The sequence below is a fragment of the Eubalaena glacialis genome, chromosome 2, assembly GCF_028564815.1.
Source record: "Eubalaena glacialis isolate mEubGla1 chromosome 2, mEubGla1.1.hap2.+ XY, whole genome shotgun sequence".
Taxonomy (NCBI): Eukaryota; Metazoa; Chordata; class Mammalia; order Artiodactyla; family Balaenidae; genus Eubalaena; species Eubalaena glacialis.
This window is the reverse complement of record NC_083717.1, coordinates 25081724-25225902: the sequence shown is the minus strand read 5'-3', so window position 1 is coordinate 25225902 and position 144179 is coordinate 25081724.

Sequence of the window (144179 nt, the reverse complement as noted above, 5' to 3'; positions counted from 1 at the left end):
GTAAAAGGTTCTTGAGGAAAAAAAATTCCATGTAAAGCATCAAAAATTAGAAAGTCTTGAGATTTCTCAATACTTGTGTAGATGCTGGAAATAAAGGAGAGGTGTCTCCAACGATGGAAAAGCACAATTATGGACTTAAAAAATGTATCCTGCCAATTCAGAATATTTATTTTTCTCAGGGACATATGAGCCATCCCCCTCAGGGCTATTCTTCAGAATCAGAAGATGTTAGCGCTGAAAAGGCACATAAGGAGCATCCTGTTCAGCATCTTCATTTTATAGATAAAAATGAAGGGCCCTGTCACCCAGCTGGGTAAGGACACTGCTGGAAGGCAACCATTTCTCCCGTTGTCTTTCCTTTCTACCTCTTCCGACAAAGTGATCCACGACGCATGGGTCATTAGCGGCAGAGTGGAGGGAGGGTTCCAGCTTGAACCTGAACTGGACCCGTCACTGGTGTTTAGACATGTCTGATCATGTCCATGACTAGAGCTTTGAACCAAGCAGGCACCTATTTGCTTGTGGGGCTGTGAAGCCTTCTGGGAGGTCCTATAACAAAGGGGAGGGAGGCATGATGAACTTGACACAGTAACAGAGTCTCAGGCTTCTGAAGGGAAAGTCAATTTCATCACAGCATGGGGTCGGCCCCCCCTGCTTTGCCTCCCAGGCATATGGAGGGAAAGAGGAGAGGTGTTGTAAGTTAAAGAATAAGGAAAGCGTTTCACATAAAACTCCAAAAGGCACTGCAGTACTAGCCATTTCTTTGGTACCTCCTAAGAGAATGTAACAGAAAAGGGAGAAAGAGGCTTTTCTCCCTGCTTAACCACAAGTAATCGTGGCTTTGCTATCTCATGGGCTTTGAGGTGCAGCAGGAGTCGTGTCTAGGGATATGGTAGAACTCAGCCAAAGTGGCAGCGTTGTCTAGCGGGGATGCAATGCCTGTGGGAAAGAGCAGTGGGCTGGGTTGTAGAGCGGGCGACAAAGCAGGGGAAGAAGAAAGAACACGAGCCTGCTATATTTTAGCTGGAGGACAAATAGGGCAACTTCTGGGGACTCTAACACAACCAATTAAGCTTTTGTTGGAGCTAAGAGGTCTTACAATTAGCAGGTAAGGGCAAGAAACACAAGTAAGTGCTGTCAACACCCATTAGCTCGACAATGGCCTCTAATTTGGAACTGTTGGTTTAGTGGCCTCCAATATTTTGTGTGTGCCCCTCTCCTCTACTTGTAAAATTGGAGGAGGAGGAATGAACCCTCAATATATGTACCTTTATTTATTTGTTACCTATCTCTTTTATGTATATATTATTGTGCTAATATAGTATACATGTTGTGAAGTTCATACAAATATAGACATTAAAGAAGAATGAGATAAAAATAAATAAGAATGAAATTAACAGTATTTTAAAATATCACAGTAAAATATTAGCATTAGCTAATATCCCAAGGTAATGTTCATCTTAAATGATGATGAATATAAATAGATGTTTCGAATAGTCTCTCTAATCAGAGTGGCATCAAGGAGGTCCAGATTTATCTCACCTGACAGAGTGTTGGTGGAGGTGGAGGGAGAGAATGAAGAGGAGTGTGGTTTTAGAGTCACGCTAGAGAAGGCATCAAAGAGGTTAAAGTCGAAATTTTTCAGGCCAAAAAGGGGATAAAGCATCCCGGTCAGATAGTATGTTAGTCAGCTTGGGATGCTGTAACAAAAATGCTGTGGATTGGGTGGCTTAATTAATCAACATTGATTTGTCACAGTTCTGGAGCTGGAAGTCCAAGATCAAGGTGCTGGCAGATCCAAGGTCTGGTGAGGGCCCACTTCCTGTCTTGCAGATGGTCACCTTCTCATTGTGTCCTCAAGTGACAGATTGCAGACAGCAAGCCTTCTCATCCCTGTCCTTGTAAGGGCACAAATCCCATCATGGGGGCTCCACCCTCATGACCTCATTACCTCCCAAAGGCCCCACCTCCTGACACCATCACCTTGGGGGATAGGTTTCAGCATGAATTTTGGGGGGAGGGGGCACAATCATTCAGTCCACAGCAGATACAGTCAGAGAATCTAAGTCTTTCCACATCCTTTATGTTACAGATGAAGAACCTGAGTCCCACAGAGGTGAAGATATTAAGCCAAAGCAAAAGCACAGAGTGATACAATATCATGGTCTCTTCAAAGAAGTGAGAGCGCTTCAGTGTTGCTGAATGGAGTGTGTAGGGTCTGATCTGCAGATGGGGAGTAATGATCGCTAGAGAGAAAAGGGACAACAGAGTGGTGAGAGGTGACACGGGGTTGAGATTAGGCAGAACTTGTACGACATAGAACTTAACTTTAGTCTTTTGTTCCTGTACTTAACCCATTACATATTAAGAGTTCAGTATGTGTGTCAACAAATATGAAGAGTCTGAGATTTTACCCTATGTTCGAGCTACCAAATTAGCTGCTACAGTTTCACAGATGCTTGTAGAAGGCATGCAATCCCTAAGTCAGCAATTGCTGTGCACTAGTGTAACCAAGTGTGAGTGTTTTGTGTACTAATTCTCCAAATCCCATTCCCACGGGTCAACACAAAGAGGGGCAGGTGGTTACTTGGAGATGAAGTGGGTTGCATTACAGGAAAGGAGCCCTGAGTTTGGGGAGACAAATCTTTTATAGTAGGCGGTAGGCATATCTGCCCCATGCACTGGAGGAGGTGCTCCCTCTCTCTTCCAAAGCTGTTTTCTATAAAAAGTTACTTGAAAAGATAGCCCGCAACAAAGTGCCATCAGTACCTTGCTCCCAAAGTGCAGAAACATGAGAAACTCATGGAAAATTATCTCCCAGTAATGGGTCAAAAAAAAGACCTTGAAAGATCTATGACTAATATATCAAACCCTGGCTACTACACTCCCTGACAAACTGCAAGAAACTGATTCAGAAATATGGGCAGTTGTACTGAATCATCCTGGCAATGTCGTGGCAACGTACACCCAGGTGTTAGCACAGAGCTACTTACTATGTAGATCTTCAACAAACAACAGTTAAACAAGTGGAAAACTAAAACAATTCTAGGATCATTTATTCAGATGGGGAAATTTGATGGGGTATGAATAATATTTCTTGTATTTTATTCTTAATAGATTTATATATTTTCCCTAATGAGCATTGCTTATTTTTATAAACACCAACAAAATACATATTATACAAACATATATACATTCTATTTTAAACAATAACATATATGTATATATATACAGCTTTATCATGCTTTAAAGTTTGCTTTAGGCAGAGGTCTGAAAAAAGTAAGTGTGTTGACTAGCTCTCACCTTGGACAGGCCACCTAACTTTATAAGTTTTTTTAAAATAGCATATAACATTTTATGTGCCTTGGTTTTTACTTCTAACAAATTTAGAACTTGGGCTAAGTGATTTTTAAAATCTCTTCCTTTATGATTTTTAAAAAATTTTAGATTTCAGAAAGAGGAACTAGGTTACATATTAGGTATAACTTTTAGGCTATAAGACTTGTGACACTGAACTTTTGGTGTTGGGAGTTTTGTGAGTTTTTCTCAAGTATTTTAAAGCAAAGGTAGCCTGCATTCCTGCAGTGGTTAAATACACTTCAAAGCAAATGCAGAGTAATTGTGTATTGATTCATGGTTCCCTGTGTCTCTATAAAGCATATGACCTTTCTCTAAGCTAATGATTAGGTTTTAAAAAAAGGGATTAGGTTTGGATCTTAGGTTTTGACTTACTTCTTTCCACCTTTTTAATGCCTTTACTAAAAAAGTGAGGGAGGGGGAACAAAGCCAACCACCTGTCAGTTACATGAGAGGAGATGTGTTTGTTTCCCTGAGTGTTACAAGACTTTCACGGCAATGTTAGTAGAAGTGGAGACCAGCCGTGATGAGCTCCACCGACCTCCAGGTTCCCACTGGGCACTGTCTTCTGGTTACTTCTGTGCAGCCATGGAGGCTCTGGCAATCAGCTTTCTGACAAGAGACAAGAAAAGAAGCTCAAAGACCTTTGGATGGATGTGGGATGAGAAAAGGGGGGAAGTGGGGGTGATTCCATGTCTAATGGCAAACGCCAAGTATTTTTGAATGGGTCTGTGTGCTTGGGCTTTAATGGGTCCTGCAGTGATCCATTACTCAGCCTGGCAATCCTACTCCAGAAATTCGACTGGCTATAGTTTCCATCCATTTCCAAAGATTTTACTTGAGGAAAATGGCTACTAATTCAGCGAATACATGACCCCTCAAATCTCCCTGCATCAGCTTATTAGTTCACTATTCATCACCCCATATGTCCGTGAGTTATTACGTACTCTTGCATCAATTGTAGTGGCTTGTGAACATTGACCATATTCTCGTTGAAGTTAAAAGTGAATTCTTTTCTGTTATTGACTCTATTAACAAGAATTATGGGGAAACGTGATAATTTGTTCATGGTATCAGTGTGAGCATAATATTATTACTATAATAGCTAACGTTTATGAATAATCTCTATGTTCATGGCACTAACCTAAGCATATTAATTTAAGTGCTTAATCCTCATATTAATGGTGCTACTTTTATTCCTATAATAGACAGCAAAACTTAACACTGAGAAGTTAAGTAATATTGTGAAACAGAAATGGCAGGTCCACACCCGTAATGATTCCGCAGGTAAAAGCCTAATTTCTGTTCCATTATAGGAGAAGCTTTTATATGAGGCAAAGATGGAACAGGTTTAAAAATGATCCGATGAGAGGCAATTTCTATAAAGGTACCTGTAGGTTTCATTACATGTCATTGGACTACTGCAGTATACCTGAGTACCTCACCTAATTTGCAAAAATGGCACAGATATCTCTATTTTGTATCATTGTAACAGTTGAAAAGGAAACAATGCCATCTGTTCCGCTTGTTAGTTGAACTTTCTTTAGAAAGGAGATCTTTGCAAGAGTTCTATGTGACACAGTGGTTAAAGTTTGGACTCTGGAGCCAGAGTATATAGAACTGAATCCCAATTCTACCACCTACTAATTGTGTGACTTAGGGTAAATTGTGCTAAACCTTTAGGGAATCAATTTTGTATGTAAAACAGGGATGATAACATAACTTACTTCATATATTTCTCCTACCCTTTAAGGTGCATAATTGAGTGGTTTTTAGTATATTCACATGGGTGTGAAATATCACCCTTAAGTAATTCCAGAACAGGCTTATCATCCCCCAAAGAAACCCCATATCCATTAGCATTCATTCCATATTCCTCCCTCCACCCAGCTCCTGGCAACTACTGATATACTTTCTATTTCCATGGATTTGCTTATTCTGGACATTTCATATAATTGGAATTATATAATATATGACCTTCATGTCTGGCTTTATTTACTTAGCATAATGTTTTCAAGATTCATCCATGTCATAGTTGCCATTTATCAGGTTGAGGGAGTTCCTTTCTATTCCTAGTTTGTTTAATGTTTTTACCATGAAGTGGTGTTAGAATTTTTGCATGTATTGTGATGATCATGTGCTTTTCATCTTTATTCTATTAATATGGTGCATTACCATGGGCTGCTGGTGTGCAGGATGGCTGTGGAGCTAGGGAGAGGGGCATGGAAATAGGGGAAGTTAACATGACACACAACTCACTGTTCTTAGCAAGAGTCAGTTGTTTTTCTTGAATAAATACTCCTTGGATTGTTGCAAACCTTTGGCTAATTTCCAGAATTCTGAAAATGATGACTTGACAATTTTTCCCAGTGTTCCTTTTGCTTTTACGAAGGAGTGGATTTTCAGAGGTTTTTATTCCACCATTCCTGCTAACATCTTTCATATGCTTTTGATAAAGATTGGATAAGTTAATAAATAAAAGCTACTTGCAATAGTGCTTGACACATAGTAAATACCATAGATTATATTTAGTAAATTTATCCATAGTTCAGTTGGTCTCTTGGAGAAGTCTGCTGGGCTAGGAATAAAGAAGTGTTTTTTCCCCCTTTTGTAAAAAAAATTTTTATTGGGGTATAGTTGATTTACAAAGTTGCGTTAGTTTTAGGTATATAGCAAAGTGAATCTGTTATACATATACATATATCTACTCTTTTTAGATTCTTTTCCCATATAGGCCATTACAGAGTATTGAGTAGAGTTCCCTGTGCTATACAGTAGATCCTTATTACTTATCTATTTTATATATAGTAGTGTATATGTGTCAATCCCTATCTTCCAATTTATCCCTTCCCTCTCCCCTTACTCCCCGGTAACCATAAGTTTATTTTCTACATTTGTAACTCTATTTCTGTTTTGTAGATAAGTTCATTTGTAGCCTTTTTTCAGATTCCACATATAAGCGATATCATATGATATTTGTCTTTCTCTGTCTGACTTACTTCACTCAGTATGACAATCTCTAGGTCCATCCATGTTGCTGCAAATGGCATTATTTTGTCCTTTTTTATGGCTGAGTAATATACCATTGTATATGTGTACCACATCTTCTTTATCCATTCCCCTGTTGATGGACATTTAGATTGCTTCCATGTCCTGGGCCCCTTTTTGTTTATAGAAAACAATCTGTAAGAAGCCCAGTGCATTTAGAAAAGCTCAGTAATAGCCCCGGGCTTTTATTTGGTGGAGGATAATCATAACTCCAAACCTTTTCATCTTCTTCCCATACTGCCCACTGAGAAGACTTTCCTATTTTCTACATAGATCCAAGGATTCCAATCTGGCTGGCAAATCTGGTTCTTGCCCTGCATTACTTTCAATAATCTGTGCATAATTTAATGCTCTATATTTCAGAATCAAAGGGAGAAAAGAGAAAGGGCTGGTAAGATGATATAAATTAAATTAAAAATTACAAAGAAATTGGGAGTTTTTGTTCAATCCAAGGGCACGAATCTCTGCTGTTATTCTATTTTGGAAATTACCTCCCACTATATGAGAGAACTTATATACAGTGGTGAAAGTGTTCCAGATTTTGATTTAGGTGTTGGTTATATGGGTGTTTTCAATTGTCAAAACTTATCAAATTGTACCTTTAAGGTCATTGCATTTCATTGTATATACATTTTGCCTCAATAATAAAAAAATATCTTTCACTGTATCTCTTTGAAATATTTGGTATTTGTAAAAATTTGGAATGCTGAAATGACTTCTTCAGGGCCATACGGTATCTTTGTGTTGGATACAAAATAAAAATGGGGTCTTTGGACTTCTATTTCATAGCTCCACTTCCCAAATTATATGACTGAACTTATTTTCCATGAAATTGGAAATAGTTCTGTACAAGTATCTACCAAATAAACTCTCCCTTGTTATCATTTGAGTGATTACCTTGCTCGCTGATGAGTAAGAGTAGTGGCAATTTGAAAAGGGAGAAGTCAATATTTATGAATATATGTTAGGCTGAAGATTGATAATAGTTAATATTAATAACCCTGAGAACAGATAGCAAATCAATTTATTAGAGTTCTTTTTTTGCATCATATGTCAATTCCTAATATTTATTTGTTTAGAGATATTTTCTTATTTTTATTATTATCTTTTTGGTGCTTATTTTAATAATAATGTGCCTACACATCCATGTTTACCTTTCAATTTTGCCTACTGCTCTAGAAGATTATCGAAAACATTTATTATTATCAAGGTGACAGATCCTCCCTAAGATAACAAGTGATCATAATTAAACATGTAAACAGGGACACAGTGTCTGTGAGTAGACAGTTAAAGAACATATGGGGTATATGAGCAAGTAACAACACAGCAAATATGTTCCTTTTATAATGCTCAAAGCATATGCCCTAATCATTATTTTTGTAGGTGACATAAATATTATGAATCCATAATGTGTTATTTAGTATTCTAAATGATGCTTTCATAATAAAAATTCTTTGAGACGGGAGATCAACTTCAATTTAACTCAAATATTTCTGACAATTCAAAACATATCGTATCCAGATATTATCTGGGTGCTTGTGGAAAGCATTATAGGCTTGAGATTTGTAAATGTTTTGTTAAAAAGAATAAAATGCTGTTGGTATAATTTAAAGGCATGTTTAAATAATGAAGTTACTTTAATCCTAGTCTGCCAGGTAAATAGAAAAATTCATTAGTGATATTTTGAGATCCTGAGTTAAAAAAAAAAAGACAAAGACTGAGAAAGGCAGCAGTAATAACTCCTTGCAAACGAGCTGACACACAACACACACACACACACGCACTCACACACACCCCCTCCTCACAATTATCCATTCATTGCTTTAAATAACATGATCCTGATTCACATCTAGACTTGACCTGTGCGATGATGGAATCCATCCCAAGCTGGTTTGATGCATCTCTTCCTTGGGATATTCGGTTTGAAACAGAGGGAGTCAGCTTTGTGTCTGTCTTGTGGCTGAAGCTGTTAGATGAAAAGCTCCAGAATTGTTAGCTGTGTTCCTGTCATGTGATTCTGCAGAAGGAAAGAGAGAAGCAAATCGGATATACAGACGTGAGCAGAGTGGACAGCAAAAGGGGTCTGAGCTCATCCGGGTTCCTGGTTCTAGTGTTTCCTGAGGTCCAGTTGCATTCCCATTCTCAGGTTCTGAAACACTATCGACATTCTCATAACATTTTTTTCCTTAAGCCATTTTGAGGGTTTATTTTTGTAAGACAAACTTTTTGGAAAAATGTTAGTATGTATTTAGATATATTTTAGTATAGCCAAAATGTGGGCTCCAACTGGAAAGATGTGGAGACCTGTCTGAAAGCAGATGAAATGTCAGCCTATCCAGCAGGCGATGTGTTTAGAATGCAAATATGAAGTTACCCTATTTTTGATAAACCCAATAAACAGTAAAGTGCATTAGAGCACTTGTCACAGCTTGGTTTTGAAAAAGAAGACAGAAGACACACAAAGGCAGTTAAAATAGCTGGCATATGGTGTAGGGATTTTCTTCCCTGTGGTATTTTCAAATAATAAAGCAGATGCCTGACATTTGGGAGGGAAAATTCACACGAGATGTATCTAGAAATCCTTCAAACACTCCACTCCTGAAACACTGCTCTAAAATATACTCTTTGTTAATGTAACGAGGTTGGTAATATCTACTTCCTGGACTTACTGTGTGGACAAAATGAGATTGTGTAGGAAATGGGACGCAGACATGGCCAAGGGTGGCTGGGGCCACTGGAGATCCAAGGGTCTCCTGCCCTCAGGTCAAGCGCCTCAAATCAAAATTTCCTTCTTGTATGGCTCACAAAGAGCTAAAGCATGAATTTAAATCTGCCCTGTGCTTTTAGAATTTAGGAAGACTCTAAATGTTTCTAAATGTGGGGACTGGCCCATTTGGTGCTGGGTACTGCTTCTCTCTAAGCGGGGCATTCCCAGGTGTGGAGCTGACACACGGGTCAGATGAGACTGACAGGTATCCGTCTCTGAGAGCACAACCTTGGGTACCTTGGTGAGGGGCATGATTCATGGCCAGTCACCAGAGAACCACTTAGAGAACTGCAGTGAAATTTACTGAATGGCTCCATTGTGCTAATATGTATCAGTGGGAAAATCTACACCCTTGTGGGCTTTCTACTTATATACAGCCTTGGATATTTTTATTCACCAACACATAACCAGATAACCCCTCTACTTTCACATTCAGAAATGTAGAAGTGAGTCAGAAATGGAGAAATCGTCTTCTGGAGTTCACTTTTATAATTATAGTCCTAAGTCATTCCTGTGTATTGAATGTATGACTTTCCAAATGGTCCCATATATGTATTTAGATATGTAAATTATATAGTATGATTTTGTATCATTTTTGCTACAAATATTCCACTGGATGTTTTTTTTTTTTCCTTCTAAAATTGTCAGGTCAAAGGTGCTGCAAGGAGTTCAAGTTGTAAAGTATTCTATAGTTATAGCAAAGCTAGATTGCTATTTTGGTGCCTTAATCCAGCCACAGCTGTGCGGGATCCAGTTTCCAGTAGGGGAAAAGTGAAACTTAATGTAGAGGATTGTAGCTCCCCTTCCTGGCCCTATGTGTTTTTAAATCCCACTTTTTTCTATTCTTTCCTTTCCTGCATTAGACTCAACCCCTTTGTAATCACAAGAGAAAACCCTCCAGGGATTCTCAATCTCCATTCTTTGGGCCATTGATGACAAACTCATCAGAGCCAAGAAATTTCATGTGGAATGTGGTCTTCCAGATGTCTTGTCTTTTGCAGCTCTGTGATGACAGAGGGTTCTGTAACTGTGCTCTCTGATACAGTAACCGGTAGCCGCATGGAACTAGTGAACGCTTAATGCTAATGAACTGAATGAACTGATGCCACTAAGGAACTGAATTTTTAGTTGTATTTAATTTTAATTAATTTCAATTTAATTAGCTAGATGTGGTTAGTGACCTCCAGATTAGATAGTACTGTTCAGACACTAATAACTTCTCTCCAATAGATGCTTCAGACCTGCTAGAGTGTTGTTATTTTAACTAAACTCACCAATTTCCCTGGCTGATGGGGACAGGATACTTGCACCACACTGTGCAAAAGTACCCTTTGTTCTTTCTGCTGTATCATTTCACTGCACCTGCCTCCTTAGAGCTCAAGCCATGGCTGGGTGGCACATACAGCTTAGAGTTATTTTCTGCTTCACGGCATGGTTTTGCCCTGGCATCATTCAAATAACAAGACCAGGTCTGGACTTCTCAGATGCAATCACTTGCAGGAAGCTACCCGTCCTGGGTTGGGAGACACGTTTAGACACAGTCAGATCCAGAGGAAAGGAAAAGTAGAACATATAGTGGTGGGCATCTCAACTTTACTATCATCTTACCAAGGTTTGTAGCAGAAATGAGAGAGATGTCATGATGATTTCAGCAGGGGTGTCAAAAGGTGACCAGAAAAGGGGAGATCCTTCAGCATACCTGCCAACATCATCTATAGCCATCCCCCAAAACCACCCAGGAGAAACATACAATCTAAGAAAAACCAGTTGCCAAGCCTGCAACCTCTACTCCCAGCTAGACTGTTACCCATAAGATCCCTTTATATGAACATTCTAGAGCTTCCTCAAGTAAGCCTGATCTGCATAAAAATGGTTCACTGAAAGTTTTCTCTAAAGAGAAAGTCCTTCTAAAGCATTAACAGTGCAATAAATAGCATGGCTTTCCAGAGACGTAACAATGTGAATAGCAAGGATACACCTGCATTTTATGAACTAGTGACTAATGTTCTAAAATAGACCCAAAGCCCATCATGGCACAGACTTCCTTCAGAGAGGGGCTTATAACACGGTAACGGCATTACTTAATATTGAAAATTGTTCTGAGACCGTTTGAATGGAAGACATGGGACAAAGAAGGTTTATTGCATTGCATGGTATTGATCCGATCTTATTCTATCACACACTGAAATTGTGCTTTTAACGAAATAGATCCATTGTACTGAGAGCTTCAGGGGGGCTGAGAGATACTTTGTAACAGATCAAATTTTCAAATTCAAACTTTTCCTTCACTCAGATGGAGAAGAAATGGGATAATTTACGGGATGAATAAAAGGAGAGAGAAAGGAGATAAAAAGAAGCATAAGGCTCTTGAAATTGTCATTACTAGTCCCTGACACAAGAGGGAAGCAGAAATTAACTCAAGATTCTTCTCTATTTGTTATCCAAGTTATCCACAAATAGGCAATCTTCATACAGTAAAATGGACATTTAAGTAAGACAGTTTAAATAAGACAGTTTATTGTATCATTATGAAAGAGTTTTTTATTATTTTAACATCAGAAAGAGAAACCACAATACCTGTTTTTGCTGCCAGGGGGAGATTCTAGAAAACAATGCACACAGTACTGATGAGATTAGGATTAGAAGTCAAACAAATCAGGAGTCGTCATGGCTCAAATTCATAGTAACTGGGTGACCTCGGGCAAATCCCGTAGCTGCTCTGAAACCCACTTTCTTCATCTGTAAAACTGAGATACTCATGCCTGCCCACATCCCAGAATTGTTGCAAGAATCCCATGATACTATGTATGTGGGGGACATATATTTCCAATACAGGTGAAGTCCCCAATAAGTGGTAGCTGCTATGATTTCTTTTTTACAGTTGTTGGCAGAAGCCTTGTGTTGTTTGCCATTTTTGTGAGAATTAAATAAAAGCATTTCTCTAGAAAGTATTTTTTGTATTGTGTGCAGAAACTGGTTGCTATCTTCTGTCATGTGGAATGTGTGTGTGTGTGTGTGTGTGTGTGTGTGTGTGTGTGTGTGTGTGTTGGCAGGTATTTCCTGTTTCTGGGGAAATTAACTTTCAACTCTCTCACTTTCTGCACCACTGTTGTCTTTACTGCTTTCTTCCCTCCTCGGCTTCTGGTAAATGAAAAGACATCTCCTTTCATTTTCAGCTATGAGTGTTTACATGTAATCTGGGTTGGAGAGTTTGGGGCATACGTCTCTTAAAAATATAAGCTATGATTTGCATCTCAAGGAGGAAGTTGGGAAAATTTGGAGCTGGTGACACAGAGTGGAAAAGGAAGAGATCTGAAGTATGCATAGTTTAACCAAGTTGAAAATACATTTTACAATTATACAAAATGACCAATCCATACCATTTTAAATGTGAAAATTTTCATGCTAAAATAAAATTTACTCAGGCCTATTGACATTATTTATGACTATTCTCCCTTTTGAGAAAATTCTCTGTTTACTGTAGAGTATAAATCAAAAGTGCAAACAAATCTCCAGAGGCAATGTTTAAAATATTAAGAACAGAAATCGTTTAAAAGTACATTAAAGCCTTATTCAAACAAAAGGTGATAACTGTGAATAATTGTTTTTTCTAATCATCAGAAGAGACCCTAGAGAGAGCCTGTAGTTGGCAAGCGTTGTCCCTATATGCCCGCAAAGAAGCACTAGCTACTTCATGTAATTGCAATGAATTATACTGAATTTCTTGAAAACTCTACTAGGCCTCCTAGACTCACCAAGAATTAGTGAGATTTTACTCATATTCACTTGTCATATGACTTCCTTTGTCATAAATCGTGGCTTCCCCCCCCCCTTCAAAATGCCTTGGTATTTTTCAGATTTTCTGGTTCTACCCAGACCTAGCCACCCCCGGCTCCTAATTTTTATTACCTCTCCCAGGTAACTTGCAGCAGCCATCTAGCTAGTACATCAAGTTGCAAGCTCTTTAATTCCCAAAATTTCCTCCATATTTTGTTAATTCTTAAACCCATTTTCATCTAATCATTCCACTTCTTTAAAATCTTTACAACCTATTGCTTATATTAATATTACCATTTCTGAACCAGCACGGTGCCTAGTTAGGACGTACCTACCTACTGTCTCTAATCTTACCACAGTCCTTTAAAGGATTAGCCCCACTTTAGAGATGACAAAATGCTTGGGTGTGAGGTGGAGTGGGAGTTAAGTAATAACATGTGTGTGATATGTAAACACCAAGGTTTTACTCCAAAGCCCACTTTATTTCTCAAGGTTCACTACATCTTACGGTGACACGTGTGTAGGTTATATTTCTGCTTGTCTTTCAAGACCTTCCAAAGACTGGTTTGGTGCTACTTTTTATACTCTTTTTCTTCTTTAAGGATCTTTCTTGGGACTTCCCTGGCAGTCCAGTGGTTAAGACTCCGAGCTTCCAATGCAGGGGGCACGGGTTCAATCCCTGGTCAGGAAACTAAGGTCCTACGTGCCATGTGGCACGGCCAAAAAATTAAAAAAAAAAAAAAAAAAAAAAAAAGGATCTTTCTCTGTCTTTTCACATCATTGTTATATTGCTCTACAAATAATTATGTTCATTCTGTGCTCAAATGGGTCTACTCATAATAAACGACCTTTTTGTTTTTCTGAAGAATGTTTCCTTACTTTGTTCATGTTCATTATACCCATGTTCATTTTGTCCATATTTTTTCTAAGCCAGCTTGTTTTACATTTCAAGTTTAAAATGTTACAGGGGCTCCAGACAAGATGGGGTAGACACACTTCTCCCTATTCCTCCTGGTAAGTACAGCTAAAAACGCTGAATGTTATGTTTAAAACAAATATAAGACTCTGTAAGCTGGGGGGGGAAAAAAAAGGCAGACCAGTTTTGGAGACATCAGGACACCAAAAATGACATGGTGGTAAATCCCCTGCGTTTTCCTTTTGCTTCATATATTATCCCAGGCTGGGCCCTGGAGAAGCCAGCAATTTGGGAACACTAGTGGGCACAGACAAAACAAGCCGCAAGAAAAGCTTGCTCTCTCTAGTCAGAGGATAAGAGAAGGGGCATCCTAGCAAGATAGACAACTTTTAGGCAACAACCACCATCCGCAAGCCAAACGACACAGGGAAAACTGTAGCTCCATCGCTACACCTGCCTGTAAAGGTTGAGTAGGGAGCTTCGACTTCCAATCTGGACAGGCTACAACTAGGCACCTCCTAGTCCCTGCTGGAGTGGTATGAGAGAAGGCCAAGTGGGGACTGGGGACTTCCTTGGCAGAGGCCATATGGAGAGTTGGAACTTTCATCCCCACACAGCGGGAATGAGGAACCACTCCCTCCGCATCTGTGGTTCTGCAGGAGATCTGAGAGTCAGGACTTTCATGCTGATCTGGGTAATGAGCACCCCCCACCCCACCACACACACAATGGTGTCAGTAGAAGTCATGTGGGGAGGAGCAACGAGGTGTCCCTCCTTCTTCTAACCAGAGTGGGTCATCAGAACCCTAGTGGGGAGTCTGAATTCCCACCCCTGCCCAGCAGTTACAAGGTGCCCTTCCCCTGCTGTGTGAAAAGAACCTAGGTGATGAATCTGGATTTCCACTCCCGCATAAGCCAGCCATAATCACGTGGTACCTCCCTTCACCTGCTGGCACAATGTCAGAGGAGGTCTGCTAAGACAGAAGATTTAAATAGGATCCAAAGTCTCATAATATAATACCACAAATGTCCAGGATATAATTGAAAACCACTTGTCATACCAAGATCCAGGAAAATCTCAACTCAAATGAGAAAAATCAACATCAGGCACCAATACCAAGGTGACACAGGTGTTAGAATTATCTGAGAAGGATTTTTTAGCAGCTATCATAAAAATGCTTTGAAAAGCAATTATGAACACACTTGAAACAAATGAAAAGATAGAAAATTTCAGCAATGAAACAAGATAAAAAATCAACTGGAAATTTTAGAACTGAAAAACTACAATAACTGTAATGAAAACTTAATGGTAGAATGGAGAGGTCAAAGAAATTAATCAATGAACTGGGAGATAGAACAATTGTAATTACTCAATTTGAAAAATAGAGAAAAAATCCACTAAAAGAATAAACAGAGGGAACTACATGACCATAAAAAAGACTTAACATTCACGACATCAAAGTCCTGGAAGGAGAGGAGAAAGAAAATGAGGCTGAAAAAGTATTTGAAGAAATAATGTCTTAAATTTTCCCACTTTGGCAAAAGACACAAACCTACGGATTAAAGCAGTTGTGTGACTTCCAAACTGGATAAATCCTAAGAAATACTTGCCAAGATATCATAATTGAATTTCTGAAAACTAGAAAAAGCGAAAATGAAAGCAAGGAGAGAGAAACAACACTTACTTATAGGAGGAAATAATTCAAACAACAGCAAATTTCTCATCAGAAACCGTGGAGTCCAGAAGGAAGAGAATACAACTATAAGTGCATTCAGTAAGTTTGCAGGCTACAAGATAAACATAGAAAAATCAATTGTACTCCCATATACTAGGCAATGAACATGTTAATATCCAAAATTAAGAGATAATATCATTTCAAATTAATCCAAAATTAAATACTTAGATATAATCTTAAAAAAACATGTACAGAACTTGTATACCAAAAATTACAAAACACTGAGGAAAGAAATCAAAGATTTAACCAAATGGAGAAACACATTGACTTAATGAATTGGAAAAATCAACATAGTGTAGATGTCAATTCTTTCCATGTCAATATGTAGGTTTAATGCAATTCCTATCAAAATCCAGGAAAATCTTTTGTAGATGTAGATAAGATGATTCTAAAACTTATATTGAAAGGTAAAGGAACTAGAATAACTAAAAGAGTTTTGTAAAATAATAAAGCGAAAGTAATCACTCTACCCAATTTTAAGAGTTTTAAACAGCTACAGTAAACAAGACGGTGTGATAGGGAACAGAACCCAGAAATAGGTCCATACAAGTACAGCCAACTGATTTTTGACAAATGTGTAAAAATAATTCATTGGAGGAAGGATAGGCTTTTCAACAAATGGTGCTGAAACAATTGAATATCCTTAGAGGGGAAAAAGAGAGAGAGCCTTGACATAAGGCTCACACCTTATGCAAAAATTAAGACAAAATGGATCATAAATGTAGATGGGAATGCAACACTAGAGACACTTAGGGAAAAAAAACATAGGAAAAAATCTTTGGGACCTAGGGTTAAGAGAACAGTTCTCAGATACGACACACCGAAAGCACATTCCATAAAAGAAAAATAATTGGTAAGTTGGGCTTTATCGAAATTAAAAACTTTTTCTTTGGAAATTGCCCTGTCAAGAGGTTGAAAAGATAAGCCACGGACTGGGAGAAAACTTTTCCAAATCTCATGTCTAACAGAAGTTTCATATCTAGATTTCTCAAAACTCAACAGTAAAAACAACCCAAACAATCCAAATAGAAAATGGGCAAAAGACATGTAGTGACATTTCATTGAAGAGATTACAAAGATGGTAAACATGAACATGAAAGAATTTTCAGCACGATTAGCCATTAGGGAAATGCAAATTCAGACCATGATGAGATATCATTAGAAACCCATTAGAAGAGCTTAAAAAAAATAGTGACAACATCGAATGCTGGTGACGATTCAGAGAAACAAGATCTCTCATACATTCATTGCTGGTGAGGACGTAAAATGGTACAGCCACCCGGGAAATAGTTTGGCAGATTCTTTTTAAGATAAGCATACGCTTGGCGTAAACACCATAGATATACTCCTGGATATTTATCTCAGAGAAGACTTACATCTACACAAAAACTTGTACACGATTATTCATAGCAGCTTTATTTTTAACAGCCCAAAACTAGAAACAACCTAGAAACAACAAAAACTAGAAATGCCCTTCGATAGGTAAACACCTAAAGGGAAGGTGGTACATCCACACCACGAGTACTACTCAACCGTAAAAGGGAATTAACTACTGATACACACAACATCGTGGATAGCTCTCAGGGGCGTTATGCTGAATGGAAAAAAGCAATCTTGAATGAAAATGAAAAAAATGAAAAAAAAATGAAAAAGCAAAAAATGATAAAAGCAATCACACTTTGTATGATTCCATTTATATAACACTTTCAAAGTGCCACAAGTATAGGGATAAAGACCAAATTAATGGTTTCTAGGGATTAGGGATGGTGGGGATCAGGGGTGTGTGTGTGTGACTATAAAGAGTAGCAGGAGGGAGATCTTTGTGTTGATCTGATACTTCAGTATCTTGATTGTGGTGTTGGTTATGTGAATTTATACATGTGATAAAACAGCTCAGAATTACACACCCACGTTGTTCTGATGTTACCTTCCGCCTTTTGATGTTATTCTCTGGCTATGTAAGATGTCACTATTAGAAGAAACTGGATAAAGAATATAGATGACCTCAATATACTATGTTTGCAACTTCCTAGGTATTTGCAATTATTTCAAAATAAAAAGTTTTTCTAATAGTACAGATACTTTTTATTTGGGAAGATGGGGACGGAGGCCCCAAGGAATGCAGCCGTCCACCAGGAGCTTATCATGACTTCCAGTCTCTGGGTAGAACTTCTAGGGGCTGTGTCTCAGATGGGACTTGCCACAAATGATAGAATGGAGTAGAGTATCAGCTGCCACCAAGCCTGCCTCACCCAACGTGGGATGGTAGAGGAAGGAATGGATACTGAATAAGTGACCCAGAGTTTCATGGATGCCACCTGGCTGTATCACCAGGGTCTAACCAATGACCTCAAGAGCTGCTTGCTCTAGGGCCTCATCAATTGGTTCCCTGTTCACGGCATTCAGGCCAAAAGTGTCTTGGAGGGGAGCTCAGATGTGATCAAGGTGAAACCAATGACTGGCTTCAGATCTACTTTTCATCTGATAAACCATCAGCGTTCGGAGTGGAAGGGGCTTGTGGGGTGGGGGGGTGTGGACACCCATCTGGTCAGTGCCCACTAAGCCTCATCCTCTGTCTGAGGCTCTGTCCATCTGGAGCAGAACTGGGTTTATCTTCTGGAAGTTCAAATTGGCCTTTGTGCTCATATAGTTAAAAAAAGGGATGGGACTGCTGTCACCTAGGAAGCAGAGTTGTGTCATTTGTCAATATGTCAAGTTGGTAGGACAGTGAGAATCTACACTCCAAATAGCTGGGCAGTCCGTTTGTATCTGGAGGGCAAATGAGGTGGAATGAAACTTCAGGGGGGTGTCTTCCTGGGGGATCAGTGTTCCCTAACCCTTCTTGGCATTTTATCCCAGAAAGAATAGAAAGTGGAGCCTACTGGGACGCCCTGGCTTGGAGCAGAGCCTGTGATTTGGGTGCTTTGATTGGGAATCACATTACTTTCCAGGTAAACAGACCTGGAAGGAGGGAGGGAAACAGACCTGACGGGACAGGTACGGGAAACTGACCCGGCTATGGGCCGTGACAAGACCCCATGTTCAGGTCTACTTTGTGCAGGTGTTTGCACCACAGAGACTCAGCTGACATGTGGAAGACGTCCGGGGCGGTGACACAGCGCCCCTGAAAGGCTTGTCATGAGAGGGGTATAACCCCTGGGGAGGCAGGAGTTTGGAAACTTCTGGATAAGCCGGCTGGCATTTAGAGTACTTCTCTGCTCCTGAGTGCTCGCCAGGGAAACTGACTGGGTTAAAATAGCAAAGGAGGAGGTACGCTCTGTGGGCTCACTCGTTCCTAAATCTATGAACAGCAAGACGAGGATTCCTTTCTGCTTCCTGCCTCTGTTGGGATCGTCCCAGGAACGCACAGGCAGACCCAACAGTGAGTAGTGGGAAAAAATGAAGGCAGGGACGTGGGAAAGAGGCTGCCCGATAGGCCGTCGTAGTTACTACTGTCACGAAGATTAGTTTGCCTAATTGGTTCTCCTGTAGGATCTCTTATTTTTTATTTGTAGAAGTATAAAGAATTTCACTCCTTTCGTTAGTGGTCAAAGGGGAAAAAGGAACAGCAAGTCCATTTTCACAGTTTCAATCTAGGAGATGGAGGGATTCCCAGGCCTGGTATCTAACTAGAAGGGCAGGAAATTTAAGTTTGCTTGGTTAATGCTTTTTATTCATCAAAAAGCTCGAGTTGTAGTTTCAGAACGTGTGACAGGGCTTCAGGTAGAACCCAAATATCCCTACTGTAGTATGTAATCAAGAAGTTAAAGACGTCTTAAGTCAGAGTGTGGATTGGCATTTGTACATCTGTTTTTATAAAGGGCCGAGTGGAGACAATGAGTTTTAACTGGAGTAGATATGACCCATGTCCCGTGGAGGTGCTTACCCACTATTTCACTGTATGTATAACTAAAGTCCTCTTTGTGATGGAAAATTCTGACTGAAATCATGTGAATTATACACCATAGTTTCCCCATTCATGGCAGTCTCTATAGAGCTAGGGATTTTTGGCCAGTGTTATTATCTGTTTTTCTGAAAGTGAGATAGAGGAATTAATCATTTCCCTGGAGATACTCAAGATGCTGGAGGGAAAATTGTTTTCAGAACCCAGATCTTCAGAGCTCTTGGCCGCTCTCAGAGGGCTAAACCCAGATTTCCGTGCCTCATTTTGCCTACCTGTAAAATATGGATGTTTTTACCTCTCTCTGCTGTTTTAGGGAATGGCTAGTGCAGACAGATTGGAAGTACAAAGGAAATACACAACAGGGTGTCAGAGTAGAAGAACTCAAATATAATCAGGTCAGCGTTGTACAAATATGTGTACAGTTCAATTCCTGGAGTCCCCAGAATGGATGTGATATAGATGCCAAGTCTGGCAGGAAGCTCCAGTTCTTTCCAGAACTTGTTTCCTGGACTTCGGGGTATAAGAAGAGAATTCTGTTGTCTCTACTCTGGACTTTCAGGCATCTTATACCAAATTCCAAGGTCTTTTGGCTTCAGCCCTTAGAAATTGGACACTTTCCTTCCTTACTCCCTCCCTCCTTCCCTCTCTCTTTCTTTTCCTTCTTTCTCTCTCTCTCTTCCTTCCTTCTTCTTCTATTTTTTTTTTTTTTTTTTTACTTTTATTCCCCCAGTTTTCAGGCACATTTACAAACTTGCAGCTGGGGCTGGTCTTACCAATCCTAGAAATTCTTCCTCTTCAACTATTTTCTAAAAAGTCTCCCTCCTCCCTGCCCCGCCGCCATTCACTGGATTTTGAGCCCCTCGAGTTCACATCCCTGAAGATATGCAACACCCTCAAAAATGTCTATTGAATGAATGAAAACTGTGAATGTTTTTCTAGTGGTGGTCAGATGAAAATAGCGTGGATGTTATTACATCGTTACACTGAGACACTATTTGCTTTACACTAGCTTTCTGCTAAAACTTCCAGTACATTTTTTTTCTTTTTAAAATAATTTGCTTCCTTGTGCACCTCTCTATCAATTTCTATTTCTCGTCTACATTCCCATCTAGTTCCTAGTTCACTGGCAGAGCAGAGACAATCGACACTGTCAGGGTGTGAAAAACAAACCCTCACAGGGTGTGGTTACCACCATCAATTACCTTGGTTCTTAGTCATTATTCAGTTTTTCTCCCTGAATAATGTGAGAGGGGTTTTAAACAATATCAAAACACTTCCAATAGATAGAAACATTAGCAGTCAAAATTCCCATCAAAGGGAGGAAATTAAGTCACTTTTTTCTTTCACTCAGTGGAACTCAGCATTGTCATCCAGTGAAGGAAATACGCTGGCCCTGCACTTCTTGCAATTACCTTTTCCTGCTACTGCCTCCTGCTCTAAAGAGAAGGAAACTCTTCTGGAAACTATGATTGGGTAGTAGGTTACTTCCAACCGAGGCCAGAGGTAATCATTAGTTTTAGCAACTTGTGGTTCAATAAAAACTATCTGTAGCAATGCGATAGGAAGCTCTCTCTTTCAGGGAACATGATTATTTTTTATTCAATCTCTGTTCTCTTTCTAAATATCATGTTGATAGAAATAAAAACACATTCCTGAAACAACAAAAGAAATGGTGGGTATATCAAGCTTTCTGCCCTGAGATGTTTAACTCTCACCTTGCTTAGTTGACATACACCCTCTTGAGGCAAAAATGGAATAAATAGTCCAGAGTGACAGTGGAGTCGAATCTCAAATGACCTTATGCCTCAACCGTGCACCATTTAAAGCAGCGGACCCCAACCTTTTTGGCACCAGGGACCGGTTTCATGGAAGACAATTTTTCCAAGAACGTGGGGGAGGGGGCGGGACGGGCGGTAACGCGAGCGATGGGGGGCGGCAGATGAAGCTTCACTGGCTTGCCCGCCACTCACCTCCTGCTGTGCTGCCTGTTTCCTAACAGGCCATTGATCAGTACCGGTCTGCGGCCCAGGGGTTGGGGACCCCTGGTTTAAAGGTTTGTTCCAAAAGTATCACACACTCTGAAAGGATAGATGCCCGTAAAACTGCCTTCCCTTCTATGAATGATGTTGAAACTCATGATTACCTTAGCTTGGACACCTGGGAACAGTCAGGATCCGTTTTGTTGCAGAAGGAATAAAAGCATAGCATTAGAAGAATGATAGGACTGGGTGTTCCTGACCTTCGGAGCAGACTTAACGTGAAACAAAGCAAGCAAAAACTGTAAATATTTAGCAGGAAATGTCACCAGTTTTTAGAGGGGAAAGATGATACCATCTCTAAAGGGTCATTAGCTTGGGGATAGTCATGACCTTGAGAACACAGCTCCATCCACTAAGTGACCAGTTGGTAAATCTGTACAGAGAGCGCCATCTACCCATATCAGCTCAGGGTCAGTTTGATCTTATTGTGGGTGTTTTGTATTTTGTTTCTGGTCTTTAAAAGTTATTTTAAAAACGCAAACAACAACAACAGCAACAAACCCTACTTTTCTTTTTCCTACTTCTTGTTCCTGAGCCCTACCCACCTCCTTTTTTGGCTCTTGTCTACCTTTGCAATTTCTGGCACGTATGTGCTCTGCTGAATGCCAGTTTCAGGTCAACAGATGTTGTCATGAAAAACAAGAACTAGAAAATTAGAAAATCTCACTGCTTTGCAATGCTTATTAGCAGGAAACTGCAGCAATATGCTTTATATTTTTTAGTAGAGGGCTCTTGTGGGCATCCTACTCATTGGCTTGTATATTTTTAAACTTTCTTTTTTGAATATGTGTTATTTTCGTAGTGGAAAAAACCATTTAATTTGGAAATTGTAATGACCTTCCCATCCGCTTCTCTTTAGCTTTGTCTCTGCGATAAAGTCTGATATAGCATATGCCAAGTGTGTAGAAAAACTATGGCCATTAACAAAAAAAGCTTTCAGAGGAAACATGTTTTTGAAAAATTTTAAATCTGCAGTTTTGAAAAGATGTCAAACCTTCCCTTTGCTAAACAGAAATTTTTTTTGAAAACTGGCTAATGGTCTCAAAAACAGTTCAGACAGATTTATAGGAAAAAATATTTCGTTCCTACCCTATAATAATTTCTTTATAAATGAAAAGACTGAAATATTTTTTTAAGCCAGATTCAAATGATTTCAAAAGCACTTTAGATTAGTTTGCTCTGTAAAGGGGACTCTTAAGCTTTTGGAAGAAAGCTTGTCCCAGAAACTCATGAAATTGTCCCATCAAACTATGAATTTCCAAAAGTAAGATGCCTACCATAAAATGTGTATGATGTTTCAACATGAGGCTGATGTTATATAGAGCAATATAGCATATGGACTGCCCCGATTTCCAGGGCAGCAGAAATGATACACAGTTTGCAGGGTCGACATGGGCCTCACCCACAGGCCTCACCCACCCCACCCCATGGGGTGTCTCATTTCATTATCATCCTGTCATTTGTTCTTGTTGAACTGTAATAAAGGGAAAACAGATTCCTGGTCCTGGGAAAGCATTTCTTGTTTCTTTATCTGCATCGTAAGGGGTTTGAGCTAAATCCTTTCCAAGACGCTTACCAGATATAAAATTCTGAAGTTCTTATGTAGCAACATATAATTTTGGAATTGCTCACAGACACACATGCCTTGGAACTTTCAGCAAAACCCTGAAACAAAAAGTCAGAGTGTATGTGTATATATATATATGTATATTTGTTTCTTTGTCTTTATAGTGCATTTTTATTTATCATTCTATTAGTCTCACTAGAAGCTCAACACTGTGGACTAATAGATTTTTGATCCTACATCATAACTCACTGATAATAATTTTATTAAATTTTCTACATTATTACCCATATTTTGATTATTTATTGTTTTTAACAATTTCTTTGAAAAAGTAAAAAACATTTTATACAATTTGTACAGGTTACCTTCTATTTATGGTTCTTACAAAATATTGTCTATATTCCCTGTGTTGTACAATACATCCTTGAGTCCATCCTACACCCAAGAATTTGGGTATATTAAATTCTGTATATTAAATTCTGTAGCTTTTATCTTTGGTACTGTTAATGTGATTAATAACAACAACAACAATAATAATAATTGCTTTTTTTCCTCTAACTTTGTCTTATACTAATAGGAGATCATTCTCTTGCAGATTTCCGAGGCCTCTTACAACTACTCTCTTTTTTATGTTTCTTTCTCTTTCATTTTTTCATGGTTTATACTCTTTATCTTATGTCTTTTCCTTTTCATTCTTTATTTTCTCGTTTTCTCTCTTTGCTTGCCATTATGTTTTCTCTTTTCTCGGTTCCTCTTTGAGATTTTGTGAAATTAGTTGTCCCTTGGATAGAATAAACACCATGACAGTACTGGCATTTTGGGGTTTACAGAAGAACATTATTTTTCACAGCACTAAATTATAGCCACTTAAGTGTTTGGTGAATCTGCGCCATCTTCTGTTCATTTAATTAAAATGCCATCCTAATTGTGCTGGGTCACCATGCATTTTCTCCTTCCTGCTCATCTGAGTGTTCATTTTACTGTCATTTCCCCCGTAAAAACCTCCTCTCGCAAATAGATTTGACATTTTGTGAGCATTTCATTCTACTTGAGGCCTGATATTTACACGACCTAAATGGTGCTTGGAGAAAAGCTTCCTGGATTTTTAAATGATTTTATTTTACTTATGTAGTCAAATCCAGATGACACAAGGAAATGTATTAGGAATAGTCTGGATTTGTGTACCATTTCACCTTTCACCTTTCTTCCACCCCCGCAAAGCTAGAGGACTGTTGGGCCATTAGAATGGGTTTGCATTTCATGAATATTCACATAGTGTCAGAATCGTGGGCATGGCTGATGGGAAGAGATAATCTGTCTCCTAGGTGACTTTGGGGAAAACAGCTTATGATTTGTAAAAAAAATGGTGCTCTCTGGGTGAAAAGTTTAACAGCTAATCTGTCATTCTAATGGAACAGGCCATCACAAGCCAACGAAAACAGAAAAATGACTGGAAAATGACTACTTTGATGACCTTCTTATTTTTGTAGTTCAATAGTAAATACAGGGTAGCAATATGAAGATTAATTTTATTAGGAAAAGATAGCAAGAAAGCTTGAAATTCAGAAAAAAATCATGACTAGTCTTCTAGAATGACCTACAATTTATGTCTATATATCCTCGTCTTTTATAAGCTTCGTCACTGAAAGGAATTACTAAACTGAAAATTCTTAGAAAAATTTCTCAGAAATGCACTTGTAGTGATGGATGGATGCAGAGGGGGATAATAGTGAAAGTTTAATAAAAATATATTTCATCCGGATCTTCCTTTTACTTTATTTATTTTTTTAATTTTATTTATTTTATTTTATTTATTTTTGGCTGCATTGGGTCTTCATTGCTGCACGCGGGCTTTCTCTAGTTGTGGTGAGCGGGGGCTACTCTTCATTGCTGTGCGTGGGCTTCTCATTAAGGTGGCTTCTCCTGTTGCGGAGCACGGGCTGTAGGCGTGCAGGCTCAGTAGTTGTGGCACAAGGGCTTAGTGGGATCTTCCCGGACCAGGGCTCGAACCCGTGTGACCTGCATTGGCAGGCGGATTCTTAACCACTGCGCCACCAGGGAAGCCCCTGGATCTTCCTTTTAAAGAACAAATTTTTATCTTATACCTATCGTGAAAATGTTCCGATGCCTAGCCACTAAACAATTACTTTTGTTTTCAAATGACAAATGGGCCGTATGCTCCTTGTGATGTTATTGGAAGATTAGAGCCATGACCACACTGAGAAAGAAAAAAATCTCTTTGAAATAAATTTAAGATACTCCCTTGCTCCAATGCCCTCCTCCTCCCCCACCCCCGAACTATGAAACTCAACGATGCTTCAGAAAGTTGAGAGGGATTCTGGTACAAGAGACATGCTCTTCTCCAGAGGGTACCACTTCCATCTCACCATGAGCGCAGAGCACTTTTTCATAGTTGACGTGTATGTATTATATATGTAATAGGTCCTGAAAATATTGGAAATTCTCCAAGTCGGTATTGACTGCCAAGGTGATTTCTAAATCCCTGGTGATTCCAGGCTCCTCAGAATGCAAACTGCAGGAGCTGTTTTAACAGTGGACACCTGTGGTTTGTGTTGTCCTAAACCTCCTTGGCAGCCATTTTGTTGTCATTCAGATACTAAAGCTTGACTTTATGGGTCTGAAAAGGCCAGCTTTCCCCGTCCCATTATCAACTGAGATCAACTGCTGTCTCAAGGTTATGACAAATGACAGAATGGCTTCTCTTTCGGTCGTTTCTGGCCTTACCAATGTATCCCTCAACCTGAGCTCTCCTCCCTGTTGATATTACACAGAACGTCTACTGAGCGTGTTACCTACCAGCAGGCATTTTGTCCTTGTGACTTTAGCATCGTTTCTGAACCATCCCCTGAATCTTCTTTCATTCTCCAAAGGAGGGAAGTATCCTGGGTCCTCAGAGTTTACAGCTTTATCACAGTAAAGAGGATAAGAGGAGGTGGTGGAGGTGGGCGGGGGAGTGGCTCTGGGGGATTCTATGTTCGCATTCAATCTTGAATTGAGAGCAGTTGCCTGGGAAACAAAACCTCAAAAAAAAAAATCTCATTTTTGCATGCATCTTCAAATCTTCAAATGGCAGGACGTGCTTTTGTGTTGAAAGCAAGTCCTCTAAGTCTAAAGGCTCAACAAGGCCAGGTTTATGATCTGCCCAATCCACCTGAGCATAGCACGGATACTGTCTATCACAGTGCTGATCAAATAGAACATGCTTATGTTAAAAATGGAGACAAAAAGGTTAAAATGCTCTTCTCTGGTCCCATGAGTTGAAAGGCATCAGGGAGCAACAGAGTGGATGTGGCAATGCAGTCAGAAGACCCGCTTTTGGGACATACCTCTAATTGGTAATTTATGTTTTAATGTAGGGTGTGAGCTTGGGCTGTGTGTGACAAATATACCTAACCTCCAGGCTCAGCTTCTTCAACTATAAAAGAAAGAGTTGGTCTGGTCTCCAAAACACCACCTTTCCTCACCCCTCCTCCTAGAGCTAATAATTACCTGGGCCTGTAAGGGTGTAGCTTAAGACTGCTAATCAGTGTCTTTCAACAACATTTATTGAGTATTGATGATGTCACCCATGTAGGGGTGGAAAACAATTTCTGTTACCCTTTTAGGTTCTGTACCTGAGGCCTGTGAATTAAACTGACAAACACCAGCTTAATGGGAGAAAAGGTTTATTTTGTTTGCACATGGGAGCTTCACAGAAAGAAGTAAAAACTGAAAGAAGCAGTTAGGTTTGAAAGCTTATATACCATTTTAAGAAAGGGTGATAAATGGTAGAGAAGTGACTAGACAAAGGAAAAGGAGTTTGGGCTTCTGGGGACAATACACTGTGAGAAAGTAAATATATGGGGAAGGCATGGAAGATAAGGGTTCCTTCGTGAGGTTTGCTAAGCAGACTCAAGTGTGTGTGTCTCCAGTGATAAGAGTCATCTCTGGTGATTAAGAGTCATTCTCTTTTTCCTGGTATAGGAGAGGGAGACATTTTACAAATGGAAATGTATGTCCTACTTTCAGGCAGAAAGGAGGAAGGCAGAGTATCCTTCTTGCATCTGCTGTTTCTCAATTGCCTTCAGCTCAAAATAATCCTTATGCCAAAGGGGCACATTTTGGGGTGGTGTATTCCGATCCCCTTCATTAGCATAGTGCTGGATCTTTTTCTGGCCCCTCTCTGTATAGACTGACTGATCCATTAATTGAAGGCATTAATTACAAGAGCTGATTTTTTGCATTTAAAGCATCAAAGAAAGGTTTCTTCAATTTTTCAGAGATTATACGAGCTCAAGTGTATATATTTATTAGGAATTTTTTTCCTTCAGAAATACATTCAGTAGAAATGTTGATTATTCCAGAAATAATTATCATAATGAGTGTGTGTGTGTACATGTGTGTGTCTGCCACCAAGTATATGGATGCAAAACAAATATTTGGGATGGAAATTATGCTTTCCTTCTAGAGGGTACTATTATGTGTTTTATTCTTCAAAAGCACCATCTAGTAACGAGAAAGCCTCATTCTTGCTCTATGGGAGGGGAGACGAATTACTTTTGCTGATTTTATTGTTATATGACTTATGCCAAAACAAAAGACATTTTTCTTGGGGACTATAATTAACTCATTATTAAATAAGCAACAATTTGCATTTTTGTAAACAGTGCATCTTTTTTTATTCCCCTCACGTTTCCAGAGTCATAGGCACACAGGAATGTTCTAAATTAACACCTCAGTTATATGTTTTTTTTCAAGAGCGGGTAACTTCCTTTCAAATGAACCCTGTTTCTTCTGCTTGGCATTTCTTTACCTCTTATCTCCAAAGGCCCAAATCCACCCCACTGCTTCAGACCTATTTCAAATGCTCCCTTGCACGTAGCCTCGTTTGATGCTTCTCCCCCCTCTCTGAACTGCCATGGCAGAAATTTTTTTCTGTCTCTTACATAGCGTATCACTCTCTGCCATGTATACGTGTCACTTAGTTGCTGCACGACTTACATCTTCCACTACAGTGTGAGCTCCTGAAGGCAGAGTCTCAGAGACCACGGAGTGCCTCACTCAGAGCAGTCCTCAGTAAATAGTTCAAGAATAAACGAAAAGGTGGGAGACGACACAGTGAGTTTTGACAATTCTTGGAAGATTAGCCACCCTGTTGATTATGTTTGGAAAACCTTTCATTCACTTATTTTCAGCTGGTGTATACGCAAGGACCATCGTTTAATATTAATAATAATCTGATCAAGGACTTCCCTGGTGGTCCAGTAGGTAAGATTCTGTGCTTCCGCTACAGGCGGCCTGGGTTCCATCCCTGGTCGGGGAACTAAGATCCCACATGCCTCGCGGTGCAGCCAAAAATAAATAAATAAAATAAAATAAAATAATAATCTGATCAAAGAAAATAAGGAGCACGGTCAACCTTAGGCAACATGGCAAACAGCGAACTGAAACACATAATTTGGTCAAACATGAAATATGAGTGGTTTTGAGGTCATCTGTTTTTGGCTTACTTCTAGGCTGGTTTTTCTGTTAGATGGAAGAATAGAAGTTGACTGTAGTATCTGGGTGCACTGGGGGAGGGGAACAATCATCATGGAACTTGGATAAAACTTGTTTCAAAAGACCTCTTGCGTTCAGTTGGATAAAATGGTTCTGATTTACCACCATCGACAGTATAATCAGGGATTACCCAAATGGGACATTTCTAGAGAGAGCTGGAGAAGAAAGAAGGATATGGAAGACAGCTGATTGTCTCGGCATCTTCATGGATAAACGTTTTGAGTCTCCAAAAAAAAACAACTTCAGAGAGATTTGCTGACACACAGGGAAATAAGGTTTGCATGTGAATTCGAATGGAAAGGGTAAATTTCATGACCATCTTATGGTTGCCAAGAGAAATAGGTCACTCAGATGGTATAACCTGGCTTAAAGAGAAGATTGACAGGCGCGTTTTTAGGTAATAATGAAGTCGTCATGGAGATCTAAAATGAAACCTAATGAAAATAATAAAAACTGCTAAGCGCGATAACAAGAAAGTGTGAAACGCAGGTTACGTCTCCCATAAAAAGATGTCCACACTGTATTTCAACCTAATGACAATTCACTTTGTCCAAAAAGCAAAGTTTCATTGCTCCTGTCAGTCAAAAGAAGTAACCAAAATATTGACCTTTACCAGTTCGCTACAGATTAAGAAAGATTTTTCTTGTAACAAAGATTCTGACCCTGAGAAGTTGAGTTTGCAAAATATCTGCAAACACACTTGTCCCGGTGTTGGAAAGTTGGGAAATTAAGCAGGTTAAGCTCTTAAACCCAACACCCTTCCTGTTGAAGAACAGACGGGTCAACACAATCCTCTCTTCCTATCCGTGAAAAATAATATGAGTTGCAAATTCTACCCCATGTAGGCTTCTGATGACCTATATGTTAATATTAGCTGTTGCCACGTACAGTAAGATGGTATCTATGGAGGGTTCCATAACTACAGTGAGCCTATAGCCTCTAGGCTTGACCTCCTATTTTCAGATGGGGTGCCCTTGGGGCCAGGAAGAGCCCAGCTAATTGCAAAAACCAGGAAGAGCCCAGCTAATTGCATAAATCTGAAGAATTCACTATGTAGCTAGTGAGCACTTGAAATGTGGCTAGCCTGAATTGAGATGTGCTGTAATCATAAAATACAAGTCAGATGTTGAAGACTCAGTATGAAAAAAAGAATATAAAATATCTCGACATTTAAAAATATTGGTTGCATGTTGACAATATTTTGAATATATTGGATTACATAAAATATATTTTTATGTAATGTGGGTTTTTACAGAAATGTGGGTTTCATAGGGGTGGGTTAATTTATAGGAAAACAGAAGCAGAGGCAAGACAAGTTGCTGGTAGCCAGTGGGATGAGCAAAGACTTGGGGAGAGTGAGCAGGACACCTCCATAAGACCGAGCACTTCTATGGAGTTGGACAGAGGGTGAGAGAAGAAATGCCTCCTTACAGTTGAGGAAAGATGTCACAAATGCATACTTTCTCACTTGTGTGGTCTCCGGCCTGATTACATAATAGAGCTACTTCTTCATGTTATACCTTTTACGACGATCAGATGATATTTGCTAAGCACATGAGCTGCTTGGATGAAAATAAGGTAAACACCTTGGAGGGTTGTCCATCCCCACGGTGACCAGCCAGCAGGTAAGATTCTGTCTCTGTACCAGACCATTTCCATTCGAAATTGAGAGAAGTAATACAGTTTACTTGGCAGTGTTTCTGCTTTTTAAACAAGTTGGGAGGAAAGCTGGAGCCTAGAATATTTATCCTGGTGTAAAATGTATGAAAACAACACTTAGAAAATACTTTTTTGGTGTGGATGGGGAGTCCTTAAGGAGGTACTTGCTTGTGTCTGATTTCTCTTTGTTTTTTACTGACTTCGTATAATTAGATAGATCCTCTAAGACTCAGAGGCGTGCCACTGAAATCTCATGAAATCTCATAAAGCTGTATAAGGCTGCGTGAGCTGTTTAAACTGAGATGCAGCCCCTGTGCTTGTGGTTGTCATCGAACTTGCCTTAGTCAGTCCAGGCCGCTGTTGCAAGACAGCACAGATGGGGACTTAAGTAAAAGACATCTATTGATATTTTTCTTAGAGTTGCCACATGATCCAACAATCCCACGCCTGGGCATATATCTGGACAAAACTATAATTCAAAAAGATACATGCACCCCAATGTTCATAGCAGCACTATTTACAGTAGTCAAGACATGGAAACAACCTAAATATCCATCGATGGATGAATGGATAAAGAAGATGGGGTACATATATACAATGGAATACTACTCAGCCATAAAAAAGAAGGAAATAATGCCATTTGCAGCAACATGGATCCACCTAGAGATGATCATATGTAGTGAAGTAAGTCAGAAAGAGAAAGACAAATGCCATATGATACCACATATGTGGAATTTAAAATGTGACACAAATGAACTTATCCATGAAAGACAAACAGACTTACAGACATAGAGAACAGACTTGTGGTTGCCAAGGGGGAGGGGGAGTGGGGAGAGATGGATTGGGAGTTTGGGTTAGCAGATGCAAACTAGTATATATAGGATGGATAAACAACAATGTCCTACTGTATAGCACAGGGAACTATATTCAGTATCCTGTGATAAACCATCATGGCACGGAATATGAAAAAGAATGTATATATATGTATAACTGAATTACTTTGCTGTGCAGCAGAAATTAACACAACATTGTAAATCAACTGTACTTCAATAAAATAAAGTTAAAAAAAAGACACCTATTTTCTTACAGTTCTGGAGGCTGGAAGTCCAAGATCAAAGAGCTGGCAGGGCTGGTCTCTGGTGAGATTCCTCTTGCTGGCTTGTAGATGGCTGCATCTCACTGTGTCCTCACATGGCTTTTCCACTGTGTGAGCGAGAATCCCTGATGTCTCTTCCTCTTCTGAAAAGGACACCACCCCTATCAGAGCAGGGCCCCACTGTTATGACCGCATGTAACTTTTATTACCTACCTAAAGGTCCCATCTCCAAACACAGTCATAGGCGGCTTTGACGTATGAATATGAGAGGGACCCAATTCAGTTCATAACAGGGCTGTTCATGAATGTTCCATTTCTCCTACTGGGCATTTGGAAAAATTGTACATCCCTGCTTCCTTTGAACTTGGATGTGGGGTGAGGGGGTATGACACCTGCTTTGTGACCTGCCTTTTTCAATGAAGTGTGTGATGGAGTGACATGCAACCTTCTGGGAAGAAGCTTTAAAATGTAAGGCACGAGTCCCCACTGTCCCTTCCCCTTAAAACAGTAGTTCTGGAGATACACGGGAGACGGAGCTTTCGGTGGAGCCCAAGAGAAAAGCATCTCTGCTGACCAGTGCTGTCCATGTAGGATGAATAAGAAACTTTTAAAAAAATTAGTATTTAAAAGTATATTTTAAAAAAATATGTTTTGCCATTGAGATTTGGAGGTTGCTTCTTGCTTGTACAGACCTAGCCCATCCTGACTTACACAAGGTAAAAGATTCATTGGTTATGACATTTGGGACTTATAAGATAAATAAGTACTGGGGATGTGATGTACAACATTTTGCAACCCCTAATGAAATAATAGCTCCGGGTCAGTGGTTCTCAAAGTCTGGCCCCTGGACCAGCAACATCAGTGTCACCTGGAAGCTGGTTTAAAATGCAAACTGGGGGGGGGGGCTTCCCTGGTGGCGCAGTGGTTGGGAATCTGCCTGCCAATGCAGGGGGCACGGGTTCGAGTCCTGGTCTGGGAAGATCCCACATGCTGCGGAGCAACTAGGCCCGTGAGCCACAGCTACTGAGCCTGCGCGTCTGGAGCCTGTGCTCCGCAACGAGAGAGGCCACGACAGTGAGAGGCCCGCGCACTGCGATGAAGAGTGGCCCCCGCTCGCCGCAACTAGAGAAAGCCCTCGTACAGAAACGAAGACCCAACACAGCCAAAAATAAATAAATAAAATAAATTAAAAAAAAAAATGCAAATTGGGGGTCTAACCCAGACCTATGGAGTCAGAAACTCAGGTTGGGGGCTCAACGATCTGTATTTTAACAAGCCCTCCAGGTGATTCTGGTGCACATTCCAGATTGAGGCATGCTGCCCTAGACAGTGATCATCCATGGCTGCTGATATCACAGAAAGAGACAAGCAAATATCGTGAGCCTCCTGGTAGAAGTGTAAGATATCACCCATGCGGCAGTTGTATGAAATAATGCATATCGTACCTCTATGTCAAACTATCAATTTATAGGAAATGCCTGGGAACGTAGACAATGCTAAACTATCATTCTTGGGACTCAGTCAACAAATCCTACTGTGGAAAACTCGACAGGCAGCCACGCTGGGGTCTTCAACACATGAACTGTAAGGAAAAGAAAGGGATCAAGTGAGAGAGAGAAAGGGATAGAACATCTATAGCCAGAAGAAACATGTCAACTAACTGCAATGTATGGATCTTATTTCAGTCTGACTCACGTTGACAAAAACACCCACAAAAAATTATGAGACAACTGACAACAAGCAAAAGAACAGTGACTCAAAATGTCTTACGTAGCTAATCATTTTTCAGTGGATAATGGTGATGTGGCTATCTTTTTTTAAAAAAAAAATCCTTATCTTTTAGAAATACATAGTTAAGCATTTATAGTTTCAAAATAGTCTGATGGGGGTGGATATAGAAAAGAAAAGAATAGGACCAGCCATGAGTTGATCGTTAGTTGCTGGATGAGGGGTACATAGAGGTTCATTTTACAATCCTGTCAACTTCTATACGGGTTTGAAACTTTCCAAAACAATTTTTATAAAAATAGAGAGATTTCAGAGACATTTCACCTACCCCAACACACCCCCAAAATGTTTCTGAGGTTTGTAGTCAGGATGATTATATAGAAACGGTGACCGGAAGAAAGTAGTGGAATTGAGGGGGAGGATGAGTTCAGGTTGAATTTAAGGCACTGGCAGTGTATTTATGTGAAGAATTCCAGGCAGCCATTCGGAAAGGTTAGTCTGCAGCTTGGGAGAAAAGTTGGTATTAGAGAATTACCAGGTTACATAACATATATTGTAGATATTAACGGACACGTGCTCAAAAAAGAAAGAAACAAACAAAAAAGTCAATTGCCAGAATGAGTACCATAGTACACTGTTTTCTGTTTTTATTTTTATGCTCTGTATTATGGTCACTGGCATGCTTGTCTATTACCCTTTGCAGGGTACAAACGGTCTTTTTGTTGTTTTATTTAACGCCATACCTATGCCCTCTGCCTTGCAGGTGCTAAATACATATTTGTAGAATTATACTGAATGTGAAGTATTAGTCAGAAACTAATATCTCATTCATTGAAATAGATATGGATATAGAGGTTTATATATATACGTAAGTATATAAATGTTTATATTTACGTATATCTTATGTCTACAAATTCTAAGGCACCAAGATTGTTCACGTTTTTCTGGATCATTCAAAGCACCATCATAATTCTGCAGAGAGGCAATTTACAGGGCCAGCACCCTCCGTAATCCCATTCAGTAAGCTAGGAGGACAAATGATTCTCTCCTTCTTGCTCTACCTGTAATTTCCTTTAAGTCCTTGCTGTCACTCCACTCCACAGAGATCTGGCCCCATTTATCTGACATGGTATGCACTGCTCTGTCTAGTTACTCATCATTCAAATATGTCTGTGCTCTGACTGATCTGCCAGCTATAACTTGAAAGATGGGATTTTTGAAAATCAGCTTTTAGGGGTAATAGCTACTAAAAACTCACATCCCCTTTCTTGGAGCACTTTGGAAAGAGGGTTTCCCACACTTCACAGTGCTGTACCCTGAAAAGCCAGAAAGGAAATCAGGTGGATAATTTTTATGTCTGTTGCTATGACAACTAACCCAACCACTTCCTCAATGATGTGGACCATTATACCAGGGCAGGGATTCTCAGCTTTGGATCCCTGAGCCACACTGCCAAGTAAACCCTCCAAATCCCCCCTTGGCAACACGAAAAACAAAATCAAGTGTGCCAGAATTCCCATCCTGTTCTGTGGAAACACCTGTAAGAGAAGCCATAAATGACTCACTGATTAATGCTAGAAATCAGAATAAATTGCCTCCATGCAGTATTATGGCAGGAGCCATCTGGAGGGGCCATACGATTCACAAGTCATGCCCAAGATCGCACTTGGGGAGCTGCTGATATTCACAGAAAAAAAGGACCACTTTCTCACTTTCTCAAAATCCAAGAGCTCTAGGTGGCATCCAACATTTGGCTGTGGTTGCAGAGAGGGAGCTTAATTTCAGGTGTTGAATACACGCAGTTCTGCATTTTATCCTCAATATTATGATAAGCTTGAAGCTTGGGAATGCCGCTACTTGTGATTTTAATTGTACTGTTATCTGAATTCTTAAAATGATTATTGAAGGGTTTGAGATTATTGGTAGAGTTATCTTGAGAATCCATTTGGGGTTGAAATGTAATTCTTTCACTGCGTCTTGGTCCTTCATGGGTTAAAACATGCCACCATTTTTATTTTATGAAGCTAGGCAGATCCTTCTTTTTCCTCTTAAGTAGGGGAAATGCCATCCGTAGGAGGAAAAAAAGTCACATATACAATCTGCAAAGAAATGACTTTCACTTTTATTTTGAAAACAATACTCAGTTTGAGATGGAAAGGTAAAAATATTTCTGAAAATGATTTCAGTGTGTGTGTGTGTGTGTGGACATGGGTGTATAGGGAGGTAGAAGGCAAAATTGGAAATCACTGGTAGGTGCAGGGTACAAAGAATTTGGAATTGCTAATTTCTTCGGTTTTCTTTTCCTGAGATGCTAAATTTTAGCACACCACTCCCTGTTCCTTAATTAATGATTAAACAAATTCAATTCATGGTTTAACTTAATTAAACAACTAATGAATTTGTGTATGCAGGAATCATTTATGTGTGTCTGAGGCAGGCCTCGAGGGCACAGTTGCCTCAGTTCTACACAGCTCAGTAAATTGTATTTAGAGCTGAATTCACATCTCTTTGCTTTACAAGCCACACCCCTGACATATAGCTTATTCACTCGAATTGGGATTATCTATACGCATAGATCACTCTTTACGTATGAAGATAAACTTTCTGGTACATTTTCTAAGGGGTATCTATTCAGAAATGTATTTTCAATAATGCAATCAGTTTAGTTGTTTGTTTTTAAAGCTGTTTAGGCTCATCGTGGAAGTGCTCATGCACAACTCATGTTGGGAAGACAAAACATAATCTTGTTATATGTTTAGGTATTCTCATTTTATTCTGAAAGTACAATCACATCTCACAAATCCAACTTAAAGGCCACTCTAGGAAATAGAAAATTCGAAAACAAATCGTTTTCATTGCTTTCAAGTGGAGGCCCTTACGTGGGGATAACTAGATGTCTCTCTCTCTCCTGGGTGGAGGTACTATTCTGGAATAAATGGAAGAGAGAGGAGGGGGAAAGGTAACCACCACATATCAGAACTTGATATCTGTTCAGTGCTTTAGATCCATTAGCTCATTTGAGATGTTTTCCCTTGGTTTTCAAAACCAGGGCTTGGAGAGATGAAGTAACTCTTCCAAGGTCCCCCAGCTAATATGCAGTGGAGCGGGAGCTGCTTTGACGTCTGTCTGATGCCACGCCATCCATTTAAGCCGTGTCTGGCACACACCTAATTGATAGCTTGAGGTTTTAGCGTACTTGACAACAGTTTGTTTTGTAAAGTAGGCAAACATTTCCCTTGGACTCTCATAGGCACTCTTAATTTGCTTAGCAAACCGTTCTCTCCCTGGGTAACGCCAAGGAAAACTTGAGCCATCCCTTGGCTTAATTACCCGGACTTCAAATCGGTGAAGCCCTGTTTAATGAGGTTGTACTGTAGATCTACACAAAAACACGCAGAGGCTTCATAACTGGGTTATTCTTGTACAGCAGGCCCAGATATGGAATAAAATTTTGATGAGAAGAAGCAGACAGCAATTGGCAATGTCTCTATGGGAAAAGCAAAGCTGTAAAGTGTACACTTGACTTGTTAATTTGAGGATTACATTAAAAAAATAAAAACCAACCTGGATGCGGTAGGTCGCTTTCTGTATGTCTATGTTTTGGAGACAGAGTTGTCTCAACTCATTACGTTTTCCATCCTGTGTAGACAAGTGATAGGATCTTCTGATTTTAACCTGGGAATGTCTCTATATGCTGATTCCAGCCTTTCTACACAAGCAGCATAGCTCAGTGAGAGGAAATGGATTAAGCTGGGTCTGTTTTAACAAACTCCTGGATCTATATTTATTGACCAATCCTAGGCTTTTCTAAGCCATGCCTTTTTCTTGAACAGGCTCATGACACAAGCAACGTAAAATGTGATGTTAGTCAACAGCTACTGAATTCACAAAACATGGAATTAAGCAATAGAGGTCCTTTTAGGGTAGGTGAAAGGCAAAAGAGGCTTTGGGTCCTGTGTGAGAAGTCCTCAAATGCCTCTGTCCTTAGCTCTTGGTAGAATTGGTAGGATTGCATGTAAGAGCCTGGGGAGCTCCGAAGAGGAGAGGCTCCTGGGTTTGACCTTCCCGAAAGTGATATCTTGGGTGGATTAAATTTTGTCACGAGAAGGGAGGCCAGGTCAAAATACAAATAGACCTCAGATACCACCGCTTTCTCTCCTCAACTTCCAAACTCCCAGCTGAGAAAAAAAGGCAAACGTCAAGTGCTCTGAAGTTGTCCAGTTCTGATTTAAGATAAGAAAGACATTCTAGGGCTTCCCTGGTGGCGCAGTGGTTGAGAATCTGCTTGCCAATGCAGGGGACACGGGTTCGAGCCCTGGTCCGGGAAGATCCCACATGCCGCGGAGCAACTGGGCCCGTGAGCCACAACTACTGAGCCTGCGCGTCTGGAGCCTGTGCTCCGCAAGAGAGGCCACGATAGTGAGAGGCCGGCGCACCGCGATGAAGAGTGGCCCCCACTTGCCACAACTAGAGAAAACCCTCGCACAGAAACGAAGACCCAACACAGCCATAAAATAAAAATAAATAAATAAATAAATAAGCAAATATGGTTAAGTAAAAAACAAAAAACAAACAAACAAAAACCATTAAAAAAGAAAATACCTTGCTAAAAAAAAAAAAAAAAAAAAAAGAAAGACATTCTAAAGAACATGGATTTGTCCTAGTTCTTCACCTGGGCCAATGTTTTGTATTGCATTTAAATGCATACTCTTTATCGTTTGTTACTTTTTTATTTTTAAAAGTAAGTTTAGTTTATTTAGGTTCATAAAAATTTACACATAACTGTTCAGAAGAGTATTTGAATAAGAAAGACTCATCACCTTTATCATTATAATCATATTAATTAAAAAAAATTTTATATTGGACTATAGTTGATTTACCATGTTGTGTTAGTTTCAGGGGTACAGCAAAGTGATTCAGTTACAGATATACATGTATCTATTCTTTTCCAAATTCTTTATAGTTTGTTATTATTCACCCATTTCTTCCTGAGCACGTAGAGAGAAATTTCTCTCAGATCTTAGGACCAGGGACATCTGAACCCCTGAGGAACGACTGGTTTGTTTTCATTTCGTGTACATATGACTCAGGACTCTTCTGGTATTTCTCTCATTATTTTGTCTCTTAAGGAGTTTAGAGGAAATTTTGTGTTCAAATCTTAGCAATGGCATACAAATTTCATACAAACTTATACATGGCTAAAATCTATTTTCCTGCCCTTACTTCACTTTCATGAAAATTTCCTCATCTGTATTTTAAAAATTCTGCCATAATGGCAGGCTAACTGATAAAAGAATCCTTGGAGCATCCAAATTTGAATTTGTATTTAGTAAGCTACTCAAATTCCTTTTTGTATGAGCAAGGTTTACACACATAGTCTTACCTACACATATAACTATATAAAAGGCTTGTGCACTCATTTGGGTCTTTTCCTCCATAAATGGAACATACTGTGAGCAGCTTCAGGTTCACAACTGAGAGGAAAGTACAGATTTCCCATATCCCTCTTCCCCCCACATGCATTCCCCCACCATCAACATCCCCACCAGATGGTACCTTTGTTACAACTGATGAACCTACATGGACACGTCATCATCACCCACAGTCCATAGTTTATGTTAGGTTCACTCTTGGTGTTGTACATTCTATGGGTTTGGACAGATGTATAATGACATGCATCCACCATTATGGTTTCATATAGAATATTTTCACTGCCCTAAAAATCCTCTGTTCTCCACCTATTCATCCCTCCCCTCCCCCTTGACGACTCTTTGATCTGTGAATTCATAATCATTTCTTTTTGCTGCTAGGTGACTATCCCAGCAAGCTTAACATTAGGAGAGCCTTTTCTCTGCTACTCCAGGCCCTGTCCCACCTTCTTGCATCCTAGGATTTCCAGGGGATGACCAGTTAACTGAATACAGATAATAACAATGGCTATGATGGCTTAGCACCCACCGTGAACCCTGTGCTTTACTGACAGGAGGTTAATTCTTTTCCTCATGGCACTCCTGCAAGAGATGATTTAGTCATTATTTACAAATGAAAACCAAATGCATCCTGTTATGGTGAAAGCTCACCCACCCTCATTTCTTTTCTCCTCTTCACCAGTACACCCACTTTTTCCTTTTGGTAGAAACCCCTGTTTCTAAAGTCCCTGTTCTGAAATTTTCAAGACTTGTCAACACCATGACCAAATTGCAGTATGTCCTGTGCATCTTTTTGGGTTGTGCACTGCATAATTCTAAAGAAATGTCATTCACATAGACTTCAATGAGACCACAATGTGAATGGTGCCCCCTAGACTTGTTCAGTGTACAACCTGCGCAACCATTCATGGGAGAAAAGAGTATCTTCCAGAAGTTCCATTCTTCATCCATTCTAGATGGGAAACTTACCTTTCACAGGCTGGGATTCTTCAAGGAAATGGCTCCAAATAATTTGAAACATGACTCAGGAAAGCCCACCTCTGATTCTCTTCCTCCTCCGTGATTTCCTTTTGAAACAAAGCAAATAGCTGAGAGAAAGTTCTAAATAGAAAATGGTGCCGTGTTATGTATTCTGACAGAGCACACAACTTGGTTAATTGTTTCCTTCATTCGGATAAATTCCTGGAACGCCTGGCACCTCTATTGCCAAGGCAACTTTCTGGTGTCGATTTCCTTGTTTCTCCCCCTCACTGGGGTTGTCCCTCATGGAGATGCGAGAGATCAAATGCCATTCCCACTCAGCTTCCCTTAAAGAGATTTCCAAGTCAGAAAATTCCTTCTGTGATGGCTGGACTGATCTTCTTCTGAGCAGAGTTACAGGGACATTTACATCACCTCTTTGTTATCTATAATGAGAAAGAAGGAAAGACAGCTTACAGTTACAGCCAAGGAGAAGTAGCTCATGCTTTCTGGTTAGCAGAATGTACATCACATTCCCAACACCAAACACATGTTGGTCTCAAAATAACCCACTCATGTGATACTAGAGTTTCTTCTAAAATGTGCCATGTTTCTTAAATCAAAAGCATATCCCTATCAATCATACGATAAGAAAGCATCTTATAGACCACAGGTCACCATCTGCTGTTATGATTCTCACCTGCCTATAATACGCTGATATTCCAAACCAAAACTCACAATAGTAAAACATGCAGGGGCAAGTGATAATTTAGCAGCAAAATGTTGACATTATACAGAAGCCTGAAGTGACTAGATTTTAAGTATCAAGATTTAAAAGTAGATGTATTCCTGGAAATGGTAGCTAGACTTGTCGTGATGATCATTTTGTAATGTATAAAAATATCAAATTCCTATGTCGTGCACCTGAAACTCATATAAATATTGTAATTCAATTATACATCGATTAATTAAAATAAAAAGCAGATGTATCATTGGCATGCATCTTAGAGAGAGTAGCTAAGATCATCTCATGTGAAGGCAGGAAATGTGATGATGTTAACAACGTTTTCCTTCTCAGTCTGCACAGGTTTGGGAGTGGAAGATGAAAGTATAGACTCATACTGAGTAAGGGAGCAGTCTAGTTTCAGAGAATGTAGAAATACTAGCGGTATAATGCAGACAGTATCGGAACAGTAAAGGCAGCATCGGGCTGGAGTTCAAGGTCTGTGACCCAGTTTCCTCTTAGTAAAATCGAGACTTCTGCTTCTCTGTGTTGTAGAGGCACCAAAATGAGGGGAAATACATGAAAGCATCGTGTGGGAAACTTCAGGCAGAACAATGTTCTTCCGTAATGCTCACAGCTAACCTACTTTGGGACCTGGCATCTTGATTTTAATATTGTGATAAGGTGCCCTCAGGGATTAAAGATGACCAGAAAGAGTTGTTAACAATCAGTGGATACAAAAACAAACAAACAAAAAAAGGAATGGAAGCTCTATTTATTTTCCTTTGCAATTTACTCAAGCATAAATGAATATTGCATCGTGGGGTGCTCTTTATTTCCATTTCCAGTTCATTAGGAAACTGGTTTAAAGATTTTTAGAAAGAAACAAGAGGGAATTTACAATAGCCAAGACATGGAAGCAGCCTAAATGTTCATTGGCAGATGAATGGATAAAGAAGATGTGGTACATACCTGTACATGGAATACTACTCGGTCACAAAAAAGAGTGAAATATTGCCATTTGCAGCAACGTGGATGGACCTAGAGATTATCTACTAAGTGAAGTGAGTCAGAAAGAGAAAGAAAAGTACCATATGATATCACTTATATGTGGAATCTAAAATATGACACAAGTGAACTTTTTTACGAAACAGAAACAGACTCACAGACATAGAAAACAAACTTATGGTTACCAACGGGGAAAGGGGGTGTGGGAGGGATAAATTAGGAGTATGAGATTAGCAGATACACCCTACTATATATAAAATAGACAAACAAGGTCCTACTGTATAGCACAGAGAACTATATTCAATCTCCTGTAATAATAGTGGAAAAGAATATGAAAAAGAATATATATATGTATAACTGAATCACTTTGCTGTACAGCAGAAACTAACACAACATTGTAAATCAACTCTACTTCTATTAGAAAAAGAAGCAAGAGGGAAAGAAAAGAAACAGGAAAACTCTTCACAGGATGTGGCAAAGAATAATCTCTCTTCTGGTGTGATTTGCTGTGCGTTCTGTGTTGAGCAGGTCCTGCAGAGCCTTTGGGGTCTGCCCATACTCTTCTTGGCCCTTCCTGTCTGTGCTTGGGGACCAGGTGATGATCTCAAGGTTTCCACTCTCAGCCTTGCTCAAGGTGAGCATCTTTATCTCTTGCATTTTTAAGTAAGCTTGCCTCCTCCAATATGCTCTGCAAAGCAGTACCTGCTGCTGATTGCTTGGTCCATGGAAGGCCTTGCTCTGTGTTTTCATCACATGTGCTGCTCTGGTTTATAAGAAGCACAGGCATTGGCCATTATGTGTGAGTTAAGGTGCCTAGTATTCCCATTCAAGTCTCACTAGGGCCCCGTGAAATGGCCCTGATATTATCCCCCATCATCAAACAGGCTCTGACAGATGCAGAGAAAAAAGTGACAGGTCCAAGTCAGCGCTGGGATGCAGACCCAGGTGACCCAAGGATAACCCCTGCCTTCTTCTTGATCACATCTTCATCACTGCACTGGCTTCTACCCTGTGGTCACGGACAGAGCTAGAGCTTTACATCAGACAAACAACTTCCTTTATAAAGTTTGACTTGAAAACAGACTCTCCATTGGGAACAAGTGCCAAGATTTTGCTGTGTTACTCTCAAGATATATTTTTTTTCTTGTTATTGTCTCATTATTCACATTTGCCATCTATTTTTAAAAAATTTTTATCAGAGTACAGTTGATTTATAATGTTGTGTTAGTTTCAGGTGTACAGCAAAGTGAATCAGTTATACATATACATCTATCCACTCTTTTTTTTTAGATTCTTTTCCCATACAGGCCATTACAGAGTATTGAGTAGAGTTCCCTGTGCTATACAGCAGGTTCTCATCAGTTATCTATTTTATATACAGTAGTGTGTATATGTCAATCCCAATCTCCCAATTTATCTCTCCCCCCACTTATGCCCTGGTAACCATAAGTGTGTTTTCTACATCTGTGACTCTACTTTTCCTCCCAAGGACCATTAGTGTGAAAGCTACAGAGTACCCAATACAGGGCCCAGAACTCAGAAAGAACTCTAAATAAGAGCTAGTTTCTTTCTCTTTGCTTTCTTTTGGCTGGTAGGGGGTAAAGCTGTACTTTATCCAAGCACGTTAAATGCATATCCAAGCACGTTATTTTATTTGTTCTAGGGTTTTTGATTCATTTCAGGTGTCCGATCAATAATAATAGAAATGACGATAGCAATGATAATGGCCCTGATAACGGTGCTGCAATCATTTCCATTAGCCTCTGAGAGATCAGACTGTCATCTGAGGTATATGCCAGGACAATGCGGCTCATGCAGCTCCTAAGTGCCCCGGCGGCCTGCATCCTCCACAGCCCCGCTCAGCCAGACCATAATGAGACATCTGTTTCTGTGAACTTATAAATATCAAGGTTGATGCATTACACGAATGCTTCGGAAGCTCTGTTTCATACATGTGTCAGAGGGCGGCATCCAGCAGCTAGGTCAGGCAACAAATATTTTGCAAGAAGAACACGTATTCCTGGGGGAGATGTGAGTGCATTTCCCTGGCAAAGCATCCATCATGTTTATGAACATACTCAAAGAAGATGATGTCTTTCCCTGGGTGAGTTCAGTTTAGAATGAGCAAACCAGGCTGAGAAGACACAGCGGGTGCCTCGTATATTTTAAACTTTCTATCAAAACCCACTTTAACCTGGAGTTTTAAGAAAACAGTTATGATTGGGGAAATCTGCATCCGCGTTGTGTGATGAAACCATGAAGCTGGAGAAGGTTTTTTGGAATTCTGTAACTCACCCTATTTTAATCTGGGCTCCTGGCGTTAGGTGCACTTATTTTATTAAAAGAAGAGTAGGTTCAGAAATTGTCAGTGTCAGGTGACTAAACTATAGGTGTAGTGGCAACAGCCACTGGGCAAGGCAGTCTGTTTTTGAATGGATATATGTAAATATACGTATTACTGAATCACTTTGCTGTACACCTGAAACTAACACAACATTGTTAATCAACTATATACCAGTACAAAATAAAAAATTAAATTTAAAAAATTATAAATTTCCCACTTAAAAAAAAAAAAAGGCAGTCTCCTTTTCTTGGTAGAACATGGAAGATGCCCCCAGACTCAGGGATGCAAGTGTGAGATGTTTTGCATCCCGTGTTTCCAATGTAGCCAGCATGTCCTGCAGAAAAAAGATGTTCTGGAAACAATTTGAAATCTCTAATTTAACCTCAGAAGGTGTCTGGACATGATTCGCCTCAACATGATAGTCTAGCGAGAAATTAAACCCATGTATTTAAAAGTGAATAGAACAATCCACAAGTTGATAGGACATTAGCATGGCTATAATGGTGAATAGTAATAAACTAGACTATAAAGAACCATGTAGAAGCCAGAGGTCTACACCACATAATATTCACACCAGTTCCATATATTCACTCAGCATTTAAGAATAGTACAGAAAACACATTTTTTTTTTCCCCTGAAATAGAGCTCTGGGGTTCTCTGGCTGTTTTGAAGCCTACTTTATAAATACCAGTGGAAGGAAAGGAAGTACAATTAACCACACGCAAGGGGAAAATTCAACAGTGCTTTAAGCGGAGTGCAACTAAATTATCTTGGGACAGTGAAGACAACTCTATTTTGAAAAATTAAGGTTTAGCGGGGAAATGTTTATGTTTTTCTCTCTCTTCCTGTGATGTAGTTTTGATTAAGAGGTTTTTGAGACCAAATGTTGACGAGCTGTACAGAAACTGGTCCTGAAGCAAAGGTGACGGGGCTCGGGTCCTCCTCCTGTTCCTGCAGAGTTTATTAGGCATTGGATTCTGTGAAGTGCTTCAATATAGCATCCTTCTTAGGCTCACCACCACCCTCCGAGAGAGGACACGTAAACCTGCTGATTATTTTATATTAGAAAAATGAGCGTTCCAAGAAAAATAAAGGCACATCCTTGGTCTGCCTTCCGCGAATTAAAAGTCCAGCAAGGGCGTGCTTCTCATTGGCATTCTCCTGTTGCTTTAGTACTTTTATTTTTTTTGTTTGTTTGTTTTTGGTTTTTTTTGGTAAATTTTCTTTCTTTTTTTTTTAAAAATTAATTAATTAATTTATTTTTGGCTGTGTTGGGTTTTCGTTTCTGTGCGAGGGCTTTCTCTAGTTGCGGCAAGCGGGGGCCACTCTTCACTGCGGTGCGCGGGCCTCTCACCATCGCGGCCTCTCTTGTTGCGGAGCACGGGCTCCAGACGCGCAGGCTCAGTAATTGTGGCTCACGGGCCTAGTTGCTCCGCGGCATGTGGGATCCTCCCAGACCAGGGCTTGAACCCGTGTCCCCTGCATTAGCAGGCAGACTCTCAACCACTGCGCCACTAGGGAAGCCCTAGTACCTTTAATTTAATGAAGGATTTTTTTTTTTTTAATTAGGGCAAGAGCTCTGATTTTTAAACAAATCACCCAGCCTTTTTTATTTTTTAAAGAGAGATACAGGAGGAATGACTAGGAAACTTTGGTGCCTGTTTTTGATAATCCTATCAGTTTTTGGATAGTTGTCCTTTGTTTTAATTTTCCATTTTCAGACAGTGCAAGGAGGGACCAGGATGGGGATGAAGACTGTGGCTTGGGAGTCAGACTGAAAACTGTGGCCTCAGATCTTACCAGCTCTGTGGCCTTGGGCAAGGGAGGCCAATGTTAGCCCACATCCCACAAGATTGGGTGAGGATGCAAAAGTGGAAAGGTCAATGCATTTTTTCAGGTAGACAATTTGTGAGCAAAAAAAAATCTGCTTGGTCTCTTCCTTTATAGTATTAGCCTTTCGATTTATTTTTTATCCCATTGCATTGGCTAAGATTCATGGGACAGTGTCGAAAAACAGCAGTTATGGCAAGCACATGTCTTACCTTTTAAAATTTTAATGGGAATAAGTATTTCACTTTCAAGCATTAAGTAAAGAAGATTTCCTTTCATTCCTAGCTTGTTGAGCATTTTCATCATGGATGGGTATCAAATTTTATCAAATGCCTTTTCAGCATCGATTGAAAGGATCATGTGAATTTTCTCCTTTAATTTGTTAATTTGAACCAATTACATTATCAGTGTTGCACATTCTTTGCATGCCTAGGATAAACCCAACTTGGACACAAAGAGGAATGACTTGGTCATTCTTTTAATAAACCATTAGATTTAATAAGTTCATAGTTTATTTAGGATTTTAGCTTCTACATTCAGATAAGAGGCCCATTAAGTATACCAAAGATAGGTCAGCTAGGACACATAGGTGGCAATAATTAGTAGTTGCCATACAAAAAGTTTAATGGGTATAAAAAAGAAACACCTAAAGGTTAAATGAATTTCTCATGCTCAGAGGACATGGACTTGATGTACTGTTGTCTAGAATCGCCAGGGGGTCTCTGGGCATCCTGGGTGTAAGTGCTGTTCTCTTTTTGACACAAATTCTCACGGAATTTCCTGTGCAGGTTACTGCAGGTCAGCTCTTGGAGAAAGTCCATAAACAATTCGGGGTGAAGGAACTCTCCTAAAGGTAGACAGAAAGTTATATTTCAGCCTGGAAATTAAAAAAAAAAGATGAGTAAGGACATTATTTTAAAAATCTATAAACAGACACAGACTAAGAGAACATGGACTTAGGTACTGGAGGTTTGTGGGGTGGGAGCAAGTGGGCTGGACTTGAATTTAGAAGAACTGGGTTCAAATCCTAGGCCTTTCACTTATTATAGGGATTCTTAAACTGGAGTTCCACAAATAGGCTTCGGAGGAGACTACAGTTCCAGAAGTAACGTGGAAGGTTATGTGTCTCTGAATTTTTCTGGAGTGGAAGTATCATTAAAAAACGCAATAGCTCTGATTTACTCTTTGTTTGACTTTGGGATTGGAACTTTAATTTTATGAGCTTTCAGCTGCCTTCTCTGTAAAGGGAGGATCATAAGCCGTAATTACTTCAAAGACTAGATATGGGCTCAAATTATAAAAAGTCAAATGTAAGTATCTATGTACTGAAAGAGATGCTTTGAGAGTAAGTAAATACAGTGTGCAATAAAATCTTATGGACATTTGCCTTCAAAGCAGGTTTATAAAATGTTCAACAAATATATAGATAAATTGAGGCATCCCAAGGGCAGAAAAGTAGGGTTCTTTCATAAAATTTATATATATTCTTTCCCCCCAAACCTCACTAATATCACCACAATAGAAAGTGTGGATCGGGCTGGGTTGACCTTATGAAATATTGCTAAAGCAATCATTTCAGGGAGGCCTCCTGATTTGTTAATAGCGGAATAGATACGCATCCTTATTTTAATGGAACACAGGGTAGAGGATACTGGCCTTGTAGTAAGTAGAGCCATCGGAAGTGATATTGAGTTTAGGGAATGTAGCTGGCAGTCTCCTTTGCTCTGTCTCTTTCATACTCTTTATCATCTTTTCTGTTTGATCCAGGTGGATTGATTGCTTCAGGCTCTTTTAACTCAGAACCTCCACACTTGAAGGGTCAGCTTTGTTTCTTTCTTGTCTGATTTTTGAGTTTCCTATTGAATCATATAAGGACTAGATCATTCCACTTTGTGATTTGGGAATATCAAATAAAGTGGTCTCCATGCTGTCATTCATTGCATATAATCTGTTTCCCCACTGACCTCGATTGCAAAATTCTGAACAATCAAAGGGAGCTAGCATGGTGATAATAATATCGACTACTTGGGAATTCCCTGGGGGTCCAGTGGTTGGGACTCTGGGCTTTCACTGCAGAGGGCTCGGGTTCGATCCCTGGTTGGAGAACTAGGATCCTGCGGGCCGTGCGGCACTACCAAAAAAAAATAATAATAATAATAATAATAATATCCACTACTTTTACAGTCTTACTTTGCAATTCTCCACCTGAAATTCCATTTTATGAAATAGTTTCCATTTCACTCCCCAAATAAAACTTGTCATAGATGTGTCAAAGAAGTAGAATCATTTCTCCTATATAATTATATGACTGAACAAAGGCAAAATGGATACTATGAAAATTCTAAGTGCAGTGAATATTGCACAAGTAAATTATAGCATCAAAAAGAATAAGGTGATTAGATATCAAGCCAGTGGAAAACATTTTATTAGAAGATGTGGAGGGGGACCACACAAAGCTTAAACATGATTAATATTGCATTTCTTTTTTTAAATTTTATTTATTTATTTATTTATGGCTGTGTTGGGTCTTCATTTCTGTGCGAGGGCTTTCTCCAGTTGTGGCAAGCGGGGGCCACTCTTCATCGCGGTGCGCGGGCCTCTCACTATCGCGGCCTCTCTTGTTGTGGAGCACAGGTTCCAGATGCGCAGGCTCAGCAATTGTGGCTCACGGGCCTAGTTGCTCCGCGGCATGTGGGATCTTCCCGGACCAGGGCTCGAACCCGTGTCGCCTGCATTAGCAGGCAGATTCTCAACCACTGTGCCACCAGGGAAGCCCCTATTGCATTTCTTTAGGGGGAAAAGAACTATGTATTTTCCAAAAGTTAAGCGTGTGATCTTTGTGTATTTGAGTTGTGTGTGTGGGATTTGCCAGCATTAGGCTAAGGGTTTTATATATGTACGTACCTCAATTGATCTTCTATTATCGCTCTCATTTTACAGAAAAGGAAACTGAGACTTAGAAGAGAGATTTTGTAAATTGTCTAAAGTTTCCTCAATAGCAGGATGAGCATTTGAAAGCCATGGTCTTCTGAGTCCAGATTCTACATTCTGAGATTTGTTTGTACACAGATCTTCTGAGTACAAAATCAGGTACCCAAATAAAGGGATTCATGTGTTAGACCCTCAAGATGCCTGAGAGTTACTGCAAATGGAAATTTTAGATTAGAAACCACAGACAAAGCACAACTAATCCTGGTCTGTTTTCTTGAAATTGAGCCCTCTGTCTTCAGGGAATCCAGTTCCTATGTCCTTTCTTGCTCTTGTTTCCGGATGAGTGGGAAAAGTCAGTCAAGGGTTCACTGTAGTGTAGTTCCAGAAAATACACAGAGCCAGACCCAAGGCAGAATGGCTAAAGAATCACCTGACCCACTCGAGTATCCCCTCATTTAGAAACATTTATTCCTACATGAAGCCACCCCAAATGCTGATGGCCATGCCTATGGATGTTCAAGAACAAAAAGCACCTGTCATGTGACCCCATTTTTTAAAAGAAGATTTTCATTAACATCAAGGAAAATTTTGTTTGGAAAACACGTAGATAAAAATGTGACAGTGTTAATTTCTGGCTCTTGAGAGCGTGGGTCAGTTGTGGGGTTTTTCCTGTTAATCTATATTTTCTATTTTTCTAAATTTTAAGTGATACCATGTCATGAAAATGGATGTTTAAAAAAACAATTCAACAAGCAGTTAGTCAGTGTCTACTGTGGGTCAGACATTTCACTGGGCACCGAGAAGACAGAGATTCAAGCCGCTGGGCTGTAAATTCCTGCAGGCACTGGACCCTATTGGTCTCGTTCACCTCTCTTGACACATTGGCCGAGACTGATGCACAGTAGGGCCCTGTAAATACTTGTTCCATACGTGGATGGAGAGAGACTGACTGGCAAGTGAGAAATTAATATTTTATAGGTGCCGTGATGGAAATATACACAAGCCAGAGTGTGTGGGTCAAGAAGGGGGAAATCCAGCTGGAAGCTGGGGGAGGAGGGATGTCGGGAAGTGGGGACTTTATTCAGGATTTGATGCCTGAACGGAGTCTTCTATTGAGAGGTGAGTGGAGTAGGAGGGAAGGGTGCCCAGGGTGGGAGGAAGGAAGAACAGAACAGACAAAGGAAGCTGTGTGGGTCAGCACATGCTGGCCAGCTCAGAGTAGGTGGGAAAGAGAAAAGAGCGAGAGACTATCCTAGGGAAATGAAGCCTCTAGAATAGTAGGGAAAGTCAACTTTAAGCTTTTGCAGGTGCAAAGACTAAAGATTACATGCAAAAAAAATTAGGGTGCTGAAATAAAGTGGCATGCCAGCGCAGAACAGAGAGAATCAACAGACAGAAGAAAATACAGGAAGAAAGGCGTTACAGAGCAAAGCAGAACTAGAGGTATTCTTTTAGAAACTCTAATTAAATGCTATTTCCATTTGCATAGAAACGGCACAAGTTGTTATTTTGGGGTGGTGAGAGTTTTGAGTAGTTTTAATGGACTTTTAGCTTAACTATCCTTTTTTTTCTGAAATAATTATGCACGTTGTCACTGTGTCTTTAATAAAAATGTACTTAAAGAGGACATTGGAAGCTCACTAAATAGGTTATATAGTTATACAAATATTTAGTAACGTGGTTTTCAAAAGCCAGGGAAGGGATTCAATTCATTTCTCAATAAATCTTTTTAATATCTATCTAAAGTGCTAAGTATTTTAGAAAGACAGGCAGATGAAAAGAGAGAGAGAAAGAAAGAAAGGAGGAGAGAAAGAAAGAAAGAAAGGAGGAAGGGTGGGAGAAAGGAAGGAGGGGAGGGAGGAAAGAAAGAAAGAGGGAGAGGGAGGAAGGGAGGAGGGAAGGGAAGACAGAGGAGAATAAATTCCTCTAGATCTTGCTGTGTATGGAAACAGTAGACCCCACCTATGGGCAAAAGCAAGTTTCAATACTTCTTAAAGAATTTCATCTCAACAAATACTATTTATGTCTGGGCGTGCTATTATTGTCACTCATTAAGAAATAACCAAAAGTATGTGTAAAATGAGTCAGAAGAGAAAGAGACTGTCTGATGCCATAACTAACTGGGTCATTGAGAATCGGTTGTCAGTTATGGTCTCACAAATAACATGTAAATCAATAATAACCATGCATCAACGCACTGCGAACCTGGGGAATAATGTTCCTCACTGGAACAAGAGTTTTACTAGCAACCATTTTTTTCCCCTAAGTTAACTTACCAATACATACAGACTTCCTAAGAATCTGAGCTGTCTCCTCCCCTCTTTGTAAAAAAAAAAAAAAATCGTTCAAAACTATTGGAATTTCATCTTCAATGTTTCTGCTCTAGTTTCTAACTTCATACCCTTTTCATCTTAATTACTTTAATCCATAACCACGTACTGTGTCAGCAGCGCCAGACCCTCTTCCCACAACTTCACATGCAGTCTCTTTGGCAAATACAGAGCATGTCATTTTCTGGATGAGTAACAGGCACAAAGTGCATTGCAATAGATGATTTTATGCCCCGGCTCCTTGTTTAATCAAATCAAAGCAGATGTGGTTGATTACATGGACAAAAAGCTACTGAATAAACACATTTGTTCAAGAGTAACTAAGCATTAGATAATATTATGTAATGTGGAAGTAACTGCCTGGCGTAATGTTATGGTTTCCATGGCAACTACATCAGTGAAGGGTAAAGGAGTTCAGAAATACTGGTTTCTTTCAGCGCATTAAAGGGAAAATCTACATTCACATGATGTTTTTGGTGGTTTTTTTTTTTTTAAGTAGTCTACTCATTAGAAGGTGACCTTAGGTATTAATAAGTAAAAATAGTGGGATTATAATCTTAGAAAAATTTTGCTTTTCCTAAGATTTTGGCTTTGTTTTCCCTAAGTTCTTTAGGGATAGGAACGAGGTTCCACTTGACAGAGGGAGAAAGAGACATGAATTTTACATGGGATGCGCTATATTTGAAGCTTAGCTGCCCTCACAGGTAGGGTCCATGTGCCATGGATGGGTTTGTTTTTTTTTTTTTTCTTCTTCTTTTCCAAAAACAAAGACAGCGATGGTGATAACAAAAGGGAAAGTCCCATCCAAATTCTGAACAATGCAGAGGATGGTTCCTGCGGAAAGCAGAAAAGATTAATCGTGGGAGGGGAGGCGGAGAGGAGACTGCGTTTTGTATTCAGCCGGGCTCCGCAGCAGCACTCCCGGCCCCTTTATCTGCTGCAGCAGCGCAATTACAGCGCAGGGAGGAAGCAGGTGCGCTGGGGACCATCAGAGCCCAGCCCCAGCATTGTTCTGCTTTTAGTTATTTCATTTTAATCCTCCTGGGTCAGATGAGGATGAAGTTAAACACACAGATTCTTTTGAATTGCAAGTTACACATTCATAAGACGTAGAGAAATCCAATTATTTTTTATCCTGTGGTTGAAGGGGAAATTCATTTCAGTGGTCAGAAGGAAGGGCTGAGGGCCAGGAGAGCTGAATTCCGCCCTTGTCTCCTTTACCTGCCCTCTTCACACCATCACTCCTAATGGTTCAGGTGTGGTTTTCCCCCAAAGGCTGGGCTTTTAATTATGGGAGATTTAGAGGTTCCTTCCAATCTAAGGATGTTCATTTACTATGAACCTTAACTTTATAATTCCTCTTCAGCGGTTCCTTGTTATCCCACCCCAAGAAGGTTAGTATCCTTCTAAGGTGTGCTTACAGGGCACATGGCATCACCATTTCATAGTTTAATGACTCCAGGAAAGATGCATAATTACTCTGGGCCTCAGATTTGCCTACATATAAAATGGGGATTTAAATGCCTGCCTGGGAGTGCTATGAGGATTTGCCTTTCTATGTGAAGTACCAAGAACAGTATTGGTACCAAATATTCATGAACTCTTATGGTCCTTCATCATTATCATTGATCAGGAATATGTCTTCTTTAGGGGATTCACAAAGTCCTTCAGAACTCAATTGTCCTTCTCTAAGCTGTGAAGTAATACTTAACATACACCTCAATGGAGAAGACAATTAGCAAAGTCACCAACACTGATTCTATGTTATCATCATGGTCTAGGGCACGGGTCAGAAAGCCCTTGAGTCCAATCTGGCCCACTGCTTGTTGTGGTTAATAAAGTTTTAATGGAACACATCCATGCTCATTCATTTATGCATTGTCCACAGCTGCTTTTGTGCTATAGAGCAGAGTTAACTAACTGCGATCAATCCTCGGATATTTATACCTGCCCCTTTGCAGAAAATTCCTGTGATTGCTGGTCTAGGGTAATTATTTCCAAATTTACATGAAAGTATTGACTTTTATTGACTCCCTGAGTGCAAGATTTGTATAATTCAAATACCCTACTTTGTGTATTAATATCCCTAATAAAGGTAGAAGTTCTAGCTTCTAAATACTTTGAGAAAAAGATAGAACCATACAGAAGTATAGCTGATGGATCTTGCAGCTGTTCTGCCAACCGTTGGGGAAATTCGCTCTGTTCGTGGCAGAATAAACATTAGGCGTTCGCTGTCCTAGCCCAGCGAGCTTAAGATCACCAGGAGGAAGCCGATAGCCTGACACATTCGGGTTTACTGACCAAGGCAATGAGCGAGCAGGTTGCCTCAGAGGGCGTCTCGCCAAAGGAAGAAAAAAATAGAGGCATTTAGGACTCTGGGGAAGGGAGGAGTCTGGATGAAGTTTGAATGAAGCGGTGTTTTGATAGGCAAAGTAGTGTCGTGTGCAGACCAATATCAGGTCTAGACTGAAAAGTGTTTCCGTGGAAACAATAAAGTTAAGGTAGATAAAGAATGTGGTGCCTGGAAGCCTTTTATCTGAAGTCCCACACCTGGCTGGTAAATCGCCACTGCTTCCCTACGTCCAAGAGTAACCAGGTTTTCCAGGCAAAAGTGGGAGGTTTCACTCTTCCTGAAACGATTTCCAACAGAGGGAGGTTCTGCCCATCCAGGATTTTAGAGAACAAAGATTCTCAGTGAGTCACTCCAAGAAGGGGCTCTTATGACTCATTAGGGTTGCAGTATGTCCTTGGGAAAAATAGTGTTTCCTGTCAACTTTGCAGCTGGCTGTGTCTGTTATTCCAGCCTGATGAATGGCCAGGCAAGTTTTTCCTTCCACAGTATATGAGCTCATTTTAACTTTTTCACCAGGGAGGTAATGGTGGTAGGCGTGGAAGGTGGGGAGGTGCAGAAAGGAAAGCAAGAGGGAGATGGGGTGGGTCAAAGCGGAGAGGTCAGTTCAAGGCAGACGATACCCTTCCTACCGCCTAGCACAGAGCCTGACATGTCGCTCCCAACATAATAAACAGAAGCTGGTACCTGAGAGGATAGCATTTGAATGGTCGTGAGGAGTCTTCAACATCAAGGTGTAGGGATATTCAAACGGCCCTAATATTAGTAATTACACTCTCACATAGAATGTCATGATGCTCATTTTAACATTTAACCAGAAAAAGGGAACACAGGTGCTGACCTCCAACCATCAAATGTATTATGAATTTTTCCCTTAGACACTCACAGATTACTGTCAGGGTCATTCTTCATAGTAACAACTGTCGCTCGGGAGCCACCGGTCTGAGTAACGACAGTCTGTCTGTGGTTTTAAAGAACAGATTTTAGAACCTAAGAAGGACCCGATTCCTGGAGTGTCGGGGTTTATTTTTGGATGTGTTTGTGAAGGACAGGATGTCCTCAATGCTGTGTCAGAAATGGGTCAGGAAATGAACCTTGTGACTCTAGGACTTGAAAGCATAGCAGAACGCAAACACGTTGACCCCGTGATCCTCTTATTTCCTCCGTGTCACCCTCGTGGAAATGCAGGAAGTGGAACTGGGAGAGGCAGCCTATCTTCTCCAAGCTCCCAGACTTTCATTCTCTGTAGGGGATAGCTGGGGCGCTCCCCGTCTCCTGTGAGCTTGGGGGTAGGATGAGCGGAGAGAAAGAAGCTTACCGCTTTCCCCTGTTCAGAGCACCTCCACCTTGCAGACCACAAACTCCTTGTCCCCATCACAGACTGTTCTTAGCAGATCTTTATTTCTCTGAAGCTCTCTTGACCTTTACGTGTTCACTTCATGCCATCTCTATTTTTTAAAAATTTATTTTATTGAAGTAGAGTTGATTTACAATGTTGTGTTAATTTCTGCCATACAGCAAAGGGATTCAGTTATACGTACATACACTCTCTTTTTCATATTCTTATCCATAATGGTTTATCACAGGATATTGAATATAGTTCCCTGTGCTATACAGTAGGACCTTGTTGTTTATCCATCCTATATATACTAGTTTGTGTCTGCTAATCCCAAACTCCCAAACCATCCGTCCCCCACCCCCCTCCCCCTTGGCAACCACAAGTCTGTTCTCTATGTCTGTGAGTTTGTTTGTCTTTCATGAATAAGTTCATTTGTGTCATATTTTAGATTCCACACATAAGCGATATCATGTAGTATCTGTCTTTCTCTTTGTCTTACTTTGCTTAGTATGATAATCTCTAGGTCCACCCATGTTGCTGCAAATGGCATTATTTCATTTTTTTATGTCTGAGTAATATTCCATTGTATATATGTACCATATCTTCTTTATTCATTCCTCTGCTGATGGACATTTAGGTTGCTTCCACGTCCTGCCTATTGTAAATAGTGCAGCTACAAACATAGGGGTGTGTGTATCTTTTTGAATTATAGTTTTGCCTGGATATATGCCCAGGAGTGGGATTACTAGATCATATGGCACCTCTATTCTTCGTTTTTTGAGGAACCTCCATACTGTTTTCCATAGTGGCATACAATCTCTATTTTGCCAATTTTTCTCCCTCTATCTTCCACAAATCACTACTAGTATAAGTTATCTTCAGTCTGGAATATTCTTTCCAGCCTCCGTTCTCTTTCTCTTTTCCTCATTGCCACTCCTCCATGAAGCCTCTGGGCTAGCATGAACCCATCCTAGCAGCATCCCAAGAGCCTGAGGACTTTTACATGAATTAACTCCACCTCCAGGTCTCTTTCCCTGGAGTTGGGGAGGAGGTATGGCAAAGGAACCAGAGCTGGAAGGAAGTTAAAGCAGTAAAAACAGATTTTACCCAGAAACTATGACAATAGGGGAAAAGAGACCTCAGTATAGAACCGGGCTCAATTCCAAGTACAACAAGGACAATTGGGGATTTATAGCCAAGGAGCAGAGTGTGTGTCAGTGGATAGAAAACTATGAAGAGGAGGGATCAGGGGTAAGAGGGGAGATGCTGGCTAAACAGACCACAGGATTCTTGCTGAAGTCAGCCCAGGGTGATGAGATATCTGATCAAGAATTTGATCAGATATGGGGGGTGGAGGACTATTTCTGAACTGACTTCTCAGGATTCATGGTAAAACTGGGCTGCTGTGCAGGTCTGAAAAGGATGAGGCATATTTGGGAAAAGAGCATGAGGGGCCTGACCAAAGTTTGGTTAAGGAGAGAGGCTTTATCGCATAGGGAACCAATCTTATTCTGGAAAATACTGACCCACAGGCTATGAAGAGAGATGGGCAGAGGAAATTGTGAGTTGCATGTAAAACAGGTAAATTTACCTTCCGGAGGCTGGCGCGAGCTGTGGGGAAGTGGAGGGATTGAGAGTCTGCTTGGTTCGCCAGCACCCTGAGTCATCTTGCTCCGTGGAAGGATGGGGGCCAGCACTTGGAGCCCGGGTGAAGGAATTAACTTTGATTAGAAGCAGCTGGGAGCAGAGCAAACCCCTGAGGTCCTCAGATGAAGGAAAAGGCAACTTGTGAAATACAGTCCTATAACCTCACCCTCATTGTTCAGCTAAAATAATTGTTTATAGTATAAGACATCTATCAAGAGGAGGGAAAAATCTAACGGATGGAAACCAACTAGCACCAAACCAGAGAATAATAATGAAACCTGGGACCAATTGCAGCGTGGTTTTCTTAGGGACCGATACTGCCAGACACACTTAATAGCTTGTTTCTTGAAAACAAATGTGTATGTGAACACACATACACACACATGAACATATCACCCAAATGAATGGTTAAGAGGAACACAGCAGATGTTACTTATTTGGATCTTACTAAAGCACTTGATAAAAACGTCTCATGAAATTTGACTTGCAAAACAAGTTCAAATTGGCTGGAATAGGAGAATTCCGACGCAGATTGAAAACTGGCTCCAAAACCAGAAACCAAAGGTAATGGAACTGATAAATAAGTGGCAGCAGATCTAGTTGCTGGAAAGTGTTTAGCAGATGCCCCAGGGGTTACTGAGTTTATTAAAAATCTTTATCAGTGAGTTGGAAGAACCAGTGAACAGGATGTACGTGAATTCTGCCAGGAATACTAAGTTCGCAAATGTTAGAGAAAGCAGGGAAGACCAAGTTCTGGTGCAGAGGGGTAAGCAGAGAGGTTAGATGTGTGTATAGGAGGAAAAAGGAAGGAACAAAATAGGATGCATGTGGGGAAAATCTCAAGAGCGCTGATCTGTAGGAGGTTAGGTTGTGGAATGACGTGAAGCAGACAGCAGAGGGACGACGGTAGAGAGGGCGAGGAAGCAGCAAACTGAGGGTAACTTGGTGAAGCTGTTCAATGGCCAACAAGGAAGAACCCAGGTTTGTGGGGCCTGGAGTTTACAGAATTTGGGGAGCCCTCTTTAAGAAAAAGACAAAAATTATTAACTTAAAATTAGGTACAGGACCTTGAACATGGACACAGTAAATGAGGGGCCCGGAAGCATAAGCCTGGTGAATTTCATGGCGACTCTGCCCATGGTGGTCAAGCACAGCATCAATAAAAGGTTTTCTTCTCCTGGTGTGGGTAAGAGGAGGCAAGATGGTGGGGATGGAAAATGAAGGTAAAGAGAGTGAAGACAGCTTGGTCTGCGTCCTCGTGGGAACCAAAATCTTGGCGAGATGCACTTGCTGGCAATTAGCAGGCAACTAATTGTTCTTTTGGAACAGATTCTGAAATAACTTATACCCTTTTCCATTATACCAGTTTTCCAGTTCTATCAAATACCTTTGGTCACATTTATAATAGTGAGTTTTTTGAGGACAGGACCTCCCAGTGGCCAGACCATAGCAGATTTCACTGGTTCTTGAATGTGTCTGAATCTGGCTAAATGCTCACTGATTCTGTTTCCTTTTCCTGGTTTCACAGAAAGACCATGGATTAAGGGGCAATAAGAAGGGTGAACTGGGAGGTTGTTACAGTAATCCAGATAATAAGAGTGTAGTTGACTGGGATGGGAGATAGAAAAAGAGTGGATTCATTTAAGGAATGTTTAAAAAGCAAGGAATGGCAGGACTTGGTGCTCAGTTAAATGTGGGAGTAAAAGACAGAAAGGCATTTTTTTAAATGTCTATAATTCTTGCATTTGAAACTAAGAGGATAGAAATGCCATCTCATGAAAAGTTGTTCCCAAGCTCATTTTATTAACTGCAGGGTGTTCATGGGGTTATGTTTGGGAGGAGACAAGAGCCTTAGAGGCATGAAACCACCTACGTTATACTAAAAGCTTAGAGGTAAGAAAAATTTGCAAGCTTGCCAGGACATTGTAATTTTTTCATGTTCAAAGATATTTATTGCAACATTGTCATTGGAAGGTATGAGGGGAATTTATGGATAAATGAGGATATCTTCTTACCTTCATACCAACACTCTACAGCCAATTAACAAGTCACAAGGACATCCAGAAGAGTCATAAAGTAAAATAGCAAGTTGCAGAAAGTGATGAAAAATGTGAGACAACTTTCGTTTTAAAAAAATAAGTGTTGAGCATAGAAAGATTCATACAAAGCTAGTAACGGTGGTTACCTCTGTGTGATGGGATCAGGGGGCAGAGGGAAAAGGAGAAAACCACTTCATATATTTATAGGATGTTGTATTTTGGGTGAGATAATTACACACACAAATATACATTGAATGGCTTTAGAAGGACTTTGAAAAACTTAAGATGCCCTATTCAGTAGAGTTATTATAACCTTCCGTTGCCAGCTCTTCAGATCATTGCTGTACAGAGACAGATGGAAATCAGATGAAAAATGACTTGGCCGTGTTGAAGTGGTTGAGCTGAAGCAGGCCAAGCCGGAGCTCAGTTTCAGTTCCGTTTTCTGAGAAGCCCCGTGACCTGGGTGCACATCTGTTAGACACACCCAAGCAAAGCTGCTTGGTTGTAGGGTGTCTTGAGCCCAGTTAAGGCTCAGGATGACGCTGAGTTTGTTGAAGTCAAACTATAAGCTAAACACAGCCTGGGGCTGCCCACAGGGTGAACCAAGAGAGACAAAGCAAGTCGAAACATCCAGGGAAGACTTATCTGTGCTGATGAACTGGGGGTTACTTGGAAGTTTCATTTATTCCACTGAAGGGCTTGGGTTGCAATCATCTTCGGATTGGTTGTTACCTTCAAATCTGCAAAATTGCCTCGGACATCATGGGAGAACAGACTTTGCTCACGGGACTACCATTACGTTTTGTTTCCAAAATGAGCTAGAAATGCCCATAGAAAGGCTTTGTCTTGCAATGTTCTGTATCGTTTTATTCTGTTTGGATTTCCCATCATCTGTAAAGAAAACAAATAGCTTTCTTGTGAGTAGTGTGTTTGGGGCAGTATAACTATAATCAGCTTCAATTTCGAGTTTCTTCTGCTCATATTTCATTCCAGCCAGAGGTGCTGGAGTCTGACAGTGTCCTTTCTTTGTATATTGATCTTGGTCTATAGCAACTGCCTGATGAACGTAAAAATTATGTGTTTATCATCTGCCAGATTTTTGTTGTGAGATTTAATTTTTTTTTCTCTACAAGCTGTTCAAGTGTTCCAGCTATAGAGACCAGATGGTTTTTCTATCCCCTTGATGTTTCCTTCATGTGGATGGTTGTTTGGAGATGTTCTTAGGCTGTACCATGATCGTATACTTTGTATTGTTGCTCTGGTTAACATCGCGGCATTGACACCTTTGCCAGCATGAAAGAATATTCAGTCTATCAATGTCTAGAAACCACTTAAAATAAATGGCCCCGTGTGTTTTGAAATCATGTGGGGAAACCCCAGGTTTCTAGTAACCATTAATAAATAATTACCCCTTTGTTAATGCATCCTGCCAATTCCATGATTAGACAGAGTTGATGGATGTCATAGCTGGTTCGTAGCCCCATGCTCATTGGAATGTGCTTGTCTTGTATTCCCCACAGGTGTAAGCTTCCAGAGGGCACATGAGAAACGTGCTGTATCCACGCCATATAAAGTATTTGGTGGATTTTTTAAAAATTTAGAGAGACAATGCTTTTCCCCCCATAAGCTTTAGCCCAGAGCTTGTTCTGTAGATGCCCAGTAAATACTTGCTCACCGATTCAGGATTTCGGGCTGGTGATGTGGGAGATCACATTTGACACACGTTTGACTGAGAGACCACTACAAACAGCGCAAAGGGAGGAGTTTCTCAGTGACACTGACTGCTTGTGTGACCCAAGATACCCAGGGATTCAGGACAAAGTATTCGGTAGTCAGTAAACAAAAGTAAGCAGCCACGTTCTTAGAACAGGGCTTAGCTCTTCTTCAAAAGCATCAACTGGATACTGAAGACATGTCAAGCCCCCCAGGTGAAGGCCACCAGGAACACACCTGTACTTGGACAAGGGGGGCTTATTATTGGCTGCAGTGAGAGAGACCACACCGTGGGGAACCAGGGTGTCTCAGTATAAGAGGGTGTTTGAAAGAATCCGTTATAGAATTTGGGCTCCTGTTGGGTGATTTGGGCGAGGATCTAAGGAAGCAAGGTTTGCTCCAGCCTGGGTTTTGTTGGAAAGCAGGGGCAGCTCTGTGAGTGGGTATCTCAAAAGATCTTACCTACAGGGAGGACAGATTAAAGCCAGGATAAAGCTGGAACTGGTCATGATGTAACAGTGACTTGTTTGGAAAGATTGGGGCGGGGGGTTGGGTGTCTTGTGTGACGTGTTCTGGGCAGATGTTCTGAGATTATTTATGTCCAATGGGAGAGCACATGGCTGGGCAGGAAGCATCAGGTCACCTCGTGATTAACACTGAGGCCGAGATGTAAGGTCACATTAGTTCCCAGATGTGGTGAGGATGGGGAGACATGGGGAGGGGTTGCTTTCTTTCTCAGATGTCATTGAAGAAGTCGAGAAAGGAGCTGGAGACCTCAGGCTTCCTGTTTCCCTGCTTTGTCATTGCTCTGTCACTCTGGCTTAGGAAGTGACTTAAGTCAGACTGCCCCAAACTCTGACTCTCATTAGCATCCCCTCCTCCCTTCCACCTGTAAGATGGATGGACCCTCAAGTCAGGACAATTTGTTCCTCTCCGTATACATGAAAGCTCATCTCCTAGGACTGTCCTTTGTTAAGAGACAAAAACGTCACTTCTCTACAGGGGTTTACATGAGCTAGAAATAAGAGGATTTTAAGACTTAGGCAAGTAGGTGCCTGTATTTTAAAAGTACATCCCACTCATCCCAGTTCATGGAGGCAAAAAGCCTATTTTCCTTACAACCATCCACCTATGTATCTTAAACTACTGATGGGGTTATACCGCAGTTCACTCTACAAATACTTTTCAACTCCAAAGTAGAGTGACATATAGAGAAATTCTAAATGGGAATATATTTGGTTAAGAAGCTTAAAGTATTTCAAGTGGGAGACTCTTTAAATACAGCAAAGATCTATACACATAGAGCATGTAATAGGCACCAAGCAAAAAAATGTTCATTGATTTAATTAGTCAACTTGTTTTCTTTACTTAGATCAACTACAGGGAAGGAGTGGCTCAGTTATTAGAAATCCTTTTTTATCTGATTGTAGAAGTAATCCATTCCCAACGTAAAAAGTCTTGGAATAAGACAAAGCAAAGAGAAATAAATAAAAATCGCCACCTGGAGACAACCACGGTTCATGGTCTGGGTCTTTCATTCATTCAGCAAATACTTAGCAATGACCATGTAGTAGATGCAGGGCTAGTGGCTCAGAAGACACAGATGAATAAGACACAATCTCTGACCTCAAGGATCTCATAGCTTCATGGGCAAGACAAGTTGAATAGTTAGATAGATAGGTAATTAAAATATAATTTGGTGAGTGCCACTGTAGATGTCATCATAGGGCATTATGGGAACCAGGACGACCTCCCCCCACCACCATAGACGTGGGCGTGAGACAGGGTGGGGTAGAAAGGAAGTTCACTTCATGGGGAAGTTTCTTGCTGAACAATCTAGAAAATAAAGATAGAAAGGAGGAAAGCGAAAGAGTACACAATCCCACCTTCCAAGAGTAACCAGATGCAGGCTCTTTATGGCAGCTCTGATTCCATCGCACGGATGTCCTGTAATTTGCTCTAATAAGCTTCACAATCTCTGTGTTGATCAGTAGTAAGAGTTTCCCAGGAAACTATTTCTATGACCTGCGTCCTTATGACTAAGCTGGTAAGGTTTTGGTGTGTAATCACAATGGCTTCATGCCAAGCTATTCAGGAGGAATCTTAGGGATCTGGATATGATAATCCAGGGACCTAAGATTCTGAATTTGTTATATTTTTTCTAGTAAAGCAGTTTGTTGGGTTTCTGGCGTGGTGGAGGAAGGGGGTGACAGAAATAGCACGCACACGCTCACACACAGACACCTGCGCACACACACGTGACTTCGGAAGAATCCCGTCCTCTTGTGTCTTACTGTCTCTTCTGCCCATCCCCCTCAGCCCCCTTTCTAATTTTGCCTTTATAATTGCCACTGTTCATCAGGGTCCCTTCAAGGAGCCAGTCCCCAGCAAATGCCCCTTGCTGGCAGGTATTCATCAAGCTCCATTTGTCAAGGTGGAGGCAACACCAGGGAAGAAGTGATTGTAAGAGAAACCTGCAGAAAACAAGAGTGCCTCTGTAGAGCTGTTTAGAAAATGTGGCGAGGAGAGGAATTTCAGCGAAACTGTCTCTAGGTATATTTAAACGTGGCTCACTGAAGGCCACTAGTTCTCAGTCCCAGCTAATTAATATACGGGAGAAGTTTTACTTCAGAGAGATTTCTAATGAAAAAAAATTGTGAATAAAATGCCCACATGGATGACCCAGGGCAACCCAGAGGAATGCATCTCTCATCTCTATCAAATACAGGGAACTGACAGAGATTCTTCCACGCACACATTTCTATGAGGATGGGGTGGGCTGCTTGCAGCGACTTCAGCTCTGCCAGCGTTGGAGGTGGGTTCCTGGGAACTGAACTGATTGCAGGGGAAACTAGATGCTCAGAGACAAATCTGAAATCCTCCCGTCTCCTTTCCGCAGTTTCCAATCTTAACGCTGGTGACTTGAAGACAGGAAAAAAATAAGCTGTGGGTACCAGAGAGAGAGGGAAATAGCCAAGAGTGAGCAGTGGTCCAGGCAGGGAGGGTTATCCTGAGACACTTGGCCAAAGGAGGCAGGGGCCATCCATCCATGGTCCCTAAACTGTGGTCCCTGGACCAACAGCAGTCATCACCTGAGAATGTGGAGCCCCAGAAATTCCGAGTCAGCGAGGAAAGACCTGGCCCTGGGGAGCTGCCTTTTTAAGAGCTCCCCGTGTGATTCTGATGGTCTTTCCAGTTTGGGGACCACTGAGGTCTTTGGAAGACTTTGAAAAGTGCTCAAAAGGAGCCATTCCTCATCCAGCCATGCCTCTGGCGCACCTGAAGTTTGACTACCATGACGTATCCTACTTAGACATCTGCTTGTTCTTGCCATCCTTCATTAAAATGCAAAGTCCCTTCTGATGGATGGATCAGTCCTTTGGTCTCACGTGTCTCCCAGGTGCAGGGCACTCTGCTCATCTAAGGTGGGTGAGGGAGGTACATTGTGCCAATGTGCCATGGATTTGCACCAGGCCTTCTGGCTGCAGAGCCCGTGTACCTAACCGCTCTGCAAAGCTGACCACTACTTTACCTTCTAGGCTAGGACCTTGAAGATGGGGGGTCGATGGTGAACTGATCAGTTCATCTCCAGTCCTTTTTCTAGCTGCCTTGGCCAGACCTGGGCACAGCCTTACTTCTGCAGAGCAAGAGAGGGGCCGGGTCCAGCCCCGGTGTCTACCGTTACCTCACTGTTGTGGAGCACACCCACCCCATGCATTACATGGGTCCGACGGCTCAAGTGGGGGGAAGCAAACCTCATCTGTAGTTGCTTGAAGTCAGGAGAGGGAGTAGCCCTCTTCATCATTATCTCTGTATCTTGGAGAGGAAGAGGGAGGTCTTCTGAGTAAAGGAGCTCATTGTCAGCTTGCCCTTCCAGAAAAAGTTACCCCATCCATTGCCATATCGTGGGTACTTGCTGAAGAAAATCTAAGATGTTGACCTCTTGCAGAGCTGTAAATTCTAAATCAGCAGGAAGCATTGATACCACCAGGATAAGCACATGGTATTGATTATTAACAAAGAAAATGAAGCTTTGAGAGTTTAAGGAAATTGGTCAAGGTGCCCTAGTTAGAGGATGACAGCTGGGATTGAGGAAGCTAGTCTTCTGCTGTTCATGCCAATGCCAGCATTCTTAATGAGAAGATATTTTATCTCCCGACATTAAACAATATACATTAGGATGAGTTTCTCCAGCTCCCAGAAAGGTCAACCCTACAGGAACAGTTCTAGGGAGACAGTGTGGAGGCTGAGAGCCCGGGGGAGGTATCTTGCATACTGGCCTCAATTCTCCCTGCTTCCCCTTCCATGTGCTTTGCCTGATGGCTTTGCAGTTCTCCCCATAAAAGGCATGATGTGGATTTTCTTACTCCTTGGCTCTGGGTTTGGCCCTGTGACTTTTTCCCCAGTAGAGTGGGAAGACAGCCGTGCCAGTTCTGAGACCAGACCAAAGACTTGTGCGTTTTCACGTGTGTGTGTGTGCACATCTGCCATCATAATCAGAAGAACGTGCTCTGGCCAGTTCACTGGTCCCAGGAAAAGGATGAGAGTCACGTGGGACAGAGCTACCCCCAGCGGCACTCATGCTAGATCAGTGGACCTCCTGCCCACCCATATATTCCTGAGAATAAATTACTGTTTTTTGAAGCCATTGTGTTTTGGGGTGATTTGTTATGCTGCACCTTTGTGGCAATAGCTAGCTGATACAAACTGTGTTTGAACTGTGGGATATGCGCTCAAAGCAACTTCTGCCACTTGCTAACTTTGGCCATTATTGAAGCTTTCTAAGTCACAATGTCTATCACAAAAGATAGGAAAATAGAGGTTCCAACCCATAAAAAGTTGTGTTTCTGTGGACTGAACAAATGAGATCATGCTGGTAAAATGGTCACTATAACACAAGTTGTACTGTATTAGCTACTGTCACAGCAGCCCATGCCTAGTGCAGGGTCACTGTATTGGATGTGGATGTGCTGAGTGGCAGGTTTGTGTCTGCTGACTGGTTCTGTGATGCTCAGTCTTACAAGTTAACCTGGGTGAGAGCTACACGGATGTGCTCATTCAACATAATCAACTTCCACATGCAAAACATCTCAGCTTGAAAGAGCAGGTGTGTGTGTGTGTGTGTGTGCGTCTGTGTGTGTGTGTCTGTGTGCATGTGGGCACACACACCTCTGTGTGTGTTTATTCTGGCTGGAATGTGAGCAGAGACAGGCATATTTCTGCTTCCCTGAGATTCCGTGTGATGCCCTTTATCAAGTTCCCATTATCGCAGGAAGTTGGGCACCACATTTCTTGGAGTTCATGATGCTTAAAAGAGGAGAAGGTATCACAAGACGCTGGCGTGTCCTCCAGCCTTTATTCAGTTGATAAACTTGCCTTTCCTGAGCTTCTCTGTTTGGAGAGTTGTGGTTACAATCTTCCCAGTCTGAGGAGGATGGCGGATGCTCCAGGACCTCGCCACCCCGCGCTCCCTCTGTGTGGTGTCAGGCAGCCTCTGTGTGATCAAATAAGCAGTGGCAGCGTTTCCAGGCCTGAGCCACATCCTCATTCCTGTGGGCCCCTCCTTCAGTGAGCCTCATAGCTGCTTGCCAGCCTGCAAACTGCTGCAATGCAAGCCCCACCAAGGCAGAAGGAGGAGCCACCTGCATTGACCGAGGCTTATAAAACTGTCGGCAGATCTGGGCCCCAGTGCTCAGACTCTCGGCCACTGTTTTACAGTGCTGAAGTCAGCAGCTTGATTCAGCCTGCATACATAACCCCTTGGAGCCCTGCAGGGGCCTGGGGGAGGAGCGGGGTGGGAGCCCAGGAAAGATGTCAGGATCAGGATACAAAACCCTGGGGAGGAGTGACAGACTGATCCACATCTGCAAAGGGAGGGTTTGGTTTTGCTTTAATCTTTCTATATGATTTCTAAATCCCGTATTGATTACGTCATGTATATAATTGATCCTTAGCAATTGTTAGCCAAATGACGAATGTATTTAGAAATCTGATTGACTTTGAGGCACTTTCCCTTTGTCTCTCCCACCCTCCCTCTTTTCTCATTATAGTTTCTTCTCTCTCTCTTTTTTTTCCCAATTCCTCTAACCAGATCAGACATTTGACTTTCAAATTGAATAATCCCTTTGTATCTTTGGTCAATCCTAAGAAGCCCATTTTTTTCTGAACCTAAGCTGTTGGTAGAATAGTTTGCCTCCATCAGTCTCAAAAATAACTTACTGCCTCTTATTTCAGTGGCAGTGAGAGTAGCCCAGATGCCAACCAGATGCTCTCCTCCTAGCTGTAACCACTCTCAACCCCAGCCAGACTGAAGAAGGAAAGTGTCCATCACTCACAAGGGCAGGGGGTCTGGGCCAGGATGAAGGAAGGCCAGGTTCCCTCTTATGGAGAACATGGAGCAGTGAACAGCATCCGAGGTGCACCCGCCAGGCTGGTGTAGCATCTTGCATGCATTCCGCCACGATGGCACTAAGTCTAGCAATCTCAATGTGCATGAAGAAAACCGCAGACGGGACTCAGCAGAGTAGCTGGTCAGTCCTCCAAGGTGCCAAGTGCCTGCTTCTGTTGTAGCATGTGAACAGCCCTGTGTGGAGAGTCCTAAATCAGATATGGGACTGCATGCCAACCTGGTCCCCTCGAACGGCACAGCCTTGCAAATGCAACGAGGAACGTGTGGGAAGCTTCTGCAGGTATGTCGACATTTTGTCCCTGGAATTAATTCAAATCAATGCTCTGCAACCCATTTGTTGAAATTGGGTCTTACCGTGGTTCCCTTTGGTTCCTCTTTGGTTTCTGCTTTGGACAGAATCATATCCCCCCAATATTCATAGTGAAACCCTAACCCCAGTGTAATGGGATTTGGAGATGGGGCCTTTGGGAGGTAATTAGGGTTAGATGAGGTCATGAGGGTGGGGCCCTTGTGTTGGGAGTAGTGGCTTTATAAGAAGAAAGAGAAAGAGAGCTCTCTCTCCACCATGTGTGGACACAGCAAGAAGGTGGGCATGTGCAAGTCAGGAAGTGATGCTCACCAAGAACAGAGTCTGTCAGCATCTTAATCTTGGACTTCCAGCCTCCAGAACTGTGAGAAATAACTGTCTGTTGTTTAAGCCCTCCAGTCTGTGGTAGTTTGTTATAGCAGCCAGAGCTGACTAAGACAGTTTCCACTGTTTACTCAGATTTCTGTATTAAGCTAATGGTGACCTTGACCACATGTAGGCGGTCAGGTGGTCAATGTACCATTTTTCTACCTATTCTTTTCTACTTATTCTTTCAAAGAATGGATATAAAGCAGAACACCTGTGCCCTTTAGAACCAGTATCCACACAAGGGAAGGGTGAGGGGAACAGGGATCCCACCCCTGTAAGACACACACCAAAAAGTAATAATGAGAAAAAAATACATGATAGGTGTGTGAAAATTACTTAGAAATCCTTAAAAGTAACATAAAAACACATACAAAATAACCCAAAATAAACAGGATACAAACTCTACTTCTAAACATAAGAGTTATGCTTAAATATTCTAATGCCATAGGCTCAAAAAATTAAAACTCTTATTGCTGGAAAATGTAATTATCCCAGAGCTTTCATAAGTTCAGTACATAGTTCTCTGTTGTTTAACAAAGAATAATATAATTATAAATGATCAAGGGATTTTTTAAACTTTCTCATTATGAATTTCCATTTCTAATGATAGTACATCTTTGAGTCAGGAGGATAAGGATATATCTTAAAGACACGAAACTCAACATCATTTAAAAAGAATTTATTTCTAATCTGCTCTGAAGTTACATGGTGCTATTTAGCGAAGCCCATGTGCTACAATATTTTCAAAGAAATTTGCTTTACATGTGGGAAATATTCAAGTATATAGGTTTATATTCAGCTTTGAACTTTGAAAGATCAGGTTGGAAATTATATCAATGTTAACTCCCAGCTGAGAGTAACTGGTGAGCTGGCTTCCAATTATGTAACAAAACTGAATAAAATCCATAGTTCTACCTGCCCTTGCTTTGCTTTATGTCGTGCAAAAAAATCTATTTTCAAACTAACATATTACCGTAGGAGATTGACTTGTGGTCGTGATTGTGCTGATTACTTAGAACAAAAACATTCTCCAAAACTTGCTATATTTAAAAACTTTATCGCTTCAAATTGGTTCCTACTTCACAGGCAGACCTCAGAGTTACTGCATGTTCATTTCCAAACCACAGCAATAAAGTGAGTATCACAATAAAGTGAGTCATATGAATATTTGGTTTCCAGTGCATATAAAAGTTATGTTTACCCTGTACTGTAGTCTACTGTGTGCAGTAACATTATGTCTAAAAAACAACGTACGTACCTTAATTAGAAATATTATATTGCTAAAAAATGCTAACCATCATCTGAGCCTTCAGCAAGTTGTAGTAGTAACAACATCAAAGATCATTGATCACATATCACCATAATATATATAATAATAATGAAAATTTTGAAATATTGAGAGAATTACCAAAATGTGATAGCGACACTAAGTGAGAAAATGCTTTTGGAAAAATGGTGCCGATATACTAGCTCTATGCAGTGTTGCCAGAAATCTTCAATTAGTAAAAACAAACAAACCACCCCCAAAACCCCAAAAATATCTGCAAAGGGCAATAAAGCGGAGAACAATAAAACGAGGTATGCCTGTAAATTGAATTCATTTTGGAGATCTGATGAATGGTGAAAGTCTACAAATTCTTTATGAAAACTCCCTTTTGCAAAATAATACCAAATTGTTTTTGTTTTCCTTCTAACAGAATTCCAGGATCAAAAACATTTAAAAATTACCTGTTCTGTGTTAAACCAAGATTGCAAATCTTAAGATTGATCACCTTTCCTGGGCCATATTTTCTGTAATCATAAATCTCATATTTTAGACAATATTTGGGTATACAGATTGAATCAATGATGCCTATTAATGGCAGGTAGGAAGATGGAAAAAGCATTTTCAGATACTAAACCTATTTTTCAGTGAGCTCTACGTAGCATTCTACTTCAGGAAAATATAGGTTTTAAAATTGTAATTTCACTGGAAGTCACTGGAATTATAAACACATTATGAGACATGTTAGAAAAAGAATGTCTTTGTCCATTTATAGTTCACCTGGCTTTTGTAGACAGCAAGTTAATGTGTACTACACCAGTTCCCGGATGGTTATGCCTGTCACACCCTAAGAGTTTTATTTAATTGAGCCTGTAGCAATAAGACAAGGCATTGCATTCATAGGAAATTCGATGACTGGATTTCAGCAAGCTTTCACCAAAACATATTGTTTTTATCCACATTTGAAATTGTTTTGGAGTTTGACCATGTTTTGCAATTATATTTATAAAAAATTCACCAACTTTTTCTGCAGTCTCACGGTCTAAATATTTTTTTCAACACATGCACCTTGCATCCATCCACTTGTTTCCGTTTTAATTTTTTAATTTTATTGAAGTATTCTATTGTGTTAGTTTCAGGTGCACAGCAAAGTGATTCAGTCATATATATATATATACACATTCTTTTTCAGGTTCTTTTCCATGATAGGTTATTACAAGATATTGAATATAGTTATATAGTTCCTGGTGCTATACAATTATCTATTGTTGGTTATCTATTTTACAAATAGTAGTGTGTATCTGCTAATCCCAAATTCCTACATTATCCCTCCCCCACTTCCCCTTTGGTAACCATAAGTTTGTTTTCTATGTCTGTGGGTCTATTTCTGTTTTGTATATAAGTTCATTTGTATCATTTTTTTTTTTTTTTAGATTCCACATATAAGTCATATCATGTGATATTTGTCTTTCTCTGGCTTACTTCACTTAGTATGAGAATCTCTAGGTCCATCCATTTGCTGCAAATAGCATTATTTCATTCTGTTTTTAATGGCTGAGTAGTATTCCATTATGTATATATAACACATCTTCTTTATCCATTCATCTTTGATGGACATTTAGGTTGTTTCTATATCTTGGCTATTGTGAATAGTGCTGCTATGAACACTGGGGTGCATGTATCTTTTCGAATTAGAGTTTTCGTCTTTTCTGGATATATGCCCAGGAGTGGGATTGCTGGATCATATGGTAGCTCTATTTTTAGTTTTTTAAGGAACCTCCATTCTGTTCTCCATAGTGACTGCACCAATTTACACTTGCCCGTTTTTGATATCATCCTTCAGAAGGTACACATGGCCAGGCAATCAACCACATTCCCTAACAGAAATCTTTTGCTTGTGTCAGAGACCAGAGATTGTTAGCTGAAAGTCACTTGCACTGAACGCAGTGCATTTAGGCCCTCGCAAATCTGATGCAGTTGACATTTTTTTGAGTTCTCTATGTGCCACCTATGATGATATATATGTTCATACGTTTTGTTTGACTTGGCTTTCAGAACAGCTCTGTGAAGTAGGCATTGTTGTATCTATTTTAAAGACACAGAAACCGAATCTGAAGGTAAGCAACTTGCCCAAGATCACACAGCTAATAAGAGATGGAGACTCCAGTCTTCAACTTCAAGTCCAGTCAGCGCACATCCAACCACCACCTTGAAATGAGAACTCCCTGAGGAGCATCCCTGCACGGACCCTGATGCCAGGGAATGTGCACAGGACATCAGCACTGTCTTCCATCAAAACTCTCCGAATTCCACCCCTTTTGGAATATACACTGATACTGGCCCTCTTTTAGGGTCCATGCTTCTCATTTAAGCTGCTCTTCTCGGCTTTCCGTGATCCACACCTTGGAATACTTACTCTGTATCGTAATATAACATCCAGCTCTCATTTACCTATTTATTACCTAATTATCGCACAGTTAGGTTACTAACCACTCATTTTGTCTTTGGTTTCTTCACTCCTATTCCGTTTTCTTCAGGGTGCTTCTATAAACCTCTCTTTCCTTCTGTACCTTTTCTCTTCTTGCCTGTTAATGCTTTTCTTTGTCTTAGGCTAGCTCTATTTTTTTCTGTGTTCTTTTCGCATCAACTTCCTGCCTCCAGTCCCCTTCCCTTTGAATGAGGGGAATTTGCTTTGTTAAAAAACAAAAAACAAACAAAAACAGCTAGAAAAGCAGGCACTCGTAATATTTCTTATCAGAACTTGGCTTGATCTTCCGTCTTCTTACGGCTGATTGCTCTTCCTGAACTGCTGATTTTAAAAAACATTTTGGTAATGCATTTTCTGGTTGGTTAGATTCAAGGTTAATAGCAGTTTATGCTAAAATTCCAGCTTTCAAAGTGGGAAATGAGACACCGACGGGAGAAGCATCCTCCCTGAGTTTGTAAATCATCAGTACTGGCAGATAAGACGAGAATTCAGACCTTCTCATAAATTGAACTGAATTAGTGGTTCCTAACATTTGGAGAGAAAGAGCTCTGGGTTTTGTCTGAGCACACGTGGGGCGGCAGGAGCTCTGGGCAGTTCCAAGGCTGAGGTGGGCGTAGGATTTGGGTGGTGCTGGTAGGAAATGTTCTCCCCACTGAGCTGTAAGGCATGGCTGACGCTCCCTCATGTGAACCCCAACAGACTTCTAAGGTGGGGTTTGGTAGAAGGAGGGGTGAGAGCAAGGTGCATACTCCTATCATCAGGGAATCCCAAGGGTTTTTGAACCTCTGTACAGGAACCAGATACAAAGAAAATATATGTATGTGTATGTATGTGTGATAAATCATACCATAGCCCCTGCCTGAGGAATATCCCCTGTTCTCCTAGCAATCAAGATTCTAAAGAAAGCAGCGGCAATAGAAAACCCCAGGGAATAGGTTTTCCATGCAGTTACCATGGCCTGATTTATGTCCTGAGGAACCCCTTCTCTGACCTGTCTCTGCTCTGGCTGGAGTGTTTCAATTCCTCATGGCCTTGGGCTTTCAAAGAATCGAGTGTTGGTCTCCTGTCCCCTGAAAGTCTTCACTCTCATGACCAGATAGAAACAAATGCAATGGAAACAAATCTGAGTATTTATTTCTCCTTTAGATACAAGTAGCCACTGCATTACCAGATTTTAGCTTTGCTCAAAGAAAGTAGTAGCTGGAAGGTCAATTGGGATCTCGCATGATTTCTTTTTTTGCATGTGAATCCAGTGAAATGGTGTGTGTGTAGGGGAATCAACCGATTACCGAAATTAATTCAGTAACTAAAATAGGTCAGAGGATATCAAGGAAGAGGGTGTGAAGTGCTCCAGAGGCTGGACACTTATTAGCTGTGTGATCTTGGGCATGTTATTTAAACTCTCTGTGCTTCATTTCTTTATTGGTGAAGCGGGGACATACCACAGAGAGTTGTTGAAAGGATTGACTGCAAGAATAGACAGAAAGCACTTGTAGCAATAGGTAGCACATACGTTTTCAATACATCCTAGCTTGTAGAACGGTCATCTCTGTGTCTGGTTCAGGCCCTCTGTGCATGCCCCCCGCTGCCCTCCTGGTCCTTCTGTGGGAGAAAGAATCGGGGTGGTTCTCCTAGAGCCGCCTTTGGTCTCTTCCTTCTCTTCACTCTCTCCTGGGACCTGTCCCTCCCTCAGGTCCCCAGCTCTCACCTCAGCTGATGATTCTCATTCCTGTCTCTAGCTTCTCCTCACTCCGGCTCTAGATTCATCACGACAACATCCGACGGCCATTCCACTTGGATGAGCCTTCACCCCTCCAAGGTCATGGACCAGATTGCACTCATTCTCTTTCTGGACTCACATGTGTCCACACATCCGCCAGTGGTGCTTTATTCTTACAATGACTCAGGTTTAAGCCCTTCCTATGTGTCAGGCACTCGGTTTTGGAGAATAAGGAGCTGAAAGAGGTAGTCCTGTCCTCAAGTGGCTTACAGCCCAGAGGAATTCTAAACTAGGAATTCCAGGCAAGAAGCACAGACTTGGACACACTCCTGCTAGTAAGGAGGGACAAAAGGTAAAGGAGATAAAAAAAAGAAAACAAGACGATGTCTCCTGGTCCACCAGTAAAAAAACATCTCATTGGACAGGATACAGCATCACCAGAGTCAGGAAGGCTAAAGGCACAGTCTTGCAGGAGTGGCCAGGAATTGGCTTCTGTGCACTGATGGGAATAAAAAGAGCTCTGCACTAGAGTGAAGCTCCCTTATTGACGGGGATTCGGTTTTCTTCAATTCTTGGCCGCTTACAACAATGTTGCTCTGAATACCCTTAGTCTAACCTATTACTTCAATCCAGAGATTATATTAATTAAATAATTTTAATTTCATGGCAGCTAAATGATTCTAAGAAAGCCTTTCTTCTTGCTTGAGATTTTTCTCATCCTTGGGCAAGGTTAATGTAGCAGGTCACACACAGGTGAAATATATTTTTAATGGCGAATACTGTCAGTTCAGCCGTACATTTAAAGCAATGGAGTATCTTGATAATAACTGTATGCAGCATGTCCATGATGGTCTGTCTGTTCTCCTCCGTCTGTGGGAAAGGCTGTCCTTGTCCTTCTCATAGAAGACCCTCCTGCCTTCCATCACCGACCCTCTGCAGAACCCCGCAGAGTCAGGTGAATTAATGACACTGCCAGGGTACGTGACAACAGTTGCTAACCAGTCCACGGTCTCCCTGGCTGTTTCTGAGATGTGTGACTCAGAGCAAGGGTCGCTGGGTCCCTGGACTTGACTGGAAATCAAGCCAGGAGTACAATCTCCAATGCTAACAGGGGAGAAAGAGAAAGGCAGAGACAGAAAGAGGCAGACAGTGACAGAGAGGAAGACAGAGACTGAGTTTTGGCTCTTTATCTCATCCCTGTAGGCTGGAGGCTGCTTCTAGCTCCCAAGCTCAGAGCTGTCTCTGAGGTGGCATATCCAGGGCAGTGAGTGCTGGCTCTTGACTTAAGCTACACACCATCCACGGTGGGTGACATCATCTCAAGCCCCGACATAATTGTGGAGTTTCTGTGGTTTAAAGACAGAATAAATAGATAACCAAACAAATAGAACAGCACAAACAAGCAAAGAGAAAAGCTCAGGGCATGAGTTGCCCTACAACACCAAACCAATGATCAGAGATATCCTCGAATAAGTGCAGATTTGCCCAGGAACACAAAATGGGGGAAATGATGCTTTTGGTGGTTGCTAACAGGCCTCCCAGGTCCACTGGTCTACGGGTCCAGAGGGAAGCAATTTGCCCCTCACTTCTCTCACAACTCCAAATGCAAAATGCGTGTGTGTGTGCATGCACACGTGTGCACATGTGCAAATGAGTGTTTATGTCTGTGGTGCTGGAGGACCAAGCAGGGGCTTACTTACATGTGTGTAGTGCCTGATTCATGGACTTGTCTCAAGTAATTGAAAGGAATACTAACAAGGAGAGAAGTGTTGGCCCAAATCCCTGGGGCTCAAAGGAGCAGGGCAAACAGGTTACAAACAATCTCTGGACCACTAATTGCCACCATTCGTCCTGCCTCAACGGACGTTACTTTCTCTGCCCACTCTCAGGATGAGAGGGGCCGGCTTGGTTTCCTCGCAGGCACAGATCTCTGTGCAAGCCCAATAAAAGAGGAACAGAGAGGCGGTGATTAAATTTCCCTTAAGCTCACACAGTCATTTCTTTTAAGCCCATTTCATTTCTTGGAAACACTGCAGTGAGCTGAATGCGGGGAAGGGGTGGGTGCCCTAGAGTGGTCAGCCCCCTGCCTGTGGCTGGTGTGCACACATTTCTCTAGTTTCTGCAGACAGGACACTGTGTGCCCCGGGCCCCTGAAGGGAGTACAGCTGAGTCCTTGTGACGTGGAAGTCCCCCATCCCTGGCACTTCATCCTCACCCTGAAAACTGAGACCCCTTTAATGTGCTTGTAAAGAGGCCTCCTACAAGCCCTTTTAAATCTCTTACCCAGAGTTTTAAAAGCCCCGAGCCTCACACTAATCCCCCGTGCATTTACCCCCCCAGGCATGGCCCATTTCCCTCGGTGAACCCTGGGCACGCGGACACACATACATTTGGTGTTGTCGGGGAAGCTTAGGACTGAGGGCCAGTGGCCTGGGTGTCTGGTCCTAACTTTGCCACTCGCCAGCTGTGGAAGTCTGAGAAAATCCTATGACTTCGAGACTCAGTCTTTCCACCTCTAAAATAAAAGATTTAGAGAGAATGTCATAGGAGGTCATTGGTCATTAGGTCAGCACTAATGCCTCATTTTTCTTTCATTCTGGAGCCCAACCAGGTGTTCAGAGAGTCGTGGGAAACATAAATGGCTTAAGATCCACAGAGACAGTGCACTTTGTCACAGCTGGGGCCTCAAGGCTGGTGGCCACGAAGTGTCCTAGCAGCAGACACAGCCATCGCTGAACAGGGTTCAGACTGCCAAAGCAAGGGTGTCTCCCTTGGGTTTAAGGTCTAGGATGGGGTGGCTGGAGAATGGAAAAATGAAAAAAAAGCTGAAATCCTCATTTTACTTTGAAATGGGCTGGGAAGGGATAAGGCACCTCATCCAACAGCCTCTCCTAAATGCAGCATCACATGCTCTTTTTGGCTCTCAAACAGGTGTTGCTATATTGGATTTTTTAAAAATCAGAGTGAACGGGTAATTAAGAAATGAGTTAATAAGTGCTTCCTCAGTAATTTGTGTTCCTGCACTTGAATCAATAAATGTATGTGGTGTTAGACTGAGGATAACAGGTCAGGGCTTCTTCTTTTAATTAATCTTTGAGAAATGCATTTTAAGTGTATGTGAGAGATTGTTACATATTTGTGCATTTATATTTATAAGCACAGTCTTCTTTCATCCTTCCCTCCTCCCTCCCTCCCTCCTTTCCTTCCTTCCTCCCTTCCTTCCTCCTTTCCTCCTTTCCTTCTTTCCTTCCTTCCTTCCTTCCGTTCTCTTTCTTTCTACTGAAAATCAAATCACTGCACGAAAGCTAACTGATGTTCCTGTCGGCATCTCCTTTGGAAATCGCCTGTTCAGGCATGTGTATCTCCTTTCAGTGAAATCAATGGATGGGGTGAGTCCCAGCCCCAAGAGGGCCTGACCGAGGACCAGGCTGCCCCGTGGACATGAAGCTTCTGCCTGTCTCCGGGGTCAGCTTTCAGCCACAGGTGGCCAGGCTGCTCACAGGCGCCTCTGCTTGGGGGATGCTGGCCGCCTGTTTTGACTCTCACCCCTCTGCACACTCAGTAACACAAAAGTGACACCATGAGAAAGGTGGGGAAGAAGAGACTTCTCTGTGGAGGGTCTTCTGAGAGGGAAAATAGAATGTTATTCTCTAAATCTGTTCCCAGTGTGTCAAGTTTCTGTAGTTCTGTTTCTTTCTCTTCACACTGGAGCTGACTGTCCAATCCTGAAGGCTGGGGAGAAGGAGAGTTTTCTGTAAATAACACAGTCAAGTTCCTATGTTTTGAATGCAAAAAGACCACACGCTCTTCCTTTTTGTCTTTTGGACATCTGTGTTCGTCAGGGTTCTCCAGAGAACCAGAAGCAATAGGAGACAGATAGATATCCTTGTATGTAGTCCTTATAATAAATCATATACATACACATGTATGATTTATTATAAGGAATAGGCTCAAGCAAATATGGAGACTGACCAGCCCCAAGCTCTATAGTCAGCAAACTGGGCACTGATGGCACAGCTCCAATCCAAAGGCTGCCAAGCTGGAGACCCAAGAAGGGCCAATGTTTCAGTTTGAATCCGAAGACAGGAAAAGGCTGATGCTCCGGCTGGAAGGCTGTCAGGCAGAGAGAGAGAATTCTTTCTTACTCAGACTTTTTTTTTCTATTCAGGCCTTCAACTGATTGGACAAGGCCTGCCCACATTGGGGAGGGCAATCTGCTTCACTTCATCTACTGATTCAAATGTTCATCTCATCCAAAAACACCCAGAATAACATTTGACCAGATATCTGGGCCCCTGTCGGCCAGACGAGTTGCACATACAATCCACCATCACAGCACCCACATGTACATCAATATATCGAGGCTGAGAACAAGCCTTTTTTTTCTCATCTTTTGGGTGAATGGTCTTGGCCACACTGGGGTCCTGGGTTGGATAGGGGTGTTGAAATGTTCATAAACTCTGAGCTAGAGCCTTCCTCAGAACTGTGGGGTTGCTGAGAAGACATCTAGATTACTGGGAGTACTAGGGCTGGCAATGCAGGAGGAGGCCCCGAGCAAAGCACGCTAAATATTTCCAGTCTATCTGCTGTTTTTCACTGCGTCCAAACCTACCCTGGGATCCTGGTCCTTCCCACATCCCTCCTCTGTCTCACACCTCTCTCTTCCTACTCCCCTGACCTAGTGGCTTCAGTCCAACCACTAGGCCTCTTCTGGCTCTCAGCTGAGGTAAGCGCATCCTCCAAGGGTCAACGGATCGCTCATTCATGGGGTGATACATACCCTTAGAAATCTGATTGCCTCCCGGAAGTATCGCAACTGAAAGGTTGATTCATTTTTAAAAATTTCTTTGTTTTCCAGCTTTATTGAAGTAAAATTGACAAATAAAAATTGCGTATGTTTAAGGGGTACAATGCGATGATTTGATATAGGTACACATTGTGAAATGATTACCATAATCAGGCTCAAAAAGATGCCCATCACGTCACATAGTTAACGTTCTCTGTGTGCGTGTAGTGGTCAAATTTAAGATCTACTCTCTTTGCAAATTTCAAGTAGATGCCATGCTGTACATTAGATCTCCAGAACTTATTCATCCTGTGTAATTGAAACTTTGTTCCCTTTGACCAATATCTTCCCATTTCCCCCACCCTAAAGGATTGATTCTAAAGTACCCAAGTCTTTGCATTTCAAAGGAGAGAATATCTAAGATTGAAGAATTACTCACTAATTTCCAATGTGAGGGTTGGATGCCAGGTTTAGTGCTAAATTTTGTATTTCAAATTCTGTGCTCACCAAAATCTTTGGCAATCAATGGCTAATTCAAACAAAATAAGTGTGTGTGTGTGTGTGTGTGTGTGTGTGTGTAAATGAATATATACTGGTACAAGCTCAGAAGTTTTAATTGATTCTTATGGTTTCTACAAGTCACTTCTCTTTTTATTTACATATTTAGTTGTCTCCCTTATTTATTTTATTCATTAAAATTAAGTTCACAGGACTTCCCTGGTGGTCCAGTGGTTAAGACTTCGCCTTCCAATGCAGGAGGCGGGTTCGATCCCTGATCGGGGAGCTAGGATTCCACATGCCTTGGAGCCAAAAAAAAACAAAACATAAAACAGAAGCAATATTGTAACAAATTCAAAAAGGACTTTAAAAAAAATTAAGGCCACTATGGCACTATGGCCCACTTATGGGAATATATATCATGTCAAAAAAAACCTCTCCCTTCATCAGTTTTAAATTTCTATATCACACCAAAATAGAGATCACTCTGGCAGGTAGAAAGCTGCCATTAATCTGTGCCAGATTTTCTTTACCTCGCTGATAATAAAAATGAAGCATGGCCATTTTACAATCATGTTCTATTATTATTATTATTATTAATGCTATTAATTTTGAAAACAAGTCTAAAGTGTGGCAAGCACTCAGAAGCGAACAAAGTTAATGGAATTTCTGATGAGTCCAAAGAGGCACCTGGGCTGAGCATCTTAAACTCTGCTCAACAAGGAGGGGGGATGGGCCTGATGTCACGTTTTCCTAACGGGTGGATGACACGAGTCTGCCTCTGATGTCTGAGCCGTGGAGTGAAAGACCTGATGTTATTTTTATATTATTAGACACAATTATGAGAAGCCATAAAAGGGGGAAAAAAATACACACTTCTGTATTCATATGGAAATGAGTGCCTCATTAGTAATAAAAGCTCCAGGTTATGTTACTCTGTAACCTTTTGTTCAAACACGCTGTCTGGAATTTGCATAAGTAGTCAGCTGTGTATATCTCAGGGCTATTGAAATGATGTGACTCACCAATCTAGGCAGCCTCATAAACAGTGTTTTTCTCCTTTTCTGGCACCCTTGTTTTCACAGAAACACAGCTGTACAGCACCGACCAGAGGCAGAGAGAGCAGGCAGGGAAGCCCAGGACTCCTCCAGGGAGCCCTCCTGGATTAATGGAGCCCCACTTGGGGCCACTTTGAATGAGCAGGTGCAAGGCTGCACTGTGCCACTTTTGAATTTCCCACTTCTAGGGGCAGCAAAGGGTCCTGTGGGATGGAAATGGTACAAACATGCTGACCAGGCTTGAAGCCCACATGGAAACCGGGCTTATCCTCTAGGGTGGCCTTTGCAACTCCTTAATGTCCTACTGGAAAGGCTGGGGTGGGGGATGGCTCGAAATCCTGCTTGGGCTTCCCTGGGACTCCCATCATCCTTTTCTGGGGAATTGAGTGTAAATCCATCAGGAACACACAGAATGCATTTTCCTTCAAGTCTACACATGGAACTAGAAATTCAGTGGGAAAGAAGAGCCTGGGGAGGGGTGGGAGTGTGGAAGAACAAGGGGAAAATGTGCCCTGGGGAACTAATCACATGAAAATGTTCCAGAAGGATTTGTCCGGTTTTGCCACCAGCTTGCAAAGTCTCTGGGATTCCCATCCCTTCCGAAGTCTGATGTCAAATGAAAATCCTTTACCTGCAAGTAAAGTGAGATTTGGTGAAGATCCTGGAAGGGTCGTGGCTCCTAGAAGGCTAGTGGAAGTAGCCTGGGAGAGTCTGCACTTGACTCATGTCGAAGGGCCAACAGGTGGTCTGCCTGCCGTGGATGCACCTGAAACACGTTTGCTTTGTGAATCTCGAACATTCTCCCACACCAGGTAAGGCTGGATGTAAGTCACTTTCAGGGAGTCTGACCCCACGACCTCTCATTTTAAATGGATGAGAAAGGGCCTGGGAGGGAAATTGTTCAAAGTATTGGGATGGCCCAGGGCACCTCTGCATGGATTTAAAAAATACATATCTGATGCAGAGAGGAGACACAAATTCTTGTCCCATCTTGTCACTAGCGTGTATGAACTTAGGTAAGTCAATCTACCTCCTTTTCTACTTTCCTGTCCTCCCACAAAATGAGAGGTGTGGAGTCTCTTGTCCCCTATGGCACTAAGTCGAGATAGGAATCTACCTCAACTGACTCAGATACAGGTGACGCTGACGCTTGACTCCTGAGGCCACCTGCCTGCGTGATCCTCCTCTGTTTTGGACGGCACAGAGTGGGAATCAGGAATCTTTGTAGAAAACTTGGGATTATCGGATGGGGAAAGTTTGGCACAGTCAGAATGCATTGTGCTGAAGTTGGGACATAAAAACCCACAAAGGAGGGTGTAGATGGGCAGATAAGAGCTGCCCAGTCTTCAGAGAGACCCACGGTGACAGGGGATGGGGAGGTATGACGAATCAGCAATGCCCTGCCTTACTGTTCTGCGCCCAGCCTTGGAATCCAGGCAAGAAAAGCCAAGTACATTTCAGATGTAGAGAAGGGACAAAGGCCAGAAATAGGCCACTTCCTTCCAATAGGGCACACTGCTTTTTATTTCATAGGTCAAAAGCGTCAACGATTAGAGATTTGCCAAAGAACCAAGTGCAGTCTAGGGCAGCTGGACCGTGGTGAACTTTCTTCCTGAGATAAAACATATGATTTAGTGCAATTCCCCAAAGCCATCTATGGAGAACGAAAAACGTGCAGTTAATATTACCACCAAGGATATACAGCTTCAGAACAGTGATTTGATCTAGGCTTGGAAAAATGATCATGTTTTCATAAGGAAAAATTCATTCTATTTAATAAGGACAGCTAAACTTGGCTAGAGGCTGTACTGGAAAGAAACCAAAACAAAACATGTAGGTGTTGTTCCAGGATTGAGGGAACGATTTTTAAGTCAAGTTCTTACCATTCTCTGATTATAGGACCTTGAAAATGTCACAGGAGCATTCTCTGCCCAATTGCCTCATTAAATTATAATGAAAGCTCACATTTATGGAGCACTTTACATTGTTTTATGTTTACTTTACATTAATTTAATCCTCATAACAACCCTCTAAGCAGACATGATCTCGGTTGACTAGATTGGAAATGAAGGCTCAGAGCGTTGAATTGCCCAAAATCACACAGCTTGAAAGCAGCAGAGCCGGAACTTATATTCTGATCTTTTCAACTCTAAAGCTTACGTTCCCAGTCATCATGCAGTGTTATATACTGCCTCCCCCATCGTTAAATGGACACAGTGGTATCTGGGATACACAGGAGGGTTAACCTACATATCAGGCACTGCGCAGGGTGATGGAAAACCTCAGTTCTAGTTACTGAACCCCAGCTCCGGCAACGCCACCCCCACTACTATTTACCTCTTTGGTGAGAGCTTGGGAAACCATTGCCTTCTATGGAGCTCATTGCTGAGTTGTTAAATGGAGAAAGTTTACCCCACTCATCTGAAGACCGGGACTGAGCGATGGTCTCATGTCCCTTCCAACCCAAAGACTCAACCAAGTTATGTAGCAGGAAATACATGGTCCTCCCCATCTCCACGCCCCTTTCTTCCTAAGACACACCCCCAGATCCACAACCCTGCTTTAGCGCCAACCCTCTAGTCAATATTTCAATCCTCGTTTCTTATTTTCAAAAGAAACAAGATCTGTGAGTGTGGCAGAAAAAAGAATTAAGATGACAAAAACAGTGGCTAACATTTACTGGGTCCATAGAATGTACCAAAGGCTATGCTAATTGCTTCGCAAAAAACAACAACAACAAAACAAATCAAAACAATGCTAAACCTCATCTTGTGGTCCAGGTACGTAGTGGAGCTGGCATCCCTTCCTCTGAAATCCCTCCCCCTCCAGCCACTCAAGCCCGAATTTTGACCAGGTGTTTGTCCACATCACACACTATGGGCGCTGGGTCTATGGGCGTTGGACAGTTACAGCCTCATTTTCCAAAATTACGTTGTTTCTTTCCACCTCTTTTAAAATTCTCACTCTCCAAGTGCCAGTATCTCCATTGACTAGTCAATAGAAAAATAACGTGTTAAGATACTCATGCTTGATTGTCGACGGCTTACAACAGCTTAATGTGTTACCCTTCCTAGAAAGAGTCACCTAAAATGTAGGACATGTGTTAATTCACAGGAGTTAGTGTATGAATGATGGGTGTTGGGACCATGACGGCAGGTGAGTTTTAGGTAAAGGTCTTCTAGGCACAGACCTACTAGAGAATGGACTTGAGTATATGGGGAAGGGGAAGGGTAAGCTGGGACAAAGTGAGAGAGTGGCATGGACATACATACACTACCAAACATAAAATAGACAGCTAGTGGGAAGCAGCCGCATAGCACAGGGAGATCAGCTCGGTGCTTTGTGACCACCTAGAGGGGTGGAATAGGGAGGGTGGGAGGGAGGGAGATGCAAGAGGGAAGAGATATGGGGACATATGTATATGTATAACTGATTCACTTTGTTATAAAGCAGAAACTAACACACCATTGTAAAGCAATTACACTCCAATAAAGATGTTTAAAAAAAAAAAGGGTAAGTTAAAAAAAAAAAAGTGATTGTGAGATTAGGATAGGTTCCAGGTTTTCTGGAGCATTGGAGATATTAAAGAAAGGAGAAGACTCAGAAATTCCAAGCCATTCTGAATGGTAAACACACCTGAGAGACCCTGCAGGTGGTACTGGGGACAGATTGCGTGGCACTATATTGTGGAGGCGTCATGAAAGGACGAACAGAGTGTTCGATGTTTTCAGCCCAGCCAAGGCACTGGGACCCTTTCAGCTCTCTGGACTTGGTCCCCCTCTTTAACATCAGTGAATTGGACCAGGTGATCTCTGCTGCTTCTTCCAGGTCAGGTATTCTAGGCTGGCAGGCTCCCTTCCAACCTTCCTGTGCAAGTATGACGAGCTCAAGCTGAACATCCCCAGGTATTGGCTTTTAGGATAAATTCAAATGTGCTTGGAGATGGATGAGGATGGAGGAAGAAGGATTCCTAGACCTGTTTACTCAAAGTCTCCCCAGTTTACTTGGGCAGCTTAACAAGTGCACATTCCCTAGAGCCTGGAAATTAAGACAGTTAACCAGGGCCTTGTGTTGCTGTAGAAATAGGCGTCAGGAATTTTCAAGAAAATCAGCAAGGCAGCCAGCAGGATGAAGAGAAAGGGTGGTGCTGTCTTTTGTTGAGAGAAATTAACTGGGCTACACACGCACACACAGACACACACACACACGGCTTGTTTTACCACCAAAGTAAGAAGGACTGAGTGAGACTGACTGTATTTTTTTATTATTATTATTTTAAGATGTTATTATTTTTTAGAGCAGTTTTAGGCTCCCAGCATAATTGAGATGAAGGTACAGAGATTCCCCATCTACCTCCGCACATGCATAGCCTCCCCCGTTATCAATATTACTCACTAGAATAGTATACTTTTTTTTTTTTTTTACCAAGGATGAACCTACACTGATGCATCATTATCATCCAAAGTACGTAGTTTGTGCTAGAGTTTACTTTTGGTCTTGGACATTCTATGGGTTTGGACAAATGTATAGTGACAGTTATCTACCATTATAGAATCATAAAGAGTATTTTCACTGCCCAAAAAAATCCTCTGTGCTCCAGCTGTCCATCCCTCCCTCCCCATTCACCCCTCACCACCACTGATCTTTTTACTGTCTGCATTGTTTTGCTTTTCCCAGGATGTCAATATACGTGGACTCACAGAGTATGCAGCCTTTTCAGATTGGCTTCTTATACTCAGTAATGTGCATTTAGGATTCCTCCATGTCTTTTCATGGCTTGTTAGTTTATTTCTTTTTAGCCCTGAATAACATTCCATTGGCTGGATGCACTGTAGTTTATTTATCCCTTCACCTACTGAAGGGATAAATAAAGCAACATCTTTGTTGCTTCCAAGTTTTGTCAAGACTGACTGTACTTCAGCTGGGAGTGTGCCTATCTATTTCCCCACCTGTTTTAAGACTATGATTCATGAAAATCCAGAGACCACCAAGCTGAGCTCCCTGTGCACTACTCTGTGATGACCTAGATGGGCGGGATGGGGGGGGTGGGAGGGAGGTGCAAGAGGGAGGGGATATAGGTATACATATAGCTGATTCACTTCGTTGTACAGCAGAAACTAACACTATATTGTAAAGCAATTATCCTCTAATAAAAAAATCGAGAGACCATGTCCTCTTTTTCCTTGTAGGCCTAGTACCTCGCACAATGTCGAGCACAAAAAGAGCACAAAACGTAGCTCATGAGTGAATTGATAAGGCAATAAACATTGGCTCCCACTTGCCTCTGCCTCATTCCAGTCTTCAAGCTGTGTACTGATTGTGGACAGTGAAAAGTGATCCTATTTTTTGTGATTTCTTTCTCTACTGTTCTCCGTTAAGGTTCCCTCCATGTGGCCTTTCATAGTTTCAAATGCATTAGCAAATCTGTAAGTGGGTGGGTTTCTACATGTGTGTAGGGTGGGGAGACGGAGCAGCCAACACTGACTGACTGCAAATGCATCTGGAATAGTCCTGCATGGGGAAGGCTTGATATGTTTGAGGCACTTAAAAAACAACTACTGGGAAAGAATATTTTAGTCTCTGCCTGCACGACATTTTTTCTATTACCTATCTTTCTGAGAATTGAATTTCTGAGGACTAAATGGAATTTTGGTCAGGGATTCTATTTCAAAGTCATAAAAAATAAAGGGTCACCCTAAATATGTGAGTTGGGATGAGGCTGAGAATCCTCATTGCCCCGTGGTTTTCTCCCTCACTCCCAGCAGGTATCAACTCACCTGTCACCTCATTGGAGGGGTCTTCCCTGACCACCTCTATAACAAGCTGCTGCCACTCACATTACCATAACATTCCCTCCTCTTACTCTGCTACATCTTTCTCCACTGGACTTTCACAACTGTGACATTTACAATATTGTATTTTATTTACTAACTCATTGATGGAGTGTCTTCCTCACCAGAATGTAAGTTCCAAGAGGGTTCCATTCACCAGTGTACCCCTAGAGCCCAAAACAGTGCCTGCATAGTAAATAATTCATAGTTGTTGGGTGAATGAAGAGATAAATAAATGAATAAATAATTGAATGAATAAATGCAACAGAGAGGAGATATTTGAAGGTGAGGTTGCTCTTAATTTTCTCACTTTTAATGGCTATTGTGGATAAACAAACTTGTAGAATGGGAAAGAAAAAACACAGCTCCAGTGAATTGTGTATAAGATGGGTGTCTTAGTCCATTCAGGGCTGCTATAAAGAAATACCATAGGATGCATGGCTTATCAACAACAGAAACTTATTTCTCACAGTTCTGGAGGCTCAGAGCCCAAGATTAAGACACTGGCAGATTTGGTGTCTGGTGATAAGTCTCTTTCTGGTTCATAGATGGCTATCTTCTCACTGCGTCCTCACCTGGGGGAAAGGGCAAGGGAGCTCCCTGGGGGTCTCTTTTATAAGGGCACTAATCCCACTCATGGGGTGCTCCACCCTCGTGACCTCATCACCTCCCAAAGACCCCATCTTCTAATACCATTACATTGGGGGTTAGAATTTCAACATATGAATTGGTGGGGGGGGACAGGACACAAACATTCAGCCCACAGCAGCAGGACTGGGCTAGAAGGGGGGCAGCCTTGTATGCATTTCTTCCTCTCTTCCTGCCTGTTCTCCTGGATCTCTGGATTTGACTGCATTCCATGAGGGCAAGTCACTGAGTAAGAACAGGGCTGGCTTGGCCCATCCAGACCCTTCTGAGGCCTGCACCAGACAGAGGAGGGAGCTCGGGAATTGCCCTGCCTCTAGGGAAGACTTTGCATAGCTTGCTTGGCGTGAGATTTGAAGGAGACCCTTGTGATGTAGGAAAATGAGTATGGGGTTTGGAATCAGAGACCAAGCTCATACGTCAGCCTTTCCACTTAACTAGCTACATGAGGACCATTTTTTTCTCATCTGCGAAACTGGTTCTAACACTTTCCTTTGGGGTTGCTCTAAGGATTTAAAGACACATGCCTCTGACAAGAAGTGGAGTGCGGTGTTAACAGCACAGACTCTGGGTCCAGATCACCTGGGCTCCAAACTTAGCTCCCTTGCTTACTAGCCATATGGTTACACACTCCAGTTTCTTCATAGGGCTGTTGTGAGGATTCAGTGAGTTAAGGTCCATACTTGCATTCCTAGCACAGAAATCATCGAATAAATATTAGTTATTATTACACTCATAGAAGACACCTAATATTTAATACGTGCTCAATTAATGGTAGCTCTTATGATTATTTACTTTAAGTCCATTGGTATAAGTATAGGTTTGGGGACCAGTGCCTACATCCCACTCGAAATTCCTGTGGTCATGGGTGTAGCGCGAGATGTGGAAACTTCCTTTCCTGTTTTTCCAAACACAGGATGGTTGTGATCTGGTTACTGTTTTTCATTTAACCCAAGAGTTAGCAACATGCTTTGTCGATATAACATTCCACATATTATGCAACAACTGCAGGTAATCATCTCAACACTTCTGGTGGTCAACAGCCATCCTAACTCTTCCGGGAATATCTGTGTCCATCTGTAAGGTTTATCCTCCTGTCCAAGTTGAGCCTGCCTCTCCGCCCCCACAGCCGAGCTTCATCTTAATCTTGACTGATAACCATTCCTGGGTCTGTTCTCCTGAAAAGGCAAAAGCTGTGTGAGTGCTTGGCGACGGGTTTGGACGTGGGAAAGGAGTTGAGAGCGGGGTGGAGGCTGCGGTACCCACGCCCTGGCCATCCTGCCTTTATGCCAGTCAAAGAAGAGCCCGGAAGGTCACCCAGGAATGAATTTGAGCTCAGGGAATGTCTTTGCCAAGTGCTAGTTATTGCTATAACTGAAACCTTGACTTTCCTTCAAGATTATTTCCATCACTGCTGATGGGTTTTTCTTTTCGGGGAGGTGAGAGGTGGGGAAGGTGAGTGAGAACTCTGTGCTGGAACATTCCCCATTCCCCATCCCCCTTCCCAATTAGGTCTGTGAACTGACCCAAACCTATCTTACTCTGGGCTTTCTGGAACAGGAAGGAGCGCTAAGCCACACAGGCTACCAGAAAGACCCAAAAGTCCTAAAAGAGGTCCCTCTTGTTCAATGAAGCTGTGGGCAGTGTCATTTAAAGATTCCTGAATGATGTCAAATAATCAATACTCCATAATCCAAAGCCTATGTGAAAACTGTCTTAGAAACAAAAACTCCCCTTTATGGCAGCCCCTTGGTGGGGGACCTGGAGAAAATGTGAGCCGAGAATGTCTATGGAAACAGCTTTCAACAAATAGTACTCCAGTCATGTCTGGAAAGAAAATGATTTTACCTTCCCTGTAAATGTTTTGGCCAAAGTTGAGTGTGTTACAGTGCCCGTATTGGAAGGTAACAGCTCTGGGGGTTTTTCCGCCTCCTGTTCAATCCCCAACTCTCTAATTCAAGGTATTGAATGCTGGGGATGGTTTGTGTAGGGGCAGGAAATCCACACTGCAGTCTTGGGAGTAAAGGAGAGCCGGGCATCACCTGCCTGCACACACGGCTGCCTCTTGGTGAGATGCCATGTTATTTATTCACACGACCCCTTAGTTCAGTGTAGCAGTGGGGAGCATGGGCTCGGGACTGAAAATGCCCAGATTTCAGCGCTGGCCCAACACACTGGGCGTACAATTCCCGAGGCTCAGTTTCCTCACCTGCAAAATGGGGATAAGAAAGAAACCCAAGTCATAGTGTTGTGAGGGTTAGGCGAGATGGAGTTCTTACAGAGAACCATCATGGGTCAAATGACATTTGTTATTATCATGATATTGACTATCTCTCAAGGTAGCAGTTTGAATGTTGTATGAGAGAACCGCTCAGAGTCAATAGCTGGTCAGCTCACTCTCAGGGGTGGAACTCAGCCTTGGCTGGGTTGGCATTCTACACAGTTCCATGTTTGGTTGGCATCTCGTAGGACAGGGACAGGCTTTTTCTGTGCGACTCTCTTCCTAGCAGGTATGAAACCTCCCAGTCTGCCTCAGGTCAGGTGGGGAGGGGCAATACCTACCATCCATTCCCTTCCTGGAAGCTTTTCTCTCTCCGTCCCAGTGAAAACCAGCAAAGTGACCATGTCCCCAGTCTTCTAAGACCAGTGAACCCAACAGGAATCTTGGAACCCAATTTTTTAAAGACCTGAGGGCTCACAATGAACCATGTAGCTTATAAGCAGCTTGGCCTCCTTGATGCATACAACAGGATAACAGGTTTGCACATGAATCTCAGAACACTTCACCCACTCCCTCCTGCCTATGCCATTCCAGAGACCAGAGCAACTGATTTATTTTACTGTGAGAATGTTGTTCTCAGAGTCCCACGTCTATCATCTCATTACGTCTTCCACTTAAAAGAGGAAAATGTTATTGAAAGGGGGTCAAGTCTAGGAGAAAGAGCATTTGAGTTGCTGCAGGTTCTGGGAAATGTGTCTCAGGCCCCGACGACCGCAGTGTGCATAGCAATAAACTTTGCCATGGGTCGTTTTGCCAATATGGACTTTTAAAGACTCAGAACAGGTGATACCCTTCAACCTAGCAAATTCACTTCTAAGAATTTGTCTTATGGAAATAATCAGGGATCTATACTTCCTGGGCATCCCTGCTCTAGTTTACAGCAAGGATGTTCCTCACAGGAAAAAACTGAGAGACAACCCACTAAAAGGGATTGGATAAACTAATTATGGTGCAACCATTTTGATGGATTGCTAAGTAGCCATTAAGTAAAAAGACAAGTTACAAACCAGTATGTAAAGGGTGATTCCCAGGCTTGTAATAACAAGATAGATAGAAGCTTAAACAGACAAAATGCTAACACTTTCCCCTGGGTGGTAGAACTATGTAAAGCTTTTAATTACTTCCATGTAACTTTCCATATTGCTGAAACATTTTAACTACAAATATACATTAACTTGCAATCCAAAAGGAAACAAATGTTATTATAAAAATAAAGAGAAAGCTTGTTAGACTTGGGCTTCTCTTCTGTCAACTCCACAGGTGTGATCTTGGACAAGCTACCTGATAACTCTGTTCTGCCCCAGTTGCCTCATCTGTAAAATGGGAACAAAACATGGGCCCATCCATCAACATAGGGTTGTTGTTAAGCTCAAAGGAGAAAGTAAAGGCAAAGGGGTTTTATAAACATTAAAATATACACATATAACATATATATATATATATATATATATATATATATATAGTGTCTTTATCCTTATTATGAGATAGAGAGCACTAACGTACCACAATGGTAGGATTAAGAGGAATGAACCCAACTATTTCTGCTACATTATGGCATTATCCTATGAGAAGCCCTGTAGTGTTACAGAATATTTTAATGCTATATAATGCCTGTCTCAGTGATAAGCTACAAATTTGTTTGGTATCCCAGACAAAAACAAAATCCTCTCTCTCTTTTTTAAATTAATTAATTAATTAATTAATTAATTAATTAATTAATTAATTTTTGGCTGTGTTGGGTCTTCGTTTCTGTGCTAGGGCTTTCTCTAGTTGCGGCAAGTGGGGGCCACTCTTCATCGCGGTGCGCGGCCCTCTCACTATCGTGGCCTCTCTTGTTGCGGAGCACGGGCTCCAGACGCGCAGGCTCAGTAGTTGTGGCTCACGGGCCTAGTTGCTCCGCGGCATGTGGGATCTTTCCCCGACCAGGGCTCGAACCCGTGTCCCCTGCATTAGCAGGCAGATTCTCAACCACTGCGCCACCAGGGAAGCCCCAAAATCCTCTCTCTTTGAATGATGTGGGCTTTCACTCTTTTAATCACAAACCAATGCAGGCATTTTCTCTTCTACTGAGAAACGTGCATTAAAAAAGAATGTCGATTTTCTTTGTCTTCAATGGAATATTCGATCAATAAGGTGAATGGGAATGATTCGAAATGCTGCAAGTTTTCTTTTTCGGAGTTGCCCGTGTTTAGAGGGTAATTTGGTTACAGTCTTAGAGCATAAGCATAGATTGTAACCAAAATAGGACCATTGAAGACAATAAAGGAAACTGCTATTATTAAAAAAAAAAAACTGAGAGGGAGAGACATTTGGGGAGTGGAAATTAGGGCAGGTTTTGAAATATTTTCAAACCCATTTACTACCATCTGTTAGGACTCTGTGTTGCTAGGAATTTATTGTTTCCTATCCATGAAATCCTCTGACTATGGAAAACAAATTTGGTAAAAGATGATTAAACTTCCTTTCAAATGATAAAGAAGTAAAGCAGGGATGTGGTATAGAAGGCTTGGAATAAGAATCGTGGACATGGCTGTTAAGGAATGTCCCTACTCCACATTTTTAAAAATATAGGGCCTTTTGAATTGTCCTAAAGCCTGCTCTACCACTTTGCTCCTTCACCTAGGAGGGACATTGAGCTGATTATATAATTTTTACGAAGATCAGGCAACAGGAAATGAGTTCTGTGAAGTCGTTTGCATAGGACAGCCTGCAAGGGCAGTTGACAGCTGAAGATTCCCTGAGATTCCTAAAACTGAAACCAGTTTAACATTTAGATCCATTTCTCAGATTGTGGAGTTTAAAAAAATCTGTAAACAGAATGAATCTGACTGTGTTGTGAAAATGGAAATCCAACAGTAAATGAGAACTGTTTTGCAGCAAAACTGTTTTCGTCTTAGAGATTAATGAGTGAATTTATAAAAACAACTTGTATTAGCACAGTGCTTTTATATGCCCAAAGGGCCAGCTAAATTGAGCTGGAAATTCTCATATAGATCCCCAAGTTCTGCTCTTCTCTCCACTCATAACTCACCTGCTCTCAACCCTCTATTAGTTTCCCATCTCACCCAGAATCAGATTGAAAATCTCTCTGTGTCATGTAGGACTCTATATGAACTCACTCTACTCAAGACATACTTGGCTACCTTGCTGTTTCTTAAAGATGCAAGCTGGTTACCTCCCCAGGGCCTTTTTCCTGACTATTTCCTCTGGCTGGAAAACTCTTTCCACAGATGGCTAATCCTCTCAACTCATTTTGGTTTTATCCTAAGAAAACTTTCCCCTACAACCTATTAAATGAAAATTCCCCATTTCCTTGAGAGTGAGTACCACATAACTTTGTATTTATTTATAGACTGTCTGCTCCACCTTCTAAAACAGAAACCCCATGATGGTACAATTAGTTTTATTCACCGTTGTATTCCCAGCACAAAGCAAAGTGCATGGGTAGGGCTGAGAGAGATTGGAGTATTTATTGTTCAGCAAATATTCATTCCCTCCCCTGCCTTTAGAATACTGCTCTGCCATATTGATGTTTACTTGGATAAGCCCCTTGTTTTGACCTCATGGTGCATGAGGAATATTTTCCTTCCCCTTGACTTTGGTTCTGACCATGAGACTTGCTTTGGTTGATGGAATTTTAGTGAACATAAATAGGTGGAAGTTCCAACCATCCTTGCCTTCTGGACATGAGAAAAACATAATTCAGATACTTGCTGAAACTAGGATGATGAGAAACATGTGGAACCCACCTGGACCCAGCTCACAGCCTAAATCCAAGCTCAGCCAAGTCCATCCAAAATCAGCTGGGCTCCAGCTGGCAGAAACACACATGAGCAGGAAATAAACACATCACTCCAAGATGTTATTGTTTTTTACACAGCAAAAGCCAACTGATATAAGAAGTCCAAAATGCTTATTGAATGAATGAATAGTTAAGATTTTAGTGTTTTAAAAAATTCTATTCTATGAATGTATAATGAAATATTTTACATCTTAAAAATTTATATGAAATCACACGAAAACCCAGGGATGGAAGATGTGATTTGGTGCTAGAAAATTTGTTACCCTGGGATAAATGTTTGACAACACACTCTTTTTTCAATCAAGTTTATCTGGTTTAGGAGAGAGGTATAACAAAGAGTACTCTACTTCCGGTACTTCAATGGCAGCAATTAAAGTAAATATCCAGAAGTTTTCATGTTTTCTTTTGAACAATGGTTGTGTGTGTGTGTGTGTGTGTGTGTGTGTGTGTGTGTGTGTTTTAGGGTAAAGAAGATAGTGGAATTCAGTGGGTTGGAAGGAAGAGAGAAACCTCCAAATTGAAAAACTACTTTTTAATACCATGGTGTACACCTAAGTTGAATTATACTGCTATTAATTTTGATATGGATCTTGGTAGAGGTACATATACTGATACATTTTAAATGCAGGTGACTACTTTTTATAAATACATTTTTTCCTTTTAAGTAGATGCACAGCACTCAAATAATGCATACTACCTATCTTTCAATTAAGAACAGTTCCTGGGAATTCCCTGGTAGTCCAGTGTTTAGGACTCGGCACTTTCACTGCCTGGGCCAGGTTCAATCCCTGGTTAGGGAACTAAGATGCCACAAGTCGCGCAGTGTGGCAAAAACAAACAAAAAAACAGTTCCTTAAATCAAAGAGAACACAATCTTTGCATTTTTAAAGAATTTTCCGGAAATTTCCCTAAGAACAATTTATGTAGGTATTTTTTTAAACTGTCATATTATTCATTATTTTTTATGGACCATAAAAAGAAAAAGAGAAGCCAGAAACAAGGAAACATTGCTGTTTCAAAGAATTTTGAACTCAAGATTGGTCTATTGTCCCAATGTCTCTGCAGTTTTACTGACAGTAAAATTCCTAGGGGAATTCAAATGTTAGTAAAGTTTGGGTCTGTAAGTTTTCCAGTTAATGACCTTTTGGAGGCACTTACAGATTGCAGGGTTTCACCAACTGTGAAATATGGCCAGCCATAAGAAGACACCACCACTATTGCATCAACAGAAACAGGAATCAGACAGTGAACCAGAGAATGATGGACCGTGGGTGCCAGTTTCTGAAAACCCATAAATCTCGGAGCGTCACTAGAATGTATTCAGTTTCTGATGGAAGAATTAATGTGTATTTGCCAAATCTGCCTTCTGCGCTACTGAACATCCTTCATTAGAAGATACCACCCACGGAGAAAAAAATCCAAACTCGTTTGACTGTATTCATGAACATTTCTGCAAATGGAACATCATTTTGCCATTATGATAATCAGATAAATGTGTTTTGTTTGGTTCCGAGGGATTTAAGAATATTTGACCTAATTATGGAATTTTCATTTTAAATCTGAAACATATGGGTATATATTCAGATATGACATAACATCCTCAAGTGTGCAAAAAGGAACATCCTGACAGATGTTCACAGTGGATTGGATATAGAAGAAATATCAGGTGTGTTTTAAGTTATGGCAGCAGCTAGTTTAACTTTATTGCCAAAGAAGGGAAGAGAGCTTAACTTCTGCCTTGCCTCTCCCAGTTCATTGCATTTCTCAAGTGTACTTTGCTCCAAAGATGTAGTTTTCCTGCCAAGGCTGACCTTTATGAGTAGTCAGAATAGATTGGTTTCAGGACTCAATGTATTTTTTCTGGGATGCTTGGACATCTGTAGTGCCAATAAAACAAACCAACAAATGCTCCTTACTCCAAAGCTAAGGATTAAAATCCTCCTATCCTTTTATAGGGCTTTGGTTCTTGTTATATAAAAACATTCCTCAAAAAGCAATTTTTTAATGTCTTCTCTGACTTTCCACACTTAGTGTAACTGAAGAAAGTTGGTGATTAAATCATTGTTGTATGAAAGCATATAGCTCTAGGAAAGTTTACTGTGGCTGTGTAGGTCATAGCCAAACACTAAGAACCACCTTAATGTCTGACAATGGGGCATCGATAAAATAAATTAGCCTACTTCCATGTGATGGCATAACCACTGAAAATAACATTAAAGAAGGTTTACTATATAACGAGAAAATATTCACCATGTGCAAAGTGAAAAAAGCAGTTTATAAAACACTGTAAAATATGATGTCATTTTTTAATTTACCATTGCAAATAGGCAAAAAGATACATACCAAAAGGTTAATAGGGGTTATCTCTAGGTGATGGAGCTATGAATAATTTCAATGATCTTTTTACACACACATGTCGTAAATTTTCTACAAATGAAATGATATAAATCACAACACATATCTGCCCATGGTGAGCACTTGATAAATGCTAGCCCAAATATTAAATTGTTTATAAATAAATAAATAGAATTATTACATTTTTAAATCAATTAATTAATTAATTAATTAGTTTGCCTAGAGCCCAATTTTATCGTAATGGTTTCCAAATGCATCTGCCCATCCAAATCATCTGGAGTGTTTGCTAAAATTACTGGCATTCCTTTCTTTTCTTTTTTTTTTAAAAATTTTTATTGGGATATAGTTGATTTACAATTTTGTGTTAGTTTCAGGTGTACAGCAAAGTGAATCTGTTATACATATATATATACCTCCACTCTTTTTTAGATTCTTTACATTTATTTTGATTAAACATTAGTTTTAAAAATTCCATTTAAACTTCTGAGATCCGGTTTGTTTGGTGCATGTATGTGTTGGCAGACATCAAATAGAAGTCAGGGAGTAAATATAGGGAAAATGTCCCTCTCTGGTTGGGAGTGGGTAGATGGGAACTGCACCACGGACGGTGGGTTGAGGACACTGAAAGCAGACTTTGAATGCGTACTTTGTGGTGCCGCGTGGAGCCATGTTTCTTTGGCATTCATGAACCCTGATGATGTCGAACCCTCACTCAGAACAGAAATTCTGGAAGTCTGTGGTCCCTTCCTCCATAGCATTTCACTTCCTTCAGAATTAAGCTTGTAGATACATCTCCAAACCATTGAAAAGACATGAAGAATAATTCTCAACTCTACTTACTTCCTTAAGAAATTTTTTCTGCATCTCAACAATATACTATTATCTTCATCATACAATTAAAGGTTTTTTTAAGTTGCTTTTTTAATCTTTTTTTTTTTTTTTGAGTATAGTTGATTTACAACGTTGTGTTATTTCAGGTGTACAGCAAAGGGAATCTGTTAAACATATACATGTACCCACTCATTTTTTGGCTTCTTTTCCCATATAGGCCTTTACAGAGTATTGAGTAGAGTTCCCTGTGCTATACAGTAGGTCCTTATTAGTTATCTATTTTATACATAGTAGTGTGTATATGTCAATCCCAATCTCCTAAGTGGCTTTTTTTAATTGAAGAATAAATGTAGAATAATTACGTGTATCTGGTTCTAGAAACTACCTTCAGATGCTTTAAAAAAAAGGGGGGGAATATACAATTTACAAGTTGAAACAGTTTGTTCTTTCTTTTTGTTATTTTTTTCACCCAAATTTCTCTTTCTGCCTTGTGAAATGATAGTTAATTTAACTTAACTGACCTTAATAAGAATTCAAGTTAGGTGTATAAAATGCACATAATTTTTATACTCAAAATTATCAAATCTTCTTGCAAACAAATTTCAAAGTAAACTCAAAAAATTTAAAACAAAGTTGAAGTTTTATTCCAGAAGCTAATTCAGAAAACATTACTTCCTTACAAGGCTGTTAAAAAACTGATCACCATTTCTCAGCCTAGAAAGAACAGAATTTGTGTATTGTGTGAATGTGTTTTTGTATCTATCTTTGCTTTGCTAAGAAACTCATTAGAATTCATTGTAGAAAGTTTGGACGTTAATTTTCAAAGAGAAGAGGAATACAAACGTCAAGAAAAATTGGGAACATTGAGAAAAAGCATTAGGGAAAGAAAATGGAAATTTTAGGAAAAGTTTAAGCATATTCAACAGTTATTATGCAGTGACTTCAGACAGAAACTCATTTTGCTTTACTTGAAGCCCTCAACTCTTGTGCAAAAATTGGCTTGCTTGTAAAATGTTCATGTTCGTTTTGTTTAGAGATTGGAAAAGAACCTTCAGGAAAATATTTTGTTTATTAGTTCAGAGAGGGGAAAACATCCTTGGGGGAAAACATGATTTCATGAGATTATTCTTCTGCCTGCCCCTGCAGCCTCTGCCACTCCTAGTTGTCAGCTTCTCAAAAACTCTGTTGAGGTACTTGAACAATGGTTGCACAGAGTAAGCATTTACTATGATGGCATTACCCCAGAGAAGCACAGTGGTCTCAGTATTTGCCTGTTTTATCCACTGATAAAGAAGCAGTATAAGAGAAAGAAAAGGGATTTATTTTTAAAAAGTACACTAAGCGTGTGTTTTAAAAATGGCCACAAATTCTTTGATACTCTTCCCATTGAGAGGTGGGAGACTAATGGTCCCCTCTCGGCCCAGTGAATCTGGGCTGGCCTCAGGGACCCATTTGTAACCCACAGAATGCGGCAGAAGTGACATTGTGTGGCTTCCAAGACGAGCTCAGAAGAGGTCGTGCAATGTCCATCTTTTTGGTCAGCACATTTGCTCTTAGAACCCTGAGCCACCATGTAAGAAGCCCAGCTACTCTAAGGCCACCATGCTGTGAGGGAGTCCAAGCCACACGATGTGGTCCTACCAATGGTCCCACCTGAACCCAGCCTTGAAGTCATCCCAACACTAGTGAACCCATAGGGGAGTGAAGATGATTTGCCACCCCACAGCCTAGATGATTCCAGCCTGTTTGAGTAACCCCAGCATTCAAGTCTTCTCAGCTAAGGTCCCAGAGAGCAAAAAGCAAAAAGAATCCATCCTTGCTGTACCATTTTAAATTCCTGTCCGACAGAATCTGTGAGCGTAATAAAACTGATTTTTTCAATCACTAAACATGGTTTTTTAAAATTTTTATACATCAGGGGGTGACTGGGACATCACATAATCTGGAGTTTTGAGGAACTGGAATAAATTTTTGAGGAGATATGTTAGATATGTTACTCTGAAACTCCATTTCATTTCTGAGGTGGAAACACTTAGATTATATATACTTGGTGTTTTAATAAAATATAAGGGTATGAAGTGCCTTTAGCTTTCAGTATAAAGAAATCATGGGGTATCTTTATTCCAAGTCTTTACTTGGAATGCTTCAAACTGGACAAAATAATTGCTTCCACAGACACACCCGTAAGGAAATGACATTTTGTTTTCTGTTGGACTCTAGCCCAGTTTTGGCCATTTCTGGTGTCAGTTTACCAATAAATTCTCATCTGCATGCTCTGGCCCGACTAGTGACATATGCTGATCACATCATTGAGCAAACATATCACCCAGGCAGTTTCAGGGACCGTTCAGCTACACCAGCGTCTTGCTGGGGCTACAGACAGGCCCATCATTCAATGCTTGTGGGTTTTGTTTCATAACAAGCTTTTGTTATACATTTTGATACAAAGAAGTCTAATTTTTAAATCTGCAAAATAGAAACAAATGTGCAAGAAAAAAAAAAACCAGTTTAGGCTTAAGTATCTTTAATCCTGGTAATTCTCTCTTACTGCAATAACAGTTCAAAGAGATAAGATGACCTATCTGTTTTTTACCTAATTATCTCTGGAAAGAAAATGTCATTCCATTTATGACACTCGAGGCCCCTTGTTTAGCTCTTGTATTCATTTGCTATTTCAAAATTCAAAAAGATTCCTATTCGTCTTTATAAACGTAGAACCCAATTCATCAAACCATCTGCTTTTGAGGAAAGTTTTCTGAATTATCATTATTTAACGTTTATATACTAATTTAAAATAGATAAAATGTTTATAAGTTTCCAGAATCCTTAGGTAGTTTGTATTTGTCCTGCACTTTGATTACCTGTTTATGATGCCAATTATAAATGATGAAATATTTTACACATACATATGAGACTCTGTTAGGGGCAAATTGTGGTACTGGGTCTACCCTATAAACATGAAGATGGTGAGTCTGGAGTCAGAATAGAAGTTCTACCAGAATATACTCAAATGGGGGAAACGGGGGTCAGAATTCATCACAAGACATGATTTCTAAAACATTTGTTTTCCCACTGTTATGGATTGAATTGTGTCCCCCTAAAATTCATATATTGAAGACCTTACCCCCAGTCCCTCAGAATGTGACATTTGGAAATAAGGTGATGGCAGATGTAATTAGTTGAGATGGGGTCATCCTGGAGCTGGGTGGGCCCTAATCCAACATGACGGCGTCCTTACAAAAAGGGGAAATGTGGACACAGACATGAACACAAGGAAAACACCATTGAAGATGAAGGTAAAGCTCAAGGTGATGCCACTAGAAGCCAAGGGATGCCAAAGATTTCCAACAAACCACCAGAAGCTGGCAGAGAGGCATGACAGCCTTCAGGGACCCACCCTTCTGACACCTTGACTTTGGACTTCTGGCATTCAGAACTATGACACAATACATGTCTGTTGTTCAAGCCAGTCAATTTGTGGTACTTTGTTAGGGCAGCCCTAGGAAATGAATATACCCATAATTAGCTGGATTTTGATTGAACATGACAGTTTTTAATGCTCTTTATTTTTTTTCTTACGTGATAGTTTACAGGAGTGTAGATAATTGCAGAGTGGATTCACGATCTGTCTGGACAAAGTCTGAATTCATTCAGACAACTCCCTTGCCTCAGTTTATATGCATATGGACTTAAGCCTCTATTGAGCATATTCAAAAGTCCACTGAAGGAACCCAATCACCGTAATGCTGACGGGAACACTGATTACCGCGATCCCTCGCTAAGACAGACTGCATTGGCTCCGGTCCCTTTATCAATATGCTTCATCGGGGTCCCATGTTCTTGCACCTCCCTCTGCGTTGTTTCAGGCTTTGGTTGTTGAGGCAATGCCGTGTGTTTTCATGCTCCATCATTCACACATCGTCCCTACAGAGATCCCAAAAGCCTGCCCAGATCTGAAGGCACTTAAAGGGAAGCTTGCAGCCCTGGGAGACCCGGTGCCCGTGGTCACATTCTCACTAATAGGGAAGTTGAGCCAGAAGTCACCACCAGGGCCCTGGGAAAACTTCAGAACACACAGAGTTATTGTGGGTGACTCGCCACATTCTTGTACCCCTTCCTGAAGATGACCTCTGGTTCTCCAAAGCCCTCCCAGGGTGACGTGACCACACGGAAGTCCACTCCATTCAAAGAACCTGCCTCAGTCCTGGGGTGGGAGGAAAGTCTAGGAATTATTTGATCAAGTAATTCCCATGAAGGTGTGATGCCTGGGAGACTCAGGACTCCAAGTGGCAGGAAGATGAGCTTCAACTCCAATGATCTACAACCAAGAGGAAGTGAGAGAGACCTTCCCCAGCCACAGAGCTCTCTCTAAGAGTCAAAGCCTGCGAGGTTTTTCACATTTCATTTCTGCATCACTGCCAACCCCTCACTTTGATACTGAATGGATAAGCTGGTGTGTCATAAGACAATGATGGAGAAGTAGGTTTTCCACCCCGGGCCTTGACAGAAGAAGTAGCACCTTTAAAGACCTGGCACTCTTAATTGTATTGCTCAGAAACACTGTGACAGACAGATAAGCTGGTGGACAGATAGAGGGGGAGGTATAACGAAAGGGAGCAAGATTGATGGATAGACAGCAGGATGCATGGAAAGGTTCATTCTAGATGGGGACAGAGAGACAAAGCCAGATAAATAGAGCTGCTACCTAATTACCTGCTTTTTTTTTTTTTTAAACATCTTTATTGGAGTATAATTGCCTTACAATGTTGTGTTAGTTTCTGCTGTATAGCGAAGTGAATCAGCTATACATATACATATATCCCCATATCCCCTTCCTCTTGCGTCTCCCTCCCACCCTCCCTATCCCACCCCTCTAGGTGGTCACAAAGCACTGAGCTGATCTCCCCATCCTGCTGGGGTTTTTAATGCATCTTTTTTATTGAAGTATAGTTAACTTGCAATGTTGTGTTAGTTTCAAGTGTACAGCAAAGTGATTCAGTTATACAGATATATATATACATATAGATAGATAGATAGATAGATAGACAGATAGATAGGTAGATTCTTTTCCATTATAGGTTATTAAAAGATATCGAGTATCTGTGCTATACAGTAGGCCCTTGGGGGTTTTTCCTCCCATATTCTACTGCCTTTTTTTTTTTTTAAACGGAAAATTTTTTGTTTTGTTTTGTTTTTATTTTTGGCTGTGTTGGGTCTTTGTTGCTGTGTGCGGGCTTTTCTCTAGTTACGGACAGCGGGGGCTACTCTTCTTTGCGGTGCGCGGGCTTCTCGTTGTAGTGGCTTCTCTTGTTGCGGAGCATGGACTCTAGGCGCACAGGCTTCAGTAGTGGTGGCACGTGGGCTCAGTAGTTGTGGCTCACGGATTCTAGAGTGCAGGCTCAGTAGTTGTGGTGCACGGCCTTAGTTGCTCCGTGGCATGTGGGATCTTCCCAGGCCAGGGATCAAACCCGTGTCCCCTGCATTGGCAGGCAGATTCTTAACCACTGAGCCACCCTCTACTGCCTTTTTTAACCAGCTACCAGAATTGTACCATTATGCCCAGCACAGAAAGATATTTAAATGATCTCCATATTCATTCTATGACATTCTTCCAAGAAAGTTTAATTAAGTTAATGTTTGTCTGTGCCAAGTGCTGTGAAGCCCTGCGGATATTAAGATGTGTCAGTTATGAAGATCCAAAAGAGATGCCCCACCTCCCTGAAGAAACCGCCTATGGACCTACAGATTGTTCTGGTGTGAGCCGTGGAATCTGTTGCCTGGAAAATACAGCTGGGATGCTCTGTTCTGTGTATCGGGTGTATGGCCACCAGTGAAACGGCTGGCTAGCCATCAGGTCTTTGAAAACAATATATATACATATTTAAGTCTCATTAAAATAGATGGTATCTGTAAAGTGTTTAAAGTGCCTGGCATTGAAATAAGCCATTGTGATATTAGGATAGTAGTAAGACAGCATCAGCACCACAAGAGGCCACCCTTCATTCACTCACTCATTCGGTCACATACTTACATATGTCTTGAGTGTCCGCTGAATGCCAGGTTCTGATCAGGAGGTGCAGCAATGAACAAAACCATCATGAGGTTTAGCTTGTAGCAGGGGAGAATTTTCAAGAACTCCTGTTAATTTGAAAAGGACTTGAGAGGAGAAAATCATGAAAGAAATGGGTTCAAAACCCACTGGGTTCAAGATAAGCAGTGACTTCATCAAATTCCAGAAACTATTGTCTCCTTAGAATTTTTACATTTCACCACCAGCTTTTTGCCTGATTATCTTCAGGGAGAATAGACTTCTCCCGTGGGGCAAAGTTTTCTGAACAGGGTCCTAGAGAAGATCTCTGCTCCACCTTCCCTTTCATCCTTTTTATACAAATAGTCCCATTAGCCACGTCAACATTTAGCTGCAGACTAGTGAGAATCCTCTCCTGTAGTTGGTGATTTGCCTCTTCCCACGGATGCTCATTTTCCTGGCCAGGCAATAGAAGATGGTTTTAAAACTGGGGGAGGGGGTGGGTCTCTGTCACTGACATGAACATCCCACGGAGACTGTCCGCCTCCCACCAGATGCCCTGACATGAATGCCATCTTTCTTCTCTCCAACTTTTGGCTCTTGAGCAGGTAAAGGGCACCAGCCCCTTCTCAGATGCGGGGAGGTGGGACAAGCAAGTACCCCTCCTCTGCCTGCCATCACCTGAGGGTGGATCACTCTTCCTTGTGCTTAGTGGAAGTTACAGGGTTGAACAACAGGCACAAGAACATTCGATGCTTTTGGGTTAGATTAGGAGAAACAAGTCTGTGTGTTAACACAGATGCTCTCACAATGCTTCTCTCCTCTCTTTTTTGTTGAGAGATGGTGCAGATCTACACGGCCATCTTCAGGATCAGGCCAGTTCTTCTGGGCCCTAAAGAGTTTTCCCCAAAAGGAGACTGTTTTGTAGAGCCAGTGCCACTTCCTGCCAGCGCCGTGTGAAATCCAGCACTGTGAGAGTACAAGAAAACACCTGGGGCTTCCCTGGTGGCGCAGTGGTTGAGAATCTGGCTGCCAATGCAGGGGACACGGGTTCGAGCCCTGGTCTGGGAAGATCCCACATGCCACGGAGCAACTAGGCCCGTGAGCCACAATTACTGAGCCTGCGCGTCTGGAGCCTGTGCTCCCACAAGAGAGGCCGCAATAATGAGAGGCCCGCGCACCGCGATGAAGAGTGGCCCCCACTTGCCGCAACTAGAGAAAGCCCTCGCACAGGAACGAAGACCCAACACAGCCAAAAATAAATAAATAAATAAATAAAAATTTAAAAAAAACAAAAAACACCTGGATTCCGACAAATAGGCTCACTCAGGAGGCTTAAGAGAAAATAGGCAAACTGATCATTGTAAAAACCTTGGATTTGCCAGAGTTCTTTAAAACAGTTATGCTACCATATCTAAGAATGGCCCATTGCTAGTTGAGACCGCTGAGGCAGAGGTTAAGGTAACCCAAGTGCCAGTACCTTTCCCAAGCTGTCAATCATTCACACTCAGAGAAGACAAAAGGAAAATGAGAGCAGGAGAGAGAGAGGAATTAGCCTGGATGCCAGCTAATTTTCACCTATCTCTTGCCAAGGTAAATCATTCCCTAGTATAAGAAATTTTAAAACTTTCACTGCTTGGAACCATTTTTTGCCGTTAATTCCATGATGGTAAATCCTTTCTCTTCAGAGGCGTCTTGATCATCACAGGAAAGCCGGATCATCCCAGCCAAGTCATGATGTCTCTGCATTTTCAGTTTATAAATTGGTGCAGGAAAAAAACAGGGCACATTGGTTGGAATTGCCAGTTTGTTCAGGCTTTTCTTACTTATGGAGGTAATAAATTGACTGTGCTTTAAGTGAACAAGGGAGAGCAATGGATAATTCAGCAACTTTAAATTAAAAGAAGCTTTATTGGAAAATAGGCAGTAACCACAGCAGATTTTAGTCTCCTGTTAAGCCACTGATGGAGGTCCTGTTAGTGCCTGGGTGTCAAGGCAAATCCAGAAGCTAGTCTGTGAAAGGAAGGAGCCCCTTACCTGGATGGGCTTGACTTCTGAGCCGCCAGGATGCATAGCATTGAGTCCACGAAAGAGAAGAATTTTCAAGAGAAGAAGTGAGTTGGGGGGACAGAGAACTCCACTGTCTGTTGCCTCCAGGACACAAGAACGACAAGTATTATGTAAAGAAAACTCACTGTTTTTTTGAGGGGTTTTTTTCCGCTACACTCAGAATAATTCTGTACCCCCAAAATGTGACTTTTTCCACAATAAGAAATTCTCCAGTTCTTGGTGGTCACCAGCTGGGTGTCCTCATTCAATTGAATTGAATTCTGATACCACCTGGGGTTAGCACAGAGCCCACAGGGTAAGGGCTCAGTCCCACAAGACTCAGCTATCCATCACCAACTGTTTTTTTTTTTTTTAATTTTATTGGGGTATAGTTGATTTACAATGTTGTGTTAGTTTCAGGTGTACAGCAAAGTGATTGAATTATACATATATACATATATTCATTCTTTTTCAGATTCTTTTCTCACATAGGTTATCACAGAATATTGAGTAGAGTTTCCTGTGTAGGTCCTTGTTGGTTATCGGTCTTACATATAGTAGTGTGTGTATGTTAATCCCAAGCTCCTAATTTATCCCTCCACCCCACCTCCATGTTTTCTCTTTGGTAACCATGTTTGTTTTCGATGTCTGTAAATCTGTTTCTGTTTTGTAAATAAGTTCATTTGTATCATTTTTAAAAATTAGATTCCACGTGTAAGACATCATGTGATATTTGTCTTTCTCTGACTTACTTCACTCAGTATGATAATCTCTAGGTCCATCCATGTTGCTGCAAAGGGCATGATTTCATTCTTTCTATGGCTGAGTAATATTCCATTGTACACATGTACCACATCTTCTTTATCCATTCCTCTGTCGATGGACATTTAGGTTGCTTCCATGTCTTGCTACTGTTTTTTAGTTTAAATTAAGAAAAGAAGTAGCTGATTGGTTCAGCTTATTGTGAAAAGTTGGGCCAACAATAGTTCTTGAAACACTAGTATTTGTGCCTGGGTGAGTGCCAAAGCAGTTCAAGAAAGAGAGAGATTGATGATGGAGTGAAAGGAGTTATATTCCTTGTCAAGGAGGAAAGACTTGAGGGGACCATGAGATATATTTTTAAATCTTTCATTTTTTTTGAAACTATAATCGCATGACAGAAAACTTCAAAGTTCAGGAAAAAAGTCATTTCAACAGTCTTTCCCTACACTCATTGCAGTTTTATTCGTAATAGCAAAAAATGAAAAGGGTCCCAGTGTCCATCCATAGGAAAAGGAATCAACAAATTAATTAGTCTTTACACACAATGGTACACTGACTCCTTCGCACTAAAAAGGAATGAGCTGTTGATACAGGCGACATCAGGATTTATCTCAGATAGGTCACGCTGAGTGGAAGAAACCAGATAAAAAGAGTCCATTTATGCAAAGTTCAAGAAGAGGCAAAACTAATTGATGAGGAATTAAAATAATGGCTGCCGCTGGCCAAAGAGGGCTGTTGGCTGGAAAAGGGCACAGAGGAATTTTCTAGGGCTGATGTTCTATATCTGGGCCATTGGGCACATACGTGTACATATTTGTCAAAACTCATGCAACTAGGAGCTGGGCTTTAACTATACTGCAAAAGAAGTTTTAAAATTCACTTCCCTAAAACTGTGTTACCCAGTCTTTTTAGTGTTCCATATATATATATGGTTTGTATATATATATGTTTATATATATATGTAAATTCCAGCCTGTGGTGTGGACCTCAGAGAGCGAAAGACAGGATCTCACTGTCAGGGTCTCTGGATCAAGATGAGCCCCTCATGACTGACTCCGCGTTTTTGCACAAGGATGGTGACAGAATTATAGACGGAGAGAAATATTCACGTTTGCCTGACTGTACCGAGCCCCTGAATAAAGTGGCAAGAGAAATGGGGTCAATGATCCAATAGGTTTATTATTTGTTAATAAGTTGTGACTACTCTTGATAAGAATGACTCCAACTGTATCCTTTTTGATCCAGGAATAAAGTGCATCAACTATACTTGTAAGTCAATAACATTAATCTCTGGAAAATAATGACTGTTGGCTAACAGTTTATTTACTTATTACTCTGAGCCAAGGGCTTGCTGTGTATTAATCATTTAATCCTCACGACAACTCTATAAGGCAGACACTATTAATACTCTCTTTTTTTCAGAGCACAGAAAGGTTAAACAACTTGCCTAAGGTCACACAGCTAAGCCAGAGGAGAAGCCAGATCAAGGATTAATTGGAAGGAGAACCAGGCAATGAGAAGGGAGTTTGGAGGGGAGTAGACAGATGGAAAAGAAAGGATTAAAGAGGGGGGTGGTAATTCAAAGGGACATTGGTTATTATTAAGTGAACCCTCATTTATGGGTAATGAAACAGGCCCAGAAAGGTTACGTGACTTCCCGAAGTCACCCATCTAATTAGGGGCAGAGCTGGGACAAGAAGCCACAATTTAAAAATCCCAGCTCAGGGCTTTTCCACTACATCAAAAAAAAAAAAATTAATTGAATTTTTTTCACATCATGTCCAATTTTGAAATCTTTCCCCAAGGGGATTGTTGGTTAGATATTCATAGTATTATAAAATCCAAGTATTGGAAATGGCCTGGAGAGGTCCTATGGCCCTCGGCCCCAAGTTAAAGCAGCATTGTACTTAAACCATCCGATCCAGAGGAGAATCTTTCCCAGTTTTTAAAGCCTTCCAGATGTTTCTCAACTGGATTTCTTCATTTATTTACCAGAGCAAAAGAGCAGAATTTGGAAAATAGCCTGATATGCATAAGCCATTAATGTCCTCCCAGGAGATAGAGAAGCCCAAACTCTGAACGTCTAAAGCATTTTAATTCAGGATACAGTGCGCTGAAGCCCTAGGGATTATTGTAATCAGAGATGACTCTATGAATATGAATTATTTTTCATGCTGGGTTTTTTTTACTGAGAAGAAAATTTAACACAAGATTTGACATGGGAACAAGTAGCAGAATTTAGGGAAATGTAAAAGGGTATGGGGATGAAGGTGAACAAATATTTCCACCTTGCCCTCCAAAATATCAATAAGCATTTCATGGCTTCCCCTTTTCTTTCCTTTCCTTGCCAGCCTCGCTAGAAAAATGCCCAGTTCACAAGCTGATGTCCTTTTAGAGTCCCTCCAAATTAAGTCCCAGATGAGTGATAACTCCCAACTCTCTGACTGGTTCCCTTCCACAGCTGTGTTTGCAGTGATGCAAAGATGTTTGTTGAAGTTGGGACACTGAGAGGCTAGTAAGTGAATGGGCAGTTGCCATGCATCGTCCGGAAACCAGTCTGGATCCTTGCTCACAGCACAGTTAACAGATCCTACCAAGAACCACCTGACCTCCTGTGCAGGGACTCGGTGTAGGATTAAAAAGTCTTGACAAATAAAAGCAGCTTGTTATGACACTATTTGGAGTGATGTATTGCTGCTGGAGGGTGGCCCAAATAGGCCATGGCAGATTAAGCCAGATGACCTATCTGCTTTGAATAGAAATGTTCCAGCCACTTGTATCTGCTTCAGCAAGGAACCATCTTCCTTGAGTTGGGAAGGATGTTTAAGACTAGAAAAGATATGCATGGAATTCTGAGGAAAATTACTTCTAGCAATAACGTAGTGATGGGCTACCCCCATATTCGCTGTGGATTGATCTCTGGATGCCTGTTCCCAAGCTCAGATGGCTTGCCCGTAGAACAGGGCAGGCAGAGAGCGTTTCCACCGAGCAGCACGCTAGGTAATTCCCAGTTGTAAGGATGAGCTCGTTTCCTCTGCCCACTGTCCCCTTGTGCAGACTGAGGAGACCGTCAGGAGAACTTTCAAGGGCAGCCCTCGGTTCTCACAAGGGCTCAGATAAACTCGTGTCTGAGTCTGACCTCTTGCCTCAGATCTAGCCAAGCTGATGGATTCCCTCGGCTGGCCTTTTATTTGCTCAGTTCCCTCATTTCCGGGAATCATCTTCGGGTTGCTTTTCAGATGGAGACTACAGAAGACCCCTAGCATTGGCTCCATTTCTGATATTCTGTCTCCAAAGGCTGAGATAAAAGGAAAATTTGAAAGTATTGATACTTATTAAAAACCTAGCATGGATTTCTGCTTCCAAGATGGAGACATTTGTGGCAGACTAATCCTTCCACTACGAACAACCTGGTAGCCCAGATGAAATCCCCAAATCACCTGTTTTAAAAGCACCCAAGAGCTGCTCAAGCCATGCCAAGTAGAGGGGCTAAGATTCGGGGGAAGGGAGCAGCAGCTTTTATCCTGGGGCATCATGGATTCTGGGCGAAGGCGCGGCTCGGCATATGAGCTGTACCTTGGAAGAGCTACAGAACTAAACAGCCTCCAACACGGGATCGATTCCTCCTGAAGACAGTTGCTGAGTTCTGAAACTGCGCAGGGGAGGAGAAGTTAAGCTGAAAACATCTGAAAAGCTGAGCGGAGCGTTCTGTGGTCTGGAGATGCTGCAGAGGCAAAGGTTAGAATTCAGTGCTCAGTGACTTCCCTGGTGGCACAGTGGTTAAGAATCCACCTGCCAATGCAGGGGACGGGGGTTCGAGCCCTGGTCCGGGAAGATCCCACATGCCACGGCGCAACTAAGCCCGTGCACCACAACTACTGAGCTTGCGCTCTAGAGCCCACGAGCCACAACTACTGAGCCCATGTGCCACAACTACTGAAGCCTGCGCACCTAGAGCCCGTGCTCTGCAACAAGAGAAGCCACCGCAATGAGAAGCCTTCGCACCTCAACGAAGAGTAGCCCCCGCTCACCGCAACTAGAGAAAGCCCGCACACAGCAACGAAGACCCAACGCAGCCAAAAATAAATAAATAAAATAAATAAATTAAAAAAAAAAAAAAGAATTCAGTGCTCACCAGAGGTGGTCCTAGGACACACCAGGTTCTCAGTGGAAGCCTGGAGGGTACGTCATGGGAAGAGGAGCAGACCAGAGGAGACTCAAAATCATAGGTGAAATAGAAAGCTTTTCCCTTCAAGAGGTGGGAAGAAATAAGGATGCCTGCTCTCACCACTTCTACCCAACATTGTTCTGGAACTCCAGGCCAATGCAATAATGCAAGAAAACATGTGAAAGACAGAATAATTGGAAGGAAGGAATAAAACTGTCATTATACATAGATGAATTGATTTTATATGGGAAATCCAAAAGAATCTACAAACAGCTTAAATTTAATAAGTCTATTTAATACGGTCTCTGGGTTTAAGGTCAGTATAAAAAAATCATCTCTATTTCTAGAGATTTGCAACAAAGAGAAAATGAAGTCTTACAGTTATATCCTTTGTAATAGCATTAAGAAACATTAAATACCTAGGAATAAATCTTTTAAAAATATGTGAGACTTGTATACTGAAACTACAAAGCACTTTTCGAGAGAAAGAAAAGACCTAATAAGTGGAGGGAGATCTGACTTTCATAAATTGGAAGACTCACATTGTAAAAAGGGCAAGTCTCCCTAAATTCATCTATAGTTTGTGTGATGCCAGGAGATTGCATATGTGTGTATTTGTGAATTGATTAGCCGATTTTAAAATTTATATGAAAATGCAAAGGGCCAACAATAGACAAGGAAATCTTGGGAAGAAGATAAGAAGGTCAGGGGAGGCTTTTGAGCTCAGTCTTCGGTGGGGGGGCGGTGATAAGTGGAATTTTGTTAGTGACTGGAACCATAGCTACTTTGTTGGGTTAATCCTAACACCTATCACAATACTTGCCTGATACACAGCAAGTGCTCAATAAAGATTTGTTAAATGTACGTACGAATGGAGGATGAATGGAGGATGGATTGATGGATGGATGGATGAAGGATGGATGAGTGCTTGAGATAAAAGCATTGCAGGTTAAAAGGACAGAAGCAGAGGTAAAGAAACATGAAATAACATTACAGTGAGTAGTCAAATATGTCTTAATCTTGTGTGTGGGGTATCAGGAAAGGAGGCTGAAAGTTAAGAAGGAAGCATATTGTATCTGAATACTAGGCTTATAGGGTCTGGACTTTATTCTTTATGCATCAAACATTTTAGAAGAATGTAAAATGGTTGAAAGGTTGGAAGATAAATTGGACCAGTGACAGGGGAGCCCGTGAAGCCTACCCCGTCACTTCACTGAAATACATCCTCTTTGCTTTCAGTGTCAGGCACTGGTAATAAAATTGGAATTCTCTGCTAAGGTCATTATTCATATACTTAATATAGAAGCATTCCCAAATGCTTACATTGATAGGCACTCAATTAAAAAATCTAAGTGCTTTCCATAAGAGCCTTGAGTACCCCCAAAGCAAAGCACTGTGCTATCAAGAATGTAATGGGATTTCGTTTCAGCTTTGCCTTTTCAAAAACCATTATGACAACAACCACAACTTCTCTGAAGATCCTTACATTCGGCCCTGGTGATTTTTCTTGGTTAGGAACAGAGGTCAATGAACTCTGCTGGTCTACATCTGTTAGGGTGGGGTTCAGCTGTATGTACAGAAACTCAAAGTAACAATGTTTAAATACTTAAAAATTTACCCACACGTCTAAGAAGTCTGAAGTAAAGTGGTCCATGATGGTCATGGTAGTTTCATGTTATTGTCTCCTGTTAAGCAGCTCTTCCAGAAGTTCTACTCACATCTCATGGACAGAATGAGGTTGCCTAGTTGTAACGGAAGCTGGGAATCAGGTGCATTGATGCTCCAAATAAAAATAGGGCTTGGTTAATAAGGAAGAATATTGGTGAATATTGGATAGGCAACCAGCATCATTGCTACATGATCCATTCTTCCATTCTAAGAAAGAGCAATCTTACAGAAAGTGGGAACTTGGAGAATTTCTTTTCTGACAATTTTTGTTGTTGTTGCTTTGTAATCCCCTTTCTCTCCTAAGAAGTGTTGTCCCAGGAACTGGAATGTCCTCGTTTCTTGAGCTGGTTGAAAATGTGGCTTGTAAGTCTGGGCAGAACAAAACAATTATTCTTCAGAAGAATAAGAAGAAAAAAACAGGTGGGGGTAGGGAGGAATTCAGGGAGGACCAGCCATCCTAGTGGATAAGGAGCCATGTGAAAGGGGCATAGGGAAAGGAGAGGTGGTCTGCTAACTGCTGCTCAAAGGAGAGAAGTCACAAATGAAATCTGAACTGGAGGTCGAAAACCCTCGTTCTGCACCAAGAGGAAACAACTCTTCCTGTTCATGCAACTGGCTTCTTTTTGGTTTTGTTTCTTGGTCATGATTGATACGCAGTGGACACATGGGTTTCCAGGCTAACCAACAAAAACTAAACCGAAAATTGTATCGAGGAAGAATTTTCTCAGACGAATATTGAAACACATCATAGTTTGATTACTTGGAGCAGTGTGGGGCTGGTTTAAACAAACAAACCGATCAATGGCCCAGAAGAGACTGCAGTGAAACAGAATTTAGTGTATGCATGAAATGAGCATATGAAAAGTGAAACTCAAATGTCAATCTCTTAGGGAAGCCTCCTGCTACCCTCAAAGTTAGGTTCCCCCGTTATTCTCTGCCTACCTTATCCTTTGTTTTCACAGCCCAAATTACAATTCACAAATATATATTTATTTACTTAATAACTATCTCCCCAATCAGGCTGTAAGCTCATGAAAGAAAAATTGTCTGTTTTTTTTTTTTTTTAATTTTTTGTACTTTGGTTACCATGTGATCAAAGCCTAGTATAGTGCTTTGCACGTAGTAGGCATTTAATAAACTCTTGTAAAATAACTGAGTTTACGAATTATTTAACAGTAAAATTATATGTTTGAAAAAACTTATATTTCTCACCTTCCATCACACACGACACACCAAAATAAATTTTAGGTGCATTATATGCATTAGAAATTACAGAATAAATATTTTTAAATGAAGCCATGGAAAATAACAAAATATGGGCAAGACTATTAAAAATACAAAGCCAATGGAAGCAATGATAAAGGCAAATAAATATATTTGACTCTCCAAAACATTAAATTTGGGTATGTGAAATGACTTCGTAAAGAAAATGCCAATAGCAAATTGGGAGAAATATTCATAACAAATATGATAGGAAAAATTAGTATCTTTAATACCATGTTAAAATTATTTTTAAATCAATAAGAAAAGAACTAATACTCCTGATATAAAATGAGCAAAGTACATGAATATACAGTTCACAAAAGAAACAGAAATGACTAAAAATTATGACAATATAGTATCCCGATTAACTTTGCCTTTTTAAAATCAAATTGGAAAATATTTAAATAACTATAATACTCAGTACTCTTGAGCTTGTGTCTTGGAAGAATAATTAGCAGAGCTTTTCTGGAAAGAAATTAAAAGCATATATAAAGAGCCTGCATAACATTTTTACCACTTGACTCAGAAATGTGACATTTAAAGAACTCTACTAAGTATATAACATTTTCACAGATCATAAAATTGAAGGGTGCAAAAAACCCCAATAACCACAAAACCCCAACACCTCTTTTATTTTTCTATGACTAAATATCTATCTCAAGTTCCTATACCTCCTGAAATCAGATAATATGATCCAGTCAATTTCAGTTAAAACCTGTCACTTCTGTTTTTCAGGCATTTTGAATTTAAACTTATTAATCCTAGAGTCTCCCGTGCCCCATTCCCCCGGCACATTTCAGATCTCGGAAGGGGAGAGGGGAGGTGAGATGCAGCAGGACTTTGGGGGAGGGGACGGGGTACCCCCCTCCCCAGGCAACCTCCTGCTTCGTCCTTCACCCCATTGGTCTCTGTTAATCAGCATCTTCCCTGTTGACTTGGGCTGAAATGTTCTGACCAGTGGTGTCTTCCAACAGCCCTCTCCCTTCTGAGCGGCATCCGCTGAGCTGGTACAGCGCCCTCTCCTGGTCCTGATACTGACAAAAAAGGAAAGAGTGTTGGATACCTAGAAGGATTTAAAAAAACCTTGTTAATATTTTACCCCATGTTATAATATAGCAGTGCACAGGGAAACTTACGTACAAGGATATTCATTGCATTGTTATTTTAAATTAGTAAGAAATTAGAAAAAAAAAGCCAGTAAAACAGGGAATGGTTAAAAAATTAGGGTATACCATATGATAAGACTATTCTTTAAAGTTATATAAAGTGATGCCATGAATTTCTTATTGCATAGGAAAATTTTGATGGCATTAAGTTAATCAGAGAAAAATAGAGTATAAGATGATCGATGTACTATGAAAGAAAGAGAGAAGAAGAGAGAGAGAGGACAAATAGGAAAAATGCTAAAAAAATTACACCCAATATTTACAGGGATTTTCTCTGAATGATGGAAATATGAATATTTTCCTTCTTTATGCTTTTCTCAATTTTCCAAATTAATGTATTTTTCTTCAAAAGGAAATTTTCCATTTTTATTTTTTTAATCATTTTGAAGTATTTTAGTTTTTTTCTACATATATATGGGCTTTATTTATTTTTTTTTTTATTGAGGTGTAATTGACATACAACATCATATTAGTTTCAAGTGCACAACATAATGATTCTGTATTTATATCCACTGCAAAATGATCACCACAGTAAGTCTGGGTATCACCTGTCACCACACATATTTACAAAATTTTTTTCTTGTGATGAGAATATGGATTTTATTTTTTAAAACAATAATAAAACAAACCATTCAACATTACAATTTTTACATTTTTTTGTATTTTGCTATGGCTTGTCCTAACATATTAAGAGCACTCTTAAATGCTATTAAAGATAATTTGAAAACATAATTTTAATAGCCCTATTTTTCTGATTATCATTTTTATGTTTTAAAAAGACATTTTTGTTTTATTTTTTAATTAATTAATTAACTTTTTATTGAAGTACAGTTGATTTACAATGTTGTGTTGGTTTCAGGTGTACAGCAAAGTGATTCAGTTATACATATATATGCATATACATATATATTCTTTTTCAGATTAAAAAGACACTTTTAAATAAAGAAAATTTATTGGAAAGTTGAGTGATTTTAACCTTTAAATGGCCCCAAAGCTAGTCTATAACAGGCAGCTATGATTATAGAAATGAACCAACAAAAGTTACCACAGATTACTATATTCAGAAAACAAAAAAGACAGTAAAATTTGCACCCCTGGTTTGCTTGTACGCTGAGTCAGATCTTTGCCATCAGGTGTCATGTAGTTCCGTACATCTGGGTATCACACAGGAAGACCCCCAGGGGTGTTATCCTACATCAGTCCAATGATTGCTTCTGAGCATTGCAAACCACAGAAGCTATATTTTGCTCTTTTTCTCCCTCAAAGTGTGTGCACATCACATATTATTATACCACTCTTTCATACCAGTGACTTGCAAATTTCAGATCAGACTCAAACGTTTGCAGAGACTACTTTTAAGACAAGATTTGAGTGTGTTCACTGCGCCCGGCTGGATGCAGATGTCGGCATATAGGAGTAAGAGGATCCCCAGTTGGAGCTTGACTTCTCACCTAAAACATTTGCATTGGAATCAATAAGTCACAATGACAATGAATTTTCCATAACCATAATTTGGAGCACCAGGCTGGGGTGCCACGTCTTTTCTTCTATTTGAATGGAAAAACGTTTTTGCTTTTTAAAAAAGTCCTTTCTGGGACTTACCTGGTGGCACAGTGGTTAAGAATCTGCCTGCCAATGCAGGGGACATGGGTTCGAGCCCTGGTCCGGGAAGATCCCACATGCCGCGGAGCAACTAAGCCCATGCCCCCAAACTACTGAGCCTGCGCTCTAGGGCCCGCGAGCCACAACTACTGAGCCCGCATGCCACAACTACTGAAGCCCACACACCTAGAGCCCATGCTCTGCAACAAGAGAAGCCACCACAGTGAGAAGCCTGCCCACCTCAACGAAGAGTTGCCCCTGCTCACCACAACTAGAGAAAGCCCGCGCACAGCAACGAAGACCCAATGCAGCCAAAAATAAATAATAAATAAATATATTTATTTTTAAAAATAAATAAAAATAAATTAAAAAATTAAAAAGTCCTTTCAAGGTAAAGCTTGTTGATTTCATCTCAAGAAGCCAATGTCACCCAAACAAAAATGAATACTATTTACAGTTAAAACTGCCATCCCCACCACCGGTGTTCCCCTAAGGTTTGTCCATGAGTTTCATGAACATGAAGAGAACAAGTTCTTACATAAAGAGTCCCCAAACTTTTAGGGGACACTCGGAGCAAAATTTCTGCCCTTTGCTGAAACACAGGTAGAGGAGGTATTTTTGGCAAATTAATGACAACACTTTTAAAGGCATCTTTGTGTGGGTTGTGTGGTTTTATCAGAGTACACTATGTGTGTGAATAGAAGGGGGCTCTAATCTCGTGCAGTTTTTCTGGCTTGTGTTAATTTCTATTTTCCCCCATTATTTAGTAGTTCCGTGGCACGAATGACAGTTGGGGGGTGCATCTTTGTTTTCCTTTTCCTTTTTCACTGCAAGGATTCAATTTGTCTTCTCTTCTTCTATGGATGGGAATGATCGTTTGTCACAAACGACTGGACAATTGTTTTGTGCAAGTGTTCACAGTTTAGAATAAAATAACTGGATTCATCTTGCCTTTTTATTTTCTGTATTTTGGATGCTGTGACACCTGGGGCCCAGCTGACTGCCCTTCCCGGGGTTGGCTAATTCCTAGAAATAGCAAACAGCTTACCTGGGAGTGTATCTTTCAAATACAAAACAACCAGTCAAAGCCGACACTGCAACCATCCCCTCTACGGGGCTCTCACCCCCAGGGCCACTATCCACCTGCTCTAATCACACCAGGACCAGGTACCAGACAACTAGGGGTGGCCCCTATGCCCAGAGCCACAGAAATGATTCAGACTAGCCAGTCCTCAGCCTGTTACCCCGCCTCACTCCTTTCTTCCCACAGAAACCACAGTGAAGGCTCTTGCTCACCCGTTCCCTCACACCCCCTGCTTCCGGATGGACCCTGGAGCTGTCCCACGTGGCCCTGTGGGCCCCCTCCACCTTGACAACAGTAACAATCTTTTCCATGGCCATCGTCTCCCGACCTGTTGGCTTCACCACACCTGAATAATAATAAAACCTACATTTCAAAATAATAACCTGTGTGAAGTGCCTGGTAAGTAGTAGGTGCACATGTGTAAGAGTATCAGTGACGTTTCCCTTCTCCCCTCAAGCCCTGCCCACCACTTGAATTCTACAAGCTCTTGGACTCTGGCTTTTGTGCCCAAGTTCCCCATAAGAAGTAGGAAGGCTACAGTCTACTTCTCAAAACCTTAACTCTGCCCCCGATGACGTGACAAAAGCCATTCCCACACTCCAAAGCCTCCACTGAAAGCTTGAAACCTTGGGATTGGCCTTATAGCCCTGAGTTATCTTCATAATAAATTATGACCTAATACAATTTGGTTGGCCTCTAACTTATATGTAATATATATAGTGTATATATATTATATGTATAACTATGTGTAGTGTATGTTAGTTATATATTATATATAATATGTATTTTCTATATATATAATAGACTGAATGTATTCTCCCCAAATTCATATGTTGAAGCCCTAATCCCCAGTGGGATGGTATTGAGAGGTGGGACCTTTGGGAACTAGTTAGGTTTAGGTGAGGTCATGAGGGTGGAGCCCCCATGATAGGATTAGTGTCCTTATATAAAGAGGCACAGGGACTTCCCTCTCTCCACCACATGAGGACACAGTGAGAACCATAAAGAGATTCTGACCAGGACTCCGACAATGCTGACACCTTGATGTTAGACTTCCAGCCTCCAGAACGGTGGGAAATAATTGTTGTTTAAGCACCCCCCTCCTCCAACTGCCTGTGATTTCTGTTAAGGCAGCCTGAGCTGGTGAAGACAGTGCATTTCAGAAAAGGAGGCTCCAAGAGAAGAGCATCTGGGGGGATGGCAGGGCAGTGGAGGAAATATGATTTGGGGATGGTATCTTAATCTCTGTCAAGAATATGCTTAATTGGCTTAAAGGTTTTGCTCCTCACATAGAACCAGTTCATGAGCCCCATGGTCCCGGAGAATCATGGGCCAACCAACTCTTTCAACATCATGTGGACCCTCAAATGCTCTAGGAAATTGGGGCCACAATGAACAGGATAGGCAGGGCTCCCTTCTTAAGGTCTGAAGTAGAGCTGAGTGTGGGGATTGGGAGTGTGTGTGTGTGTGGGGGGGGGTGTGGTGGGTGAAGTTGAGGAGGGGAGACTGAAACATTTACAAAGATAGTCAGGGTCGGCCCTTTGAGAAGCTGAGATCTGAACTGAAGTTGGAGCACAAAATCAGGGACAAAATTCAGTTTGGTGCCTTCCATCTGCACCCCAATGGCCCCTGCATGTTTACTCATGATTGATCCTTTGACCACAGAGCAAGTACTATTTTAGCAAGATTATTCCCTAAGGCTCCCAGGATACAATAATGTAGGCTCTAAACATTTTAGAGATGAGTAGAGAGCATCTGATCTGAGCGTTTGCAAACATATTTTTTAGCTGTAGAATCACCTATTAAAAAAAAAAAACAAAACTAAAGGGAAACATAAACAAATAAAGCAAATGAGGCCAAACTGGGAAAAGCTCAGTCTCACCATCGGCCACCACTCTCCAAGACAAATACTGAAGAACCTCCTTGGAGCACATTTGAAATGCGTGGATTTAGTCCAAGCATACCTGTCTATGAGAAAATAGATACCTACACAGGTCAGAGAGGATAAAGCAGACTTCTCTATATTCTCCCTCTAGCAAGAAATGTTACCCCTCATGTTAAAATATATATAAATCCTGGAGGTAGAAACAACAGTCTTTCTTGCAAGCAACTTACATACTCAGTTTCAAAAGTCCTGACATTTTGCACTGTAGTACATTGCTTAGAGCTTCCTGATTTGTATATTTCTTAGTTTTTCATCATTTACACAATAAAGAATATTTTCCTTTCAGTGTAAGAATTAATTCTTTCCATCTCAACCTAATGGAATGTCCCTCTGATAGTATAAATGATTGTGAAAAGGTCTTGATGGTTTCAAACTCTCTAATTTTTGTTAACTGTATTCAACTTTTAAAAGATTGACCAATAATGCCTGGGACAGATTTAGAGATTAACAAAATAAAGGTCTGATAGTGTAGGTTCACTTTACATGCTATTAGAATCTTAAATCTTAAATCAGGTTATGTTCTTTGGAAAATTCCTTTAAGACTTATAAATGGTTGTATCCCACCCAAAGTGGAGGAGTTGGATATATAATCAATAGGGCTATACAAATTGAGTAATTTAGGTACAAAGTGGATGAGAATAGAAGTGTGGTGGAGGAGACTTAATTGTCTGGTTTAGCAGCCTAGGTTGATTAAATCCACTAAATCATAGTCTAGTCTCCCATCTGAATACAAGGAAACAGACCTAGGTTCTTTCCACTTTGGAAAATCTACCTGCTCCCAACGGGACCATTGGAACAAGGATGAGCTGATGAGTATTGCTTCTTCATCCACCATTATCAGAATTGCTTTATTAATTCAGGAAATTAATCAACCCCTGCCTTCAACCACAATTTTAATGCTATCTATTCTGAGCTTTTACACCCAGCTCTGCTCTTTTCCTGGAGCTCTGAAATTCCCAGCTTTCTGTTGCATTTCTCTACCTAGATGTCCATCTACCAGTACCTCAAACTCAACCTGTCTGAAACTGAACACCACTCCCAACTTCTTGATTTCTCTTAATGGAAATAACATTCTTCTAGTCACCCAAACTAAAAACCTGGTGTCCTCTTTGATGACTCGCCATTCCAACTCCTATATCAATAAATTATGATGTTCTGTAAACAGGTGTCACATTCCTCTTTTCTTTTCAATGACTACTGTCAACACATCAATTTGGGTTGCAACCTCTTACCGGGACAAAAAGCACAGGGGGTGATCGTGAGTTACAAGGACATGGTCTACCTGTCTTTTCCCCATGATCCACATATTTTAAAGTTATGCCCAATGATGGCCACCATCTGAACTACTTCATTCACCTCCAATTCTTCTCTCTGAGTTGTTTCTTCATAATCCATTTACACACTGCTGCCAGATTCATCTTCTTTCACGAGGAGCTTGGATACCTCAAACATCTGCCCAGAAGTAGAGACCTATCTTAACCATCAAGGCTCTTCAGAAGATGGCCCCTACCTGTATCTGTAAATTGTAAAAGACTACACAGGTACGTGTCACCTTTGCTATTGTCTTTATCACAGTCCTCCTTCATCTTTGCTCATGAAATTTAAGCAAAACTTAGCACTCGTTTCCATATCTTTCCTTCCCTGTAATTCCCATGACTACTTCCACAGTAACTTAAGAACCTACTGTTCCCCCTGTAGACTAAAGCTTCCTGATACTCCATCTGCCTTCTCTCTATCACCACTTATACGTTACTTCCAGATTCTTTTTTTTTCCCCCAACACTAATTATGTCACTCAGTTACCCAAGAACAATGGTTCCACTCTACTTAATTAAGGACAAATTTCTTTTCCATTCTTTCCTCTCAGTAATTTCTTTTATGCATTCTGCACTCCAACCAAAATTCCAGAATGTACTCCTCACTTTCTGCCCCCACATCTCTGGAATTCCCCCACACACCATCCTTCACAGAAATATTAAACTCTATCTTATTAAAGAGTCCTTTCTGCATCTCTCCAACCAAGCACAAAGCTTAGAACTCCGGTAGCCCATTTTCATGTTCATTTATCCTGTCATGTTTTTATTGAGCACTTCAGTTCCTGCCCATGAGTTTATTCCCAGAGAGACCGATTAAACACGATAAAGTTCTTCCACATACAATATTTCTAAATGGTCCAGTGGTCTAAGCGGTCTTAACATCCCCACATATCATTGTGGAAACAAAGAGAATTAAGTGACCTGGTGAAATTCAAATCCAGTTATCTAAATTAATAAACAATTACCTTTTTGATCATCTTATTGTAAGCTGTGTTTGTATTCATTTGTAAGTTTTCCAAATTATCCCTTCTAGGTATAAGTACTTTATGTTTGACGTGATATGTATATTAAATATTAGATCCCCTACCACCATGTTTTTGCATGTAGCATTTGTTAAGTGAATGCTTGGTGCATTGAATTGAATTGTATTGATTTGATTTGAATTCTGGAGACTACCCATTTCTGATGATATATTTTCTAAGCTATTCATGGTCTCTTGTGATATTTTGTTCTTTTATACTTACCGGAAATACTTCCACTAAATATCCTCACCCCCTGGTGTGGATTGGCCAAATGTCTTCCTCTATTTGGTAGTTTGCTTGGCATCTCTAACTAGACTTACTCTGAGATTTTTTCTCTCTAAACAGGCTGCTTTTTGTGCTGAATTACTTTACACACTTTGTCGTCCATCAGTGTTGCATTCTTATGAAAACGTTGACTGAGCGAATTCTAACATGACATATGGTGAAATAACAGCAAGAAAACTAACACTCATTTTCAATTCTGAGAAACTTCTATGACAATAGATTAGAGATAGGATTGTTTGTAAAAATCAGAAGGCTGTCTCTTTGGGGGCAAATTTAGATTAGAAACTGTAGACTTTAGTTTGGGCTCAAGGGAAGTACATATTTGAGACATGCATCTATATCAGCATAAATATTTGCTAACTTATCTTATCATTCCTAATTGGTTCAGCCTCAAATGAACTCAGATTTATGGTCCCCTTAGAGCACATACTACGTCAAAACTATCGAGAGTCATACATATCGTCAGAGATCATATAATTTCTAACTCTTCTTGACTTGGGCTGACTTCAAGGGCACTGGGCTAGCAGGTTATAACTTTGGCCAGGTGGTGCTAGGGTCTGCAGATAGAAGGGCCCTTATGGAAAAGACGTCAGAATTTCATCCTCATGTCTCACTCCATGCCAGCTTTTTTCAAGTTCTTTTTAAAAATGTGACTGGTGTTAAGCCATCAGCCAACACAATTTCAAACAAATTAAACACATTTCTTAAGGAAATGAAAATTGCAAGATTGTGAGTGTATGTTGTACAGCGAACAGATGTGGCGAGAAAACATTGATGGCCGTGTGGCTGGTGAAAGGAGGGAGCCAAAGTCAACAGCAGGAGCTTCTGAAAGAGAAGAGGCTGGAGAGAGAGAAGCAACTTAAAAGGGAGAACTGTTTGTTCTACGCCTCAATATTATAATCCGGAACAGTAAATATTCCTACTGAAATGAGTGGGAGATATGACCAATTAGAGAGTGTGGAATTTAGCCTTTGATTTACTTTCCCTTTGATACAGAATCATCGTTGCCCACAGCAGGTATGAATTTTATTAATGTAATTTGCCATTAGTTCAAAAAGTCATACATTTCCTTAAAATAAACTCATTTTCAAAACTGAAAGAACATTTCAAGCCTTAAAAATGCAAATATGTTTTAGTTTGGCTGCATTCACAAATTCCTAGAATCAATCAGCCGAGAACAGAGTAATTCTATTACTGAAGAGGGAACTGAAAGCATGCAAATTAAAACCAGGATAAAAAATAAAATGTAAAAGGAAGCTTACAACGTCTACGGAAGCCTCTTCCTGATAGGACTATGACATTTTAACAAGTTAACTATAACACGTGAATAATATTAATATTTAGTATAAGACTGTTTTCTTTGATAGGACATAAGACATTTCAACTACTTCAGAGATGAACTTGGTTTATTAAGCAATGCATGTCCTGGATCTGGTTAAGTCATAACAATAATAATTTACATGTGATAACATTTTCCATTTTACAAATTGCTTTTATAAACCTTATCTCGTGTAATACATACACACACACACACACACACCCCCCCTTAAGATGTAAGTGGCATGGGTACAATTATTCTCATTGCACAGATAAGGAAACAAAGGTCTCAAATTGAAGAGCCAGTGAGAGGTGCCTGGGGAACTCAGGGATGCTATTGGACCCACACTTTTCCCAATAGGAAAGCATAGCTTTCACTCTCTTCTCTACCATTTCTAAGCTGGTTGAACTCGGGCAAATTACATAACCTCTCTGAGCTGCTCAGCTTTTCCCCTGGACAAATCCAATGGAAGGATGCGTCTAAAGCATGTAGTACAGGAATTCCCTGGAGTCTTAATTCCCAGTGATTAAGACTCCGTGCTTTCACTGTGGAGGGCCCGGGTTGGTCCCTGGTGGGGGAACTAAGATCCCACAAGCTGGCATGGCCAAAAAAGGTAAGTAAATAAAAAATAAAGCGTGTAGCCCAATGACTATTAGCTATTGGGAATGCTCCATCCTTTGGAGATGATGAGTCAGGTCAAAGTCATATTATCTTTGGTGGAAAATTGGGTGATTGATTCCTAGATAGAAAGCAGAACTTTCTGCAATGTGACTCTGTCCACAGAAAGAGCACCATGGACACATGTAGACTCCTATGAGAGCTACCTTATAGTGCAAAGCTCCAAGGGCATCTGGGTGCCTGCAGTCTGCATCATTTGTGCTTTGAGAAAACCGCAGGTGCCTTGGAGGAAATAGAGAAGGTAAATAGAGAAGGTAAATAGGTTTTGAAATACAAAACCTAGCACTAAAACAAACAAAAGAGAGAGTCAAGGGTCCACCCAGAAACTGCTGAACCAAAGAAGACTTCCTGGAGGAGACCACACAAGCTTTAAAGGTGCATCTTTATGGTGTGACCATGTCATGTGGCAGGTATCATAGGAGAGTCCCATCTCGGACTTCAGTGAATGCTCACACCACTTGCAGAGGTTGAAAGATAAGATCCCCCCACCGTATTGACAAAAGGCTGGGAAAGCTCCTCCCTTCCTCCCACCCCTGCCACAGGTAATGTGGTGGATGTCAAATTTCCGTAATTTTAGAGGCAGCATTATCTTCCAAGAGTGTCTATGATGCTCTTACTATTACCATTTAAAAAGCCCTTCCTTGCAAACAAACGGGATTGCATTCAAGGGGTGATTAAAATGGAATGGGGTGTGTGGTGCTTGTCTAAATGTAATCTAACTAGGCTATTCATTTAGTGAGGAGTCTAATTACTAGCTCTATAATTACACTACTCAAGAAAATTGTTTTAGTGATGGTTTTATTAAACTAACTGGAGACAATTTTTGTGCCAACATGAGCAGAACAAATGGAATTTAATTTCAAAACAGGGGCAAAGGAAAGTTACCCTGGAGAAGAAAACCTCATGAGCTGTACTGTGGATTTGAAAATTGGTTCAGAGAGGAGTACAGTTGGAAAAGAAACAGGCTTACAGTGAAACAGGAGAGATTTAGGCAGCCATTAAGCAAAACTTCCTGACTCAGATTCTCAAGAAAAGAATTGGCAAGGGAAGCTTCATAGGTTCTAACTCTCAGATTTAAGTGGATCTCCAATGATTCTTTCTTGCTTATTCGACATGAAATCCAACTCCAAGTGTGGTCCCCAGACCAGCATCAGCATAACCTGGGAGCTTGTTAGAAATTCAGCATCTCAGGCTGAATCAGAATCTACATTTTAAACGAATTCTCCAGGTAAACATTTGCACATTAAAATTTGAGAAGAACTGGCATAAATGACCAGCTTGCGGTTGCAAATTGAAATCTTTTTCCTGTTTTTAAATGCAAACATATGCTCAGTAAAGAAAAAAAAAATGTGCCCAATAATATAAGCAGGAAAAAAGTACCTGTAATCTTATCACTTGGAGAGAACATCTGTTAAAATTTTGGTGATTTCTTTTCCAGGCTGTTGTTACGCATATATATGTTTTTTACATTTTAAACTCAGCCTATAGACACAGTTTTACCTTTTTTAAATTTAATGTTATAAATATTTTCTGTATTCTAACAAAGTCTTGTTGACATTTGTCTGCATCCTACCTTATGAGTAGACTAACCCATTGTTTAAAATGGAGAGTTTCTTTTTGTTGCCATATTACAAATAATCCTTTGGTGAAAGTGTTTATATGTAAACTTCTAATTTTTTCACCAGGGAAAATTCCTGAATGATCTCTTCTAATCATAATATTTCTTGAAATAAGGTAAATTTGTAAAGAAGCCTTTGAACTCAATTTCCTGAAATTTTTGGGGGTGGAATAGGGTCCTAATTTGTTTATTTATTGGGGTTCCTGACAATGGAATGTCCTGTGAATGTTCACTCAGTTCCTTACAGGATGAGTCTATTATATCAACAGGATGATCAGGTTAGATGTATGAAAAGACAATAATCCCTGGACCCAGACTGCACTGGTTTTAAGTTCTGCCTCGATCCTAGGGTTGTGTGACATGGCGTAAGTTGTCATTTAACCTGCTTGGACAATAATCATCACATTTGTAAAATTGTGTTTAATAATGCCTCCTTCACCGAGTTAATGAGTGCATCTTAAGAGAGATCAAAGCCCCTAGCACAAAGCACAGGGTCTGCCACAGAAAACAGTTCCATAAAAGGTAGATGTTATTTGTTTTCCTTTTTTCTTTACTGGTGGGTTGACCCCATACCATCCATCTGTGTGCCCGGAGAAGTGGCAGATTGATTTTTACAGGAACCAGAATCATCCCTGAGAACCATGTCTTTAAAAAAGTGTTGGGGAATTCCCTGAGGACCTAACGGTTAGGACTCCGGGCTTTCACTGCCGTGGCCTGGATTCAATCCCTGGTTGGGGAATTAAGATCCTGCAAGTCATGGGCGTGGCCAAAAATAAATAAATAAATAAATAAATAAATAGAAGCATGTTGAACTTCACTTAGAGAAATTCAGCTTGGTCTCACTTTCTTCAGTTAATCCAAAACATTTCCATCAGGAAGCATGTGGATAGCCCACCCTTGGATGCTGCCTCTCAGCTGATGGATAAGCCTCTTGCAGCCACACTAGAACAGCCAAGGTGATCCGGGCAGAAAGAATATGGACCGTTTCGAATGACTGGTGGCCTCAGCAAGCAGGAACAACTGGCATCTCAAACCTGGGGCCCTTATTTACCTCCTATTGGAAATGAGAAGCTCTTGGTGGTGTAAAGTGAGTTTTGTCTAACTTCTCATAGCTGTAGGTACCTGACTTACTGGCATGCTTGGTTTTCAAAAGCTTGTATCTCTTATTTGCTATTAATCAAGAATTGAAGTCCAGGTGATTTTCATATATAATAAATAATAATAAACAGTAAATAATGGAGAAAAGTTCAGGACATGTGTTAAATTAAAAATCATGGGCACATATATGTTGAAATGTCAATAGTGAATTTATCTGGGCAGAGGTAGGGTGGGTAATTTATTATTACCATGTTTCTAATATATATATGGGTGTGTGTGTGTGTGTGTGTATGTGTGTGTGTGTATATATATATATATATCCCCATTGGTTCTGTTTCTCTGGAGAATCCTAATACACAAGGTAAGAGATTTAACTTAAGAAAAATAATCCCTTATAATAGAATTGTAAAGAGACACTCTACTAATTTATTAATGAGCCTTTCCACTGATTTTTGATCTTGAGCCAAAGGGCAGACTACTGAATCATCACAGAATAAATTTCAGCTCCAGTGAAGTCTTTTTGTCATGTTCACCTGTGTGCCAAGACCCAGTTCAAAGGTGACGGCAGCAGAGGGCTTCCCCAGTGACAGTGAGAGGCAGATGCAAAGCATTAAATTTAATAGATGACATTCTTATTAATTACATCTCATATATGATAGAGGCAGAAGGAGACAAGCATCACCTGCCAATAACATGTATTTCTCTAACAAATTAGCTTTGAGATACACAGCACCTGTGAACTGACAACGCTTCTATTCTGGGAATTCCTGAACCTCTTCTCTCTCTAACTTCCCTGACCCCTTAAGACCAACACCAGAGTCCACAGCCAGGTATGGGGCTCCAGGAAAGACTGAGCCAGCTCACCAGAATCCTTCCTCTGGCATTTAAAGCACATGTGTTTCATCTAGTGTGACACTCATTGGAGGCGGAGAAAAGACACCAACATGCAACGGACCTCTGTCAGGAGCTCAGCTGGGAACTGGAGAGAGATCTAAACTGCCCAGCACTGGAGCAGCCAAATATTCTGTAATAACCTAAATGGGAAAAGAATTTGAAAAAGAATGGATGCTGGTATGGTTATAACTGAATCACTTCGCTGTACACCTGTAACTAACACATCACTGCTAATCAACTATACTCCAATATAAAATAAAAATTAAAAAAAAAACATATTGAGAGCTGAAAACATTTTTTTTAATTAAAAAAAGAAATGAAATATTTCTTCAAAAAAAAAAGCCCAAATGATAGAACTAAGCTTTTAATCATTTACTGTAATGATATTTATAAACAAGAGGTAAAAACAGGAAAAGATGCTGGCTCCTCATTGGCAGTTTTATAAACCCTGATACACAGCGGGGGGCGGGGGGAGGGCCAGGAGTGGTACAGAGGTGTTTAGAGCTGACCTTGGCTAAAGGCCCAGATAAAGAGACCTAGAAATGGAGACACCTGGGCTAGGAACACAAATATGCTTAAAAGTATGGCTGGCCAAAGTGGCCTGAACCCTTGCCTGCAACTTCCTTGGTGCCTGTAATGCACTGGCTGTGCACCAAGTCCGGTGTGGACAGGGCAGCTTTCCCCAAAGGAGTCTTTGTAACTCTCCATGATTGGGCTTGGAAAATTGCATAGGATTTTGGTCTGGACGGGACTGCTGAATCTCATTTACTAGCTATATGATTTGGAGCAACTGACTTAACGGCTCTGTGCCTCAGCTTCCTCTTTTTGTAAATTATGGATAATATTTGTTACTTCGTAGGTTGTTGCGAATATTAAATAAGTTACTGCATGTAAAGTTCTTTTACAAATGTTTATAGAGAACACATGACAAATTGCGGTCGTGAGTAGTGATCATTGTAGCAGTGTTATGATATTAACTGGTGCATTTTCCTTCCTCATGTTTCCACCATCTCTTTCCAGTTTCGATGACTAAGTAGCAGTTTGGGACCTGTTTGCATATTTTTGTTTGTTTGTTTGTTTTTCCCTCTGTTGTGACTATTCTATATTCTCACTCCACCCACTTCCTGGATTCTGGAATCTTGCTAATCTGATTAGCGGAGTTCATCCACTCTTGTAGCAAATGTTCACTGAGAGCGATTATGGGCCATAATCTCAAATATGCTGGGTCTTTTAAGCAACATGAACATTTATTGATTTGCTGAAGGAAGGTGTGATGCTTCCCCTGTTTCTATGTGTTTATACGAGACCAAAAAAATAGTCAAGTTATGTTTCCTAGGTGAATACTTAATTTTTTTCCTTTTATTTTTCAAAAGAATAAAAATAAAAAATTTTAAATATATTTGGTAGATTCTGTCTGGCACAAGCCCTTTCTCAAACTGACTCCCTGGATATTTGAGAGAGTAAATGCTTTCACACAGACTTATTTTTGAATGTCATGGTTATTCTGTCTCAAGCCAGTTTCTTTTTTCTTTATAACTGAAGCCTGTTTTTCTTCAGGTGACCACTGCCAAGGGATTACAGTGAATTCACAGTCATAATAACAGAAAGAATTTTTCTCTGATTCATCACCCACCTGCAAAATTGCAGGAAGCCTGGCCTCGTTCTGTCCCTTTGGCTCCTCGGGGTTTAGTGCGGTGTCTTGTGTGCACGTGAACGTGGGTTTCCCGGCCCCTCTGTGGTGTGTTTCTGTTCTGTCACCCCCAGTGGTGGTTCTTCAGGCCCAGCCTTGCTGCCCAGACACCCCCAGAGATCTCGTGTGGGCCATTTGGTTCTGCACAGGTATCCATAGTCAGGACCAGCTGCATAATTTGCGGGGCCCAGTGCAAAATGAAAATGTGGACGTCTTCTTAAAAAAAAAAACTATTAAGAATTTCTAGATGGCAACAGCAAAGCATTAAACCAAGTGCAAGACCCCGCTAAGCACAGCATACAAGCCAGATGCCCTGGAAGCCGCCCTGTCTGTACTTCTTTCTCATTCTTGAGTTTTGCCTACGTTGATCTCTAGGTCAAAGGCAGGACATCCTCTGCCTCTTCCACTGACTTGGAGGGTCACTGAACTGAAGAGCAAAATTGCGTCCTACCCCCTACTTTGCTCTGCATGCTTGTTTTAGCTCACACAGCAGTGTCACCTGGTGCCTTTGGTTTCTGACAATTTCACAGTTGTGGAGCCAACGTGAATCCATGGGATGGGGTGGAAGTCAATCTGAGCAGCTCTCACTGTGCTGCCTTAACATCCCCCCCAGCCTCCTAACAGGCCCCTCCTCCTGCAGGCTCAGACCTACTTTCTGATGACTGTCCACAGTTTTCACCCCCTGAGGCTTTTCCCTCCCATGTTAGCTTGTGTTTCTGTAAGGAAAACAAGAAATGTTAGTATATTCCTTGTATACTAATAGGAATAGTACTCTTACTAATAGGAATATTATTCCTTGTATAATAATGAGTATTAGCATTCAAACTTATGGTTATCAAAGGGGAGAGGGTTGGGAAGAGATAAATTGGGAATTTGGGGTTAAGAGATACACACTATTATATATAAAATAGATAAACGACAGGGACCTACTGTATAGCACAGGGAACTATATTCAATATCTTGTAATAACCTATAATAGAAAAGAATCTGAAAATATATATATATTCAGATATATATATAATTGAATCATTTTGCTATACACCCGAATCATTGTAAATCAACTATACTTCAATTTTAAAATGCAAAAAGTATTTTTTTTAATAAAAAATAAATTAAAAAAGATTATTAGTATTCAACAAATGTAAAGTACCTTTGGAAACTCTAGTATTCCCAGCACAATGTTAGGACTGTGATAATTACCAAAAAAGTATAAGACACAATCTGTGCCTACATGGATCGCATGAGAATCTTTAAGGGAAACAGACATCAAATGAAGGAAACACAAGGTGGAAGAGAATCTATTTTCAGGTTTCATAGTACAGAGCACCAGGTTAAGGGAATTCCTAGAAGGTAAAATTCATTGTGAGTGAGGGTGGGGAATGAGAAGCATCATGACACTATTCACAAGAGGGATAGGGTTTGAGGTGGGGCTTGAAAGATAGGGGAAGATTAGGTTGCAAACAGAAAAGAAGAAGTGTATAAATTCAATTTCAATTTTATAAAAATTCAATTTCAGCTCCAAAAAGACATCACTGTGCATTGTCTAGTCATAAGGAGTGATGCTACCAAAGGAGCAGAGTTAGGGACACAGTGAGTTGAGGACAGAAAGAAGAGGCTGATTGCTTTGGAGCACTTGTACTGAAGAGATAAAAATGGACCATAAGCCACTTAAGAGAGGGTCCTGAATTCCAGGATGCAGAGCTAGACGCTGCATCCCATATATTGCAGGGATCACTTACAGGTTGTTGAGTCAGGTGGTAATGGCGATGTGGTGCTAAGAGGGTAATGATTTGGAAGAAAGAGAAGCCTAGTCAGGGAAGCCAATATATTGCTATGGCTCATGGTCCAGGAGAATATTGTCAGGGTGGTTCATACTGAGTCAAAAATAGATCCAAATACGTGATAGCCCGCGATGAAGAGTGGCCCCCGCTCACCGCAACTAGAGAAAGCCCTCGCACAGAAACGAAGACCCAACACAGCCAAAAATAAATAAATAAATAAATAGATAAAAACTAAAATTCTATTAATAAAAGGTAACAGTATCATCAAAATAATTGTAAAAATATACGTGATAGCTCAACAAGTAGAGTGTATCCCTTCCTCAGGTAACCGTCTGGTGACAGTTCTAGGTTGTTCAGGACAGGAAGGAAGGTCTGGGCTCTGTCACATATGCGGGGACTCAGGCTAATGGATGCTGAATATTTTTTGCAGTTTTGGGCATTAAAACAGTGGAAGTGATATTTTTGAGAGGTGAATCTTGAGTTCTTCAAATCAGGCTTAGTTAGGGGCTTTGACTAAACCCCTTTCCAAGCAGCCAATGGCCTTTGGTGACTATTATTAACCTTTCAGGGCAAGGCCAAGGGAAAACTGGCAAACTTGAATGTCGATAAAATTTATTTTGGGGTATTACAGGCTTGAAAAAAACCTGAAAAGGATTTTATAAACTGTCTGGTCGACACCCTCATTTAATGGATGTGGAAAATGAAGCCCAGAGACATAAAAACCTTGTCCCTCGTTCCTCCTGGGGCCAGTGCCCTTCCAATGTCTTCACCCTTCCGCTTATTAAGACCTGCACCCAGTAATCAGTCATGTTGAAAGTAATCCAAGCCACTAAATCATAATCTCATATTAATCATTTAAAACAGGGATGTTTTTCATTTGAAAAAATGAAGTTCTCATGGTACTTTTGTCGGCAACATTGACCAGGTCAAGAGAGGAGATATTTGATGGTACCTGGAGGAGGGTATAAGGGGGACCTTGCCAGTTCTTTAAAATCACATCCTATAGCCTATGTTTTCTAGCCTTTTTCTCATTATGGTGCCCATTGAAAATGGGGATATTTGTCAAGCATGTTGGCATTAATAAGAGAGACTTCTCACTGCAAACAACTGTCTGGGGGCTCAGACTGCCCCAACATGTCCCCTTGCTGCTCTATGCAGACACACTCCTGCCATCTATAGCATACCAGCTGGGAAGCGCCAAGGTAGACCACCGCCCAGTTTACCTGCCCATCAGGCCAGTTTTGTTTGCTTAGCCCACTATGATGGACTAAGAAAACCCCACTCGTGACATTAATTCCTGGAGATATGTGATCCTTTCCTGTTTATCTGGAACTAAATACTGAGTTAGTTGGGGCGTGGGAGATAATCCAATCAAAGCCATAGCCAGCCTGCTTGACCTCCTGACAGGACTATTCTCAGAGATCATGCGTGCTCATTTCTGAGTCAACTCTCTTCCGAGAAAGCTATGATTATTTGAAACAAGATTTATGAAGCACAGAAATTTGGGGGTGACTACGTCAGCTCTTTGTGGATCGTGCAGAATTATTTGCTACCACGGTTTTCCCCAGCTTTATACCTAGTTCAATTTTAAATTACTCAAGAGATGGCGAAATAAATTTGCCATCACTGAGCTGTGTATTCACCCACGTGACCATGCAGCAGGGGCAGTTTGTCCTGTCCACCTGGAAAGCAAATGCACAAAAGACAAAAACATAAATACAAACTGAACAGATTCCTGGAAAAATGACAGTGAATGTTCATCCCATAATAAAGACAACTCAACGGACTTGGACTGCAAATAAACAGAATTGTGATGATTAACTTAGCTAAGTACTCAAGATTCACTAGGAAGTAACAGTCAATCTCAAAGCCTCAATCAACAAGTACTTTATTTTACTAGTGGATTCATTGTTTTTCAGGAGAGATTAGGTTCCTGAGTAAAACTATTGTGCTTTTTATACAGCTTTGATATTTTTGCCCCAAAGTCTTTAGAGGCACAGGGTGTAGATTTTTCCCTCTGGGAAAAATAGCCATGGGGTAGTAATATCCCAATCTCCTCAGCGCTGCTGTCAGCCCACTAAATTGTTCAGATGTCTCTCTACACCCCCAGGCAATGAACTCCTTGTGGGCAGCAAGGATGATGTTTTATTCACCTCTGTGATGAAGGTTTCTTTGCAGGTGCTCAGAAACCTGCAAAGAAACTGCATGTAAGAGCACTCAAATATTGGTTGAAAAAATTAATGAAAGAACGAGGACTGTCTTTTAAAAATATGCCATATTTTTGTGATTGTAAAAGAATTATTAGAGAGAATTTTTAAATGCTTTATTTAAATCATGGAACCTTAGGAATTGGTAGGATCATTTCACATTCACCCTCTTTAAGCAAAATCAGTTTTACAAGAAATGGAGACAATGTTGGGGTCTCTCATTCTACGTGGTTAAAAGCTGTCAAACCTAAGTGTAAAATAAAAATTAAATTTGTCAAAGCTGTGGTATATATGTGAGAAAAAATATATATAGTTTTCTGTATACAAGTCAAAAATGAAAGTAATATTATTACTATCTTGAAAGTTCTTTTTAATCAGGTCTGGAAAGAGGGCCTAATCAAAGGTATTTTTGAGAGTTTACTTTCCAGTGTGACTCAGATAGTTTAGCATAGATGAAAAAACTTGAGTTAGAGTCAGGAAATTGGTTCTCACTTATTAAGTTTCTCTGTGACCTTCTAAATATTTGTGCAGAATAGGTTATTAATTATCAATAATAATTGATCTTAATTACTTATTAATAACTATTAATTATGTTATTGATTATATTAACTATAAGTAATTATTCAATTGTTAATAATATGAATTATTAATGAGAATAATACATTTGTTGTTAATTAAAATTAATGTTATTTAGTTCAATAACATTTACAAATATTTATTTAAATAAATTGCAAATATTGTGCAAAGCATTGTGCTTTGTGGGCCGTCAAATCTTTCATCTAAGTTTTCTAATCTGTGCAAAGTTATAATAATAACACCTGTCTAGCTCATCCCATAAAAATGTTTTGAAGTGATATTGAAATATCTTGAAAATAAAGTTGCTAGTGTCTATATGTAAATTATCAGCATGATTATTAAATTGTCTTATTTCCATCTGACAGCTTTGAACCTGACTGAACGACCTGGTGACTTGTGAGTGGAGTCGTGGTAGAGCCTTTTGATGTCAGCACAGATGTTTTCCTCCTGTTCTGATCTGGTTTTCTCTTAGTGCTTCTGATTCTTTGTATTAACTACAGTGACTCAGATGGGTTGATAAATTCTCCAAGTAGAAAACTCATTTTTCCTGCCTACTAAATTTACTCTGGTCCCATGATTCATTCTAGACATGTCAGACCACATGATAAGAAAATTGGAAAAGATCTCATCTATCGAGTCCAAAATTGCAATGAATTAGGGGGTCATGGAATCAATTTAGTGGGTTGTGACCAGACTGGACTAGAAAATATCAGAGTTCATTTCACATAGTAGGGCTAAGCATTGTTCTGTTTCAGTTACATGCATGTGCCACAGTGTGAAACATGTGTCTGATTATCAAACATCTTTGAAAAACACAGATAGTTCCATTTCCATATCTGACAAATGAAAATCATGAAGTCAGAAAAGTAAAAGGTTAGGTCATCTATTTAGGCACATCCAGGATAAAAATTCTAATGTACAAACTTCCAGTTTAGTTTTTTTTCCATCTTGAAGACCTGGCATGAGACAATAGCAAGGACAGTGAAAGACACAAATTCAAATCTGGCACTTAAAAATGGTGCAACTTTGTGCAAGTTGCTTACTTTGTAGGCTTCATTTTTCTCATCTCTAAGGGTTAATAATGTCTGTCCATTTCCTCACTAGATAATTGGGAGAATTATATGATACAGGTGAAAGAAAAAATGCAGAATAAAAAATCTACAAGTCAACTATATCTATTAAATATATTAGTATAGATAGATAATATCTTTATTGTATATATTCTTTCCCCTAGACAGGTGTTTTCATACTTAGCTCCTCCTCCCCTTCTGCTCCTTAATTTGTTTCTTAATTAAGCCATTCTTTAGCCTTCTCATCATTCTCTATTTTTGAACATCATCCACCAATAAATGTCATTGTTTTGCGTTGCTAGCATGTCATCACTTTAAAGGAACTTCTCCTTAGGTTATCTCACTTGAAATGCTTAAAAATGCATAATAAGTTGAAAAAACCCACATATATATAAAAGTGGAAGATGGAATATTTTTGGCCAATCTACTATTTCAACAATTTCTTGCTCCATCCAATTTGTCTTCAAAGTAATTAAGTAATTACTTTTGACCAAATCACGTTCAACCTGATTATTTCTAATCACGTTGAGAGTTCTATTGGAATTGTCATATACTGATGACATCGACTCTAAAATCATTGGTTTTCCCAGTCTACACCTGCTCATTTTGTCAATCACCTTCTAATGAGCTGCTTCTCCAGATCACTATGAAATCGATCTGGACTGCTGCCTTCAGGTCAGCCTTGCGTCCCTCATCTGACCTTCTGCAAGATGCCACCTGCCAGATATGGTATCAGCCCCTCAATACCATACTCACGTGGTACTGCCAGCGTGGCAAAGGAGATACCTCATTCCATTTCATTAAAGAAAAAAAAAAAATAGTAGCTTCCTCAATCTTCACCAAGAGCAGAGTTGCGGAGTCTCCCCTGCATCGTTCTCCCACTGTTGGCATCTTTCGAAGTCTACGTTGTGTTGAGACCATGAATGTGACTGTGTGACACCTTGGACAGGCTGTAACTGGCAGCTTCAACTCCAAGGAGCTGTTCAGAGGCCAAGGCTGTCCCTTTGGGTTGGGCCTTCAGATAGAGCCACATGGAGGGGACGCACCTGAAGCGCCCGTCCACGAGTCTGCTTCACTGGGAGTGTGACAGTGGGGAGGGTTTCCTTCATTGGGACAACAGCACTGCCTGGCGGGAAATGCACTGATCCCTTGGGTGGTGAGGAGGTGGCTGGAGTGCTCCCCAGTGGGCAGGCTTTCTAAGGCGTCTCGGTCCAGCTAGCGGGAGAGCTTGTGTTCTGCAGATTGGGTACACAAGTTCGGGGTGGAAACCAAACTGTTTGAACTATGGAGAAGCCGGTGAATAAGGCCAACACAGGGCCTCCTTCTCCACCGTGTCCCCAGAGAATGTGCAATCTCACTCCCAAGTAAACACTGATCAAATACTTCACTGATATGATTTTAAATAAATGCCAAAGTATCAGCTGTTCAGAGTGCCCATGGATGTCATGCTCCCTCTGATTACAATAATTATTTAAAAAAACAATTACAGCTGTCACTTTAGACCTGAATCTTTTAACTGGATCTTAATGAAAAAAAACTTTATCTCAGTTTATCTACAGCTGTTAACTTGTGTAAAAAGCACTTATATGTGTATGATGGAGTCACATCACACAAAGATTTCATTTATAACCTAATCTTCACACCCAATGAAGGTGGAGGTGATGCTCCCCATATCCCATTCAATATAAGGAGTTTTATATTTATCTTAAAGATGATCTGGGTTGAATGCTCAGGTATCTACATAAATATTTTTCCTTTTGCTCTTTCCTTTAATCTAGTTTAGGATGTCTTAACTAGTTGGTGTGTACAAGAATTAGCATATGTGATTATATACACAAAACTATGAATTCTGTAGCTTATGAGCATTTAAAGGAATTTTTCGAGGATCATTTTGATTGCATCTGGTTGCATTTGATACTCTGACCTTAGTATCCAATCATGGCTCATGCTTAAAATAGAATATGCTTGGGTTCATTTGCTCATCTGTTCATTTATTCAACTAATACTTACTGAATATGCTTAAGCGTCACAAATTAGGGAAGGTCCTGGGGAAACAAACACATAAGATATTGCCCTGCTCCCACGTTGCCCAGGGTCTAGTAAGGGAGCGAGGTTTGTAGTCAAAACCGTGCAACCCAATTTGTAACTGCCCACCGACTTTTCAGTGAGTGACGGCCATCAGAGTGGGGAGGGGCGTATGGTAGGGGTCGCCTGGGGACAGCGTGATATCTCACAGGGGCCAGAGCACCCAGGAACAAATGTTCCAGCCCCAGCCCCGTAAGCCCCCAGGTCCATCCATACATCCCATACTTTCTACTCCATAAAGAATAGCTTCCTATGGATTTGCAGATGAAGTAATTGCCCCAAACTTTTGTGTGCTCACGATCTAATTTTATTGTTTTTCTGCCTTTACCTCACTCTAAATTCTTGCTCTGTGATGTCCAGCCTTGACTTCACATCTGACTGGCATGGGTGTGGCGTTTCCAAGGCCATAAGTGTCTCCCTGGTTCCTGGCCTCAGTGGCCCCCATGGACTGTAGTGTCAGCTCACTCATCCAATTTTCATGTTTCCTGTTTTCTTTCTGTTCTGGGCAGCTTTTGTTGAGGTAACAAGCAAATTGAATATCTTCAGATATCCCAGATATCTAGGTATCTTTTATTTTCCCAGCATGAACCTTGTATTTTAAATTTTGTCTTAGTGTCTTTTATCCTCCATAACTTTTGATGGAGTCAAATGTGTCAGTATTCTTCTCTATATTTTTAACTTTGTGTGTGTTTATCTTATGGCCTATTTTTTTTGTTTCTTTTCTGGGGCTTGTTTAGAACACCTTCTCTACCCTATACAGTAAATATACTCTCTTGTATTTTCATTTCTTTTACAATTTTGCCTTTATTCCAACAGGAATTTATTTTGGTAAATGATAGGTGCCAGAATGATACTTTTACTCTTTCAAACAAATGATCAGTTGTCTCAGAATCATTTATAGAATAAGCATCCTTTCTCCAAATGCCACCTTTTCCATTGTCTAATTTCTCTTACACATGTGAGTCCATTTCTGAACTTCCTGTTCTGTTCCATTGATCTAATGTTCTGTGGTTACAACAAAGCTTTATGGCTTTATCGTATGTTCTGATATCTGGTAGGGCTACTTTCCCCTCTTTGTGTTGCACATTGATTTCAGTTAGTCAATTTTCCAAAAAATTATGGCAGCGTTTTAAGTAGAATTGCACTGAATTTATAGATTGATTTGGGGCAGGTTCAACACCTTCACAATTTTGGGTTTTCCCAAAGGATTCTGATACTTAAAAATAGTTGCATCACCCTCAGTCACATTATCCTCTTTATTTCCTTCTCAGCACTTGTTATTATTTTACATTGTTGTGTTATTAATTGGTTTCCTGCCTTATTGTCTGCATCTCTGTCTAGAATAAATGCAGAATTTCCCAGGCCTGGAACAGAGCACAGGACATAGTAGGTACTCAGTAAATATTAGTTCAATGATGGAATGAAATACCCTTGGATTTCCAAAGGACTACAGACCTCAGTTTGAGAAATTCATTTTTTTTACTTTCTTGTTTGTTGTTTGGTTGGTATCCACCCCGTTGCCCCACTATCCTCATCAAGCCGAGAAGGCCAGGTTACCAAGTGTGCAGCTTCTGCTTGGTCTCGCTACCACCTTGCATTCATCCCCCAGGTTTGCCCCAAGGTCGCCCCTGCTGCGTCACCTCCTGGCTCCCGGTAGTATCCTTTCAGGCCCTTTGAAGGCTGTTCTCCTTCTACCCAGGCCTGCAGTGCTGCTTTCCAGGGAGAAATTCATTCTCCACTCTTTTCTTTTTCTGTTTCTCCCCCAAAACACTTTATCTAGACTTACCACTTTGATTTCCACCTAGATACTGATGACTCCCAAATCTGTTTTCCTGGGCTATATGTCTTTTCTGATTCCCAGACGCATGGCTATGACTACTTGCTGGACATTTGCACATAGAAATCTGAAAGGAGTCTTGATAACCTGTTAGTACAAGTCAGACTAAACACCAGTCCCAAGACGCAGCTCCCTTCCACTCCCCTCCTCCTTTCCCATTAGTCTCTATCCCAATGGAAACCTCCTCTTCCCCGACCCTGGCTTCAATCCCAGAAAAGCAGAAACCATCCAGAAGCTGCTGCCATCCTCCGTCCATTTCTCCTTAGCCAGCCTCTCTCTCAGATCCCTCGGTTTTTCTCAAATACATACCACTTCCCCATCCGCACTGCCACTACCATAATTTCCTATTTCTTGACCAGATTTCCTCAATAACATTCTAATTGTTTCCTTTCATCTTAAGCAACCCCCTCCAATCCTTCCAAACCTTACCATGTCTCTGTTTTTCTGAAATCCTGACGGCCTAGGACCTGTGGGCACATTTCTCACATGTGTTCTACGCTGGCCCTGCCATGTTAGTGTTCGTCTTAATCTACTTCAAATACAGTGGTTTTAGGGCTGGAACCACCTTCATCAGAACTTGAAAACTTCCTAGAGAAGCACAATCATGCCTAACAGTCAAGCTGCCTGGCGTACCCCGCAGACATCTGGTTAACTGCCTACTTGTAAATCACTTGGTTTGTATTTTTCTCATTGGTAGCGCTGGATAAATTCCAATTAAGAGTTTAATAATGGATTAACCAATGATTTTTTTTAAAGTTTATAAATTAACGCTGAACCGATGAGTTTATGTCTAAAGATGGAAATCCCCCCGAATTATTCATCTGTGTTGCTTTCTAAAGAGACTATTAAAAATAACATCCAGGAAGGCAGCTTTGTGAAAGTGGTGGAAATTAGATGGTCTCATTTCAAGTCTCAAGTCTTCCCTGTCCCTAACAAGGATTTTACACAAGCCACCTCGGTTCTCCTTTTGCTCAACTGATGACCAGGAGGTAAATAATAATCTATAGGACACGCTTGGTAAATCTAAATTTGCTGAGTTCTTAAGAACTGACTAGCTTTGATCAACTTTCACCAAAACTTTATTATGTTAGGAAATACAGGAAGGTCTGATCAAAAAATCAATTCTGGTTTACTGGGGGATGTATTACTATGGTATTTTTTTCCCAAAATCTTATTCACCTTCCTAATGATGGTTTCTTGGGGTTATTGTAAGATTAGCTAACATGTTTTGTTTTGTTTTAATTTTATTGTAGTATAGTTGATTTACAATGTTGTGTTAATTTCTACTCTACATCAAAGTGATTCAGTTATACGTATATGTATATTCTTTTTCATATTCTTCTTCATTATGGTTTATCACAGGATATTGAATATAGTTCCCTGTGCTACACAGTAGGACCTTGTTGTTTATCCAAGCTATATATAATTGTTTGCATCTGCTAACCCCAAACTCTCAGCCCTTCCCTCCCCCTCCCCCCCTCCCCCTTGGCAACCACAAGTCTGTTCTCTATTAGTTAACATGTTTTGAATAGACACTCACAGATGACAAAGTGGTAAAGCCAGAAGTAATGCTTGACCACAGAAGACGCTGAGCTTTCCATGAGAAAAGTCCACAGGTGGATAACTGATTATTGCCACTCTGGAATGATAACGAATTCCTTCAAAATTGAAATGAGAACAATGTATATTTCACATCGTGGAGGGAGCTTAAAGTTCCTGGAATGACGAGCTGTTGCCCCAAGTCTTGACAGTATCTTGCTTTCTGGAAGAGAACCAGTGTGTCGTCAGCCAAGACACACACTCTATATTTCCTCCTGTTACATCTGCCTTGAAGGCTGATGAAACCCAGAGCAGATCCATCACGAGACTGGAGTTAATCCAGCAGACTTCCCTTCTGCTGCTGCAAATCAGGCCTCACATCTGGGAAGGTAGTGCTAGTTACAACGAATGAGATCACACATTTGACCATTTTATTAGAATCCCTCTTCTAATGTTCACAAGTGGGGAGCAAGGTTAAGTTGAAATTAAATGGAAACCTCCTCCCTCCGTACCCATTGCAATATCTGATAATACCCTTGACATTCTTAGTGTAGATCAATCGCCTGGTACTCAAGAGCCCAGCTTTAATAGGCAATAACTCGTGCAATTCTAGAAGAGATTCAGTGGCAGGAAAATAAACCAGATTAACAGTCTTTGACTCGAGGTCATACACATCAATTTCACCATTGACCAGGTTCTAAGAACGAGATTTAGAAGAATATTGGTTCCCACTAGTGATAGTGGGCAGTGTCACGACAGCCACCACACTCTGCATCCTGCATCGCAGGTGGTCTCTATATAAATATAAATCAAGAAGATGTACAATGCAGGAGAAATTCACCAGCCTTAAAGTCAGTCCTTCTTTCATGAAGTGAGTAGACAAGCCCATAGGAATGAGAACGTTCCAATACGGTATCATAATTCTCCTTTGTTTCTAATTAAATCTTAATTTAATCTTAAAATAAATTTACATAACATGTAGTATTTCCTGCTTTCCAGAGGAAAAAAAAGGATGCATACAAACTAACACATGTGGATATACAACTTATATCACTTGATCATTAGCATATGGATGTGATGCAAATACATTACCCAAACTTTTCAAATTAAAACCCTTATCAGTGGTAAAGATAATAAAAATGATTAACTGAAACATCCTGTGTGTAAAACATTACATTTATGTCTTCTCATCTTCTAAAACTTCAAACTTTTATTATCTATGTTTTATAGATAAGGACGCCAAAAGTCAGTGAGATTAAATCCATTGCTTTAAGTCACCCAGCTTGTCGGTGATAGAACTGATATTTGACCCAAATTATATACTTTACACCATGTTGCAGATATAGGTTTTTAATAAGATAATAAACTTACAGCTCCCACTTCTCTTGAGTTCAGCCCTGACCACTGTGAGCCCAATCTGTCACTCAAAGCAGCAGCCATTAAAAGACAAAGAGTCTGTGCCTCTGGGGGGGTGAGGACCAACGCTATTTGTTACCCAAGATCCGTCCTTTATAGGAAACATGGATCGTCTATACGGGGGTGACAAGGCCAACACCAACTTTGCTAGACAGAGGAAGCAGAGATCAGAGGATTATTGTTCAGAGCAGCGCGGTCCTGGCCAAGTTGGGGCAGCTTCTAAGTAGGTAAAGATGCCCTGGGAATCCAGGGGTGGGAAATTGATACTCAACTTCAGTCTTCACCTAAAATGAGGTTGAAGACTTGGTACAAGGTCAGTGAGAGGCTATTCAGCCAGAAATGAGAAGGCAGAGGGTCAGAGGTGGAATCAGGAGTTCATGTGAGTGTCAAAGGGGAGTGAGGTCAGAGACAGATTGGTTTACCCCAAAGAGAGACCAGCCACGTGGTCGCCCTGGAGATGAGTTTGGGTTACATATTATACAGATTTTTGTCAATATGGGAAGTGGGTCACTATCTGTACATATGTATGTGTGTGTATATATATATATATATATTCATATACATATATATTCATTTATTTTTTGTTTATTTATTGTTTAATCACAGAAGGGATTAGTGCAAAGGCCTAGCAAGAAAATTGCTATAATCTTCTACCTGAGTTATTATCCAGGAGCAAGGGGAGTGGTAAATTCATCCAGTCCCACCCTGTATTATAAGGCAAATGATGCATTCTAATTACAGGTAAACTTTCTATTAGCATTTCCAGGGGAGCATGGACTGCCTAATCCACTTCTAGAAACTGAGGAATCATAGAAGTAGAAAGGATGCCAGAGATGACTTAGCCCCATCCATGTGCTTTACAAATGTGGACACAGGCTACAGAGGGGCTGGTTTGTGCAGTTAATTCCGAGTGATACCAGGGCTAGAACACCCTTCTTTTTGACTCCCTGTCAAGTTCTTTATTACCTGCATAAGGCAACATCAGGTTCTGGGGACAACAGCTTAGAAAGAGGAACACCAACGGAGAAGGTCTGCAGTAATTCTCTAGAAAATAGAAAAGGAAAAAGGATTGAAACTGACTCCTAAGTTTTCAGATATACCAAATATAGGTAAAAACAAGAGAAATTTGGTATTTAACCCAAGTGGATAAGGTCACATTAGTTTAACCCAAAAAGTTGGTAATACAGACATATGACTAAGATAGAAAAAAGTAAAATGTACCTTTCTGAAAAAAATTTTTTTTTGAAAACTAATATAAGATGCAGAGGAGAACCACTATAAATCAAGAAGATGTACAACTTAGGAGAAATTCATCAGCCTGAAGCCATAAATAGTGTGGGAAGCATTTGTTTGAGAATAAATGGAGGAAGATGCAGAACTAATAGAGTTTTAGAAATGAGGTTACGGATGATGCTCTCCTGGTACACAGATCCCGTTCCACAAAGCTGGCAGAGAAATAAGATCTAGTAGCAGCAAGGAATTCCAACTCTCTGCACGTTTGCTGCAAGTCTCATTCGGCTGGTAGCCGAGCACCTGATAAATTCATGGCTTGGCTTGTTGACAAGTTAATCTCTCAGAAAACTGAGGTATCAATGAAGTAATATTCAAGTTTTGAACTAATACAGAAGTTGTCCCAAGTTTATCTCATGGTAGTGTTTCTTAAAGTATGGTCCATGGGCCACTGGGAATTTACAAGGTCAAAACTTTTTTCTTAACAGCACTTAGACATTATTGGGTATTTCCACTGCTTTGACATTTGCATGGATGGTGCAGAAGCAATGGTGGGTAAAACTGCTGACAAGTAGTGGTCCCACACTGTCTGAAAGTCACTTTATTCTTTGCCACCACATAGTGAAACAAGTAAGTAAATAATAGTCTACAATATCATTTAAGAAGGTCCTGATGAAGCAGTAAAATTTATTTTATAAAATCTTGATCTTTGAGTATGTATCTTTTTACTATTTTGTCTGACAAAATGAAAAGCAAAGTAATTCTATTGCATATCAAACTACAATGATTTTTCTTGAGTAAAAGCATGTATGCTATTTTTTGAGTTGCAAGCTGCGTTAGCCACTTTTCTTCATGGAACAACATTTTTATTTGAAAGAACTACTAACAAACTATATGTACGCAGGCTTGGGCATTTGGCAGACTTTTCTTGAAACAAATGAAGTGAGCCTGTCATGTGAAGGAAAACAACTGACAGCGTTTGTGATCAATAATAAAATGCAAGTTTCCAGGTGAAACCAGAATTTTGGGAAACTTAGACTCACCACAGTGAGCTTGATAGTTTCCGAATACTTGAACACTTTTCTATTGAGGATGATGGTGATAATTAAGGAATGTGATTTTTGACACTATATAATTAAATGCATGAACATTTGGAAGACAAAGCCATGCATGGTTAAAAGGCCCATTCAAAGGACAAGATAGACCAGTGGGTTTTAATACAACAAAGTATGCAATTTCATTGATAGGGTTTCAGATTCCACATTGTAGCTAACCTTTAAGAAAATACCACTGATTGAGCTTTGTTGCTGTTAGCATCAAAGGAAAATATCCAGTTAACTGAAAAGGTTACTAAAATACTCCTCTCTTTTCCAACCACATTATCTGTTTGAGTTTAGATCTTCAGCCAAAGCAATATATCATATTGAATGCAGAATCAGATATTAGAAGTCAGATTATCAAAGAGATTTACAAAAATGTAAGACAATGCCACTCTTTTCATCAATTTTCTGAAATGTAGCTTTTGAAATAAAATGTTACATAAAAGTTAATGGGTCAGGGGCTTCCCTGGTGGTGCAGTGGTTAAGAATCCACCTGCCAATGCAGGGGACACGGGTTCGATCCCTGGTGCGGGAAGATCCCACATGCCGTGGAGCAACTAAGCCCATGAGCCACAGCTACTGAGCCCGCATGCCTAGATCCCGTGCTCCACAACAAGAGAAGCCACCGCAATGAGAAGCCCATGTACCACATCGAACAGTAGTCCCCGCTCACCGCAACTAGAGAAAGCCCATGTGCAGAAATGAAGACCCAACGCAGCCAAAAAAATAAAATAAATAAGTAAATTAAAAAAAAAAAAGTTTGAAAGAACAAAGTTAATGGGTCTCTTTCTGTTTTGGAAATAAATTTGTATCTTATTTTTTTAGATTCCACATGTAAGTGATATCACATGATATTTATCTTTCTCTGTCTGGCTTCCTTCCCATAGTATGATAATCTCTAGGTCCATCCATGTTGCTGCAAATGGTATTATTTCATTCTTTTTTATGGCTGAGTAATATTACACTGTTTATATATTTCACATCACAGATGTAGAAAACAAACTTATGGTTACCAAAGGGAAGCGGCGGGAGACATAAATTAGGAGTTTGGGATTAACATATACATAATACTACATATAAAACAGATAATCAACAGGGACGTACTGTATAGCACAGGGAACTATATTCAATGTCTTATAATAACCTATAATGGAAAAGAATCTGAAAAAAGAATGAATATATATATATACATATATAATATATATATAAATAACTGAATAACTGTGCTGTATACATGAAACTAACATAATGTAAATCAGCTATAGTTCAATAAAAAAGTTAATGGGTTTACTATAATCATTTTTGAATGAATTAATCAATATTTTAAACCTAATAATTGTCAATAACTCACATAAGCAAAAGCTCTTTGAAGACCTTCATAATTTTTAAGGGCATAAAGTGGTCCTGAAACCAAAATGTTTGACATCCTCTATTTTAGGGAGTCACCCCACCCTACAATCACCAGCATAACCTATTTCCCTTAACTTGCTTTATTTTATTTTATTTTATTCTCCATGGTACTCAACCCCTCCAAACATATTTTGATTTGTTTTTCTGCTTAATGTTTATTCCCCCAACTAGAAACTTAATTCACAAAGAAGAGACTTTGTCAGTTTTGTTCACCCTTCTATCCTTAGTGCCCCAAATAACCCAGCATGTAGTAGGTACTCGATAAATATTTGTTGAATGAATGAGTTAGGTGAACAATTAATAATATCTGTCTTTCATAGAGAACAGACTTGTGGTTGCCAAGGGGGAGGGCGTTGGGGGAGGGAAGGATTGGGAGGTTGGGGTTAGCAGATGTAAGTTAATATATACAGAATGGATAAACAACAAGGTCCTACTATATAGCACAGAGAACTGTATTCAATATCCTGTGATAAACAGTAATGGAAAAGAATATTAAAGAAAGAATGTATATACATATATATAAATATGTGTGTGTGTATGTATAACTGAATCACTTTGCTGTACAGCAGAAATTAACACAACATTGTAAATCAATAACACTTCAATTAAAAAAAAAGAAAAAAATAGTATCTGTCTTTCAAAGTCTTCCTACAACCAACCCTTCCCATTTTTATGAAGGTCTATCCGTGCAGGTCTCTAGGACTTTCAGTTAATATATGTTTGAACTTGAACAGATCTCCAGTTGCTATGCAAGACAGTATTCAGCCTTGTTTGTTCATGTTCCAGTAGGACACCTCCATGCAGACTTTAGATGACTTTTCACCTGGAAAAAGCTCTCTAATGTCCAGAGCACCATCTCAAGCTTATATCCAAACTCCTGATAACCGAAGTACTTCCATCTCTTTTCAGTTAAACTGTAGAGCGGTCCTTCCGGCATTACCAGACCCCTTGGTCTGGGGCAGTAACCATTCGGTTCCCACTCAGTCTATGCCATTTCAAAGAGGAAAAGGTCAACCTTCTCCACCAGCAATGACACTAATTTTGCAAGCACAAGGTAGTAGCGTTAAGAGCAATTCAAAAGAAAAATGCCTAGAAGTAATGTTAGCTACACAAGTTCACAGTGAGCCAAAAATGACATGATGAAATCTTATGTGGTTCTTTAAGGGTAGTATTGGACCGAAAAGTGTTTTACCCATACTATGCACTGTTGAAGCCACATTTCCAAAGAAGGTGAAATAAATGAAAACATGGCAGATAAGTGAGATATGAAGATGAACATGGAGCGCTCTGTCTAAGAGAACGAAACATGGGGCATGATAGCTGTCTCCAGATATTTTAAGGACCTATTCCCTGTGGCTCTGGGGGTCAATCTAGATAAGCTGATATAAGGAAGACAGTTTTAACATTACCATACTAACCTTAGGGGTTTGGAAATGGAATAGCTTCCCTTGCATGGCAGTTGGCATGCCTTTCTCTAAAGTATTTAAGAACACTTATTGGCTAGCTGCAGTAAAATGGGGTCTTAATAGTCTTAAAATGGGGATTTCAAAATTGGCTTGGCTTGGAAGGATGGAGGATTCTTAGGTACCTTTTAACGTTTTTTTCACCAGTAAGATTATGAGTGTAAAAATTAGCTCCATTCCTATATTTTTATACTCTGGTATATCTCTGTATTTTTGTGTTACTTTTTGTGACAAGTTAATTCATAAAATTTAGAACATTAATACTTTATTTCAATTGCTTTATGAAATAAAAATCTTCCCCCATAAACTTTTATTTGTTACACTGTTTAAGGGGGAAAAATGAAGGTCAGGATTGATGGCCTAAGATTAACTCTT